This window comes from Telopea speciosissima, chromosome 10 (assembly GCF_018873765.1).
Source record: "Telopea speciosissima isolate NSW1024214 ecotype Mountain lineage chromosome 10, Tspe_v1, whole genome shotgun sequence".
NCBI classification, from domain to species: Eukaryota; Viridiplantae; Streptophyta; class Magnoliopsida; order Proteales; family Proteaceae; genus Telopea; species Telopea speciosissima.
Genome location: NC_057925.1, coordinates 51488940 through 51595452, shown reverse-complemented (window position 1 = coordinate 51595452; position 106513 = coordinate 51488940). Strand labels below are relative to the sequence as shown.

Here is a 106513-nt window from a genome sequence, read left to right as displayed (position 1 = left end):
ATAATGCCACCACTTGTGGCATAACAGTATCTTGGATATCTTATGGAGTTGTCTGTATTGGTCATATGTCAAATTTTGTAATCAAAGTCACTCATTTGCTTTCTATTGTTGGCTTACTACCTCATGTATATCCAATTCAACCTCCTCATAATCTTGAATTTTTCATTGTTTTATTTTATCATTTGACAAACTCTATTTTGCTGAACTTAACATGTAACATGTGAGTAGAGAATTTTGACTTGCCATTAGGATGTAAATGGATAATTGAAAATTTGAATTTGATCCGCATCCGTATTTAGTTAGGGGTATAAGTATCCGGTCAGAGGTATCTGGGTCCGAAGTAGGATAATCTGGAATATAATCCGATTCAAATGGATATCAATTAATAATTAAAAGGGAAAAAGAATGCTAACTGGTTGCATGGTTGGCGTGGTTCTTGTGCCTAGACAAAAACCAATGCCTTTGTGTGCGAAAAGACCATTTAGACACATTGAAATTGAAAATCGCATCCAAACTAATGCTTCTATGTGTACTTTCATTTCTACCAAAAAAAAACCAGAAGTGAGTGCAAAAGCATATTCATTCCAAAAAAAAACACCCTTTTCATAATTCATTAGGGAAAAGAATGCTTCCTGGTCAGGTGGCCCATGTGGCTCTTGCATCTAAACATAATAGCACATGAAAGTATAGCCTTGCTCCCATGGCAAGGCAGAAAATCCGATTGGGGGATGTTTTGTGCTCACTCCCATTGGCCAGCATCCGCATGCAGGCGCTAGAGGCCCAGACAGCAATCTCTTGCCCTATTTCACTTTTACTTTTAAGGACACTTTTTGTGGGAATACTTAAATGATCTAGCATATCAAACATGTTTTGGGTGCTTTCTAATCAAACATGACCTACCAAAAGAGAGGGGTTTTGAGTTTGGATGAGCTTCTTTTTAATTCTCTTTGGTTGGATTTCGATTTTATTTTAAGTAATATTTTAATTTTTTATTTTAGTTTGATTAAAATAAATTAAAAAAAAAAAAAAAGATTATCTGTCAAAAGATTAAAATTGTTTGGTTACATCAATTGAAAAATATTTCAAGAATAAGATATCCATTTAATAGTTCAACTTTACGAACAGATCCTCTCCATCTATGATGATACTGGTTTAGGGTATTATATTGATGGATTGTTACAAATAGAGATTATCCATACTTAGTTTGTCCCACAATTATATATCCCTTAGATAGGGTGTGTAAAGATGTAATTTTGCAAGAATCTTTGATCCCCACCTCACATAAGTTTTTTTTTTTTTTTTTTTTTTTTTTTTGGGGGGGGGGGGGGGGGGGGGGGGAGAGAAAGACTTCACATAAGTTTCATCTCTCTATAAAAGGTAGATTCGAAAATTTAGTTGCACCCAATCATAAGCAACTTTATCTTCAAAGATCCACAGGAATCACTTTTTGTATTTGCAATGGCTTTCTTGCAGCATACAAAAGGAAATAGGAAATTTTCCATATATAAAAAGTTACCTTCTTTCTAATATCTACTTCAGTTCTATCATCTTGTCATCTCTTGAACTTAAGAGTTGTATATGAGATTACAAATGGGAAAATTTCTTAGATCTACAAGATAAAAAAAAAAATTTAATTATAAAAATAATATATTTGACTTTGTTTTACACTTATTTTGCCTTGTAATCTAGTTGTTTTATAAATCTTTTTATTTATTTTGTATCTAGGAAATTGTTCGGATTATAAAATAGAGATCAATCATTCACCATCAAAATCACTTATCCATTTTTATTCAACAAAGAGAAATTACATGCACATTATTTCATCTTCACAATCCAATAAACATATAAATCCAAATGCATCACTTTCAAATCGAAAATACAAATGTTAGAAGACAAACCCTAGAACGATAATCTCTACAATGTTTTTTTTTTAAGAGAAAACAATGAAAGTACAAAAACCATATATGAGAGCGATCATGTGATACAGCTGACGCTCTCCCAGTACAAGTGAAAAGTTAAGTTTGAGAAATTGTTTGTAACCTCTGCGAGGTATAGGAAGCTAGGTAAAAGATCAAGAGTAATATTAGTCTTAGAAATTAGCAACTGGAAAAGTACTCTATTTGTTAACCATATGTCAGTGATCCTAATTCCCTCTCGAGTTGCTGCTGACCACCCTTCCCAAAAAGCCTTCAACTCCATCTCTTGTACATCCTGTGTGTGACATTCACCTGCAGCTGTTAGAATACTTTGACCATGCACCAAAACCCAATATTCCCATCGTCCTAATTTAAGATCTGGTTCATAAAGTCCTGCGATCAGCAATCCAGACATATTATTATGAATAGAGGGTGCGATGGTATTAGTAGCAAGTGAAGAAATAGGAAAATCATTAGCACATAAACCCGGTGGGCCAATGCCCAAATCCCTCAACCATCTTGATATATTGTTTAAGACCTCATATGGGTCTGCAGGGGCACCACTCATAAGAACCTTGTTTTGTACAGACCGTAGAAAATAACACGTAATAATGAAAACTGAAAAAAACCAAACTAGTGAGGCCTTATCTTTGGAGAACTGGTTCCACAAAGATATCATTAGATCAAGGAAAGAGTGAGCAGTCAGATGCTCGGTTCTCAGTCCCAGAGGACCAGAAGCCCAAACGTGCCTAGTCCAATAACACGACAGAAATAGGTGCTAGATGGATTCGGCACAAGAGCCACATAGAGGACAGTGAGTCTTGATAGCCATCCAATTCGATAAAATTCCACGAGTGGGGAGCCCTGCATGTAGAAGACGCCAAAAAAAAATTTTAAATCTAGGATGAATTTTCAATTTTCAAAAAAAATTCCACCATTTGCTAGCATTAGTTGTATGGGAAACAGAAGATGTCAAAAAAACGGCTGCTTTCTTGGTTGAGAGGCTACCTTTTTTTGTTAGGGTGCATCTCCATACATCTTCAGAACCAGTAATAGGAAGTCTAATAATAGTACTAGATGTGCAGCGTCTATAATAGGCTAACAATTTAGAAGTGTCCCATAAAAAATTGGTAGTCATCAACTCAGAAACAAATTGAAAGTTCGGAGTAGGAAGTAATACCTGTGGAGGGTACCTTCCTTTCCCCTCCGGAATCCATGGATCATGCCAGTAGAAAGTCGTTAGTCCATTACCAATCTGTCGGTAGACAATTTTCCTAAGATCTGGGATAATATGAGCTATGCTATTCCAAGTCCATGATCCCCTCTTCTTACTTGTTTTAGGGGTAAAAATAGACGAATTTGGAAAGTATTTGGCTTTCAGAACCCGTGCCCACATAGAGGAGGGCTCAGAGATTAGTCTCTAGCCCTTTTTAAGGATCAGGGCTTTATTTTGAATCCAAGATTTCCGTAAGCCTAAACCTCCAGAAGATAACGGTTTACAAATCCTGTCCCAGCCAATTAAATGGCAGCGTTTGCCATTAACAGGGTCATTATTCCAGAATTTAAGGAAAATAGAATCAAGTTCATTGCATGTTTTAAGTGGAAAAAGAAAGTGGGACATAAGGTAAGCTGGTGTTGCCGAAAGAACTGACTGTATTAGAACTCGACGACCAGCATAGGATAAAAGATTGCTCTTCCAGGTGGTAAGCTTAGATCTAACCTTATCAACAAGGGGGACGAGGTCCAAATATTTCGACCGAGAGTGGCACAGTTTAGTGCCAAGATAGAGAGTTTTGTTTGGCATGATTGACATATGAAGGATCCGGCAGAGTCGTTGTCTGCGGTCCAGGTCCACCCCTTTGCTAAAACAGATGTTACTTTTACTATAATTAATTTCTTGTCCAGTTATATCAGAGAAGAGATCAAGGATGGACTTAATGGTTAAGAAATCGTCTTCAGTGGCCCGGCAAAAGATAAATGTATCATCAGCAAAAAATAAATGAGAAATCTCAGGTGTTGTTCTAGCGATAGAAACACCCTTAAACATACCCAACTCCCTATATGCTTCCAACAACTTGGAAAGGACTTCCAGGGTAAGCAGGAATAAAAAAGGGCTTAGAGGACATTCCTGGCGAAGTCCCCTTTGGGGAATCAGGTAGCCAAAGCACTGCCACGGATTTTAAAAGCAAACGAGGTTGTAGAGATGAGGTTATTAACCAAAGAGATCCAATGGTCACTAAAACCAAGAAACTTAAACAGGCCATTGAGAAGAGACCATTCCACCCTATCATATGCCTTAGACATATCTATTTTGATTGCAGCAAACCCCGTTTTCCCCTTATGCCTTCAAAGGTGATAAACAATCTCTTGTGCAATTACACTATTGTCACCAATCTGTCTCCTAGCGACGAAAGCCGATTGAAAAGGGGAGATGATAGATGGTAGAAAAGGTCTAAGGCGATTGGCTAACAATTTGGCCACAATTTTATAACTCACGTTACAAAGACTAATTGGTCGAAAGTCAAAGGCTACAGTAGCATCCTCAAATTTAGGGATCATGCACAACAAAGTATGATTACAACCAGGTGGAAGGGAAGAGGTCGTAAAAAAAGTCAGGACCAGGTTCATTGTTGTGGGCATTTAGGCTGTGTTTGATATGTATTATTGGAATGCATTCTATGCCGATTTTGCATTCTTAGATGATACAAACAACTATTTTATATAACCCAAGAATAAAATCGACTAGAATACATACCAAACGCTGTCTTAGACATTTAGTGCAACAACATTGAATTTGTAAATTTGGGACAGTAGGACCACTTGCTTGATTGGCATGGTGAACTTTCAAAGACTTATTCCCTTTTCTCCTCCATGGTAAGTAATCAACTGATTTGGGTTTTGGTTCTCTGTCATCTAAACCCCTTAAATTATCTAACTGCCCTTGACTCTTGAGAGACTCTAGATGTTGGAAGTTTAACATTTTAAGCTGCGTTGCACCGTCATCGTGAAATCATTGCCTCTGCCTCCCCAAGAGGTAAGGTGATAGATGACGAAAAGGCTACAGAAAAGAGGTTAGAAACCTCTCTGTGAAAGTAGGGGTAAGACAGCGTACATTATGGAGTTCAATTCCTCTGTACGTACATGTGAGAGGCAACCACTTGTCTCATTATTGTCATTTACAAGGTGAGGAGGGGTGTTTATGAAAACAATAAAGGGACAGGAGGTTGCTTCTCACAAGTGCACATACGAGTAGAGGATCCAATCTCTACATTACGATCCTCCCCAGACCCCGTAGTGGCGGAAGCCTCGTGCATTGGGTACACCCATGAGACATTTTTCCCCAACGTGGGAGAACCCTCTCTCCCTTTATAGTATTTCTGGGTAAGGCTTTCCAACACCGCTCGTGTGTAGGAAATCTTCCATGCCACATCAATCCATCACAGCATAAGAAACGGTTTTAGGTGATAAAAGAGAATAGTCTTATTAAGTTTGCATTTTTAAGAAAACATTAGTGGCGCCAACAATCTGCAAATCACAGGCAACGGTCAAACGGCAATACAAAGTGAGTACCGCAACTCGGTCCCTTCCTTCTTCGGAAGAAGCGTCGAGATCTGCTCTGACTCGATGCGTCACGTAACCAATGTCAGAAACTTACATAAATTGAAGCCACCCACCATTTTCCAAGCAAACTTCTCAAATATTTCGCAAGCGAACGAGCAATTAGATCAGAAGATTCAGCTCGGATTTATTCCGGAGAGTCACATATACACTCGTCTCCTCAAAGCATGCTTGCAAGAATGCAAATTAATTCAATCCCATCGTTTGCTCGACCAAATGCCTCAACAAAAACAACAATCATCCAAAAATAGTAAAATTTTACATGCCCAGATACTGAAAGTTGGCCTTGGATTGAGCGGGAAGTTGGGTAACATCATTGTCGATTTGTATTCCAAGTGTGGGAATGTGGTTTTTGCCCAAAAGACCTTTGATCGGCTCGACAAGAGAGATGGGTCAGCTTGGAATTCAATTTTATCTTTGTACTCGAGGTGTGGAATGCTGGAAGATATCATTATCACTTTTGGGTCAATGTGGAATTCCTGCACACCACCGAATCAATTCACATTTGCAATCGTCCTTTCTGCTTGTGCAAGACTTATGGCTGTTGGTCCTGGTAGGCAAGTTCATTGCAATATTGTTAAGATGGGATTCGAGTTAAATCCTTTTTGTGAAGGTTCTTTGATTGATATGTATGCTAAATCTGACTATGTGACTGATGCTCGGAAAATATTTGATAGAGCTGCGGACCCTGATACAGTGTCTTGGACAGCTATGATTGCTGGTTATGTTAGAACTGGTATGCCCGGGGAAGCTCTCAAGTTGTTTAAGAAAGTGCAGGACTTAGGCCATGAACCAGATCAGGTTGCATTTGGGACTATTATCACTGCATATGTTGGTCTTCGCAGGCTTGATGATGCATGCCGTGTATTTGCTCAAATGCCCAACCCAAATGTTGTTGCATGGAATGTGATGATCTCAGGACATGCTCAGAGTGGTTACAGTGTTGAAGCAATTAATTTCTTCCATGACATGCGAGTTTCTGGTGTAAAATCTACGAGGTCCACATTAGGAAGTGTTTTGAGTGCCATTGCCAGCCTAGCTGCTCTTGATCAGGGACAACAGGTTCATTCTGAGGCAATCCGACTTGGATTGGATTCTAATGTTTTTGTTGGAAGTGCTCTAATCAATATGTATGCCAAGTGTCAAAGTATGGAAGATGCAAGGAAAGTCTTTGATGCAGTCATTGAGAGAAACATTGTCTTGTGGAATGCAATGCTTGGAGGTTACGCAAATAATGGGTACCCATGTCACGTCTTTGATTTGTTCTCTGATATGAGGGGTTGTGGTCTCCAGATGGATGAATTTACCTACACCAGTCTTCTTAGTGCATGTGCTTGCCTGGAAAATTTAGATATGGGTAGACAACTGCATTCTTTTTTAATCAAGAGCAACTTTGAATCAAGTCTATTTGTGGAAAATGCCATGGTGGACATGTATGCTAAGTCTGGGGTTCTAAAAGATGCAAGGCAGCAATTTGAGCTTATTCGGGATCGGGATAATGTCTCCTGGAATGCAATTATTGTTGGGTATGTTCATGAGCAGTATGAGGATGAGGCTTTCATAATGTTTCAACAAATGATCATGGATGGCTTTGTGCCTGATGAAGTGTCCTTAGCTAGCATACTTAGCGCTTCTGCAAATATTCAAGCTCTTGAGCTAGGCAAGCAATTTCATTGCTTTGCTGTCAAATATGGTATTGACTTGAATCTCTATGCTGGGAGTTCCCTTGTTGACATGTATGCCAAGTGTGGGGATATGCAGGCTGCGAATGTGGTTTTTGCTAGGATGCCAGAGCAGGGTGTTGTCTCCAGGAATGCTCTAATTGCAGGATATACTCAAAACAATGATATGGATGAAGCAGTGAATTCTTTTCAAGAAATGCAGGCAGCAGGACTGAAACCATCCAAATTCACTTTTACAAGCATTTTGCCAGTATGTAGTGGGCCTTCTAGATTGGACATGGGAAGGCAAGTGCACTGTTATACAATAAAGTCCGGGTTCTTGCAGGACGATGACTTCCTGGGGATTGCACTTTTGAGCATGTACCTGAAATCCCAAACCCATGAAGATGCAAACAAGCTTTTTTCCGAGTTTCCAGATCCCAAGAGCAAAGTATTATGGACCGCTATTATTTCAGGATATGCCCAGGATGGTTACAGTGAGGAGGCATTATGGTTCTTTTGGGAGATGCATAGGTGCAATGTTGTTGCTGATGAAGCCACTTTTGGTAGTGTGCTTAGTGCTTGTGCTTGCTCAGCTGCCCTGAAAGATGGCAGAGAGGTACATTCTCTTATCATCCGGAGTGGCTTCAACTCAGATGAGTGCATGGGCAGTGCTCTTGTAGACATGTATGCCAAATGTGGGGACATGAAAAGTTCTGTACAGATTTTTGAGGAAATGGACTCTAAACAAGATGTTATTTCTTGGAATTCAATGATTGTTGGATTTGCAAAGAATGGATATGCAGATGATGCGCTCAAAATATTTGACCTGATGAAGCATGCACTTGTAAAGCCTGATGATGTAACATTTCTTGGTGTTTTAACCGCATGTAGTCACGCAGGTCTAATATCTGAAGGTTGTGAATTCTTTGACATCATGATGAATCATTATGGGATTCAGCCAAGAGTTGATCATTATGCTTGCATGATTGATCTTCTTGGTCGTAGTGGCCATCTTAAAGAAGCAGAGGAGTTTATAAAAAAACTACCATTTGAACCCAGTGCTAGGATTTGGGCCACATTTCTTGCTTCTTGTAGAATACATGGGGATTACGAACGAGGGCAGTGGGTAGCTGAGAAACTCATTGAGCTGGAACCTCAAAACTCCTCACCCTATGTACTGCTTTCTAATATATATGCTGCAGCTGGTAACTGGAATGGAGTTAACACAGTAAGGATGGCAATGAAAGAAAGAAGTGTTAAGAAGATGCCTGGATGTAGCTGGATTGTCGTGGGAAAGAAAACAAACATGTTTTCTGCAGCAGATAAGTTTCATCCTAGTGCCAATGAAATATATGCAGTTCTGAAGGATTTGACAGCACTGATGAAAGAAGAAGGTTATATTGTGTCTGCACTTTCCGTTTTGCATGATGAAGAATGAGAGAGACACTTCTCTTCTGTTGCCCTTGGTTGCATACTTCTGATTGGGCTGAGACCATAACCATTCCATTAAGTCGGTTTTGAGTAGAATAATGTACATATTCAAGTATAGAAGCTGCATACATGAACAACTGACTGGAAGACCAATAATGGCTCAAGAGGTGAAAAGCACTCTATAACAATTGAGAGTAGTGTATTTGAATATTCCAAGTTGCATAAGTCGGACCACTAAATTCTTTCCTTATTAAAAAAAAGGTACCATAACCAGAGACAATTCTTGCTTTTGCAAGGTCCTGGGAGGGGTGGATTGGTTTCAGTCCTGAACTTCAACACATTTTGGACGACGTGGCCACACTCACATATGAGTCTACGTCTCCACACTGGCAGCCTGAGCTGTACCATCTCACCAAGCGGTGGCCCCTAGACTCTTTCTTCTTTGGTGCTTGTAAACGGCTGTCCATTTTCCATCCGTCCATAATTTTGGACATTAGGAAGCTTCCAATTTCTGATGTTTAATAAAAAATCCTTGGAGATATTTATGTAGTTGTAATGCACGGTCACAAGATCATAATGCTGAAGTATTGGGGCCAGAGGAATGATGAAGCATTTGTTGATTCTTCATGGAAACTAAATATCTAGGCTTCATGTTCTTGTGAAAGTGGACTTACTTCAGAAGATTATGCAAGGCAGTGGCCAAGGGCATATGAACTTGGCCTGCTTGTATGTAGATCCTTTTGTTTTTTTTGGCATTGCTGGTCCTAGGGGATGATATTACTACTGTTTTTCAATACTTAAAGAAGGATGCTCCTGTTGCTCACATTTTAAAATGAGTGAAAATGGAAGTCTAGCTGCTTCTACCTGAGGAGGATGGGTAGAATGAACATCCTAGAGAAAGTTAGCATGTCCATTACAAAGCCTGGAGAAGTATTCCAGTGATTCTGGAAAACAGCATCTACCGATATCATTATTATGTTCTGAAGTAAGTACTCTCTCATGTGGACAAGGGACCAGGGTGCAGATACAAAGATGGGTTCAACACTATGAAAAACACTTGGACCAACCCCTCTCCTGTTCTAAAAATGACTTGACATATTCTCTTGCTAGTGAAGCTTGGAGAAGGTTCACTGCAAGTTGCATTATCATCATCTCAAATCTGCAAAAAGGTAAATTGTTATTATTATTATTGTTAGCCACTTGGCCTTCATATTATGTGATTCACGATCCCAAGGGGCACTGCCATTTATATTATATGTATATTCTGCTTATTTTATTATTATTATGGTTTTCATTTTACAAAGTTCTCGCCTAATATTACCCAAAATCTTTTTGTCAAAATAGTGTGATAGCTGGTACTCTATTGCATGGAAGACTGCAAAGGTGCTTCAAGGAGTAACAAGTATGAAGCAGAAATAGCATTGGAAAGTTGGTGGCATATTGATGCTGTTCATTCCCTAAACCGTAAGTTCTGTATCATAGTTCCAGTTTCTGCCATTTGCTTAATATGTTGAAGATCTTTTTGAAACCTACAGTGATTATTTCTGCAGTTTCAATGAGACCTTGTATTCATCCTTTCAGATCTTCAATAAGTTACTCAAATCAATGACTGTGACAGGTTATCAAAATCTGAGGTGTTTAAATTATTAGTGTGGTTTTGGGGTGCTTTTGAGACTCCTTTTTGAAGATAGAGTTTATTATTTGGTTCTTGTCTTCTTGTTCCCACCTGGACTATCTATGCAGTGAAGCCTTTCAACATTAATTGGCTTGAGGTTGCTCCAACTAAATTGGTTTCAGTTATAACGTAAGAATTATTATAAGTAACACAATATCAAATCCAATAACTTTCAGAATGGAACTCTCTTTCCAAGAGAAGTAGACAGATTGTTGCCAGACGGACATTTCTTTCCCTGTGGTTGCACTAAAAGTAGAAGGCAACATTTTAGTTGATGAAATGTTTGCACTCTTTGATGTCCAGGCCCTGTTTTTGAAATATTAAACATTGAAGTTCATTGCAAGGTTTCAATGGCTCTATTCCTCTCTACCATTCTTCATATCCTGATCTCTTGTGCCTGCATGCAGTCTTACTTTTTTTATAAGCTAGTCTTCTCTTTGAAGACTTTATCTCTTTTATTCTAATACTAAAAATATTTCCCATTTAACTCTTATGTGAAGAACACTTTAATTTATGAATGGAAATATGCATCCCTGCATACATTTGAAGGCAGTGAAGTGACTTACTAACCAGCAGAGTTGGATATCCCTTTTAGAATTTTTTCATCCATATAATCATATATCAAATTGCGGAAGTCTGTTCCTTCCCCTTCTAATTAATTTGTCTGCTAAACATTCCAAGAAGTTATAACCCTACGGTCACTCATATCTCATTGCACCTATAAATGTCCTTCAGTCTGTTAGACATCTATGCCCATAAAAAACATTTATAATGACAGGATAATAATTGGTAATTTATTTTAGTTTTCTGTTTATATCACCAGGTATGATTATTCTATGTTTCGCATGGCTTATTTTTAATTTAAATTGTTCTCAACTAAGAGTGAAGATGGGAATTAAGTTAGATATAAGTGGACATGTATACATGCATGTATGTAGGGCACAATACATTGAGGATTATCATTATAACACTCTCAAGACTCAAGTAATAAGTACATGACAATGATTCTTGTGACCTCTAACATGACTGTCAATGCCATATTGATGCCTAATCGAAGGCTAGATATGGCATATTTGGTTTCACTGTGTGTGAAAGAGAGAATATTCAATTGGACTCTCATGAAGATTGAACTTGGTAAATCTGAGCCAGTATGAGTTTGATAAAAAAAAGTTGTACTAAATAAACTTTAAGAGTTCAGTGGGAGAAGAAAGCTACATGGAGTATATACAATAGGTGGAAGGGATGTCTTATTAGATAATTGCATAATGAGGGAGCTTGCAGTTTGTTGAACTTGGGGCTTCTGTGTGAGAGAGAGAGATCCCTGAGTGTCCTATGCTTTATAATCCTCCAATCAAGGTAGTCACTTCACAAATATAAGTAAGGACTCCTGGGTTCCATGCAGTTGAAGAGGAGCTAGGCATGGACTACTAAGGGGGGCATCCTGCATCTAATGAGGTGACCCTAACATTCTCTTCTTCTTTAGAATCCTTGAGTTTCCTGTGTTTTGATTTATTGGGTTTTGATATGAAGATTCTTTTATATTCTGCATAATTTTTTTGACAAAAAACCATCATAATCTGCACTTCAGAATCCAAAGGAATTAATAATATTTGCACTTGTAAAAAGCATATCGTTTTTCAAAATTTCCAATTGATCATGTTTGCATGAACTATGTATGACTAATGAAGCTAATACTCAGAGATACTCACCTATATGCAGGAAAATCCATCTTTCATTTCCCAGTATGCAAGGGATATGGAGGTAAAATTCATTTGATGCGAAGGACACCAGAAAAGCTCGTCTATTTACATTCATATAAATGCTTGATTACACCTTGTATGCACCTAGTCCACACTGTTGTAAGAATCTAATTGAATGCTTGGAAAGCATGGTAAAATATCCTTGGGAATTTGAACAAGCAGCGCAGATCATTTGAGGATGGGCCTTGGTGCAACAGTAAGGTTGCTCCATTGTGACCAAGTGGTCACGAGCTCGAGTCTGGAAACACCCTCTCTGCAAAAGCAGGGAAAGGCTACGTATATAATGACCCTCCCCAGACTCCGCAGTGGGGGAGCCTCGTGCACTGTGTATGCCCTTTGTTTTTAGAGCAGATCATTTCCTAGGTTACAGTGACTGGGTATGCTTCTCATAAATTTAGATCTCATTTCGCTTCTATTTCTCAGCATGAATGATGGTGAACCAGATTACTATTTTGTATTGATCTTTCTCGTCTCATATGATCTGGGACAGGGTTTAAATATTCGTAACAGGCAGTATGGACCATATATATCGATATCAAGAGACCTCGATATGATATGGTCTCGATACATTACCTTAATTACAAATTTGTATCGATCATGTATCAACTGTATTGGATCAATATGATCCATTATGGTCGATACATGATCGATACCCATTGATACGCCACCCAATATGATTGATATCCATTGATGCGCTTGATACGTTTCTTATGAACTACAGAACACTACTGAGCGCTCCTATAGAGCATTTTAATCTATTTATTTTGCAAATTCAATTTGATTCTTTGCTCGATCATAAAAAACGACTCTAGTAGTGTCATTTTCATCTTCATTTGGGATTAAACAACCTGCAATCAAGGATCGAAATCAAGTCTGCACAAGAACAAGCCAACAAAATCTTAAAAATTCAAGAGGAGCTCTTCAGTTATTATCAACAAACTTACTCTTTTGAAGGAGTGGATCTGGACGCTATGCATCAGATAATTAACCACATTACCCCCTCAGTTTTCGAAGCTACTAATCATGATTTATGCAAATTCCCAGATCTTCAGGAAGTTCAAAATGCTCTTTTTGGCATGAAACCAATCAAATCCTCTGGTCTTGACGGTCTTCTGCCAATTTACTTCTGGCAATTTTGGGATCTTACCTAATAGGAGCTCTTCGATTTTGAGCTTAAATTCTTCAATACGGATGTCCTCCCTCCTCAATTCAATAAGACCCTTATCTGTCTTATTCCAAAGAAATCCAGCCCTAAACCTATTGAGGATTATCGTCCTATCAGCCTTTGTAGCGTTGCTACAAAAGTCATTTCCAAGATTATGGCTTCAAGGCTCCAAGGATACCTTGACCAAATTATTGCTCCCCTCAATCCGCATTCATTCTGGGTCGCTCAATTTCAAACAATGTGTTCCTGGCTCATGAAGTATAGCACTATATCAGAGGCAAGAAAAGAAGGCCAAAAACATTTCATTGTTATGTAGCTGGATGTCAAGAAAGCCTATGATAGGCTTGAATGGATCTTCATTGAGAACATACTTCTTAGATTGGATTTCCATGAGCATTGGGTAGGGATGATTATGTTTGGTATTCGTTCTGTGAACTTTAAGTTCTTAGTGAATGATTCAATATGTGGTTCCATTATTCCTTCTAGAGACATACGTCAGGGAGACCCACTCTCCTCGGCAATCTTTGCTTTACTCTCTCATGCTCTTTGTTCGATCTTATCTACAACAGAGAATGATGGTATTATCAAAGGAATTCATATCTAAAACTATGCGCCTCCAATCTCACATTTGTTATTCGCAAATGATTGTGTTATGTTAGCGAAACTTCAGCTCAAGCATACATTTAATCCCAAAGGTTGCATTGAGATTTTTTGTAATGTAAGTGGACAAGCGATTAATAGTCAAAAATCCATGCTCACTTTTAGCCCAAATACTCCATTACGATTTTGTTGATCGTTTTCCCGTATTTTGCAAATCAGCTATGTCAATGGTCTTCACAAATACTTGGGTCACCCTCTGGAGTTTGGCACCAACAAGTCGTCTCTATTCTAAGATATTAGAGATAGAACCACAAAGTGTATCCAAGGCTAGAAAAAGAAACTTTTGATTCATGCTGGTAAATCTATCTGGATACGTTGCCTCTCACTTCAAACTCCCCCAATCTCATCATGAATTCACAAGGAAAGCCTGAACTAAATTTTATTGGGGACAAGAAGATGAGAAGAAGAAGATCCAATGCATTTTCTGGGCCAAGCTTTGCAAATCTATATCTAGAGGAGGGGGTGTGGGCTTTAATCATCCCAAAATTCAAAATTCTGCTCTGCTATCAAAAGTCGCATGAAAACTTTGGTCTGATCCTGATTCATAGTGGGCGAAGCTTCTCAAATCTATATACTTTCCGCAAACTGACTTCTTTAATGTTGGCCTTGGCAATCACCCTTCGTGGGCTTGGCGTGGCATTTTGCATGGAAGAAGTGTTCTCAATGATGGTCTCATATGGACTATAGGTAATGGAACTTGTGTCCATATATGAGAGGACAATTGGATTCCATCTACTAAGAACTTTCGAGTTCAACATCCCCTTTTTCCTAATTGCCTCCTCCTAAGGGTCTCAGACCTCATTGACCCAAGTAACAAATGCTGGAAGGAAGATTTGTTACAGTGCTGGTTTGCCCTGTCTAATGGTTTTGAAATCAAGATAATTAGGCTGGGAATCCTTCCTCGTGAGGATTGCCAAGTTTGGGGAGGTTCAAAAAATGGTGTATTCATATTTAAATCAGTGTATCATCTCATTACAAATCAAATGGAGGATTTGGAAATCAATAGAGGCTCCTCTTCTCGGCTTCTCGCCACTCTTCTAGAGCCAACATCCCCAATCAAGTGTGGATCTCATCTGAAAATGCAACATATTGCCAAAAATGAGATCCTTGTTATGTATGTGTGCTAATGTCATAGCTTCAGCAAAAGGTTTACAACTCTACCAAATTCTGGTTGATCCAACTTACCAAAAATGTGAGGAGGTGATTGAGTCTATTGATCACATTTTTCTTCATTGCCCATATGCCAAAGCTATTTGGTTTGGAAGGTCCTTATACCACAGAGTTCCAAATGACATCACCCTTCTTATTCATGACTGGATTCATCAATGGAATACTCTGAATAGGAGAGATAAGTCTAGCGCTAAACATAGTTTCGGCCTTTGCTCCTTCATTTGCTAGACCATCTGGCTTTCGAGGAATACTTTGATTTTTAAAAAGGAGGTTTGGTCGCCATCTAAAGTGATCCAATTGGCTGAATCCCTATTCCAGGAGTTCTCTCAAACTCAGAAACCTTAGCAATAACAAGTTTCTTTGAACTCGACTTCCCTAGATCCTCATTGGTCTCTCCCTTCTCCAGGCTTTGTCAAGATCAACTCAGATGTGTCTCTTAGCAAAGATGAGTCTACAGGAGGTATCGGTTACATTATTCAAGATCATAATGGTGTACTAACAGTGGCAGCTTCTGAACCAGTGTTTCTCCCTTCTATCCTCTGTGGTGAGGCTGAAGCCATTTGGAATCTTGAGTGTCATTGAAGCAAGCTTCTTTTGGAGCAATGTAAAATTTGATAACAAGGAGGTGATCAACCTGCTTACTGGCTCTAATAGTAGGAACCCTCTTCAAATATCCTCTATTATTGAAGATATTTGTTTCATCAGTAGCAATGCCATAGAATGCTCATTTGTTCATGTTCCAAGGTGTGTCAATAGTATTGCTGACAACCTTGCCCGAAGAGGCCTGTCTATTTCGTGTAAGACAGCTTGGCTTCCATCCACTCATTGACTTCTTCATCTTTGTCAAGAAGAAGCCTCGATTTGTACACAATCTTCCTTTGAATAAATCTTTCATTTACCAAAAAAAAATGAAGGAATCCCATGGTCTCTCATAACAATAGGTTAGAGATTGCATAGATTGACTCCCGTAGAAGCCAATAAGATAATACCAGAGTTGGTCGACGGAAGGATCTACACCTATTTCTCATTGGATACGAAAGTGAACATATTAATGAGAGGGTACTACAATAGTGGTCTTACCCTTGTGATGTTCTCCAACAAAGGTACATACTGAGTCTGTTTTTGCGGCAGCTGAAGGTTGCATTGGCAATAGTATAGAGAGTGATAGTGGTTCTGCAACTATGCAAGTGCCCAAAGACAACAAAAAAAAAAGGAAGATGAAGTTCCTTCAGTAGAGATGATTACCGAACATGAAAGCAGTTGGGTCTCAAGTGATGTAGTAATTCAAGAAAGTGAAGAAGATGATTCGTTGTCTTTGGAAGGTGACCAAATAGTAGATAGTTCTTGTTCTCTCTCTCTCTCTCTAGCAAATGATTGTAGTAGCATCAGTGATGAAGAACTCTTAGTATTTGAGACTACAAGTGGATTAAGCACACGATCTATGGACGTTGGCCCTATTCAAATCATCATGAAAGCTAATGATTTAGGGGAGCCAAATGTTGACCAGGAGCCTATTGGTGATATTCTTGTTGTGTCAACAACTCCAGAAGTAGAGGTTGGAGATGGATTTGACCCAAAAGCAAGATTAGTGGTTCGTCAGATGCCTCAAGAGAGGGGAATCGGTGGAACAGGAACCCGTAGTATATTTGAATTGGATTACATACCTCTTTAGGGGTTCACTTCTATTTGTGGCAAGAGACCAAAGATGGAAGATGTTGTTGTTGTTGTACCTCAGTTTCTGAAGATTCTCATTTCAATGCTTGTTGGTGATCATGTATTGGATGGTATAAACCAAAGTTTATGTCACACAATAACTCATTTCTTTGGAGTCTATGATGGCCATGGAGGATTGCAGGTTGCTAACTATTGTCATCCGTATACAACTTTAATTGAGGAGATAGCAATAGTAAAGGAAGACTTGGGTAATACCAATATTAGGACTAATTGGCAAATGCAGTGGGAAAGAGCTTTCCCTAATTGCTTTCAAAAGTTGATGAGGTTGGGGGAAGAGTTAGTAGGGGTGGTGTTCAAGTCCAGGATGATTCCTCTGCTTCTCAATTGGAAGATCTCCTATATGGAGAATACAGGAGAATACAGATTCTAGTTGACCAAGCCTAATTCTAATTGTTTTGTTCCGAATCAAAGATATCCACAGGGGCCGGTTCATCCTCTTCAGATAATCACGACCAAGAGGAGGAAAGTCCTATATCCTTAAATTAATTCATCAAGTTGATGATAAAATCCGGGCATTCCAGTGGACATTATGCACTTGTTACACAACAACCCCTTAGAGGAAGGGCCAAGCAAGGGGGACAACGGGTAGGAGAAATGGAAGTTTGGGCTCTAGAAGGATTTGAGCTTGTTGCCCCAAAAAACTGTTTGTTCTACTGTTGTGGTTATTATTTGTTCATCCCACATCATAGTTGTAAACTGTGGGGGTTCAAGAGCGGTCCTTTGTCGTGGAAAAGAGGTTGTGCCATTGTCAATGGATCACAAACCGAATAGAGAAGATGAATTTGCAAAAATCAAAGTAAATGGGAGAAAAATCATACGGTGGAATGGATACCGTGTGTTCGATTTTCTAGCAATGTCTAGCTCCATCGATGATAGATATTTGAAACCATAGATCATCTCGCAACCAAAGGTTAAGTTTGTCCCTCAAGCCAAAGAAGATGAATGCATCATTCTAGCTCGAAGACGTATCCGTGTTTAGCACAAAAAGAATGGTGTGACACCTCTTGCAGAAAGAGCTACGGAGTTGACCTTGCTTCACAAGCAGCAGGTGAGTGCTTGTCAAAGCTTGCCCTCCAGAAGGAAAGCAAGGATAACGTCACCATTGTTGTGGTGGACTTGAAAGCTCAGAGGAAGTTCAAGAGCAAAACCTGATGAATTTCAGATCCTAGTTATTCAGATGGTGATCAATCCTGAATCTCCTGACCAATGTAAAATCCCACGAAATTGAAACTACACTTGCATGCTATGAGGTGTTATTTCTTTTTCAGTGTGGAAGAATACCAAAATAATGAAGGAATGGTTCATTGTTGGGTTGGGAGGGGTTCCTTGTCTTGTAAATATTTCTTCACCTGAATAAATTTGTTTAGTGTTTTCGTCTACCATTATATCTAAGATTTTATGTTTTACAATGTAAAAAAAAAAAAAAACATATAGGATAATGATTACAAAAATTTCTTATTAAAACTTAAAACTTTACTTCTCTACACTTTAATTTCCCTCGCAACCAAACAGAGCCTTTAAAAATCCAAATAGTGCATATTCTTCTCTATTTTTTAAGTGTCGAATCCATGGTGGAGAAGAATTTTATTCAACCTTATAGGTATTTCCCCCAAATTTCTTCGGTCTGGAGACCGTTGTTGGATGTGGAAACTATTCCATAAAGTGAATTGAATCAAACAGTGGGTTCTACCAGTGCCTTGGTAATCCAAGGACTTTTCAAAAAAGAAATGCAAAGATTGCAATGCCAATAACAAGAAAAAGAAGCAATCAAATTAATTTTCTCTCCAGATACATCTTTGGTAAAATGAAGGACTACAGAGATCTTCAATTTGACTTGGAATGATGTATCATTGCATCTGCTAGTACTATTGGAGAGTAACCCCAACAGGTTCTTTTAAGGAAAAGAACAAAAACCATTTACAATTACACTACTCCTAAGAAAAATAAAAGATAAATGTAAAGACTTGTGTTGATTTGTTGGATCCCTTCCTTTGTTTTGAATTTTTCCTTTTATAAATATCCGTTGGTGGTTTCTGTAGTTACCAGGTTGTTTCATAACTACCCACTTCTTTGAGAGCTTGTTGTAACCACCTTGCTAACTGTTCGTCGATCACTGACCGTTTTTTATCACTAATCGTTTTCTGACCGTTTTCAATCACTGACCGTCGTTTTCTGATCGTTTTCGATCACTGCCAGTTTTCTGACCGTTTTCGGTCATTGACTGTTTTCCGACTCTTTTAAGTCATTACCCATTTTCCGATCACTAATTAACATGTTAGTCTTGATTGAAATAGATTTCGATCTATTTCTCTATTGACCGAAATAGACTGAAAATATGGTGTAAACAATAGGGCAACAACTATTGTACAATATTGAAAAGATCCACAGGTACTGACGACTCCCAATGGAGATGATGGTAACCCAAGGCCCACTGCGAAATAGAGTGAGCTAAAAAATTTACAGATCTAAATTAACCAAAGTCTGTATCATTCACCAAAAGGAGAGGACGTCAGGGGTTCAGAATATGAGCTTTTTTCATTTACTTCGAATAGATGAGAAGTCACTCTTTTTTGGTAGAATATAGATGAGAAGTCACACTGCTATAATAAGCCTAGAAGTGCCACTTCAGCTAATATATGAGTAAAGCAACCAAACACAGCATAGCTTAGGATAGCTTTGTAATGCCCATCGCAAAAGCAAACTTCTGATAAGTAGTGATCAAGCTAGTTTGGAGACAGGACCTCGCCGTCCTTCGTAGTGGCTTTCGCGTCATCGGCACCAGCAGCAAGGGTACTTTCATGGTCGATCCCTTCGCTGTTGAGAGGATCAACACCGGACATCGGAGTTGGGAGGCGTCTGGGCTCATTCCCGTTCTGCTCAAAGAATCCACCACCCACAACTAGGCTTTCCAACAGTGCCGCAACCGACAATTGGTTCTGGTTACAAGACTAGCATCGGGGAAAGTGGGGACCAGAAAGTTTGTTGGGTATTCACATGGCAGACATGTGTCTGCCATGCCCATCCCTACTCACAAAGACATGTGTCATGTTTTGAGTGGTGTTGGTTGCTGCATTTACAGTTTTTTCTCTAGGGTTACTATTGGGCTTATACATACTCTAGCCTGGGATACCCTGTCATCTGCATGTACGACAGATAGATCATTTCCCACTCCTTGGTTTCGGATACATCATACCCAAACCCTGTGTATTTCATGCTTTTTATTTAAATGAAATTTCAGTTACCAAAAAGTGATCAAGCTAAAGTTTTTCAATAAGAAATCAAATTAAGGTGTCCAGTCAACTATCACTCTCAATATAAGTGGACGTGCCGGAGTGGTTATCGGGCATGACTAGAAATCATGTGGGCTCTGCCCGCGCAGGTTCGAATCCTGCCGTCCACGAAAATGAATTTTATTCACCCTAAAAAATAAAAAAAACTATCACTCTATCCATCTAAATACCATTTATATCAGCTTAAAATTTTTTAATTGATAACCACATCAAAATGACCAGTCATACCATCCTTCGTTCCATCTAAATACCTTCTAGATCCTTCATTACACTCTGGAGGGTTCTCTGCATTAAAAATACAAAGCTATAAAAGATGAACAAAAACACTTCCACCGCCGATTTTGGAAGTTTGAAATTTTGAGGTACTTCGGATCGAAAGATACCAAGAACAGTTGAAAGCATGGAAAATACTCAGTATTTCGGTGGTGGCTTCTGGGTTGGCAGCAACCCAAAACGCTTCTTCAAAAGAACTCTTTGCCTTGAGAACTTGTCATCAGGGGAGAAGCGAGCTGAAATTGATAAAATAGATAATTAAATAATAAATGGAAAAAGAAATTGCCAGTATTTGTCCTGGCCACTCTCTAAAGAAATGAGCATAGATTAATGATTTACCCAATTCACTTATGGCATGATAAATCAACGATTCATACAAATTTTGAAATATCAAATTTCGAAGTTGATAACCTCGTTTAAGAACATTGTGGGAAATCAAATGCCATCTTTTGAGTTCTTTTCATAGAAGAAATTCTAAACCACTCAGGTGATTTGGATAATCATCAATTGTCATGGTACATCATTGGTTTTTACATCATATCTTGATTGATAAAGTTTTCAAATGACAAGGTTAAGAAATATTCATGCAGAGCCACTAGACACTGTTTCATAAGATCTGAGATATAGTTGCAGTTGCAGTTCCAGCCACATGGAGAATATGGGTTAATAAAAGGTAGCACAAAATGGTATTTTCGACGTGGCAAAAGTTTCAGGATTGCCATTTGATAGGCTTAGCAGGATGAGAGGCTCAATCCAGCCACATTGAAGGCTAATGTAACCAAATCAAGGAAAGTGGAACACATAGAGGACCCTCTAATTTGAGAGTCGGGATCAGCTGCACCTGAGAGTAACTACTCTCTGCATAAACTGATGGTGTCAAATGAAAAACCAGCAACATCCTCAAAGTTGTCTTTTTCTAATTTTTTTAAATATAAAAATGTGGGTCCCACATCGTCTTCCTCAGCTTCAATCCCATTCCCTACTCATCATCTCTCATTCCTTGCTCAACATCTCTCCCCAGCCCCCATCCCCTTTCCTGCAAGCCCTCCCCTCACTTTTCAGTTGCAGGCAGCACTCGAGCTCAGGAAGTTGAATAAAAAAGGAGATGGCTCTGAACCATGCAGATCCAGGAGGCAGATTTCCAGTTGAGACGGGATCCATCAGTGACATAGCAGTGGCGAGTACGCCTGGGTGGTATAGCATCTGCCGCTGCTCAAGCAACTCCTGTTGCATCAGGTCTCATTGCTGCTGCTTCAATCTCTGCTGCATTTTTCCCAAAATCCCTTCCCCCAATGATTCCGAACCGCTTTTTAAAATGTCAAAAAGAGGAGGAACAAGAAATTTAAGAACAGAAGACCCAGAAATTGTGACCTAATCCAACTCTACTTCCGAATGTAATTGGATCAAACGAAGAATCAAACAGCTTCTACCAAACCTCCACCCCCCCCCCCCCCCAAAAAAAAAAAAAAAAAGAAAGGAAAGAGGAAGAGAAACGGCAGGAGAGAAGAAGATAAGAGAAGCAAAGATTTTTCACAGATCCTCTACTTATGATGGGAGAGATCTCTCTATGAATCGTTGTAATAGAAAAAGAGGAATTTCAAAATCAAATTTTGGAGGAAAAAAATAAACCCTAAAAATAAGGGCTCGCTCTCAATAAATTACTCGTCTCTCTGTCGTTGAGACTGCAATTTTAATTTTAAGAGTAACCCAAACAAATATAGTTTTTTGGGGGCAAGGGGGAGAGGGCAATCATGTCTTCACGAACTTCAGATTCCCTTCCCTGTGAGCCCGATTCATAGCAATCTCTTCCAAGCAATCCCAACGATAGCTCAATCATGTCTTCACGAATTTTAGACACTGGAGGGCAGGACGGGGAGAGATTAGTGTGTTTGGATGGAAGAAATTGCAGGAGAACGGCTTTGTAGAGAAGCGCAACCCGAATGTAGGAGGTTCGGATGCCCGATGGCGAACTGTATAATCTCAGTATGGGACAGCTACCAACATAGTCAGACGGTACAATACCTGCGGAAAATTTCTTAGGTTTCGGAAGACAACCTCCCGTCGTCGAAGCTACAAAGACGGGTACGATGCCTGCAGAAAATTTCTTGGTTTCGGAAGACAACCTCCCGTCGTCGAAGCCACAGAGACGGAAATTTGAAACAGATGCTGAGCTCGAATGCTGCCTACAACCGAAAAGTGAGGGGGAGGGAGCATGAGTGGAGGAGGGCTTGTAGGAAAGGGGGCAGGTGGGGTTACAGGGAGAGAGTGAGGACACAAGAGATGATGGGTGGGGAATGGGATCGAAGTTGAGGTAGACGATGTGGGTCCAACGTTTTTTATATTTAATAAAACTAAAAAAAGACAAACTTTGAGAAGGGGTTGCCGGTTTTTCATTTGACACATGTCAGCTAACCAGTATAACAACAACAACTCAACCTTATCCAAACTAAATGGGGTCAGCTACATGGATCCTTGCCCTCCAATCAGCTCTATTCTAGATCATACATGATACAAGGCCTAAGCTATGCATATCTTTCCACACCACTTCTCCTAGGGTCATTTTAGGCCTCCCCCTAGCTCTTTTAGATCTTTCAATCTGAATCAAATCACTTCTTTGTACTAAAGCATCCCAAGGCCTTCGTTGAACATGGCCACCAAACGACTTTCTCGTAACTTATCTTGTATCGGGGATACTCCGTAATCAGCTCTAAGGTCATTCCTTACTTTATCCTTCTAGTTTTGCCACACATCTATCTCAACATCCTCATCTCAGCTACACTCAATTTATTAATATGACAATTCTTAACTGCCCAACATTATACACCATACATCATAGCCAGTAATTACTCTCCGCGTACACGCAGCTGATCCGGACTCTTAATTTGACATGTTAAATTTGGGGCCAAACTCAATTTACAGCCTGATACCTTCGCATTTTCAATTGAACTATCTAGATGTTGACATTTTACATCAAAAAAACTTTTTTTTGGGGAGGGGGGTGAGAAAGGGAGAAAATGCTTCACTTTTGTCACATGGAAAACTCATTTTGGAATGAATTTCACATGTAATAGATCAGATCGTTCTCATCAGAAGTGGATCAGATTATTCAGAACTGAGTTTTCAATTTTGTTTTTACATCTCATGGAAGTTCATGAAATCATGCTATATGAATTGAATGAAATTCATCATAAAATAAAGATCTCACCTGGATGAGCAGATTGTGTTGCCAGCCCAAGTGGTGATTCTTTCTGTGGAGCAGGAAATAAATGAAGGTCGGTATGAAATAAAAAAGGAAAATTAGGATACATAATTTACAGGTAACTGATAATATAACTGAAATACAGAACCCAAAACAAATGTGCCAGGAATTCTGCTGTGTCAATGATATTCTCTTAAGTATTTAATTTGTTGGATTCAGTAAAAAAAACAAAAGAAAGCAAACAATTTAACCAAACTCCCTCCAAGGGGTTCTGGATACATTGGTTGGTGTTAAAGTACAGGATACAGAAACTAAGTCATAAAACCACCAATGTGATTCAATTTGCGACAACTAATAGCAATGGATCATGGTCCTTGACAGCTTGACATTCAAAGAGGATTTAGTTAGAGAAACATTGGAATGCCATCATGAGAAAAAGCAGTGTCTTAATCAAGGTGCCATGCACAAGGTGCAAGACTAAGGAATGTCAGCTAAGTCTGATGGAAGCTCCCAAGGTACCATGGGTAGCCGGCACTAAAGAAAAATCTTATCAAAAATGACTTCGTTGGCTCCATGAAAATAAAAGTTGAGACCCACTTTCTAGATTTGTCCTCATTAAGATCTTTTTACCTAGTCAATGGCCGTAAATCGTAGAGGTCCAAAGCATGAGCCTTCAATGTAGATTGCCAGTTCATGCTATATCATATGTCGAGTCTAGCTGTGATTAAAAATGTACAAATGGGTACATTTCTCTTGCTGATTTGAGTCCAATAGGCAGAATCTAAGTTTCCAACAGCTCCCACTTTGGCATCAAGAAAGTCACACTATAAGTTTGCTTCTTAACAGAATAAGAAAAGGTTTTGATGTCCTTTTTTTTTTAGTAAACTTTTTGATGTCCTGTTGATTAACTATATTCATAATGCAAAAGAGTTGGGACACTAAACTCCCAAAAGTCTTCTCAAAACAAGCCAAAGACAAACTCAATACTCTTAAAACAAACTTACCCCAACCCCCTAGCCTCCAAAAAGGGAAAAACATAAGGAAGATTCTGGAGTTCAGTCTCATCTGATTAAGGGACCTGGGATGGTAGAAACATTTTTTACATGTCTAATGGCATGGTTATTTTGATGGATCTGCTTGCTCAGAATCTTAATAAAAAGAACTGCTAGACGTTCTAGCTTCCTTTTGCTGATTGATTAAGCAGTATTGAAACAAGATAGTCCCCACCCTAAACTCTCCATGTTTTTTAGGTAAAAGCTTTTACCTCCTCAATTAGCTCTTAATGTACATAGTTTGTCGATAGTACACTCAACTAAAGCACAATAATGACCTAGGTAGAAAATAAAACCCGCATTGACCTCAAGCATCATTCAACTTTTCATATATACTATAAGTTAGATCAATTGCAAGCTTTTAAACAAGACATGCTGATTCACTTCAGTAATCACACTCCCGGTTCTAGAAGATCAAAACTAATCCAAAGTACTCAAACTGCAGAGCTACCTTAGTATGAAAAAGCTACTTAAAGTAAGGAAGTTCGCAGGCTTCAAGTATTTGTTTTAACAAACTCTGTCTAAAACCATTAGATCAAGCTGCTTGATTGAGATATAACATGTACAGGCAATAACACTAGGAAGAACAGAAAAGTACGGATATTAAAAATACCTTAGTAGTGTAAACTTTGTCACCATTTTCATTGATGTAACACTGAAGATACATGGTTGGAGATCTTCTTCAACCTGTAAATATTCCAAATAAGCCAGGTATTGAATAGAGTAAACAACGACATCAAGGGATGTGAGGAACGAAGAATGAAAACCTACAAAGATTATAGGAGTCCAGGATAACAGAACAATAAAAAAAAAACAAAACCAAACGATTCAAAAACCCTAGTTTAAGAAAAGGTTAACCTTACCAAACAAACGAAACTGGATTGTTCGCCAGAAGCTACTGAAACGTTATAGCCACACAAATACTAGACGGCGGGAGTAAAGCTTCAAAGGGTTAACATAAGGTAAGGGGGCAGGAAGGTTTGTATTTTGCTGGCAAAACCTACTCTACTCTCTCTTTTGCCCTGCCCTTTCAAGTTTATGAGCAGTAGCTTGAGGGGTAAATAGTGTCTTTTGGATCATGTGACTGTGAGTGGGCCGAGTGGCAAAGGCCCAAAAAATGACGGTTTCCCTTTGAAACCACTTTAGACAAGGCCAATTTCGTAGTTTCGGTGACAACTTTCCCAAGGCTATCTTGCTATTAAAATTGACATGTCTAAAGCCTATGATTGGTATGTCTAAATCCTATCATAGGCTTGGATAGAATTTGGTCTATTTTCTCTTTAAATTTCTTGGATTTTGTGACAAATAAGTTCATTAATTTCTGTTTTAATCACCTCTACTTCATTTTCCATTAAACTTGATGATAGTCCTCTTGACTTTTTCTGAGTCTCTCGTGGCATTTGTTAAGGATGCCCTCGCAGCTCATATCTATTTATTGTAGCCATAGAAGTTCTATCTCGGTTACTTTCTGATTATCGAAATTTGAATTTATTTAAGGGGATAAAAATTGCCTGCCATGCCCTAAGGTTTCTCACCTATTGTTTGCAGATGACATATTCATTTTCTGCAGAGCTACCACAGAGGATCTCTACACATTATCAAAGCCATTCTTGATCTTTTTTCTGACCTATCTAATCAAGAGATTAATTATGCTAAAAGTGATTTACATTTCAGCCGCAATGTAGCTCTCTCTGAACGAGCATCTTTATGTGTTGCTATTGGTATTAACGAAATGTCCAAAGATTTACTTTACTTGAGCACATCTCTGTTCCATAAAAGATCTAAGGTTAAGCCGTTGAGTTCAGTGGTTCAAAGGATTCAGCTTAAGTTAGCTTCTTGGCAAGCGAATTTCTTATCTTATGCAGGTCGAAGCAGTCTTATTCAATCGGTCCCAGCATTCACCCCTGCATATCTTATGAATTGCTTTGCATTTCCCCGTCAAATTTTGTCATAATCTTGATTCCATTTGTCTAAGTTTTTGGCTTGGGAATTCGGGGGCTAGAAAGAAACGCAGTTTCATTGATTGGGATAAGCTTTGCCTCCCAAAATCTAGTGGGGTCTTGGTTTTAGAAAGACTGAAACTCATAATAGAGCGCTTTTCATGAAACTAGGTTGGAGATTATTGACTAATAATAATTTTCTTTGGGCTAGAATTTTAAAGGGTCGCTATTTTTCACATACCTCTCTTTCTGTTTTTTTTATGATAAAACTAGATTAAAAAAGGAATCTTGGGTTTGGAATATTATCACTTCTACCATTCCTGATTTAAAGAAATGCATACTGCAATGGATTGAAAATATTAAAGATATTTTTTTATGGATTGACCCTTGGATCCCATCTATCCCGGGATTTACTCTTCCCCAGTCATTACAATAGATCCAATATCAGGATACAGGGTGGAAATTTACTTCTAACTCAAATTGGAATTGTAGTTTATTATCTTCTATGCTTCATATGCATCTTGTTTCTATTATTTTGAATCTCACTTTATTTGACTCCGATGACAGCTGGTGGTGTACTCTAGCTAATGATGGTCGTTTCAAAACCAATATGGCCGCCAGAACTCTTTTCCTTTCTCCCTAGCTTCCTAATTTGATTCATTCCAAATGGTGGAAGTTTTTTTGGAAATTTAACCTTCACCCTAAATTAAAATATTTTTTTTTTGTTTTGGCTTGTCTTGCATACAAGACTTCCTCTTAAGGCTACATTGTCAAAATGGATTCCGATCGACCCTACTTTGTGCTTTTTGTGGCAATTGCATTGAATCATACTAGCACATTTTCCTCTCGTGTGATTTGGTTAAGCATATTTGGGTTGCTGGGCCCCTAGGATTAAGAACTGAGTTTCTGTCTCATCCATCTTTTGATCACTTTTGTATGACCACCTTTCATCATCGGAAATTTGAATCTCTGTCTTTAAAATGGTTTTTTAGTGTGTTTATTATAACCTACTATTTTATTTGGGATTCCAAAAACAAGCTTGTTAAAGGCTTAGGGAAACCAAATCCTACCAAAACTTTGGACAACATTACCCGTTAGATTAATGATCTTGGGTTATTCCCTCTCCGCCAATTTCGTCTCGTGATGTATATTCCCCTATCGAGGAGGTGATACAATTATCTGTTGTCAACCCTTTACCATATTTCAATTTCTCTATTCTAATTTATGCTGGAAATCGACCCTCAAACATAGGTTCAGCTAGATGGGCCTTTTTTTATTTTGTTAGAAGGAAAGTTTATTTATATTGTTGCAAGTTGGATTACGACATCTCATTTTTTGAAACCAGAAATCTTTGGACTTTTGACTGGGTTAGAGTATGCGGTCACTCATGGATTGAAGTTGAAAGAAGTGTGGTGCTCCAACAAGACGATCCTCGATCTTCTCCCATCTCCAATCCATTCTTCCTAGCCATGGGAGCTTTTGGACTGGCTTTTGGAGATAAACAATCTTTGTTATGATGCAGTGTTTTCCTGTATTACGGATCCTTTTATTTTGGCTGTGGTTTCTAATCTGACCATCCAGGTTGGGAAAAACAATCATCTTTATGTATATAACGCTTCTTGAGCTTAATATATTTTTTTTCCATTACAAAAAAGGATAAATTACACATCACCCCTTAGTTTTCAAACGAAACTCAGATCACCCCCTGGTTTTTGAAAAAACTCAAATCACTCCCTTTACAGTAACAGTGCTAGTCTGTTGTTAATTATTGATGTGAAATGACTATTTTACCCTTGTAATAAAACATTAGAATTACATCTACAATGCTACCCTTCATTCATCTTCAACATTGGTCAAGGGTAGTTTAGGGATTTATATTTATTTAACTAGCTGACATCATCACTTAACAACATAAAACTAACAGTAAGGACTAATTTGTCATATTAGGGTCTAAACCAGGGGGTGATTTGAGTTTCGTTTGAAAACCAAGGGGGTGACGTGTAATTTATCCAAAAGAAAAACTCCCCCAAGGCTTCGTGAATGGTAAGCAACCTTTCCAGCAACACGATTGGAACAAACCACGAATCAACACTATTATTAGTGACCCCCACTCTAAGGTGAGTTGGGATCCCTATACAAGAACGGTCGTGAGTCGCACAAATGAAATCCAGCCCCGTGAGTCCCACATGGGGATTCCATCTATACGGCTCACAGGTGTTCTCGTACGAGAACATGATCCCGCCTCCTCTGAGGTGTGGCATTGGGAGCTAATCACTATAGTAAATATGGTACTGACTTGCAAATCAATCACAATATAATGGTCTCACTCAAAAAATAGTGAAATGAAACCTATGATTGTTAAATGGTTCAATTCAAAACCTTAAGGCATTAAGTAAGGAGACATCCTCCACTGTATTACGAAGACATCAATGACTTGAATACAAAGCATGATAAATTACACAAAACATGAATACACTCCCATGGCCAAGTATCGTCCGACAATTTAGGAATTAAGTTTAGCAGCAACAAAGAGTCCTTCCAACAAAGATAAATCGATTTTACACGCCATTTCAATAAATAAGTTCAAGTTCTACCAAAAAAAATGTTTTTTTTTTGACAAATGATACAAGTAACTCAGCCAACTTCATTACTAAGAGGATTAAAGTTACAGGCAAATAAGATAATAGGATGATCCACGGAAGGCAGGGTTGAAATGTCCAAACACACACCAGAATCATCATATTGAAAATAACAAGAAGATGAAGAATACGACATACGAGACAAATGGAGATTAGTTATCCAATGGAAAATATTCTACAACACTAAAGTGGATCTTTATCCCCTCAATTTGTTTGCCTGTCAATTTCCTCAATTCCATCTAATCGGGGGTGAAAATGACCACCCTACCCCCTGTCCGAATACACTACCCGAGTGAGGTCCACCTCCCTCTATTAGATGGAATTGAGGAAATTGACGGGCAAGCTAATTGAGGTGATATTTTTCTCCCACTAAAGTATGATTAGGTTTAACATTTTTATAAACTACTTGGTTCCTATGGATTCAAATAAAATATAAAGAAATAAAATAACAAAAAAACCACTAGAGTTCCAAAATCGACATAGAACTATTAACAAAGAAGGAAGTGAAAAAAATTAAAAATCAAATCCCTAAAAGGTTTTTTCAGTCCTCAACCCCAAGACCCCTGTAGCCCAAATTGTTTTCGAAAAATTGTATGAGAAAAATTAATGAATGTCATAAGGTTTCTGTGCCCTAATCACAACTTTACTTTGTCTGTAGAGACTGGAGAGCCTCCAAAATACCTAAGTGCATGTTTGACTAATCCCTAGAGTCTTCACAAAAAAACAACTTCTAGAGATTTTGATAAATTATTTTGAAAATATATTTTTATCCCTTAAAGTATTTTTTAGATTAAGACAATGGTCAATCAAAAGAAAGTTACAATATCTTACTTCACCACCTATAGTCACGCCATATATAACAGTCCAATATAGCTATGGTAGAATTGACTCACTCACTCCCTTTCTCTAAAGCCAGTGTATTACCAGTACCAATAGATTCCCTTTTTGATAGTACAAGGAGAGGGAGTGTTTGCATTTGTCCCTTTAACATTAGCCTCCTCAAGTTTTGTGAAGCTATGGTGAATTGCAAATGGTGGAGGGATCCATTGTGGAGTAATGATGCGCGCATTTGTGAATAAAAGTCATTTGCTTTGTAATTCTTTTTCTTATCTGGTACATTTAGAAATTATACTTTTTTTTTTTGAAGAGTCATGGTACTTATCGACATGGAACCTGATGTGAAAAAAAGAAAAAGAGACTCACACATAGTTCAGTCAACTTTTGGGATTTATAAGTATTCAAGGTTTAATAACTTGGAATCATGTCTGAAATCAATCTTTATTGGCTTTGATTCAGATGGTCCCCTGATATTTGTGCTCTTGCTACAAATTTCAACTCATGTAATTTTCATGTAATCTCTAGAGAGGTGAACTTAATCGTAGATTCTCTAGCCAGGAAGGCCTTGTCCTTAGCAAGTAGGACAGATTGGCCATTATCCTCGCCCTGACTTCTTGATGCTTGTAATCAGGAGGCCTCGTGCTCCTCTTGCCCTCCTCTGCAATAAGATTTGCATTTACCAAAAAAAAATCGAATGGTCTCCAACTCGGCCTAACTTTTAGGAGTTGAACCATGTGGAGACAAATGGTCCATGAATTGGCAAGCCTATCTTCTTTAGTGGCATGTGGAAATTGAAGAGTCACATTTTGAAAGAGTGTGTAGTGCTGTTTTCAAGGGAAAAAAAACAACAGAGACGTTTTGAGAATAAGAAGAAGAGAGACCAACCAAAGATTTTAGGGAAAATTACACTGCCACTCCCTATGATTTGTATAAAATACAGAGTGATCTCTTGGGTTTCTAAATTATACAGTCACCCCCCCTAAGTGGACGGTGTTAAATAATACATTTTAAATATCAACTTTGCCTTCTTCTAATATCCTGTTAATACTCAATGGGAAATTCCAATTTTTTTACCCTCTTCGAAGATTATAAACCAAACCCTATTGCAAGACAAACTCTTTTTACTGTTTTCTTCCCCAAATTTAAAGTTGCTTCCATCGCTGACTTGCAACTCCTTCACTGCGTGCAACTCCACTGCACATGAGAGGATGGGAAGGGGGGAGAAGTGGTGAGGAACTCTTCTGTTCTGCAAAAAAACCCTAAATCAAGATGATTGGATGCAAAACCCTAAATCGAGATGGTTGGATACAACAAATAAGAACCCTAATAGGGGTAGATCTCGGTGATGGTTGAATGCAACAAATAAGAACCCTAACAGAGTTTCTTGCTACCATGAAGCTTCATAAATGAAAAAAAAAAATTACCTCCTTGTCGTCACAGGTCGTTGTTGTTCGTTGTAGATCTCGGTGATGGTCTCAGTAGATCCCATATTGTAGTTCTCGGTGATGGTCTCAGTAGATATCGCCGGTACGATCGTTGCACTTCTCGATTCGTGTAGCAGGCAGGGGATGGCGTTGAACACTGCCTCAGAAGATCACCATCTTGAGAAGTTGCAGAGGACCAGAACCCTAATCTGATTCGAGTAACAGGGCAAGGGAAGGGGGTGGTAAGCTCACACCCCTACTAGGGGTATATTAGTCATTTTAAGTCATGAATTACCAAAACTTACCACTTAACGGGAATGATATAACAAAGTGGAGCTGATTGTAACAACTAACCAAAACTAAGGGGTTGTGGCGTATAATTTAGAAACACAGGGGATCGCTCTGTATTTTATACAAATCTCAGGAGGTGGCAGTGTAATTTTCCCAAGATTTTAAAGTTCTATTGGAGATGAAAAAATGCATAATTGTTGCAGAGGTTTCGTTTCACATTTCGGTTATTCTTGAGCCTATATTTTGCCATCTCTCACAATCTTGATTAAGTCGGTTAATCGAACTGATTCTTATGCTTTTGGTTGATTCTCCAAATTTTTAGAAGAATTATTTGAGGTTTGTAGAATTGGGATAATATCATCTTGTTGATGTTTAATTGTGAGGTAACTTTATACTACTAATAATGGATATTGTTTTTATTTTTTCAATCTTAGTGAAGTAAATTCTGGAAGAAAAACTTGGAGAAAAATTTCCTCCACCGGGCTGGAATGTTCACCACATCATCCTAGGGTTCACAAACCCCTATAGGGTTTTAGTATATTCCCCAAAATACCCTCTCGATTCCCCCCCACACATCTGGTCACGAGTGTGAATAAATTCCCTTCATTGTGTCCGATGAAACACTCGATCCTAAAAACATTACAACCTTCATTTGATTTTAGTGGATTCCGTTCAAAATTAATGTTCATTCTATTTTAGTTTGTTAACTCGGTCCGATGCCCATCCCTAGTTTTGGGTTTTGACTTTTGACCTCAAAGTCAAGCCGAAACAATGCCACTTTGAACTAGTAACTTATGACATTTGTCTGTAATTACGATTGAGGATCTATGCTTTCATGCCCCAGTGGTCGGACATTGGATGCTTTGGTTGACCGATAGAGAATCAAGAGGGGATCTTTATCCTCTCAAGTCCGGTGCACCACACCACTTGAGAGTGGATTTTTATTTTCTTAAGTGTGGTGTATCGTCTGATGCACTTTGAATGTGCACTTGCGATTAGATTTTTATCCTCTTTAAGTGCAATCTGGATCCTCTACTGTCGCTTGCCCGTCCTGCCGTGTCCTGTGTAGAAATGATAAGGCGTGCAATTACCGCCTTACCCCTGTCCAAGCGCCTTGCCTGAGTGGGGGTAAGGCGATAATTACACGTTTTGCCGTGTCTGCGCAGCATGTGGCGAGACGAACATGCGACAGTAGAGGATCTGGATCCAAGTGTGGTGCATTTACGCAACCAAACACCTCCTAAAAATGGATTTGGCTCCTGTCCTGCAGTGGCGGGAGCTGGAGCGACCAGTACCCCCCAGAGATCTCTCCACGTGTCCTTAGTAGCATCCAACGGTGTTAATTAATAATATTCAGGTTTAATCCCATTTGGTTCCCATCTTCCTCTCTCACCCTACGAACCCGACCCGAACAACGAAAACTGCACCGTCGTGGAAAAAAGGAGATAGCTAGGGGAAGAGGAATAGAGAAGTTGCAAAATGTTCGAAAGATCCTACTACACACCTGCAAAGCTGTTGTCAAGGGAGGGCATTTCAAGGGAGGGCATCTTCCTCTCTTTCTTGTTCCCTTCCCTTCCTCTCCATGCCCAACCGCAGCTTCAGGTTTTGAGGCGTCTGCTTATCTTCTTTTGATCACCTGGTTATTCGTCTCTTCTTCAATGCTCTGTTCCATTGCGATCTTTAAGGGCTCTTTGGTGGGTATTGCCGCTCTGATGCGGGTTGTAAGCACAGCGACTTCCACACTCTCTGCAACTACTTTCGTTGTTGTCGTCTTCACCACCTCTTTCCTCGCTCGCCTTGGAGCCATTCTTTCCCTTTTCGAAATCAAACAATCTCTTATGAAATGGGAAAAACAAATCCCAATTTTTGCCTTTGAATTGATGGAAAACAAAATCGAGGAGATGGGGTTGGGATTGTGAACAAGTGGTTCATGGTTGAAGCCAAGTTCCCGTTGATATCTGCCACTGGGCTCATCGTGTTTGCTTGAATCGAAGTGGGGTATACTCAAAAGAACAAATTCCTGAAGCCAAAAGCCAAGCGATGAAGCAAAACTAGTAAGCTAAAATGAGAAACTGAAGAGAGAAAAGATTTTAAGAGAAGCTACCAACGGCAAGTGAGAGAGAGAGAGAGGGGTGCGTTGATGATGTGGGGTGGTCAGAGGTTTGCTGCCACTGCTGGTATTACACATGGATTGCTTAGACAAGTAGTGGGGAGGTCGGAGGTTGCAGCGGTGGTGGGGCGGTTGAGTGCACAGCGGAGCGGTGGTTGAAGAAGAAGAAAGAAAAAGAGAAAGAACGGGTGCAGTTTTCGTTGTCTTGGGTCGGGTTCGTAGGGTGAGAGAGGAAGATGGGAGCCAAATGGGATTAAATCGAGTATTATTAATTAACACCGTTGGATGCTACTAAGGCCACGTGGAGAGATCTCTGGGGGATGCTGGACGCTCCAGCTCCCGCCACTGCAGGACAGGAGCCAAATCCCCTAAAAATTCAGTTCGAGGAGGTTCATTTGAGGAGGTTTGGACTTTGGACCCTGGACGGGATCACGGGACTCGTCTGGAATTCGGTGACAACGTAAGGGCAATAACAAGGGTAAGACCGTAAAATGACACTCCTCTCCCAAAGTCGCAATCGAAGATTTGACCTTTCAAACAATTCACCCAACTTCGAATCCACGTCTCTGCAAGTCAAAGAAATGAAAAAAATTTATGCCTTTCCGCAGAAAAAATTGAAGCTCACAGTAGTATCAAGCGAAAGCTCTAAAATCTTAACATCTAAATTTGCTTCTATCTGCAAACCCTAAACTCCGCCATATTTCCAATCTGAAGCCCTTATGATTTGTTTCAAGTCTTCATTGCCGGACGCCAACGTTTTGATCATACTGGAATCGGTAATTCCTTCAATTTGATTTCGTACAAAGAAATCAAATCAATTCAATAATTTATTCGTTGTTCCAAATTTCCTGCCAATTTGTTCAATCTGCTCAATTCCTAAGGCATTGCACGTTTTAGTACTTTGGAACAATGTCATTTGAGGACGAGGAGGCGCTTGAGCACACGCTTTTGGTTGTTCGCGAAGTGTCTGTGTTTAAAATCCCTCCTCGGAGCACCAGCGGCGGTTATAAATGTGGTGAGTGGCTACAATCTGATAAGATCTGGTCAGGGCGTTTGCGTGTGGTTTCGTGTAAAGAACGGTGTGAGATCCGGCTTGAGGATCCCAACTCGGGTGAGCTCTTTGCTGCCTGCTTTGTCCTTCCTGGGCAGAGGGAGAACTCCGTTGAAACCGTTCTCGATTCGTCTCGTTACTTTGTGCTGAAGATAGAGGATGGGAGCGGCAAGCACGCCTTTATCGGGTTGGGATTTAATGAGAGGAATGAGGCATTTGATTTCAACGTCGCGTTGTCTGATCATGAGAAGTATGTAAAGCGAGAGAATGAGAAGGAGTCGGGGGAATCAAGCGATGACAATCATATCGATATTCATCCTGCAGTGAATCACAGATTGAAGGTATGGTTAGTAGTAGTTTTCAATTTGTAGCTGGATTTTCTGTTCTATGTGAAAAATACATATTCGAACTATACAAAGCCAACCAATCAGGAAATAGGAATGAATGAAGGAGCTGGAGAGAGCATTAACAAGTTTAAGTAACAGTACTTGTGGTGGTTGGTTCATGTGTTATTCAATCTTCCTGCCTTCTCTTTCTATGTTGGTACTTTTGTTCGCTTAATAATCACATTGGTCTTGTGGGTTGAAGGCATAGCAACCATTTAGCCGTTGAAATGACTTTTGCTCTTTTGTTCTTTCATATCAAGAATGTGTACCATCTGTGGGGTAAAATTAGCATTTGGATTAGACGGATCCAGATGATGGAATCGTTAATACCTGCATATTAAGAGTACCTTGTTGGAATGTTTTCTTGAATCATTAACTGCTACATTTTGAGTCTGGGTAGGCATCTGGTAATTTTGTTTATGCTATCACTAGTAAACATAGTTGTTTGGAGTTTTGATAACTCAGATGTTGTGAGATCTAGATTATAATGCAATTGCACTTGATTGATACCGTATACTTCGAAGAATATATATCATGAACCACCCTCAATAAATCATTTTGATGAATTATTGGATGGTAATCATCTTCTATCTTTCCAATGACCCTATGATCTGTATCCTGGTGCTGGAACTAGTCTGCTTCATGATTGTTGCTGTCACGAGCTGTTATGGTTTGGTCAAAGCATGCATTCTTTTGATTTTGTTTTAGTTTGGATTTTATTGTCTCCGAGAACATGTTTGATCTTGCAGTGTTGTTGTGAACAGTGATTTAGAATGATTCCCCACTGTCTCTTTACTGTGTACTTTCATCTGCATCCTAGACGTTTGAACCATGACTTTTCATGGCTTCTTTTGCGATTTTCAATTGTAAGTGATGTTGAACATCATTTGGTTTTCAGATTTAAACCTTGTACTACAATTTGTTATTGTTTGATGATGGGATTGTTACACACCCACACACACAAAAGACAGATACCTACTTTCATGGTAATTTGAAACCCTTAGGGTAAGGTGCTGCACGAGGATCAGCATCAGTGGTTGGATCAAAAGGGGGCCACAGCTTTTCATTAGGTGTTCACATGAGATACCTATATGGGAGAACCTTTGGGATGATCTTAAACTTGGTTGATTTAATTAGGTTTGAAAGAAGCGAAAGTTACTGTGAAGAAATTTTCTCTGGATACTTGTCCAAGCAGAATATATCATGGAACCATGGCACAGTGGTGGGAAAGGTGATGTTGTAATTCATTTTTGTTGAGAGTTATGAGTTGAGATATGCTTTGTTTCCTTCTTTTCTCTCCCCCTCCTGGGCCCCTGGCCCCCTGGAAAGCACATTTGTGGTTTTGTGATCTGAAGGAACATGCCTTCAACAAATAGTAACTCGGTATCAAGTAATCCATTAGAATATCTTGCTTCCCTTAGTTGTGTTCCATAGGCATTTTTTGCTTTCAATTGGTCCATGCAAAAAACTGCCATAATTCAAAGTGGAGTCTATTGCATTCCTCTGGATCATGATGGTTAGACTGACTGACTGAGACCGGTCTTCCTAGGGTCCAATTTAATTAGATCTAAATGCTAAGTTTGTGTGTACAGAGGCATTTTCTCGTTCTTGTTCACATTCTTCAAGACTTCAGATTTCAATGACTGGAAACAGTGGTGTAGCTGAATTTATTCAGAATACAACAAAAACAACTCAGCCTTATCCCAACTAAGTGGGGTCGGCTAGCTGAATTTATTCAGAATGCCAGTGCTTTATTCATTCTTCTTTATGTAAGAATGATATAGCCCCATCGAGACATTCTACAGTGACATTTTCTATTTTGGTGACATCTTTTGCATTGCCCCACTGTATGGTAATCATTATGTTCACTGTCTGCAAGGGACCTCCTAATTGGGTTGTTTTCCCTTAGCCAAGCTATAATCCCTATCTGTCCTGGTTAGCCTCTTTCCTTTTTGTTCTACTTGCAGGTTTGCAGTTTCTATGCAAACCTTATATCAAAATGGACCAGGCTACATGGTCCCCCACTAATAGTCCTAGATTGGTAGGGGACCAACTAGGAGCCAGTAAACTATTATTACGGAGAACCAATTTGGTTTTATGCCAAGTAGATCCACGACGGAAGCTATATACTTAGGAGACTCATCATGGAAAGATTTAGAGATTGAAAGAAGGATCTCCATATTGTCTTTATTGACCTAGAAAAAGCTAATGACAGAGTCCTTGGATAGTTAATCTGGCAAGTAATAAGGAAGAGAAGTGTTTCAAGTAAATATGTGGACATAATTAAAGGTATGTATGATGGTGTGGTGACTAGTGTAAGAATTGTGGGGGTTCCAGGTAGTGAATTCCTAATTACAATTGGATTACATCAAGGAGCAACTTTAAGCCCTTATTTGTATGCGCTTATCATGAATGATTTAACCAGTGACATTCAAGATGAGGTTCCTTGGTGAATGTTTTTTGCTGATCATATTGTTTTGGTGGATGAAACAAAAGCAGAGATTAACGCCAAGTTGGAGTATGGAGATCAACCATGGAATCAAAAGGTTTTAAGATAAGTAAAATGAAGCGGAGTATATGGTGTGTTAACTTTAGTTACACTAGGACTAAATGTAATTCCAGATGGGTGTAATGCCAACCAGAACCAAAACCAGGATCTGCTAGGGTTTAGTGTAATCGGCTAGGGCAGAATGGGTGAAATAATGAGATTAGGGCTAGGGTTTAGTGAAGTTTAGGGCTTGATAGTAAGGTTAGGGTAAGTTGATGTGGGGAAGTCTTCTAGTAAAGGTCTTGAGAGGTTTTGATGGAGTTAGGTATGTAACTAAGATGGTTAGTGAATTAGGGTTTGGGTTTCTGGGTTTTGGAAAAATAGAATGTAGGAAAATCTAGGATTTTTAATGAACACCTAGGCTTAGGACCAGAATTGAGTCTCCCTTATGGTGTGGGGGAATGATCGAATCTGGAAAGGTTGGATTTTGATGAGGGAATTGGGCTGGACAGGTTTTAGGGTATGGGGATGGATTTGGAATATGGGGGGATGTTAGGGTTAGGTTTAGAGGATTAGAAGAAGGAGGATTTGGGGTTGGATTGTTGTACTTACTTGCTGATTTAAGTGAGCTTGAATCCAGAAGCAGAAATCCCAGCAATGAATTGAATCCTCCAAATATCGATCAGGCAGAATTTAGGTTACTTGAAGCTTGAGTGCAGAACAATGTAGAGAGAGAGAGGCAGTGAAGGCTATCTCAGCCTGGGCATCCCACCCTCACAGCCTATCTCAGGACAGTGTTAATTGCAAATTTAAATTGTGGGAGGCTCTCAAGAGCTCTTACATATGTATAGCCTTATGGCTAGACAGAATTCAAACTCTAACTATGACTCAAAACTTAGCTAGGATTCATAACTGAACTAGGAATACTAACTAGGACTTCTAACTAGGATTCAAACTTCCCTTAGGAATCCTAATTAGAATTACAATTCAAATAAAAACTGAGTAAATTAAATAACAAATAAAAATAAAAGTAACATATTAAAAGCCCACGATTTTGAGTGCTGGTGTAGGGATTCCCCTACACCTACCTGACTACTCATGCTAGTGTAGGAAAGAATCCCTACACCTACGGCTGGTTTTAGACAGCCAATTTACATCAAGGACGGGTAACTAGGTGGTGAAAATTGATGAGAGGGAGATTATGCAGAGTGATTATTTTAGGTATCTGGGCTCAATCATAAGTAAAGAAGGTTTAAAATATAGGATGGATGAAGTGGAGAGGTGCGTCCAGAGTGTTGTTTGTCCGACGTATTCCTTTAAAATTTAAAAGAAACTTTTATAGGACAGTCATATGACCGGCTATGATTATGGTGCGGAATGCTGGGCAGTTAAGAAGCATCATATAGATAAACTCAGTGTAGCGGAGACAAGGATATTGAGATAGATGAGTGGCAAAACTTGGAAGGATAAAGGAATGATCATATTGTAGTTGATTTGGGAGTAGCTCCAATACATGATAAGCTACGAAAAAGTTGTTTGAGGTGACATGGCTATGTTCAACAAAGGCCTTTTGATGCTCCAGTACGGAGTGATTTGATTCAGATTGAAGGAACTAAAAGAGCTAGGGGCAGATCTAAAATGACCCTAGGAGAAGCGGTGAGGAAAGACATGCATAGGTTAGGCCTTGTATCAAGTATGACCTCGAATAGAGCTGATTGGAGGACAAGGATCCATATAGCCAACCCCATTTAGTTGGGATAAGGCTGAGTTGTTGTAGTATCATTGTTCTTTTCCTTTTCAACTTTTGCCTGAAGACCAGAGATCTCATCATAATAACACGCCCCATCCTACAGTCAAGAAAATAACTCAGTTAACTCTTTATTCATATTTTCAGGACAAGTAGCAATTGGGATTTGATTCTTCTTGTTGGTAATAATAATAATGAACAGATGTTGTCCAGCAGTATTTCAATACAACAACAACAACAACCATAACCTTATCCCAACTAAATGGGGTCGGCTACATGGATCCGAAGAGGCTATGATAGTAAAAGAAATAAGAGAAGTAAAAAGAAGTACAAGAAGTAAAAGAGAGAAGAATAGAAAATAAGTAAAGGAAAAAAAAGGTCAAAACAGCAGTATTTCAATATCTATCATTATTATATGTTGGTGCAAAGTACACAATATATCGATTGATTGCTAGACCATATTATAATACCATGCACATCTGAGGATCCAATAAAGACAGGCACTGATTGACCGAGATTGTTTCTATATGTAGGAAATGATTGTTATTTGTTAGATTTCCTTTTCTTTGGATACAGATCTAAAATGACCCTAGGAGAAGCGGTGAGGAAAGACATGCATAGCTTAGGCCTTGTATCAAGTATGACCTCGAATAGAGCTGATTGGAGGGCAAGGATCCATATAGCCGACCCCATTTAGTTGGGATAAGGCTGAGTTGTTGTAGTATCATTGTTCTTTTCCTTTTCAACTTTTGCCTGAAGACCAGAGATCTCATCATAATAACACGCCCCATCCTACAGTCAAGAAAATAACTCAGTTAACTCTTTATTCATATTTTCAGGACAAGTAGCAATTGGGATTTGATTCTTCTTGTTGGTAATAATAATAATGAACAGATGTTGTCCAGCAGCATTCCAATATCTATCATTATGATATGTTGGTGCTAAGTAATTGCACAATATATCGATTGATTGCTAGACCATGCACATCTGAAGATCCAATAAAGACAGGCACTGATTGACCGAGGTTGTTTCTATATGTAGGAAATGATTGTTATTTGTTAGATTTCCTTTTCTTTGGATACAGATTTGACATTTTTTGTTTTGCTGAAATTAAAATAAAAAATTTGATTCAATCAATGGTGTGGTCATGCAAGTAGAAAATATAAAAAATGTATTTGTTTGCTTGTAAGTTTTAGGGTATAAAAAGTAATTTCGGACTTGCATGTTGTGTTACTTTGATTTTCTTGATTTTCCGTGCTTGAGGATAAATGGGCACTTAAAAATGTATAGACAAAGTTTTGTTTTGTGGTGGGAATCATCAGAAACTGTTATATATATGTCTGAATGAGGTTAAAATGATGTGGTCTTAAGGAAAGCCTCAGGACTAATAGAGTAGGCGTCTAATTCCTAACATTTATACAAGTGCCATAATGCTCTTTCTTTATTTCCCCCCTCCCCTTTTGGGGTGGTGCTTTGACCTCACAACCTGAGTAGGGGCATTTTCAAATTTCAATCTCTTTCGTGCTTACACGCTCTGGTAGAATTCCTGAATTCAAATATCTTTGAAGGCATCTTTTTAAATAAATTTTCATGTAATAAGTTCTGTAGCTACTATGTATGTGACTCCCTTCATTTTCATGAAGTTGGATTTTATCTTTATGGTTATGATTTGCTGGGAAAAAAATAACATATAGAAGGTTATGAATTTTAGTTACTCGTAGAAAGAGAGAGAGGTTCTTTTAAAAATGTCATTACCCCTAGAAATAGAAAACCTCTATCTGCCTGAAACTTTATGTGCATGTTATTGTGTGTATGTTGCATTGACTTTTGAATGTTTTGATTTTAGGAAGGTGAGACTATCCGGATAAATGTAAAAAACAAACCAACTAGCGGAACTGGCATGCTTTCAGCTGCTGGGTTGTCTGGTGGTGTTTCTGGCACTGAGAAACCTAAAGCTCTGGGCCTTGCTCCACCACCTAGCGGGGCTGGAAAAATCAGATCTCCTCTTCCACCACCACCCAATGACCCTGTTGCTGCTCGGATGGCTGCTGGCAATCATGGTGTTGGACTCGAGGGTTCTATGGAAAACGTAAGGCGTGTAAATGATCCTTTCTCAGATTTCTCTCAACTTGAGGTATGCTTCTACCCATCCATTTCATTTCTTGTACGAGTGGTATGTTTTGCCTGTTCTGACACTGTGCAGGCAAGTCCATATCATTCATTCAACAATGAATAAATCTTAGATGCATGATTTTATACCCAATATCTGGCTGTGTCCTTGTATTTGTCCTCTGATCTTGAGAGAATGCTCTGTTTTCTTTACAATTACACTCAAGCAAAATTATTATGTGGAAACATAAAGATACAATACTATGTTGTTGGCAATGATAACTATTTTTTTTTCCAATTTCCGACCCCCCCCCCCTCCCCCAAAAGGTTTATGAAATAAGTGCAATAGCCTACTTGACCTTTTCTCTGGAAATAATTTATGTTGCTTTTGGACAACAGATATTTGAGCGAGGGGATTGCAATACGAAGCTCAAATTTCTACAATGTGCCAAAATCATGACTATTATGGTATCATGGGAAACTTAATACACAAGTTTTGTAGGGCTATTGAAAAATCTAGGGTGAAGGATGAATTTTCTAGTTCATGTGTATCTTGCAAAACATGAGATGTTAACCCCATCTCGTGGGCCATAGCAAACCCGTAATCAAGGTATTGTTGCTTCCCCTATCTTCTTGGGATTTTAGGTGTTACCCCCCTTTGACTTTAACCCAGTTTCTGACCCCTAAAACCGAATCTGTTGAGCGATACTTGCTGAGATGTAATCTGGTTCCTTAACCTCCACTAGGCTCTATTCCCAAAATATTTATTTGTTTTTTAGATTGTTGATTCTCCTGTTGCTTGGTTGGATTCATGAGGGCTATGGATTAGGAACTTAATCCTACAATCTCAGTTGGACTGTTCAGATTGAGAGGTAGGAGATGACCTCTTCTTGGTATTTACAAATAAGGACAGGTCCTTTGAATGTTTGTTAAAATCCCCTCATTCTGAAGTTATCTCGTATTGGATTCCACTGCTGAGACTTAATATCTCAGAATAACCCTTCTAACAGAGTTTGCTTCTGTTTCAACCCCGACCATTCTGAAATTCCAGAAAAGTCCTAAAGTGGTTGAAATTATAGCTTTGCCCTTCTTTCTAAAACTATTTCTGTATTATTCCCAATCTCAAATTAAACTCTAGCTTTCTCCTTCTATTTAATTTAGTTACTTCTACGTCCTAGGCCCCGTTTGTTCCTTCCAATTGGGTTCTATACTATACCACGGATTTACGAAATTGCCTCTGCTCCTTTTAAAATTGAGTTATTTGTTATCTGTGGGGCCATAGCAATCCAAATTTAGGTGTTTAGGAATCCGGGATGGCATCATTGCCCCTCTTAAAGTGAAAAATGAAAGCATTTAAATCTTTTATTAGAACTTACCACAAGAAAATTGGACCTGTCCTGAGTACTTATATGGAAAAGAATAAAATCTATTATTGGTTCAAATGTTCAAATGAATCTATATTAATGCCCTACCTCATGTTGTGTTGTTTGATAACTTTTGTCATGATTGTTTCTAGCTTTATTGATTCTTTTATGCTATTATACAAATCCCTTTGGAGATTCTATTTGTTTAAGGCACCTTTCACTGACAGTATTGGTGCACCACATATGGTCATCGTGTTATAAAACTAGATGATGCTGGGTCTTTTCATATATTATATATTGGTTGTAGAGGGCACTCCTGTTGTTTCATGAAGCAATGAATGCTGTGGAGTCCTGATTGTAGATAACATCGGAAATTGTAGACTGATTAGAATGAGGAGTCACTTATGCATATGATTATAGGATTTTGTAACATATCTCACAGTTTTTACTTTAGCCTCCCCCCCCCCCCCCCTTTTTTTTTTTTTTTTTTTTGTTTTCCTCTGGTTGCTGCCTACAATCAAAACAACTGTTACTGGGTTAAATACTTCTATTACAAATTATGCACTACTAGCCACTTGAAACAATTGCTTTCTTGAAGAACATTGATGTGTTTTTGACCATCTATTGTTTTTACCTGGCTGATGCATGGTTTTCTACTAGGGAGTTGCATTATTTTGTTGGTTTACCAGTGTTTTTTCCTGAAATTGGAAAGTTAGAAACATTCCCTGGATATCAGTTCCTGGTCTGCAGGCAGTTGGAGTTGGATCCTTATGATGCAGATGCAAACTATAAAATGGATAGAAGTTTGTCCGTCAAAGTTTCTAGTTTCAACAATATAGTTCACAGACATGCAAGTGCATGTGATATTGTTGATATAGATTGTTGTTGGCCTTACTTAATAGCTCGAGTTTTGGGGACAAATGGTTATAACATGGTATTAAGGGAGGTCGAGTGTTTGATCCATGGGAAGTGGAACGGGGTTCCCCCATACTTTCTCCCCTAGGTGCCGTGATGGTGTTTCCACGTGAGTGCTGTCACATGCATGGCCGTGTGTGTTCATGCCTGCACGTGCAAGGGGTGTTGATATACATTGTTGTTTCCCTTAACAGCATGAGATTTTGGGGTGAGCAGTTGTGACAGATATATGGTAAAAGATCTTTTAGGTTGCTAATCAAGGAACCCGTTTCATGATGGGCCATCAAGTTGTGTCCTATGGATTGATGATTTAGCAGCTCTGATCTTTGGATAAACATGATCTTATGTCAAATTCGAATTTTGAAATCTAGAGTCCATTTTACCTCCCCCAACACATATTTGCACTTTTTTCGCTTGTATTCTTAGCCATTCATAAGCTTTCAACCATTTTCTAGGAGTGTGATCTTTTTAATGGATTTGCAAAGCTTTATTCCCCGACATTTCCAACTCTGTTGGGGCTTAAATTTCATTTGTGAATGGGCAACCCAGGGTCCTACTGGACTATATTTTTGGGCCCACCTAATATGCCACGTGCAGATATTAGGTGCATACATATAGTGTGCTGCTGTAGAGGAAACCATTCCCCTTGATATATAGGTGTTAGTCATTATACTGAGCAGAGATGTATTCCTTTATTTATCAAGAAAAATAACTTTCATTTTGCTTTCTATCTAAAGTTTCTCTCATGTTGTGATTTTATTGTGGGGACTTGCAGAAAACCCTTCCTTCAACTACTGGATCAGGATCAACAAAGAGCACTGCAGCAGGATGGGCAGCATTTTAAATTTGCATGAGCATTTGTTGGTTTCGAGTGATGTTTGTTCTCTGTAACAGATTAAAAAAACAAAAAAAGTGAAGGGGAATGGGAGAAAAGAGAAACAGAAAGAAAAAAAAGTAGAAGACAGGCAATTATGTACTTACTGATATATTTAAAAAAAGAATGTTTAATGGAATGCCTATTATTTTGTCTGCTCTAATTTGCATTTAGAAGCCTTTAACTTAATATATTAAATAATTGCTGAGATTATCATACATCATGCCCCTTTCTCAGATCTTGTTGGATAAGAATTTCATTTAATTACTCGAAAATTTATTTGGGTTGTGTTTGCTTCCTTATTGGATCAATAATACTGAATAGTTTTTTGAAATTTATCTTACACAGATATGTCAGATATTTAGTTTGAGGATTATGTAAAATGTATTTATAGGTTGGAATCTGGCATTTCCACAAAACCCTTAGTCGCTCCTTCATACATGGATGTATGGAATTTTCTATGCCTTCACTCATTAACAGCAGGGCACTTCTGCAGTTTTTTTTTTTTTTAATCTGTTAGGCTTAGCCGGTATTCAGAAAATCTTTGGCTTTATTATGGAGCCTTAAGAATAGAATGGAAGAAGAGGTGAGAAGGTTATTTCTACAGCCTACTAATTGAAGATACTTTGAATAATTGCGTTCTGGAAGACTGCATCAAGAACCCACATATTGCAGATATATACGAAATAGTAGAGTGTTTGAAGTAAAAGAAGCCCTAAGGAGGATGAAAGTAGGAAAGGCACAAGGCCCAAATGGGGTCCCAATTGGTGTGGAAGAGATTAGGAATCTATGGATTATCTTTGCTAACCAAGCTATTTAATAAGATTATGAGCACAAGGAAAATGCTAGATGAATGGAGGAGAAGCATCATGATTTTGATTTAAAATAAAGGTAATATTCAGAGTAGAGGCATAAAACTAATGGATTATCCTTGAAATTATGAGAGAGGGTTATTGAAACCTATTTGGGACAAGAAACTACTATTACAGAGAACTAATTTAATTTTATGTAAAAAGGATCCACGATAGAAGCTAGTTACTTAGGAGACGCATGGAAAGATTTAGAGATTGCAAAATGGATTTTTATATGGTCTTTAATGACTTTGAAGAAGATTATGTCAGAGTTCCTAGAGAGTTACGCAGTGTGTTTGGGCAGGGGGTAGGGTGGTCATTTCCGTCTTATTAGAGGAACTTGGGGAAATGGATCGGGCAAGGAAATGGAGTAGATAATGATCCAGGTAGTGAATTCCCAATTACAAATAGGTTACATCAAGGATCAACTTTAAGCCTTTATTTTTTTGCGCTTATCATGAATGAGTTAACCAGAGACATTCAAGATGAGGTTAAATCAGAGACATTCAAGATGAGGTTCCTTAGTGTATGCTTTCTACGGATAATATTGTTTTAGTGGATGAGACAAAAACAGAGATTAACGTCAAGTTAGAGTTATGGAGATCAACCTTGGAATCAAAATGTTTTAAGATAAATAGAACGAAGACGAAGTATATGGTGTGCAAACGAAGACGTAGTATATGGTGTGCAACTTTGGTTACATTAGGATGGATAATGAGGTGATGAAAATTGATGAGAGAGAGATTCGACAAAGTGATAATCTTAGGTATCGAGGGTCAATCATAAATAAAGAAAGTGATATAGAGGATGATATTTCACAGAGAGTTAAAATAGGATAGATGAAGTGGAGAAGTGCATCCGGAGTATTATATGATCGGCGTATTATTTTAAAACTAAAGGAAAATTTTATAGGACAATTATACAACTGGGTATGATGTATGGTGCAGAATGTTAGGCAATTAGAAGCATCATATAGATAAACTCAGTGTAGCGAAGATAAGGATGTTGAGATGGATGGGTGATAAAACTAGGAAGGATGATGTAAGGAATGATTTCTCTATGGCTTCATAACAAGAAAATCGTTTGAGGTGGCATGACCATGTTCAATGGAAGCCTTTAGATGCTCCAATACGAAGGAGTGATTTGATTCAAATTGAAGGATTTAAAAGAGCCAAGGGCAGACTTAAAATAACCCTAGGAGAAGTGGTGAGGAATTACATGCATAGCTTAGGCTTTGTATCAAGTGACATCGACTAAAGCTGATTGAAGGGCAATGATCCATGTAACTGACCCTATTTAGTTGGGATAAGACTGACTTGTTGTAAAGGATTTGCTCCCCAATGGTGTGTTTTCACAATTTCATTTAGATGCAAGGTAGGGCAAGTGGGGCCGCTTGGTGACAACACAGATCTTTGAATTATAACAATTATTAGGGTCTTAAATTTGACACCTAAGCAATGGCATGATTCCCTTTCCCATTTAAATGGTTTGGATTTCTTGAATTGATAATGCCAGGCTGACATTGGTTCCCCCACCCCCTTAAAAAAGAAAAAAATAATAATTTACAATTAAGCCTTTTGTTTACTTTACATTATCCCAAAGTAAATTAAGGTTAGGAAGGGCTTTTGTTGTGACTTGGCACCTTTGGATTGCTATTTTAGAAGATTTAATGGTGACTTCCTAATACCAATCTTGGGACAACTCAACACCATAAACTAGTTTATAAGTACAGGGAATCTAAGACCATATCAACCCGCATCAAATTTCTTTCGCAATCGATGTGGGAACAATCTCCCCATGTGACTAATATGAGATCATTACACTACCCTTGCTGAAGTACTATAAGCTTTATGATTTAAACAAGCATACATGGTGAGTGGATATAAATATATATATATATAAACAATAGTGCGCAGACACCAATAGTGCGCAGAAGCAATAAAATTATGCTTGTTTAATTACACAAATTGATTTGTATTTTCCTCTCCTTTTCATTGCTTCTTTTCATATTGATTTTGACATCACCTATATAAAAAGATATATGAATTTCATTTCTGATTTCCTCACCCGTGAATTCCTGCAGGGTCCAAAAACTATTTCTTCTATTATGGCTCCAAAGGAGCCTCCTATTCCCAAAACCACAATCAAATCCAAAGACTCCTATGCCAAATCAGTCCCCTCAAACCAGTTAATACAAGTCTCTACATCCAAACAGGTCAGTGCAAATATCCCTTTCACTCAAATTGTGGCAAACAGTTCTACCCAATTAGTTCCAGCAATCAGATCCTCACAGTCAATTGCTCGGCCAAGTTCTTCCGTCACAATTTCTAAACCAGCCTCCTCTCAGAACATTCCCAGAAGCCAATACGTCCAAAAATCTTTTGACCACGATCTTTTCTCCCTTGATGACCAATTCACCAAGGGATGCAAATCCCCTCTTGAAATTGCCCAGCGAATCTTCTACCAAGGCTAGCAATTCTATTCACCAAACAGCTCCAAAACCCAATAATTCTATGAATTCATCCTAGTTGATACTGACTCTATCAGACTCAAACAGAATTTTGATAAAAGTGATCTTAACCTAGTCTCTCATACTTCAGTAACTATTTTGCAAATTCTTGGTTCAAAAGACTGAGGTACACACCCTCTCACTACCAAAAGATTTTCCCAAAATTATCAACCCCAAGAATATCATTATTTTGACTATATGGATGCCTGTCACCATGCATTCTTATACCAAAACAGTAAGAACCAACACTCCTGGTTCTTTTGCTTTGACTACAAGTTCCCAAGCCCAATTCCCCATTGGTTCTCCAGATGGTGTGCTGCCTTTGGCCAAATTCTTGATATACTATCAGATCCAGTTTTTTAGGCCTATCATATTTTCTGCCAGCATACTGAACAAATCCCCGAACAACCAGACCTCCTTCGATTCTTTGTCCAATGCCGTTTAGCAAGGATCATGTATTGGGAGTATGCTGTTGAAAGGGCTGAAACTCCTGAATGGTTTATTCCAGTTCTTATCAAAGGATTCAAAGTAAAATGGTGGGACAAGTGCGACCTCAGCAAGTGCACTAAAGAAGCTCTCATCAAAGCCTTAACAACACTCAAACCCACACCCCAAATAGCTCTATCCGACAAGTCCACTGACAGTAAACGCCTTCAACTTAAGGCTAAGCAGGCTGAAATTGAAGCCCAACTAGCTGAACTGGATAGTGCTGAAGATGATGATGAACAATCAAGTGTTGGATCCATTACCCCTCATCTTCATGAAGACGAATATGCCCAAGATCCAGATGATGGGTTTGAATTTCTTAGCCAACAGTTTTCTTCCTCCTCTGCAAGATCTACTAGAAGATCCATGGGCCAAATTGGCCAAACATCCAGAAAGGCCCTTGCCAAGCCCAAGGGCTAGTTTCCAAGCCCTGTTGTTGGAAAATCGCCAGCCATTACGACATCAAAAGAATGGCTAAGCAATTGACACGCGACTGATCCAAAAGACGTGTCTCAGCCACTATCCCTGATTTTGGATAGTCAAGCCACCACTGGGCCCATACTAATACAGTGTAACATCTAAACCAATCCAATGAGGAAAACAGTGTTTTTACACGTGGAATGCATCGGTGCGGTTTTTAAAGATTTTCCAATATCCACCGTTCAAGATGACACCGACATAAAAGACCAAAAGATGAATAGTAAAAAAGCCAATTTTACTATAACACTCCAGTCCAAAATTACTTTCGGTGCCTTTTGCCTCGAAAGTCAAAAGTGTTCCGCCATTTTACTGCAGTCTATGTGATCTTTAGATTCCTTCTGGATAAGGCTCACTGTCGGTGGAACGCAGCAAGCCCTCTATATAAAGAACACTTTGTCTTCCAAAGAGGGGGAGGAGAATTCGAGGGACACCAATAGTGCGCAGACCCTCTGCAACTCATCTTTTTATATATATATATATATATTAAATTATATATATATTTAAATTATGCAGTAATGAAAAGATGCAATTGTCTTGTGTGTAGACAAGCAGGTGCTGATGATCCAATATGGATCCTTTTTCACACTCAGAGGGGGTAACCCTCAGCGATCTACCATTTTGCAGGTAGTCTTCTACTGTGATGAATTAGGCGGCTGTGCCGACCAAATAGATATGAAAATATGTCAGTAAAACTTGATAAAATTTTATATTAAAGGAGATCTTGAATTACAAACATGATATAATAAGAACGAAGTGGTCTTCTATAGAAGGCTTGCTGCATTCCACCGAAAGTGAGACTTAGCCAGAAGGAATCTTGGGATCACATGGGCTACAGTAAAATGTCAAAAACTTTTGACTTTCGAGGCAAAAGGCACCGAAAGTAATTTTGGACCGAAGTGCTACAGTGAATTTGTATTGCATTTAATATTATGAAGTACAAATTCAACACCAGTTTATCAATTTGTTTTGTTTGGGCAAATTGGGAAATGACTCTGATACCAGTAGGACAACCAGGATGCTCAATAAAATTATGCAGTAATGAAAAGCAGTAAATTGACCTGTTCCTAGCAAAGCTTCAACTCGTCCAGTGTTTGAATTAAATATATATATATTTTGGGAAAAGAGATCGCTGCCTAGCCTCTGGAGCCTACACATGTGTGCTAGCCAATTAGAGCACACACGCAAACATCGCCTTAGACGGGATTTTTACCTTTTCACGGGGTAGCACGGTACTTTCATGCACTTTTGTGTCTAAACATAGGAGCCATGCAACCGGATAGCATTCTTTTTTTTTTTTTGTAAGGACAGATAAATATTTGCATTAAAAAATCCCAATCCTTAGGTTTGGCCTACAATTTGTTGTGGATGGACAGTTCTATTGTTATATGCCTTAATTCGGTTACCTGTGTCACCTAATTTCCTCCTTGGGATGTCTTGGGGGTTGACCATCGTGCAATCTATTATAAAATCACCTTCTGACTTTTGCGTATTTTTTTCAGTGCTTTCTCATTTCATAACAATGCTGCTAAGGAATTAGTGACATAAGAAGATCCATTAATCAGGAAACATAAACAAAACTAATAACTAAAGAAGGGTTTTGTATGTAAAAATTTCTTTCTCTGCAACAGTTCAGCAAACCATCTAAAATCTTGGGGTGTTAGGAATTGACTAATCAATTACTTTGAAAATGATCCACTAACCACCAAAATGACCATTACCGCGAAATTGTCAATTTATGAGCATTGGATTACATTTCAACAATACCTACGACTCTTGTCAATTACTTTCTTTGAATGGAAGATTTATCATATTTGCCAAACAGATTGCCCCAAAGATGCAAACCAGATGATCAGTGAGCTATTACGCACTCTTTCAAGGGTAGCTGCTTCTAGGCAAACCTCTTGGCTGTCTCTGCACAGTATCGAACATCTAGATTACCAAAAAAGAGAAATCTAGACCAGAGGCTCTACCTGAAGGAACATTGATGGAAGAGATAGCATGGACATAGAAATAGGTTACATAAATTCGAGAACAGAATGTAGCACTGAAAGTTACTAAGATCAAGCTGAAAAACAAAGATGCACAGGATATTCCATGCAGGTTACAGATGAAGATATTGGACCAATCCACAGAATAAAAAGATAACATTCTGCAGGAAATAGACCAAGTGCAATTTTCCATAATCTTGCAGTTCGATCCAGATGAGTAAATTTGATCCAAGGCAGCAAAAGAATGGTTGTGGCTAAATTAGTGATTCCTCATGAGGACAAAAATATAAAGTACGTTCGCTCTGTACATGTCAAGGTGTAAAAGTGAAGGACAAAAAAATCTAGATATTATCCTAAATGCTGCTTAAGTAGCAGCAATGGCTAAGGATGAACAGACCACTTCTGTACCAGAATTTCTTCTTCTTTTTCTTTAACTTTCAGGTTAAAAATAGAAAGAAAAAAGGAGATAAAAGACCCATTTGCTGGTGAGTCACCTCGAGACCTGAGCTTCATCCTAGAAGACTCAAACATCACTGGTGATATTCAAAAGCTGCTTCAAGACGAGAATGAGATGCAATGGTTCCATATGGTTATTGAGATCACTGCGGTAGATACTCTGGCTTTAGAACCCATGAAGACCCATTAGAGTCTTTCTCCAATAAGGCTATTTCCTTCAGAAGATTCTTAAACAGGGCGAGATCCGTGGAGGGGACCCTGTCCTTGAAATGCTGAACTATACTAGCAGAACTAGAACGTCCACCTCTTTGCTGTATGAATGTACAGATCTGCCGAATCAATAACTCAGGCTGCAACCCAGCCTTGTGTGTCGGTCTAGAAGGCCCAACATCTGCAATAGGTTGAGTTCTGACAGTAGATCCAGATGCAGACAAGAACTGATGTTCAAGGCCATCACTAACAGCCCTTTCTTGGGTTCCTCTGATTTTAGCCAGTAGATCAGCAGAAGATAAAGCCTTACCCGCAGATGCCCCAGCTGCAAAACCATTTGGCCTGTTCATCCCACTTCCAGAGGACCCTTCTGAAGATTTAGAATTACCAATCAACTGTGAGTTCACAGCTGAGCCAAACTTCTTACGGACAGATGATGGGGCACCAGCAGCACCTGATCTCCCAGTCCATGTTGGAACCGATATACCATCTTGGCTTCGAAGCATCCTGGATTGGCGTAATGCTTCTGCGGCTCTTTGTGCAACTTGGGAAGCTTGCTCTTCAAGCCTCATCTTTTCATCATCTTGGGCATTCATAATCACATCATGATTCATTGCACTCTGAACAAGGAAGAAGGTAGAAAACCTAATTACGTTAGGGCAAATATTGATCTTCAACATAAAATAATAGACACTATCACAACCATAAGGAACTCACATGAATCCCATAAGCATCAAAAAGACTCTTTAAGACGTTTGTTTCCTGATCTGTATCACCATCACTTTGATCAGCTCTTTCTCTCCCTGTTCTTTGGGACGGTCCAGGTGCAGGTTTAGTTTCTCTCTCAACTGCAGAATTACTGGTACAGGTCTCTGTAGCATTGATTGTTCTTCGTTTATCCTGGCCATCTTTATGGCCCTCAAAAATGTTTGCCTCATTGGACAATTGCTTGAAAATATTTGATGTTTCAGTGGAACCATCCTCTCCATCATCCAAAGTGAAGAGATCCTTCATGTCTCTAGCTTTGAAGAACCTTCTTTGTTGGGGGTTCTTCAATATCTTATTAGTCAGAAAATGTTTGTAAATCTGCCTGTGATATACCTTCTCCTCTATGGTTCCACGAGTAATCAATCTATAAATAGTAACATCCCGTGTCTGCCCAATACGCCATGCACGTTCTCTCGCCTATTTTAAAGAGCAATTTCATTTGTCAGTTTATACCCATGGATTTTCAGCCAAAAATAGAATATGCATCACTGGAGAAAGAGGAAGAGAAAATGATGGATCAATGAAAAGAAATACCTGCATGTCCGTAGAAGGGTTCCAGTCCGGGTCAAAGATGATAACCCTGTTTGCACCAGTCAGATTTGTCCCCAAGCCACCAACTTTGGTAGTTAGAATAAAGATGAATATATCTGTTGAGTCGTTAAATTCATCCATCAGAGCCATCCGCTGTTTTACTGGGGTGAGTCCGTCCATTCGATGGTAGGTATAACCATTTGCAATCATGAAAGTCTCAAAAATGTCAAGCATTTGTTGGGTCTGGGCAAAAAGAAGAACACGATGACCTTGATCCTTCCACAGCTTAAGAACTTGGGCAACAACTTTCATTTTTCCACTGCGATCTGGGTTCCCATAGTCTGGATTGCTGGATGCATGTTCTCTTTCAAGCAGATCAGGATGGTTGCAGATTTTACGCATAACATCAATCCCATAGAGAGAGTTCCTATTCCCATCAAATATCTGTTCCACTTCAGAGCTAGCAAGAAATGCTCGATATACAGATCGCTGCTCAGCAGTGAGGCTACAAAAAAGAACATGCTCAGTCTTCTTAGGAAGCTGAGCATTCACATCAGCCTTCATACGGCGGAGGAGATAAGGCATGATCAGGTCACGTAGGACCACAGCACACCTGTAAGCTGTGGACACTTGTAATGGTGTTGCATTTGCATAACCACCAACAGAAATGGGAACTGCAAATTCTGCCTCAAATACAGGCAAAACTCCTAGCTTCCCAGGGAAGACAAAATCAAACAATGACCACAACTCTGACAACTTGTTCTGAATTGGTGCACCTGTCATTATTATACGGTGCACTGTTTGTAGCTGTTTGCAAACTAGAGTAACCTCTGCATTAGGGTTCCGGATGCGATGGCCTTCATCCAGTACAGCATAACCCCATTCAATGTCAAGTAGTTTATCCCCAAGTATCCGGAGCTGCTCATAAGTGGTAATGAGAAGCCCAGATTCTGATCTCAAAACACGATCTATCAAAGAATCCCATCTCTTTGTGGTTTTTGAGGATTGAGTTCTCTCATCATCACTGTCTAGGGAGCCTTCACTTTCATCATCACTAACGTCCGAGTCTGCCCGCTTCTTTCTATTAGTTGCAATCTGAGCAGAATCATGCAGTATTTCAACATGAAAGCTTGGGTACCATTTATGTGCTTCCCTCCTCCACTGTCTCAAGAGGGTTACGGGGCAGACTACAATGCTTGGTTTATACATCTTACTGAAATGCAAAGCTCCAAGGAAAGATAGAACCTGAATGGTTTTACCTAGACCCATTTCATCGCCAATAATCCCACCTGCTCTTTGGCAATGAAGTTCCCACAGCCACTGCACTCCCACTTTTTGATAGTCAAAGAGCTTGCTAAAAATAGCTTCTGGGATTTTCAAGCCTCCTTCAAGCACAACAAAATGAGGTTCATTATCATCCACATCTTCATCATCTTGGTATTCCTCTTCATAATCAGACAGTACCATGTTATCCCTAGCATCTTCTTCTGGAAAAAATAATAAATTTGATATCAGCAAAGTTAATTGTGAAAGGAAAATTGTTAAAATAAAAGGGAACGGAGGAGGGGTTTCACTGGCGCTGCAAAAACAGCAGATACTAAATTAACTAAAGATAAGTCCAAATTGTTCGTTTTGAACATATTATAACTGCCTTTGCATTCCATAGTTTCAGTTTAGAAGGGATGTGTGGATATTGGACAACAGTCAAGGTGTTCCACAAACAGCTTGTTGCTGATAAATTGGAGCTATTATAACCAAAGTTTCGTCGAATATACTGCTGAATATGATCACAAAAGGAGCAATGACTGAGTCAAAATCTCAAATTTTATATTAGATAGTGTTACTCGAATTCCTAAAAGTGCTCAAAATCCACAAAGCTAGGTGAGGTTTCAAAACTTAATCTTGGAGCCAACACTATGCAGCAAAGACAGCCTCAACTGAGCGGAACTAGGTTCACATTGAGGTGTCTCAACGAAATATTAGATATTTTATACTTCTATGACAAAGGATCCTTTTAGGTAAAAGGAAATTATTTGTACTTCGACACTGCTAAAAAAATTAAATGGTGATATTACAACCTCCGCATCTTTGGATAGCTAGACCTGTAAAATAATGTGGCATCAGCATACAGATCAAATTTGAAGTTTGGATGGTCTAAATTGTTCCATTTTAAAAAAAGTTTCACAATGATCACACATTCTTTCATTCAAAACAAAACCAGAAAAGCCTGAGGGTTGAATTAATGAAACATGAAGCCATCCAAAATTTATTGGCAGTTGGGACTTGAAGCCCTGCTTATGTTTTCATATTTAATCCTGGAGCTTATGATCCACAGCCCTTCATAATGTTTGGCATAGGTATATGGTTGTAGTCCTAGGAAGTCGCATGATGATTACTGATTAGTTCATATTACAAAATATACTGAAGTCTCCAAGATCATTCTTATCATAAAATATAGAATTAAATTTGTATGGACAAGGCCTGCATTGTAAACTTGTTGTCATACTCACAGTTTTTATCTTATGGACTCACAACAGAATGTTCTTTTAGAAATACATCCAGAGTAAGAAACTCTAATAGGAGAAGAAAGCGAAGGATAATCAACATATAGACATCAAAGCATGGTACATGCCTTCAAATGCATAAATTGTCAAAGGCCCAGAAAACCATAATGCTAATTCTGGGTCTGTGGGAAAGATGTGAAGTAGAACAAGCTACAAACACATCGCCATGAAAATGCCATTTTTCCGTTTCAAATGCATCAATTTCAACTCAATGTAGAACTATACAAATAACTGAAATTAAGGAGCAGTGACAGCAGTCAAACAGATCAATTATTTAAGGTTATGAAGTTGAAGATGCCAATACCTTCATAGAGTTTTCCCTCTTCATTAATGATCTTTCTCCATCTTTTGCCAGGCAAAGGCCTCTTCTGCTTCGTTCCCTTGTCTTTATTCTTTTCTGACTTGGTGTCTGGGGATTGTACAAGTTTTATAGGTGTAGTTAGTCTGTGAAAAGGACGAGTTGGTGCATCAAGTTTAGGTAAAGCATTTCCATCAAGCAGCTTGGTTGTTGGACGAGCTTGTGCAGCCTTCGAGAATGACCTAACAGCTTTAGCAACACTGGTTGAAGCAAGATTCTCATCCTTGACTTCTCCCTCAGGCATGTACTGTCTATTTGATGGCCCAGGCTGTTGAACCCGACGTTCAAAGCCTTTAAGCTTATGAAAAGGAGTGAAAATGCCTTTGCGAACCAACTCATCCCTTTCCTAAGATGCAAATAAAAGAGTTAGCTCTCACTTTACAAAGCTATTCATAGAACTTATCAATCTATCATCATGGAGAAGAAATATATACACTCCAAAGCCTTTTATTCTGCCATCATGGAATGAGAAACTATTGTATATGCAACTTACGGTCTCAACAAATCCTGCAGAAGCTGCATCCAACACTGCATCAAAGTCACCATCCTCATTGAATGTTACTGTTTTATGTTGTTTTTTAGAATTTTTGCTTAAACTTTGAACTTCTTTCAGCTTTCTTTTGTGTCTTGGCTCTTCCTTAACCAGATTCGAAATCAACTTATCATGCTGAGAACTTTTGGTAGAGTTATCTTTATCCAACTCTTCTAGTTCCTTCTGGAGCCGAGCCCTTGTTTTCTTGAGGCTGTTAAGACGATCAGCAGTTAGGGCATGTTGAAGGGTTAAACCATTTGCAGAAGCTTCAGCATCACTTTTACCATCCCCTGCATCTTCCTCCTCCGTGTTATCAATCTCAACCGAGACATTCTGTTCATTTCTTGTAATGCTTTCTGTTTGTTCAGCACTAGCTGCAACAGCTTCTATTTCAACCTCTACTGCCCGCAGTTTATTATAAAGTTTTGCTTGGTCGGAAGAAGATGATTTGCTGTCTTTAACTTCATCATGGTGCTCCAAAGTGCTTCCTTCAGCTTCATTTCTTTCACCGTCATCTTTTTTTACCTGTTACACAAAAATGTTGACATGGATAAGAAATAGATTTACGACAGTGTCCAGAAATTAACTATTGAGGAACATTGTAAAGAAATAATGTGGGGAAAATCAAAACTGAGACCTCTGTTAGAATGTGACGTTCAATATCTTCAGGATTAGCGGATGTGACACCCAAACTACTAAGTAAAATTCTATCCTCCTCTTCTTCCTCCATGGCATTAGATTATTATCTCAGCCAATAAAAGCCACCTGTCAAAACCAAAAAAGAAGTTATATGCATTCCTGAATTGCATTATCAAGCAGCATAATATATTCCTCAATTCTTCACTAGTTCAGTTACAATGTTTTGTATCACAAGTTTTTTGCCAGGGGACCAACTTACATACAGTAAGCTCAAGTCCAGTGAGCATGGATTACTTCAGGTCTCCGCATACCTCCCAAGTGCACATTACAAGATTTTGTAAAGGATAACTGTTCCTAAATCAAGAAAAGCCAAAAAACTTAATTTTTCCTTCAGGTGTAAATACATTTTAGGCATAAACATAGCACTGACATAATTTATTTTTTTAAAAAAAAAGCTCCTTTATTCATATGAAAAGCAGACAAGTTGAGCATACAGTTGAGAACACAAAGATCACTTTATTCTGTAGAACGGCACAATAGAAATGGGAAGCAAAGCTCAATCTGATAAACCAAATCCTATTGTAAGTAATACAACCAACAAAATTGACTCATAAAGAAAACCCAAGCAACCCACTATTGGTGGAAGACTAAAACTGATCAGTAGGCCTCTGCTGCACGCACTGTATCATAATATTGAGCCGACTAAGAGGTAGAAGATTTTCAATTGCTTCAACGATCAAATTGAAGTGTTCCAATATTAGAACAAAAGGTAAGAAAAAAAAATCTCCCTCTCGTATACCACAACAAAAACCTCAGCCCTCAGATTTTCCTTTTCCCCTTTATTATAATTCATTCATTACCTCAACTTATCACATTGATCACAAGACACAAAGAGGAAAAACACAAAAAAAGCATTCCATGGATACATAATACGCAATAGAAAGTAAACTAACCAGAACACTGTCAAAGACTGAATACCGTGTCCATGGATATCGAAAATAAACGAAAAGAACAAAGAAGCAAAAGCGTATCAGACAATAACAATTTCTGGCGTTGACTACGGATGTTATTAAAGAAATGGAGAAGGCGAGGATTCGGATTAAACCAAGGTTAGTTTACGAATAAAGACGATTGATTCCTTACCAGAACCTGATCGTATTTCATTCAACAAAATTGTTAATCTCATTCTTCCTCGCTCGAATCTGAAGAGAAAATACTCAAAAAATTCAAATCACTTGAAACTAAAAACCCTAGATTCACAGTTAAGAGCCCAGCAAAGTTTCTAGGTCTCTAGCTCAAGGGGAGGGGCAGGTCGCAGGCCCGGGGGTTGGGTTTTCCGTTGTTCACTTGTTCCTCCCTCTCTCTCGCGCACGCGCGCGTGCGGTGTTTTCTGCTCTTATTTGTTCTCGCGCGTGTGATACAAGAAAGACAAGACTTTCTCCTGAGGCTAACGTGAGCTAACGTGAGCATGAGAGACATTTTAATTAACCTACGCATCTATTTGGCGCTTAAACCATTTGATATCCATAGTGACACGTAGGCCACGGCGTTCACTATAGGACATGATCTTTATATCTGACGTTGCCTGTGGCAGGGCTAGACACTTGTCAGGACCTAAGTGAATCCACGTAGAATCAACCGCATTGGGACACGTGTAAGAACCTATTAGTTGTGGTGGGTGCTGGACAGATACGTATATAAAGCCGAAAAAGACGCTGTAGCGAGATCAGGAATTCCAAATTGAAATTGGGAAAAAAAAAAATGGGGAAAGAGGCTGCGCAGTTGAGTGGAGAGGAGAGTTCGAGCACCATCGAAGTCTCTGGTTTGCATTTCGCCTATGAAAGCCAAGCTCCGTTATTCGCTAGTTTCAATCTCAAGATTTCTCCTGGATCTCGATGTCTTCTCGTTGGTGCAAATGGATCTGGTATAGTATTTAATTCTGTTTAGTTGGTTAAATGAATTTATCGGGTGGGCAGGTTCTGTGTTCTGTTGTCTCTTTTTATGTATTCTACGATTTTTATTATCTTTTTTGGATCAAAAGAGAAAATTTCCTAGATTTCCAATCCTGCATCTACATGTTAGATATCCGAGTACTGGTTTAGTTTATTGTCTGCTGCTTCTATGGATGTCCACTTCTGGCCATTAATATCTAATGTCATGTTCTTAGAAAGATCTATTTTCTTTTTCTAAGTATATGTATGTCAGTTTGATTGCTTTGTACCTTTTTGACGTTGCTCCTTTGTTTATTACCACGTTGATAGCTCAAATTTTCTAGATGATACTATGGTTTGGTTATCAATCACTGGCATGTTTAGTAGCAATATTTATTTTAAGAAAAAAAGCAGCCCCCGAAGCAGTCAGTGCTGCTGTTTGGTGTCCCAACCGTTTCAGGAAGTGATGCCATCAAATAAAATATGCTTAAAAATGGAAAACTCAGATGGAGAGAGTGATTCAGTCATTCAGTCTGAGCTGTGAAGAGAATGAGCTTGTGTGTGTGTGTGTGTGTGTGTGAGAGAGAGAGAGAGAGAGAGGAGCTTATAGTGACAGTGATGGCAGTGTGCTCCATTGTACAGCAGGAAACCTAACAGTTGCTGACTGCAGCAGAGTGGACAGGAAGAATGAAGATTGAATTAAGGCAGGGAAATGTCTGTGTTTCCTTTTGGATGCTTTTTGAACTTGGGCACCCATCATATAGTTGGGGTCTCAAACACTCAAAATCCAAAATATTGCAGTGCACTTTAAAGAGGGGGGGGGAGAATTCCATTCCTTGAAAGGGACAACTATAACCATTGTGTGAGAAGGTTGGTTCAAGTGTCTGACATTGTACAAAATGGATTTGTTTTTGTTTTGTATTGCTTTGGAGGCGTAACTTACTGTTCAAAGTGGATTCATCTATCACCAGTGTGGAAAAAAATTTTAATTGGGGCCATTTTGGGATTTTAGGAAATGAACTCATACCCATCCATTGTTTATCAACATTCAAAGACCCACTGAAACCAAAATGAAGTCATTTCATTCAATCTTGTTTCAAGCACAGACTAATCTATGTTTTAGTGCAAACGGATGATTCTCCAATTATGCAAGTTATCATGCATGTAGCAATGAAATCTGGCTTCTCCTTTTCTGTTAACAACGTACAGTTTCATAATACTGCTTTCTAGTTGATATTTGAAATTGTGACTGTAGTTAATTAATAACTTGTGACTGTAGTTAATTAACAACAAATTTTATTGATACTTTATATCTTCTCATTCTTCTGCCACATTTGCTTTAGTCAATCTTATATCGAGTCATTTCATTCAATCTTGTTTCAAGCACAGACTAATCTATATTTTAGTGCAAAAGTATGATTCTATCAATTCAAGAAACAAAATCCAATTATGCTTCTTTGCCATGCATGTAGCAATGAAATCTGGCTTCTCCTTTTCTGTTAAGTGTTAACAACGTGCAGTTTCATAATACTGCTCTCTAGTTGATATTTGAAATTGTAACTGTAGTTAATTAACAACGAATTTGGTTGATACTTGATATCTTCTCATTCTTCTGCCACATTTGCTTTTGTCAATCTTATACTCTTCGATATCTGTGTAGGGAAGACCACTTTACTGAGGATTCTGGCCGGTAAGCATATGGTCGGAGGAAGAGATGTTGTACGGGTGCTAAACTGTTCTGCGTTTCATGATACCCAACTGGTCTGCAATGGTGACTTGGCATATCTGGGAGGCTCATGGAGTAAAAGTGTTGGTTCTGCTGTGAGTAGTTTTCTTTACGTCAGTATGGCTGTCTTGTGGGTTTTAGTCGATTGCCCACTTCCCATAAAAAAAACTTTGCACAAAAATATAAAATCTGCTAAGATATGATATACCTGTGTAAACAATAGAAAACTCATAAAGTGTTGGTTCGCGTATAAAATGCATGTAGCATAAGGATCCATGGATATCTGTGCATAGGACTAGGTTATCGGCCTCTCTTTTTTTTTGGACGGGGGGAGTGAATAAAAAATTCATTATCAATAGGGAAAGGGGAACAAAGGGCCCCAAGAGGGGAAGAAGAAAAAAATAGAGAGCAAAGCAAAACCCTACTCAGAGGGCTGCATAAGGGAGGGGAAAGTCCCCAGGATACAACAATATGTCTATTCCATGGGGAGTCTACACGACCAGAGGAGGCAAGAAAAAGCTTGCTTTGATATCAAAGACAATGGAGTCCCAAATTTGTTGGAAGGATCTGGAGCTGAAAGACCATTTTCGGAGATTACGCTCCATTTAAATGTGACTGATGGTGGCACCAAAGGCAAGCTCACCCACAACATCACAGATAGATGAACCGCCAAAAGACATATCCACCCAAATTCATTTTCTCTCAAAAGGAATGATCCTTCGACTTCTTGGTTAGCATTTGGCTAGGAGCCCTTTCCAAACAGAGGATGAGAAGGAGCAATCAAAGAAGAGGTGTTCCACATCTTCTAAAGCATTCCAATAGCGATAGCATGCTTGGGGATGGGAATCTGACGATGCATCAAAAAGGACTGTGTTGGGAGGCAGTTCGAGAGGGCCCGCCAAACAGTGAGCTATGACGGGGGATGTGGAACTTGAACCTAACTAACTTGTGCCAAGAGGACAAAGTGCCACGAACTCTGATGAGGTCCCAAGCCGACTTGAAGCAAAAAGCCTTTTAGAGGAAGCAGACCAACACTATATCCCCCTTACCTCTAGGCCTTCTGGGAATGGGAGGCAAGGCATCCCAAACGGCAGAAAACTGGGGAGATGAAGAAAGAGGTGGGGCTCAGTCATGCTGGCTGATGATATCTACAATAAAAGACTGCTTACTAAGACCCAAACTGTTGATAGTTCTTGCACTTATTAAGGGAGGACACCCATGGGATGCCAATGGTCAAGCCAAAGGTGGGTAGAGAGTAGAGACACCATCATCAATGAGGTAGGAAGTGGCATGGAGAGCTAAAGGCCTAAGCTTCAAAATCTTCCGCCACACCTAAGAGGCATAAAAAAATGGAAGGAGCTATCCAAATAGAGTTATTGCGAAGAATTCCCGAGTAGCCCTAGTCAACCCAAATACTCTTGTACTTAGATGCAAGCTTCCATATTAATTTGAGAATACCTGTAGAATTAACCTCTTTGATCCTCCTCATGCCAAGACCTCTTTCATCCTTGGGAAGGCAGATGGCAGCCCAACTGATTGGGTGAGGAATCTGGAGGATTCTGCTCCTTTCCAAAGGAAGCACACATAAGGGATTCCAAACCTTTAATAGTGGACTGCGGTAATCCCAAAGTACCAGACCAATAGATGTAGCAGGACTAAAGGACAGATTTGATCAATTCCAGGTGCCTAGCATAGGAGAGAAGCTTGCTCTTCCAAATCTACAGCCTCTTGTGCATAAGATCTAACATAGGAGTGCCGTGATAAGTTGTTAACCTGAAGGTGGCCAATGGAGAACCCAGTCTTCTCAGCCAGACTAGCTTTGACATCATTAGAGACCCCCTCAAAGAACAAGAGAGATTTCAAAGGATTGATCCAAAGGCTCGACAACCCTTCAAAATGATGCAAACAGGACATAATGGCCTCAATCAACTCAATGTTAGCTTTGGAGAAGATCATGAGATCAGTAGCAAAAGCAAGGTAGGAGAGGTTAAGAGCGTTGCAATTAGGGATGGAGGTATCGGCTTTTTGTTGCTTATAATTATGGAAGTTGCTTGATCATATTAACTCTTACTGGTCTGAACAATGGCCTTCGTACTTGATCAATTTAATTTTAAGTTGCAATTAAAATGTTTGAAAATAAAGCATGTGTTAATATGAAGCATTTTCTTATTCCTTGATTGGCAACTGAGAAAAGCAAGGTCTCATTTGACTGTAGTGGGATGAAAGTATTTTCCTTGGATAATCATTGCCTTGCCCTTGCGAAGGTGTCCTGCTTTTAGGAATAAATATATGTTTAAAAGTTCTGTTTTGTGAAATTTCATATCACTCATCCAATTTACCCTTCAAACCAGACTGTCTATAGATCTCTTATCTTGGCCAAGAAAGAGCTATTGCAGCCTAACATTCTTTCAGTACTTAAATAATTTTAACCTCAAGTTTGGTGAAATTGGTTATTAAACTAAGAGATTTTAGAACATAGATTTATTCTTTCATGGAGAGAATAAAACATCAACATGAAGGCTTCAAGGTGATGCATTCACTAATGGATTGGCCGGTCAGATTGGGATTGTCCAAGGTCAATTCACTGCCAGTATCAGCTAGAGATCAGAGCTTCTAGTTTGTTACTCAAAGTTAAGAATTGTCCAACCCCGATCAGGATTTGTCTGGGCTGATCATACCTTGGATCCTGATCTCTAAATTCTCATTCATTGTACTTCACAATTTAATAAGAAGTTTACAATAACATTTGCAAGAAAAAACAAATATGGTAGGAATTTACGTACATTTTCCCATCAGGAGATCTTCATATATTGTGGCCAAAATAAGTGGTAGAACCGTAGCATGCTCCATTTGAATAGTGCTGCAACAGGTACAATTTGTGGTAGAGGACAAAATGTTCAGTTTGTGGGCTGAATGAAAAGATTTGTTGTGACGGAATCATCCTGTTAAAGTTTTCTGATTATTATTTCTGTTTACTCTTATTACTCATAAGCCAACGGTCTCTTTGTAATATTATATACTTTGTCTATTATAAATAAGATACTACGCTGATCGATTAGAAGCATTCACAACCCTAATCGATCAGCCTGTTTCTCCATCTCTCCATCTCACCTTCTCTCCGTTTCACTTTCTCTCCTTTTCTATCTTCTTCTTCTTCTTCACATGTTCTGTGTAGGGATTTATTACTACTGTTCTGATTTACTAACATGGTATAAGAGCAATAGAAATCAGTCACTACAGTCCTTCATCGTTGGTTTGAGAGTCTTCAAGGTTCTTGTAGAGGTGTACAACAATTTTTTTCTGTTCTACTTCTTGTGATGGCTTATCTTGTTCAATGAAATCCTTTTAAAAGGGGGGGGGGGAGGGAAAAGAGATTCTTCCATGCAGCTGAAGATTTTTGAATTTTCTTGTTCATTTTCTTCCTTTTGTTGGCTTCCTCTAGGCTCCTCTTCCAGCTTTCTTGTTGTTCGATTTTCCTCTTGAGGTGGTCTGCCTCATGTAGCGATTTTTCAGTTCTTTGGAATCTTCTTGTCAATCCGCCGTTTGGTATAGTGTTTGTTCAGCTCCCATGTCAGAGAAGTGATGCTTGTGAGTTTTTCAATTTCCAAGCTTCAACAAATGGTTCCAAATTGCAAATCTATTTCACGCATTAAATGTGTGTCTTGTAAACTTGGCAAGCATCATTGCATTTCCTTTCCTTCTCATGACATCTCTAAGAGTCAGTCTTTGTTTGACTTAGTTCATTCTGATATCTGGGGTTCGTGTCATGCTTAGAATAGGTCTGACTTTTCTTATTTATTTACTTTTGTGAGTGATCATTCTCGATTAACTTGGCTGTATCTTTTAAAAAATCATTGTGAATTCTTGTCTGTTTTCAATCAATTTTATAATGAAATAAAAACTCAATTTGGTGATTGTTTTAAAATTCTTTGAGTAATATCAATGTGATATTTCTTCTTTTTGTCCTGAGTATCATTATTCATCAAACTAGTTATTCCTATTCCCTTCAGAAGAACGAGGTGGTTAAATGGAAAAATCTGCATTTATTGGAGATTGCTTGTTCCTAAGAATTTATGGGGGGATGCTGTTTTAATTGCTTGTTATTTTATTAATCACATGTCCTCAATTTGTTCTTCAACTTCAATCTCCTATGTTTGTTGGTTTCCTCAGTTTCCTTTATTTTCTCTACCACCTCAGGTTTTGGTTCCACTTGTTTTGTCCATATTTTATGACATGGCATTGACCAATTTATCTCAATGGACTATTAATTGTGTTTTCTTGGGTATTCTCATACCCAAAAAGGGTATAGGTGTTATGATCCTGTTACTAGACAGCACTTTGTCAACGCCGGTGTTAAATTTTTTGAGAACACCCTGTATTTTCCTGCTAAGGGTCTTTTCCTGGAATCTGAATATGTCAGTTGTCCCATTCCTGTATTCCACTTGCAGATCCACCTGCTTCATCTTGGGTAGCACCACTACAAGTGTATCGCCACTGTTCTAAGCCCTCACCACCGATTGCTACTCCTTCTCTATAACCTCCTCTACAATCTGCTTCAATGGCTAGTAATTTCTCTCCTTCATCACCAATCGTTGATCTACATGTTGCCTTTCGCAAGGATACTCGTTCCTACACTCAAAAATCTATGGTTGTTTATCCCATTCATTTTATTTGTATCTCCCATCTTCCCTCATCTCTTCATAGCTCTGCTCTGTCCTTATCATGCATTCCATTCCTAAGAACATATCAGGAGGCATTGTCTCATCTTGGGTAGAAATTGGCTATGGACGTGGAAATGGATGGCTTGCTTAGTCGTCAGACATGGACCTTAGTTTATTTACCTCTAGGTAAGGAACCTGTGAAATGCCATTGGGTGTATACCATTAATTATAACTTTGATGGCTTTGTTGAGCAACTTAAAGCGCTTGGTTGTTTAGGGATATACTCAGACTGATTATTTTGAGAAATTTTCTTCTGTCGTCAGTCTTAATTCTATTCATGTTCTTATTTCCTTAGCAGCTAATCTTAACAATAAGAATGCCTTTCTATATGGTGACTTACATGAGGATTGAGGAGGTCTATATGGAGCAACCTCCTACGTATGTTGCTCAAGGGGAGACTGCACAACAAGTATGTAAAATTCACAAGTCAATTTATGGTCTGAAGCAGTCACCTAATAGAGTCGTTATTGGTTATGAGTTCACACAGTGCTATTTGGATCACTTTATGCTTGGTCGTCACTAGAATTCCAAGGTGATGGTGTTGGTTGTTTATGTTGATGATATTATCATCTCTAACATGATTTATATATTGAAGATTTCTAGGCCTATCTAAAGCAACATCTTCATATGAAGGATTTGGGGGCTCAAAGGTATTTTCTGGGTATTGAGGTTCACATAAAAAAGCGTATTAATTTGTCTTAGAGTAAATATAGTTTGATCTTCTGTCTGAGACCGACATGTTAAGGGCTAAACTTGTTGAACGTGTTTCTCGTCTATTTTGTGTTCCCGCAGAACAAAAGAACAATGGTAGGCTGGTAGCACTCCCACAGAGTGTTACCAAACGACACCTTTAGTGATTGCTTGACATTTAAATAACAAATATTGGCTGTTGTTATCCTCTACTTCAGTCCATCTTAAATTAATTCTGTCAAAGTATCTGGTTTCATGGTGTCTTATGTTGCTTGTATCTATGTCTAAAATGGGTAGGTGGTGAGAATTTTAATGGCGACTTGACACTTAAATATTAAATATTTCAATTGTTATCATTTACTTCAGTCCAATCGAATCTAATTACCAGTATTCTGTTGTATGCATTATACGATTTGTTCCACAATCCACATTAAAAAGTCAAGATCTCTATTCATACTTTCAGGGGGACATACCACTCCAGGGAGATTTTTCTGCTGAACACATGATATTTGGAGGTAGCTTACTAGCTTTCATTATATAATTCTTCCATTTTCTCTTCCCCCTTTTCGTTATCATTTTATCAATATTTATCTTTTAATACCATTTTGATAATTTGCTAAATTTAGCTGAGGTGTGTAGATTACGTTTTGGTGTTATTCAATGCCTGCAACCAACATTTCAGTTGTATGCTTGATTTTGTGCAAGCTCTGCTTTTAGCTATAGTAGTTGATAATTAGTGCTCTAACAAAATGCAGATCTTTATCTAGTTAATTTTAAAACTGGAGATATTTCAGAATGGTATGATTTTCGTGTGAGTGGCAGTTTTGGGGGGTAAAAAAATACTTACTCTTCTCTCTGTACAAATTTTGAATGGATGATTGAATTCTTCCGGAATATGACTTGTCAAATTTTAGCTCTTGTTCATTTTTTTTTTCTCCCTTTATTTTCCAAAATTTTGCAGTCGATGCGATTGATCCTGCTAGGAGAGAAAAGTTGATCGAGCTGCTTGATATCGATCTGCAGTGGCGAATGCACAAAGTATCCGATGGGCAGCGACGCCGAGTCCAAATCTGCATGGGTCTTCTTTATCCTTTTGAGGTAACCATTCCATAGAGCTTACAGAGATATTAAAAATGTTGGCGCTGTTTTCATATCTATATATATACTTGCCTTCGGTAGTGCACCTGGACAACGCTAGCCTTTCAGGCATCTACAACTTTATTTTGCCGGCCAGGTGCCTTAATTTAACTCCTCAGGTATAGATGTCTCAAACCTTGTCCTAACTTTAAATTATGTTACTCTTAGGCCTGGATCAGGATCGTCTCCAGGGAGCCCAGCGCCCAGGGTGCTGCCAGGGGGCATCCAGCCGTTGAGCTGTGCCGCACACATCTCGGCGCACGGCTAGGGATGTGTGCGGCATATCCCACCGGTTGGCAGCACCCCTGGGCGTGCTGGGCTCCCTAGAGACGAGCTAAACTCCTTAGGCCCCAGCCAAAATTAATGACCGGGCAAAATATGTATTATTTGGGTCATGCTTTTGGGCAGGACCATTGGTGGACATGCCCCTAACCAAACAAGTGTTACACTTTCCTAGAAGTAAATTGTTGTCTCGATTAATAGCAGCGTGGAGGCCTCAATTGCTTTAAGTTTGCAGGCATACTTTTTATTTTAATTCAAATAATGGGTTATATGTTGGTCATGTACGTGATGTGATGTGCTATAATGTCGGGGCTGTAGTTTGCTTGTTGAATCCCATCGATAAAGCTGTTTCCAGACATGGTGGTGCAGTTAATGAATCATTCTTTTCTGGCCAAGTTTCCTAATGTACAAATGCATTCAAGCTTGGTGTGATTCGCCTATGTGTGGCTTAAGAACCTCAAGTGTTCAGGATTTCATACATGAAACCATTTCTGCCCTTATGGGATTTAGAGAGAAATCGTGAATGTTGGGATTAATCCCCAAATAACTATTGGAGCTGACAACCATATAAAGTTCATTAAAAAAAAAGAACCAGCTGCAATTTTCAGTTTTCTACCAAAGATCGGAGTTGACTGGCTTTGCCAATCCAATTACTCAAACTCTACACTGTTCCTCCAGATTAATGAATTTAAAAATGTAACCCAGGACCTAGACTAATTCTCCCCCAACCCCAGGGGTTCTCAATCGGAATCACTAAAGGCAAATCAGGTAGGGTTGTGGATATGCTGTTCCCATGTAGTCAATTCCATGGGTTAAGTCTACTATGTTATGTGATAGGTTGTTTTAATCTTTTTGAATGGGTTCTGTACACTGATTAGTCATATGTTATTGTATTCGACGTACTCCAATGAAAGTGTCATGAAACATCATCAACCTATCTGTGCTAATGCTGAGACAATCCAGTAGGGCATGTTACAATGTTTAATGCATATGTATGCATCTGTGTAAGCTTGTCCTTTTGTATCATTGAAATGTAGTTCATTTATGAGCCATGGACGGTTTCTATTTTCTGTCACCAATTTGTTTACGAAGTTACAAAACAATGACTAATGTTGAGACAACCACAGGTGCTTTTGCTAGATGAGGTTACTGTTGACCTAGATGTTGTTGCAAGGATGGATTTACTCGAATTCTTCAAGGAAGAATGTGAACAGGTTAAGATTTTGCTTCACTCAACATGATACCAATAATATATTTCCCTTGATCTTGTGAATTACCCTTGTTGACGCTCCATGCATTCGCCTTGTTATAGAGAGGAGCAACAATTGTGTATGCAACCCACATTTTCGACGGGTTGGAGACATGGGCTACAGATGTAGCATACATTCAAGATGGAGAGTTAAAGAGGTCAGAGAAATTGTCTGAGGTCCCAGAGTTGAAGGACGCTGCCAACTTGCTTTCAGTGGTCGAATCTTGGCTTCGTTCTGAAATCAAAGGTGAGAAGAAGAAACTCATCAATCCTCCTATCCAATCCAGAAAGGCATCTCCCTTGGACAACTCTCCTTTTAGATCAACAAGGCACATGGCCTACTACCGCTGATATCATCTCGATTCAACTGTTATGCTTGTGTCTCAAATTTAAATCCTTATAAGTAAGGGTTTTCACTATGTGGTGTTATTCTAATCTTTTAGCTACTTAAGGCTATGAAATTTTATATTCTCTTTTTGCTGTCTAATTATAGTAATTAGTCTGGATTCTATACCTATGCATCATTTTCAGAACCCCAATTTGCTGCCATGGGAGTGACTGCTTAGATCATAAGAACAATTTGAAATGAAATTCTTTGTTTTGTTAGTTACTTTCACATTTCAGTACATGTATGCAGTGGATTTACAAGATTTAAGGATGTATGACAGTGGGTCCAGAACATCCTTATCATAAAAAAAAACATATATTCAACTGTTGAACTGGTCCTCTAGCTCCTGGGCATCACCTTCCTCTTATTACGAGATGCTCCCTTTATTAACAAATGTCAAACATTGTGGCCAACACATTTGACAAATGCAGATCTGTAGCATGACTGCACTAGAGTTTATGAACAACTCCTTTAAACAATTACAGTTACTGTAGAGTACATTATTAATAATAGAGAAGAAAGCAGATAGGAACATACAGAACTGCAGAAATATCTCAAGCATTCTTGTACATAACTCTTAGAGATCACTATAAAAGTTGCGGATCCATTAGGATTTTATCTTCGGCGTAAAAGGCGTACCCAGTATACGAGGCTGTCGCCACTGTGGGGTCTGGGGAGGGTCATAATTTACGCAGCTTTACCCTTGTTTTCATAGAAAGTTTGTTTCCAGAATCAAGGAAAATGATATAGTAGTAGTGATGAGTCAATTTTTTTATGATCCACGGAGGCTCCATAGGAAAGCTAATACATATCTAATCATAAGTGTATATATTTTCCAAAACGAAAAAAAAAAAACAAAAAAAGAAACAAGAGTAATAATAAACATAAATCATGTCAATATAGAATGAAATGCATAACTAGGATTCAGGTTGAGATTGATAGAAAATACATAACCAATACAACATGGAGAATCATATAAGCACAAAAATCAATATGGAAATGGACGTTTAAGCATTACCTGGATCCATGGTAGGAGAAGATTCACTGCACGAATGCTCTCCTGTCTATGACAGTTGTTTGTCGGTCTTGTCTATCCTCTTCTCTATTCCGAAACCTATGATTTCTTCGTTATACATTTATTGGGCCAATATCGACAAAAGAAAACAAAATTTCCTTTCCCATTAAAGGATATCAGAATCAAGTGCACACATATATAAAATATTCATAACAATTAAGTTGTGTCAAATGAAGCCAAATACCTCAATTTATGATTATTTTCCACTATTGGACTTAATTGATATGACTCACTCCACCAATAGTCAACAATTACTAATTTAATCTTATAAAATCAAATCAAGGAGTATGTTTGCCCACCAAAAAGGAAAGCTTACAGAGATTAATTGTGATTGTAGAGAGAGATAGAGACTAATCCAATATGACCAGTGAGGGAAAGTGTTTTAGGTGGAGCAGGTAAGAATGATCAACCATGCATCCTGTAGACGAGATATTTTTCCAAGGAAAGAAGCAGGTTACATGAGCATGACCTGCTGTATTCTTTTGACAAGTAAACCATTCGATTAATCTGCATTGATTTGATCTTCAAACTTGTGTCTTATGATAAATCAATTAATGAGTTACTCAAAAGTCAAGTCTATCAATGTTAGTACTGTAATGAAAGTGCTTCTTTCATCCACCATATTCTCTAATGCTTTACTAAAGACACATTGTAGTCACCAGTCCTTGTCTATGGTTCTTCTCCCCCTCCCCCCAAACCCACTTCATCTGGTTGTCTACAGTTCTCCTACTACAACAATCTTTTCAGAACCAAGTAAGAAACACTATCCATTAGAACTTCACTTTCTGGATCTGTCCATGTGACTATATGCTATCTGTCAATTTCCCACTAAAGTGAGGACATAAGGGACCTAGAGGAGCCCACATAAAAGTCCTTGGAACTAAAGTAAAACAATTACCACAAAGTCATCTCATCTAGATTTGATCAACTGACCAAGGTTCTAAAATCTCAGTTTCGATGTCAATTTTGTTGGGGGTACGATATCTTGTATTACGTCGCTTGATTTGTGGGTATTTTGGTAAAATTCTTGTATAGGGTTAATTTCTTTATAAATATGTAGTGAGGGTTCTTTCTCTATAACGAAATATAAGAGAGGTGTAAGGATGAGCAGTTGTGATCCTATTGTCCATTAATAGTGAAACATATCTCACTGAGGATGTAAGCAATCTTGTCGAATCACGTAAATCTTTGTGTTCATTGTGAGATTGTTGTTTGCGATTTTCATTCCTTCATGCATCGTGTTAGGATTCGTTTTCAACAAATTTTGGTCAGACTTAAAACCAAAACATGCCAGATCTCATTTTGAGGTTTTGACGCTGGATTTCGACCATGTGTCTCCTTGGAAACTTGGGTTTCCACCATGGATTTCGTTTCGATCAAAACTAAAACCAAGACAACTCGGAGATTTGGGTCAAAACTGATCGAGATTTATTTCCATACAAGTTCCCATTAAATTGGGGACATAAGGAACCTAGAGTAGAGGAGCCCACAATAAAGTCTTTAGAACCACAGTTAAACCCTATCCACAAAGTCACTGCCATTTTTTTTAGTATGGATTAAGTTCTAAATAATTGATCCAGAGTTGGAAAAGTATGGGAAGAAACATTAATGTTTGTGGAATTGAAAAGCTCTTTTCCAGCTTTACCTTATTGATGTCTATTTCTAGGGATTATTAAAAAAACTTTAAAATATGGTCCCATTATGCCCTGATTGTAAGGAAACCATGTCTCCAATTCAACTTGCATATGAGCATTATTCACCCAACAAAAAGAAAACTAGCACATGAGCATATCTCGTGGTCCTACTTATCCTAACTCTTATCACTAAACTGGGGTTTGTCTCTCACGCGTGCATAGACACGTCATCTCGTGTTGAGCTCACTAGACTAATTATTCGCATATGGAAGAAAGGGGAAAAAAATAAAGTTGAATTATTTGTTATTTTTTTCAATGGGGAAGAGTTTTTCTGTCCATGCAGCCCTCATGTAGGAACACGCATTGAAGCATCAACAGGGATAGGATTTCTGTGTTTGAAAGGGATGGAACAATCATTTCACCCCATAATATGTCTAGGCGTAAGAAATATGCTCCCTGACACGTGCATCCTCTCAACTCTGAGTTGAAACACACAATTTAGATTTTTTTTTAAAAAGGAGAGGTTTTGTTCACAGCTATGTATGATGCATGGTTGTGCGCTTTCAACTGTTGAATGGGGCCAATGGGCACAATCGTATACAATACTGGAAAAATCCTCTGCAATGCCCTAATCTGGCAGTGCACTGCAATGCGGGCTTGAGAGCTCGACACGTGAAAGATGCGACATCCAACAATGCCTAGCTCGAGAAGAAAGAAAAGAAGAAAAGAAAAGGTATTGAGGTAATTATATGCGTTGTCCTTGGAGGCATCCCTCAATGAATGCCCAATGAGACATCCAATGGTTGGATTGCCTGACACACATCTCTGGGCCTGCTCAAGGATGTGTGCCAGCCAACCCAGCCGTCGAATGCTTATTGAACTGATGCGCTCATTGGAGAGGAGCCGGATCCCGGATCCCGGATCCTGAATCCGAGAAAGGTGCATGTGAAATACTTAGCACGAATAATTTTTAAAAGAAGAAGGGTGGGTCCACTAGAGAAGCATCACCAAAATGCCACGTGTCAATCACACGGCTGTATCCTAGGCGGACATCAAGGAGCAACAAATGTGTAAAGAGTATAAAGGGGTAACGTTCATGGTACCCCAAATAAAAATATACAAAAGCGTACGTTCAGGCAATTATCCGCGACAAGTCTTTTCCTTTATGATATGTAATATTATGTAGGGATAGGGATCTCTCTCTCTCTCTGTCTCTCTCAGTGGTCCAGCTCAGCACGAGATGCGATACCTTGAATTTCACGTTTTTTAACTCCTCAAAGACATCCGCTCTCCATGTTTCCCGCCAGATCCATCTTCTCCTGTCTCAAAAGCAAAAGCTACTTACAAATTAACGAACTAAAGTTAGCCGCTGATACTAACTTACGCCAACTGAGGATATCAAATGCGTCAGAAACGGGCCGGGCCCCCGGCCACATAAGGATCCGCAAAACTGGGCCTTCTACTAAACCATCAGTTGATGGTGCCTCACTGCTTTGCCAATGGTATACAATCTCCTAGGAGTCCATAGGTGGTCATGGGTGACACTCCTGTCTTTCACGTTGTGCCATAAGACATTCCCTTTGGGCAGTTAAATAGTATATAAACTACAAAAAAAAATTCAATTAGGATTCCTCGTACATGTAATAAAAAAAGGGAATGTTCTATACATATGGGATAGGCGAAATGACCAGCTCGACACCCTAAATGACATTAATCCCGCTCCTGTTCTACCCCTTGTGTTTGGATGTAGCCTACACCCAAATGCGCTCATGGACAGAGAATATTGTCCCACAATACAAAATAAAATCAGCATAAAAGGAGGAGTTTGGATCCTTTGTCGTACTGCAGGGTGTGCGGTGCACATCCTACGATATAGCGTGGCACACATGGCCTCTGCTATATCGTAGGATGTACACCGCACACCCTGTAGTATGACAAAGGATTTTTATTAATAAAAGGAGTGATAAGCGGAACTAACTTTGTAACTATAAGCCTTTTTAATTTTCAATTATTAGTAGAACTATGCATTTCAAGCAATTTTGACGGTTTGTGAATCAAGAAAAATATTGGCTTCGATCAAACCTGGTTTGACCATCTCTAGTCCAACTTGTAAACGCAATGCAAGGGTAACCAATTGCCACCCGCTTGCCCCAACCCCTAGCTATAAAAGAATTCATTCCTCCATTAAGATGTAAAGAGACAGTCAAAAATCCGCATTCAATTTGAATTCCATATCAGTTTATTTAGATAAGCAAATATCGGATACAATTTCAAATATAACTTTGGGAAAATTACACGATTAGCTACTTTTGGATTTTTATTTACAAAACTGTCCACCCTATGTTTGAGTTAATAAAAATAGACAAAATAGTGACTCTCCTTCCTTCCTCGACAGTTCCCCTCTGAAACAATCTCTCTTTTTTTTCCTCTGTTACTTGGGGTAGCAAAGAATGGCGGTGCCTGGGACAAGGGTAGGGTTGCAAGGAACGAAGGATGCATGGGCAAGAAGGCAATGACAGGGGTAAAAATGTCTACAAAAATAAATGTGGGAGGGAGAGACACTATTTTGTCCGATTTTGTAAACCTTAACTTGTTTTTGTCTATTTTTGTTAACTCAAACATAGGGTGGACAGTTTTATAAATGAAAACCCAAAAGTAGCTAATCATGTAATTTTCCTTATAACTTTTGATATCCATATGGTAATCGGATATGGATTCCAATATTGATATATCCACTTCGATAATATCCACTCCAATTATACCATAATATTATCTATAATTATTTAAAAGCTTAAGTTTTATCTGGATTATCTTTAGGGAGAATGTTCTCTGTGCCGGGGTGCAGGCTACGCCTAGACACATGGGGGTGGGCACAATGACCATCCTGCCCCCTGAATGGCAGGCCCATGTGTCTGGGCGCAGCCTGCGCTGCGGCACAGAGAACATGAGCTCATGATGTTTATTTATTTTCTGCATTATTTATATCTATTATTTTCCACTTCGAATTTGCTCTGTTTACATCCTTGTTCTTCCATGTGGTTGGGTCGGGTAGTGGAGAAGATGCGCATTACGCATGCGGTATAATATAGCTATCAAACCCCCACCGGCCCCCCCTTTCAGAAAAGAGAATTTAAAGCGAACTACACAATATTAAGGATTTACTTCCGAACAGAAGAACCCATTTAAAACCTGTAAGTAGTTTCTTAATAAATGAAGGAATCATTATGAGGACGACAAAGTGGTCGTCGTTCTTTCTATGCCAGCGAAAATGGCGGAATGTTCGATTCTCATATCACCAATGGTTTTGGATCCATGTTATTGTTGGACAATTACGCGGTAATCCGCTTTCTCTGCCGCTTAATTCTGAATTTAAGGGACAATGCCTTTCTTTCTTTCTTTTTTTTTTTTTTTTCTCTTTCAAGATTTTTTGATTTGTTTCTGTTGTCTCTCCAATTACCGAATTTAGGGTTTTGCAGAGTTTGCTCAAGAGATCTTTCATGTGTTTCTCGGGTTTCTTGTGTCCACAGTTTCAGTTTTTGAAGGTTGTATAGATCGCTTTGGGAGAGTTGTCAAATTAATGGATTTGTATGACATTGAGTCTTTGATTTGACTGTTGACGTCTTTTGGTATTTTTTTTTAAAAAGAAATTTTTTTTTTGGCATTTTAATTTCTTTCTGTTTGAAGTGGATTGGCTTGAAAGATTGAGAGAATGCATGAATTCTGGTGTGGGATTAGAACGGAGAAAGTGACTTTTTGTGTCTGTTGAATTGTAAATTGTTTATTATTGTCCTGCATCTACGCAGAACGAATGAAGGTTGGATCTTTCTGGAGTTGAGACGCAAAAAGTGTTTACTTGTTTTGGTTCGTTGAATTGAGATTGTCTGTTGCTATGTACCCATTGGAATTTGGATACAGAGAATAAAGGAAGCAGTTAAGAGAATGCAAATCTTTGTTTGTTGAAGTGCTGGTTGGTTGATCAGGAGAAAGATATGGATTCAGCTAGGAGTTGGTTCAACAAGTTTCAACCTCGCGACAAATTAAGGTCTTCAACAAGAAAGAAGGAAGGGACTGATAATGGAAAAGATGCATCAAAGCCACCCACAAGTGAAGAAGCACCTTCGAATGTAACAAAGCAGAAGGTTGCAGCAGCAAAGCAGTATATAGAAAACCATTACAAGGAGCAGATGAAGAACCTACAGGAGAGGAAAGAGCGGTATGGCTCCTATGCTTTTCAGTTGTTAGACTCATTAAAAACTGTATTTAAAATGCTTTCATTTGGGTTTGATCAGTTTTCTCTGGATAATTTGTCAGCTAGTTAAATATTTACATCTGCCGCATTCATATTTGTTGCTTGGTTGATTCAGAAAACAACTTGTTAAATAGTTACATCTGCTCCATTCAACAGTGTTTACTTTCAATGATTCAGAAAATTCTACTAAACCACAATTTCATAGTTCTCAGTCATCAAGTTGGCACTTCTGTTACTTCTGTTTGACACAATGGCTCTAATCCAAAACTCTTGCTGAATATCCACCATGGGTAAAGGGGACAAATATCTTGGGTGCTTTGCCTTTCATTATTTACGCAGCACATGTAGAATGATAGCAAGCTGTCAGACTTTTTTCTTTCAGACGAATCTCAAACTTCAATTTATTATGTTAGGTAGTTAATGGAGGATCATCGCTGATAATATTGATTCTATCTGAGGCAGCTCAATTAGTTATTTTACTGATCAATAGTTATCCTTTCTTTGCCAATCCAGCCAGAGAAGAGTTCATTCTTCCTTTACTAGGAATAGCTGTCCAAACCAGCAAAAGGAGGCAAAAATCAAACAAGCAACAACTAGCACACCCAGCAATCAAACCAAAATTCAATAGGGGCGCTGTAAATCAGCTTGACCACCGGGAGAGAGTAGCAAGCAGCTTCATTTCTTTGCTATAGTTTGTCCTGTTGAGTTATTAAGTGAGCTACATGATTGTTGTCGTAAACAATATAAGCCAGTAAGAATCTACATTAGTACTGTAAGAAAGCGGTACTGAGGTCATTCACTATAATTTCATAATGATTGACTTTAAATGAAGCTGAAGATGGCGAACGCCTAATAGTTTTTACAGTGACTACATGATTGTCGAGCAGAACACATGTAGCAACGGCATAGTCATGTACATGCCAGAATTTGAAGCACTGTAGATACAGCTTTTGACAGGCTCTATTGACAGTCCACTCTTTTTTTAAGATTGTCAGAAGTATTGTTTGGATCATCTAATTATATTCTTCTCACTCTAGAAGATTTCCTCTGTTGGACCATCACAAAAAGGGTGGGTCCAACCTCTTTTGCATGTGAGCCACATCTTTGGCTCCCTGTGCCATGGGTAAACAGCCCTAAATTTATCGTTCAATAGTTTTGCTTCCAGGTGGTTTGAAGCTGACTGGTAGGAGCTAAAAGTGAATGGACAGTTTGATGTTACCTCACTTCGATTTTTAGTATATTTAATTTTTAAAAATAGCAACACTAATTGGAATGGCCCGGCTTAATAATCTACCCAAATATTTGCCACGTGGCAGATCTAATATCCTAAATTTTGCCGATAGGTAGACACCAAGGTCCCCTACGGCCTACGCATATGTAAAATTTCAGCCCAAACAGAGTTTGTGATATAGATCACAGGTTCCAGCACAGGTGTAGCCGCAGGAACAATGCCCAAAAACCATTCCAGGATCGCTGTGGGAGACGGCCTGGTTCTTGGTTAGTTCGATGGAGCAAGAACCTGTCCAGGTTCATCCCCCCTATTGTCCAGCAGGATTAAAGTGGATTTACTTCTAGAATTAAAGAGGAGATCAATCAGTTATTTAAGGAGATATTTTCTATCCTATTTCCTATTATATTGAGCAGTTATTTCCAGCACATTATGAGATTTTTTCAGATCTATTGGGAGGAGATTTCGTGATCAAGAGGGCCCCACAGCCAGCTAGCTAGTGAAAGCAAATTGAATACTCAATTGCCTATACGTGGAGGACTCTTACAGGTGTTTTAGATAGGTTTTTAATTAGGATACGATTCAATTATTTGATGTAATTAGAGTTAAAAGATAATTTAGGATTATTTTCTTTGTTCATCTACCTAGATTTGGTGGGTTGTATAAATTTATTGTTTTTGTTATTTTCTATTTTCATGTAATAGTTAATAGGCTAGTTTCCCAGTCTCTGTGTGAAGTGGGGGTAAGGCTGCGTACATTATGACCCTCCCCAGCCCCTGCAGTGGCGGGAGCCTTGTGCACGGGGTACACCATTTTTGTTAGTTAATAGTGTAGTTTCCAATTAGGAATAAAAGTTTTATTTGATTTGGATTTGTTTTGTACTGGGAAGTTTCAATCAAATAGGTTGTAATTGATTCTATAAATAAAGCACAAGGCTGAACATAGCCCACAATAGAGTTTTGAGAAAAGGTGTTTTGGTCAGTTCTGAATTTTGATCATGGCTGTGAGATTCAATTGAGAGGTGAGATGCCTTGAGGGGTTGAGATACCTTATGGGTGAGAGGCCCGGGAGAGAGTGAGAGGCTCACTCCAAGTTATCCTTCTTCTATTTTTTGTTTAAATCTTCTATTCCAATTGATTTCAGAGAGAGTTCTGCCCTGAAAGTTGCTGATCTGCTGAAGACCATTTGAAAGACAGAATCTGCCACTGGAATTGATGTTTGATTGTTACATGAAGGCCTGAGAATATCAGTAGATCGATCCTACTGTAGTGTTTTGGTTCTTAGTTGAACTGGCATCTACATTAGTTTGCCAAGTGGCAAAATAGAGGTCTGAAAATCAGGACTTTTGAAAGTGTACAGTAGTGGACAAAATCCCATAAGCGTGCATGGATATACATGGGTGCATGCTAATAGGGTATTTGATTAAATTAGGCTCTGAAATTTGACAGGTGGCTAATCCAGTCCCTCTATTATATATTCAACAGTTGGAATTGCTACATCATCATTCCACGTGTCACAGTGAGATGTGCCACCTTGATAAGATTATCAAGACTGAACCGTTTGAATGAGTTTTTTCCCTTTAAAAAATTATAGTATGCCTGAACTGGATGAATCAATAGAACACATAATAGAAGTAAGATACCCATTATAAATAAATATTCCAAAAGAATTGATTAGTACAGTAGGGATTTATCATTTTAAATTAGGAACCTCACCTAATAGTGAAGCCTGTATTTCTTTGAGATTGGGAAACGTTTTAACATGCCAGAAGTGCACTTGTCAGCCAATTATCTAAATATTGAGTAGGAACATGTTCTGCACATCTTTGCCATTCTCAGATATTCATTCACATTATATCATACATTTGACTCTTACTTCCCCTTATTTGAATGGAAAGTGACCACATGTGATCTCCAAATCATAATTAACCACATTTATAGAAATTTTCAAAAGCAACTTCTACTTAGTTTAAGGTGGCTGGTAAAATATGGCCATGTGATTGTAAGAATTTTGTGGGCATCAGTACCAGATTATCCCTATAAATTATTAGTAAAACATCATTTGAATGATTTACTTATCCCATCTCTCCCCCCCCACCCCCAAAAAAAAAAAAAAAAAAAAAAAGAAGGAAAAAACATTCAGGATGACTTGTGTGAAGCAACTGGTTTAGTTTATACATTAATTCACTAATGCTAATATTGGATGAAGAGGGAATGAAGTGAGTTGCTGAAAAAAAAAACCCCAAAAAATGTTAGGACGTGATGGATTTTTTTGTAACAGAAAATGTTGAAAATGTTGTCTAGTTGATCAATTAGCTGTTTCCATACATATACCGACTGACTTGTCTAACAGCCAATTGGTAATGAATATTGGTCAACCAGGGAAGACTAGATGCTAAGTAGTACCAAGCCGTTATTCAACCCATTTAGGTTGAAATTTTGAATATTTTGCATATGCTTTAACTTGAGGTAATAACTTGATATCCTCCCTCCATGTTCCATATATGCAGCTGTTCTTTGTTTTATGCGTTAATTGTTTTGCATAAATAATGAGTTTCAATGGTATGTAATGATGTGGCTCTTTCTTATATTGGTCAACTATTTTGCATATGCCTTCAACTTCAGGTAGTATCTTAGCATTATTTTCTTGTTGTATGTACATATGTTATTGCTCTCTGTTGTATCATGTATGGCCATTTGTTTTTCATTTCTCTCTATCATAAGAAACTCGTGTGGAGAGAGAAGATAAAAGGCCCCCAGGGATTATGTTTCTTGGGTCATGCCTGGTCTTTGACTGACCTAGGCAAGGAATAGTGATTAGCTATTGCCCAAGTCAACTTAGCTACACTGGACAATAGATTTGGCTAAAGGTTTTCTGAATGAAGGCTGCAATTGATGCAATTAACCTCCTTTGCCTGGCTTTAGGACCAGCATTGCTATCTCATTCAAATTCTTAATTGCTACTGGCATTTACATTATGTTTGTGGATTAAAATCAATATTTATCTTTTGTACTCCTTGAAACGTTATTCTTTAATTAATAAAAAATACAGTTTTTGTCATTTCTTGATGTTTAATCAACAATATTGTTAAAACTGCTTATCCCAAAAGATTGAGCTGTTAAGAAGGGCATACAACAACAATGTATATCGACACCCCCTGCACGTGCAGGCCCACATACATACAAGGTTCTGCATGTGACACCGTGGGTACAGGGTGCGTGGGCATAATGACACACTCCCCTGCACCTACCAGGGATTGAACACCCGACCTCTTGACTCTGATACCATGTAACAACTTGAAACCGCTTATCCCAAAATCTTGAGCTGTTAAGAAGGGCACACACCAATATATATCAACAATTACCATTGAAGTTAAAGAAGACGTGAGGTTTTGCACCTTATTTAGCAAACAATTTTGAGAAAAGGACCTCTATAGGCAGCTTCTATTGTCAAGGCTTGAATTCCTACTGCTTTGTGGTAAACAAGGTACTTAAATATTTCATGCATAAAAAAAAGGTACTTAAATATTTCTGTCTCCAAGCAGACGCAATATACTGGAGAAAACATTGGCTGATGCTGAGGTGTCTGAGGAAGAGCAAAGCAACCTACTAAAGCACTTAGAGAAGAAGGAAACCGAGTACATGCGCCTTCAGAGGCATAAAATGGGTGTTGATGATTTTGAGTTACTGACTATGATAGGAAAGGGTGCATTCGGGGAGGTACATTTTCTTTTCTTAGCCTCTTTCTCTTTTGGTAATATTTGATAATATATTCTCTCTTCCCCCATACTGTTAAAATCTTCTACATTTTATTTTGGTGATCTGTGTAAAATCTGTGCAACTCTTATAGCTCTGAAGAATTTCATAGTTGGCTTCCCCAACCCCTTTGACTTCTGTTACTTATCCCTGACTCCCGCTTTACTAGGTTCTTTTTGGCATCCTACGAGGATTTATAGAACCATAGTTGCAAATTATATGAATTATTGCCCATAGTTCCTGATGGCAGATCTTGTTTTTCTCTCCCTAGCTGATATGCACTTTCCTTTAGCAAATTCATGAGTTTGTATCCCATGGTATCATACATATTCAACCCTAGACGTATCCAAGGATTTAAGTTTCGGTATCGGGTATCATATCGGTCGGGCGATTTTAAGAGATATATCGTATCGTATCGGAGATACATATCGACCGGTGCAGAAACGCATGAAAATGATCAAAATACACATGGAAATACACTTTTGGACAATAAAAACAATATAAACAAGCAATTTGTGTGGGCTGTTAGATGCAGCAAAAAAAACCTACCTTTCCCTTCAAGAACACCTTTTGATTTCGAATGTGGGCTGTTAGATGAAGCAAATGATGAGATTTCACCTCCTTTAGGATCATTTTTGGCAAAGGAATCAAAGCCCTCAACAAATCTTTGGCAAAAACCAAGTTTAAAGATGTTTTTTTATGGGTTTCTCAAAGCTGGAACTGTTTTTTTTCCGCCAGCCTGCTCCTGCTCGAGTTTTCTGTTCTGAGAAGACTTGGGCCCATGTGGTTTTTAAGTTGCCGATACGTATCGAGACGTCTCGATACGTATCGTTATTTCAAAAATAATAAAATAATGGTTTAAATCATGTCTCGTCTGTATCGATATGCATCGGTCGATACATACCGATACATTCGAGACATTTACATTTTAAAAATAAAAAGATACGTCTCGACCTATCTCATCTTGGCCACGGCCGATACCGAGACGTATCGGCCGAGACGATACGATACGCTCCGATACTTAATTCCTTGGACGTATCTATCTCTTTCTCTGTGGCAGGAGGTCCTGCCTTACTTATAGGTGCTTCCTAACATAAGTTACAGCTAATTTTCCTCAATATTCCAAAATATGTGAAATAGGATAGTTTTTTTGTCTTTAAGATTTTCTTTTTTGCCTCTAAGGGCAACATAGGCACCGATATTCAGAGAGAGGAAAGGAGTAAGGGTTGGGTGGTGGGAGGAATATAAAGGACATAAGACTCAAATCTTGGTCTCCTGAGACCCTGCAACAGACTACAGGGGTTCCAAAGAACTACGTGGCAGTTGCCTTCTTGCCATCTATAAGATTGAGGACAGGATATGCATTCCTTACCCCAAGCGCTAGTTTTAATGCACTTCCTGTTTTTCCTTCATCAAATTAGACAACATAATTTTGTGGGTCTGGTCTTATCGTGTTGTACTTTGCTAGATATATTTATGGATAAATGTGGGAACCACCTATAGCTGAGATTTTCCTGGTTTCCTGGGTTATCCTTTTTCCTCCTACTTTCATTTTTCATTAATCACTTTTCTTATCCCATTTCTTCATTTTTACTCTTCATCTTCTTACTTTCCTTTCCCTTTGTGAGGACTCAGTTTTTCTCTACTATGTTTTGAAAGGATCCATGTAGCCGACCCCATTTGGTTGGGATATGGCTGAGTAGTTGTTGTTATTGATACTCATATACATAAATGTGGCAACCACCTGTCTTTACCACTTAGAAAAATTAAAAGAATCCATTGCTCAATGACGTAAAAATTATCATCCTGTGTATCTCTATGGTTGGAACTGAATTTGTTATGCGTCCAGTTCAAGGTGTAGGCTCTCATCTGTGGAGCACTGCCAAAAATGCATAATTAGGGGGGTGCTGAGTTAGTCTAACTATAATGGATCATATATTTGTATATCTCTAAATGTAACACATTCAAAAAAGGTTTTTGGTTTTGCCCCCTTCACCTCCCCCATCCCCACCCCCCACCCCAAAAAAAAAAAAAAACAAAACAAAAAGGAAAAAGAAAAATGAAACAAAATGTGAGAGGTTCCTGTGTTTAGTGCTCTTTGATGCTTCAATTATGGAAGGGTTCATATTGTGCTTTGCTTTCTTGCCCTAACATATATTCTGTTAAACTGGTTGAGAGAGAGATTCTCAGCAGCTTTTACACAACTTTGTATAGACACATGTTCTATTCATGTTCCCACATGTCCTACACTGCATTTGTTGGGATGAAGTATAGAACTGATCTCGTCATTGTTTATTTATTTTATATATATTTGCAATGCAGGTCAGAGTCTGTAGGGAGAAATCAACAAGACATGTTTATGCAATGAAAAAGCTAAAGAAGTCAGAGATGCTTCGTAGAGGCCAGGTATATGATTTAGCTGGCAACCTAGAAGATCATATCGAATTGCTTTGCTGTTGTGCTTAATTTCCGGTTTGCTTTTAAATTTATCAGGTTGAACATGTTAAGGCTGAACGAAATCTACTTGCGGAGGTTGATAGCAATTGCATTGTGAAACTTTATTGTTCTTTCCAAGATGACGAGTTTTTGTACCTCATAATGGAATATCTACCTGGTGGAGATATGATGACATTACTTATGAGGAAGGATATCTTGACTGAAGATGAGGCTAGATTTTATGTAGGAGAAACAGTTTTGGCAATTGAGTCTATCCATAAACATAATTACATCCATAGGTTTGTTGGTGCTCTTTTCATGGAATTGTTGATGGAGCTCATGATATGCTTCCAAAATGTAGCCTTCTGACTGAATCAATGTATTAACCTTTCCATATTACATTTCACAGAGATATCAAGCCTGATAATTTGTTGCTCGATAGATATGGTCACATGAAGCTGTCAGACTTTGGGCTATGTAAGCCATTAGACTGCAGTACTCTGCATGAAAACGACTTTTCTATGGGACTTAGTCGTAATGCGTCACAGACTGATAATCGGCCTGCTGCACCGAAGCGCACGCAACAGGAGCAACTACAACATTGGCAGAGGAACAGAAGAATGCTAGTAAACTCCCACCATTATATAATTGAGATTCTGCTTGGTTTTTCTCTTAAAAGGATTTTCTTTCAGCACTAGTATAAGGATCTATTATTTGTGCAAGTCTGTTGATATTGAAACATTGCAGGCATATTCTACTGTTGGTACACCTGACTATATTGCTCCAGAAGTTTTACTGAAGAAGGGTTATGGAATGGAATGTGATTGGTAAGTAATTTATGCATGTCTTATAATTCATTCAAGTTGAAGGCAAATACTAGGCTTTTGGTTGGTTCCCCTGCTGATTGTTGCAGGGTCCAATGAGGTCAATAGATCAACTCTCCTGCTTTCACTGCCTCCACTCTCCCTCCTCCTTTTGCCTCCTCTCTCTTGTAATGTAGCTCCTCCATGGTGTAAAGTAGTGTTAGGACCCGTTTACATATAACCAAAAAAAAAATCAGATTAGCACATTTTCAGTCAAAGTTATTTCTTTCCCTTCTCTCCATAGGTGGTCACTTGGAGCTATCATGTATGAAATGCTTGTGGGATATCCTCCATTTTATTCTGATGAACCTATGTCAACATGTCGGAAGGTAATATGAAATCCTGCTGATCTTTTTTTGTTTTTCATTCTTTGATCATTCAGTTTTTGTTCTAGTATTCCTCCTATCTCTGCCTTTGGCAACCATTTTTTTAAGAACACTTGAATTTCATTCAGTTTAAAATTTTCATTGAAGCTTTGTAAAACTTCAACCTTGGAGCTAATTTGTCTTGTAATACCATGTTTTGTCATACAGTATTAATGACCTTGAGGTGCCTTTTATCTTAGAAGAACAATTGTTAATATTATTGTCTGGTCAAAAGCATTCAAGAATTTCTTGGCTGCTTAAGTGCTCCTCCTCGCCCTCCTAAAGTTTATTGGAGACCTTATTCTACAACCAATTCTTTAACAGCAATTTTGCTCAATGTATGACCTCACGCTCTGAAGATACAATCTTGTAGCCCTTTCTAGGTTGTTGCCTTTTTATATTCTCTTTATTGTAAGGAGATTTTTGTGGCATTCTCTGCAGAGAAGGCAGGCAAACTGATTCTAATCCATTTGGAATGAGTCATTTTTGTTAGGCTGTGGTTAATTTTTCTTTTCTAGTTTGTAAGCAGCCCAGGGCATTGAGGCTCTGCAGTTTTACTAGATGGGATATGGATCTAATTCTGAAGTGTTAGCAATTATATATTGACATTAGGAGTCATTCTCAGACATCTTGATGTATTGATCATCACTGCTTGAATTTGAAAACAATTATTCTCTGTTTTTGATAAATTTTAACTGTTTCAGTTCTATGAATCTAGAGATATGTTCCACTTGATATATGAACATCTCACTTGACTTACTTCCTTACTTCAGACTGAATACCAATTTTGAGAACTCCTTTGTAGAGATGTTTTAAGCTTGGATTTCATACGTGGAGATGTCACTAGCCAGTTTCTCATGTTTCTTTTGAGCTTTCCTTGAATCTCCTGGAGTCACTTTCTTATTAAAAAAAATATTAGATTTCCTTTTTGTTCCCAAAAAGAATAAATAAAATGTTCCAGTCTTTTTGAATTTCCTGTTTCTATTGTCATTAACATTTTTCATTTCCTACGTCCTCGTCATTTATTACATCAGCAGTTTAACATTATTTTTCATTTATTCAGATTGTGAATTGGAGAAATCATTTAAAATTTCCTGAGGAGGCAAAGCTATCCCCAGAAGCTACAGACCTCATCAATAAACTTTTATGTAATGTTGACCAGAGGCTTGGAACAAAGGGCGCAGATGAAATAAAGGTGTTGTATGGTGTGTTCTATTCTGAATTGCAAATTTGCTACAAAAGATAGAATTGCAAGTTGAGGTGAAATAGCTGGCTGGATCTTGTTCCAATTTCAGGATCACCCATGGTTTGAAGGTCTTCAGTGGGACAGACTACATCAAATGGAAGCTGCATTTATTCCAGAGGTCAATGACGAGTTGGATACTCAAAACTTTGAGAAGTTTGAAGAGGTATAGATATCTCTTCACCATAACTATTCCAGTAAATTTGAGTAATTAGAGGATTTTTTTTTTTTTTTTTTATTTTTTTATGTTACTAAGCACATAAATTATTTGGCTTCCTTTATGGTGTTGCAGTCTGATAACCAGAATCAAACTTCATCAAAGTCAGGCCCATGGAGAAGGGTAATCTTACTGGTTTCATATCTGGTGTTTTCAAAGTTAAAACATTGCATGCTGTACAGTTTGACTGATAAGGTCATTGGACCTGACCAAACCTTTGAAAGGACTCTCAGGAAGTATTGGTCTGTCCACAGCAGTTACAATGATTAGTATATACAAGAGTGCATAGTTGTCACAGTGTCTAGGCGAACCAAGGCATTGGAGGGGGCCTGGACGCAAGGCAAGTAGGCAACACCAACAAGGCGCCTAGGCATCGCCTTGACAACTATGCAAGAGTGGCAACTCTTGATCCAACCCACGCGATCAAAAGGTCCCTTAGCCCCCCCCCCCCCCCCGGGGGGGTCCTCCTTTCACTTATGGTTGGCTAACCTGAACTATCTTAAACTTTTGAGTCTGAATTTCCAAACTCCTCACCACCCTAGACTCATTACAACACTTGCAAGTCAATGAGAAATAACCAGAAGATGATAAGCTATTCAATAATTAATAACCTGAAGATATGCTATGTTACCATTAAAAAGTTTATGAGCCATGTGAGGCTGAATATCTAGCCCTTGTACTGTCCAGGAAAAGTGCTTACCTACTGGTCGGCTTGAAGCATGCTATTTGATAACCAATGTTTTTGATCTTATGTTGTGTTCAAGCATTCCCACTTTCCCAGAAAAAGCTTGAGGTTTTATTTTATTTCAGAATCTCATACATAGGAATGATATTCTTGGCCCCTTGCTGCCAAAGGTGCCCTTTCAGTATATGCATCATGTATGGAGTGCATGTTTGTTAGTATATAAACTATGTTGGATCAACATTTCTTTGTGAACTGTTAACTTAACGTACCCGTTGCTGATTTATGCACATTGAACATGTGGTATTCATTGTTGATTTTTCTTTGCTGCAGATGCTCTCATCAAAGGATGTCAATTTTGTTGGCTACACATATAAGAACTTTGAAATTGTCAGTGATCATGAAGTTCCTGGGATTGGTACCTCACTCTCTCTCTCTCTCTCTCTTGTGGGTGTGTGTGTGTGAACACCTTGTAGTTTCATATTTTGGCATTCAGTACCCAGTTTGTGATGATATTGTGACACATATATCAGTTTCGTACAACATCAACATGGCCCATATTCACCCTTGATTTGTTTATGACTTTTTTTCTCATGTGCACTAATACAAAAATATCTCACTGGGGATGCACCTTCTGGTTCCTTTCCTTCTAGTTAGGTCCCTGGGAAGGGTGATTATAAAACAAGTAATTATCTTAGTGTTAAATTTTGTTGATGTAACCATGTGAATCACTCACCAGTGTGGATCAAATGCTCATTTCAATATTTTTTCCTCATTTTGAATGGTGAAAGGAGAAAAACAAGTATCAGACATTCTGATATTCCATTAGCAATTTATCAAGCAGACTCTTTTTTTGTGGAGTTCCAGCCATAATGGATGTCAGTGATTGTGATGGGATTTTTGGACATTATAGCATTTACCTTTAAAATAATCATTTTAAGAAACCAGTCTGTTCATTTTCTGCTAGTCCTTACTTCATTGCATGATCCTCCTGCTCATCAATGACTTTGTTTTGTTCTGCATGTGTACTTGCAGCTGAACTTAAGAAGAAGACCACAAAAATCAAGAGACCATCTATCAAATCCCTCTTCGGTATGGGTTATACCTTCACTTATATTCAGTTGACACATATAATCCATTTCTTTTGAAACTGCTTTTGCGAACCAAATCTATGTGCTAAATGACAGTTCCTTAACAATATCATCTGATAAACAAGTTTAACCTTGTTTGGGCAAACTCTGTCAACTGCCTTAACAATATCATCTGATAAACAAGTTTAACCTTGTTTGGGCAAACTCTGTCAACTGCCTTAACAATATCATCTGATAAACAAGTTTAACCTTGTTTGGGCAAACTCTGTCAGCCTAGCAAAGCTGTATGATGCAAACTGTGTGGAAAATGTTTACTTCTCAAAATCATACTGTTTAGGTTGACATATTGGATGTAACCTTTCAAGCTTGGGCAGACATTTGGGCCAATTTTAGTCATTCTAACTCAACTGGCAAGTCACAGCTTTTCTGGGAATTATTGAACTGTAATTCATGTCTGATTCCTCTGAAAATTGTTTGAAGATGATCCCAGTGACCCTATTTCCTAGAAAGTGTTCATACCAAGGTTTTAAAACTTGGAATTGGGCATCAAACCAGTCTCAATCAATTCAAATTGGCCGGACCAGAGGAAATGGAATCAGAGAGGAGGATAGATATCTTCAGATCTTATATGTTTGTAGTTCTTGTGCTGAAAAACTTATTGATTTGGCCGAACAGTGAGTGTTCTTCACTTTTCTGTGATTTCTGGTGACCAAAAGAAGATAACAACCAGAAAGTGAAATTTTCTCATCTTTTTGGCAAATCATTTTTTGTTCCTCCAGAATCAGCGGAAATATGACTCGGACTCACCTCCAAGTCTGATTCAAATCGGGTCATTCCGCCAATTCCAATCCGATTTTTGAAACCATGTTTCCAACCTTGTGGTTACATCCAGTAGATAGGACCTGGCTCCTGTCCAGCCGTGGTGGGAGCTGGACGGTCCAGCGCTCGGAAACCATCCCAAAAACAGGGGGTGTCATTTCACATGTGGGGCCCAGGTGGGATCCACCTGTGAAATGACCACCCCACCCCTGTTTTTGCTGTCGTTTAGTGGGGCTGGACGCTCCAGCTACCGCCACGGCTGGACAGATACCTTTTCCCTGTAGATATTGGTCCAATTCCGAAAATTTTTGGGAAATTTTAGGTTATTTTAATTGGATATACCAGAGTTGCATTATTGTGGTAGTCATGGTGGACTTCGGTACACTTACGTTCTTTTATGTTTGGAAGAAAGAACATGTTGCAGTTTTAAAAATCTCATCTGAATTCCCTCGCTTTCCTTTTGTCTAACATTAGCCTTAATTTGAAATTCATGAGGAACCCATAAACCATTTGGCATAATTGACTCAGGAAACCGCACGTTTACTTTTCCCTCTAATTTTTTACTGAGGCCTCACTTTCCACATCCCTCATTCTATTTGTTCACTTTACAGATGATGAGTCTACTAAGCAGCCTGTACAGGGAAGCTTTTTAAAGCTCTTACCTCCACAGCTGGAAGTCTCTCAAAACCAAAGTGAGTCTCCATGAACTCTGCAAAACCCGCTCCGCTACATCAAACAGCCAAGGAGTTCCATCCAACAGATTCAAATCCGGGTGAATTTGTGTTATGATATATGGTGCCTTTTTTTTGGCTTCAAGGTATCATGGGTGACTATTCTGGCTGGTGCTTGGGCTCTTTCAAAATGAAAGTTTGAGGGCCACAGAGAGGGTGGGTGGGTTATGGCCCTGTCTCTGCTTAGGTGGGGGCTTTGTAAAAATTTGCTATTGAATGGTAAATATCAATTCTTTTACTACTGTACCCCTTTTCAGATGATTGCAGAAATGCCTTTGTAAGTGTAAAATTGTAAAAAAAAAACTCAGTTCTTTCCAAACGATATGTGAAAGAGGAAAAAGAAAATCCAATCAGCTGACTTGTGAACCAAAATGCTTTCAAGTTTTATCAGATGGAACAATGTGAATGGGTTACATTATCCAAAAATTTTCCATTTTATTACATCAAGATTGCAACCAGGTATGCAACTTTAATTAAGAATAAATTTGCATCTTAATTTTACAAAATTTAATTGAAGCCACAACGTAAGGTCAAGACTCAAGACTGGTTTTTTGTTTTAAAATTCTGTTGCAGCCATATGGAAACCGAAATGTGAGAGACATCATAGCTCTTAATGCATGAAACGAATATTCTTGCTTACATATAGCTCTGTTTGTTCCAATGAAGAATAATTTACATGAATTTCTCCACCCAGAGGATGGTTCGCCCACCATCCTAGGCTTCACAAACTCCTATAGGGTTTTAGTATTTTTCAACACCACCCTCACGATGCCCTCTCCTGTCCATCCGACACTGCTGTTTGGATGGAGAGGCTCCTCCAGAGTCACTTGAAAGTAATGGTGAAACAAAATAGAGTGGAGAGCTGCAGGGTCCAGCAGATCGCTAGTCCTTTCAAGCGACTAGAGAGGATTCATGCTCTCCGGCTAGATTCTTTTTTTTTTTTATCAAAAACATGCTTAAATATGTTTTTTTTTAATCAAATGGAGTTTTAGAAGGACAAATAAGAAATAAATATAAATTAAGTTTTATAAATAAAAGACAACTTTCTACAAATTTAATGTTTAGTGCTTAAAGATTCACCACATAGTTAGAGATGGGTGACTCCTTGTGATAGAAGGCTGCACATGCTAGCAGAGGAAGTGTAAAATTTAAAAAAATAATTTAATTTATAACAAAATGGATATTGCATTATAAAAATCACATCATTGGATTTATCATAAACCAAACAGAGCTTATATAAGGAAAATGAGGGGGAAAACATTCTAATGGTACTTCGTAAACATTTCTTGTAGACTAAGAGCAGAATCAACGTTTAGTATGCAATTGATAGAATCACTCCAATTCCTACACTGATAATTACGAAAATGTTTTGACCAAAAAAAAAATTACGAAAATGTCATTTTAATAATAAGCCAGATTCCATTCTTCAAGTCTTTAACCTCCCTATTATTTGCAAAAACATCATTAACCATTGTAATCCGAATCACTTCACGCACAACCATGTAGAAGAAACCAAACAAATAATTATATAACACAAGAAACTTAACATAGCTCGGCACAAATGCCTGCATTCTCCCGAAAAGAACCAACGAAAAAATCTCTATACCATTCTTCACCTAACAATGTGATCTTCTTTGCTCTAGCTTAAAAACCTTAATCTCCATATAATTACAGTTTTACCCTATAGACCCAAAACTTGTCTCAAACATATACAAGCCCAATGATAATTATGTGGACCACTACAGAATATAAAATATAAAACCCAACTGAAACATATGATGGAACTTCAAAGAATGTGATTGTATATGGTTATTTTAGTAAGTGATGGATTTCCTCAAAAGAAGTGAGGCCCAAGAAGCACTTCTTATGGTGGGTGTTTGGAAAGTGTTTGATGAGATGCCCAAGTGGGACCTTGTCTCCTGTAATACTGTCATTGCTGGGAATGCACAGAATGGGATGTACAAAGAAGATTTAATGATGGTTAGGAAGATAAAGGATGGTGGTTTGAAATCTGACTCCTTCGTTCTGTCTAGTATCCTTCCTATATTATATTTCTAAAGGAAAGGAAATCCACAGGTATGCCATAAGACCTGGGTTAGATGCAGATTTTTTTCATTGGAAGTATCTTGATCAATATTTATGCAAGATCATCACTCTTGTGCATAAGATATGTATTTGGGTTTTTTTATAAGATCGGATTCACCTGATATGGTGTATCATGGACAGTCATGATCATGGGGTATGCATTGCAGGGGGGTTACCCATGAGGCCATGATGTCTTTTTTTTTTTTTTTTGGTTCCAGCAGATGGAGTTGGAGAATGAAAGACCCAATTATGTTGCCTTTGTGGCTATTTTCCAAACACTCCCTGCTTGTAGAGTCCATAACCCACTAAAATATATGAGCTTGAGCCTGAAAACATGAGTTCATACATTCTTATGTCAAACCTGCATTCTGCAGCAGATGGAATGATGTAGTGAAACTGACAAGGGTATGAAAAGGAAACAAGCTTGCACCTGGATAGAAGTAATCCACATGCTTTTATAGTTGGAGACAAATCCATCCATATGTTGACAGGATAAACAAGCCAACAAGGCTCTGAAAGTTCTATTGGAGCAAATGAGCAAGAAGGGTATGTTCCCAACACAGATGATGTAGTTCATGATGTTGAAGAGGAGAAAAAGAGAAATATTTAGCCACAGTGAGGGGCTTGATAAGCATACCGCCTGGAACAACAATCCGAGTTACAAAGAACCTCTGACAATCTGGATTACCACACAGCAACAAAGTTTGTATCAAATATTCTTGGGATAGAGATAGTTGTGAGGGATGTTTCCCCATCTTCCCATCTTTGGAGACTATTGTTGATCAGGAAAGTGGAATCATGTTGATATTGAAATCTGATGATTCATTATCAACCCCAGACAGAATGAAAATGATGAGCAGTTTCACTTTATCCCTCTGGGAAAAAGCATGCAATTTGAATGGATTTGATGAGCTTGAGATGTATACCGATCGCCAATCTACCAATTAAGTGAAGCGTCTACAGATCATTGTGGCACTGAGGATCTTAGTCTCAAGTTACTTGATCAGGAGAAGTAGCCCTTTAATTCAAGCTTGATCCTTGAGAAGCTATTTGCTCACGCATCATGATCAGGCATTCTTACTAAAAGTGCTTGTTGAATGGTTAAAGCTATGGTAACAGTCATTGGCATACTCGCATGAGTCATACTTGCTAACCAGTAATTTCAGTGAAAGGAAACCTAGGTATTCATGTTACGGCCGAACCATTGGGAGACAAATGCCTGCAGTTCATTAATCACACACAAATGAGCCACTGATAAGATAGCCACTGGGAGCAAATGCTGACTTCATCAAGTGCCACTATGAAATGGTTCCATACTTTTGAGTTATGTCCATTTACCTGCCAGTGAATCAGAAATTAGCATTGTATACCTCTGTCACAGGTCATAATATTGGAAGAAACATGTATTATTTATTGGAAGCAAACTATAGATAATAGAGTTGATAAAATTAATAATTCTCTTGGGGTTTGTCTTTGTCTTTGTTGCAGCCTCCTATCCCTTCCTCTTGAAGGTTAGGAGCTGCTTTGTTCTTGTTTGTTCCTCTTGTATATTCTCTCTCCCCTCTTGGGGTTCTTGGTAATGAATTATTTATTCACCCAAAAAAAAATTATTAATTCTCTGTTAAACCATATCCACAAGTCCTTTTGTATTTACAGTTAAAGAATAATTAACATTAAGAACAAAAAAGGGTCCATACCTAACTAGTTGGAACTTGGAAGGAAGCTCGGCTATCACTGATGATTGAAATTGGTCTTTATCATACGTTTAAAGATTGAAAGGGTCAAATAAATAATCTATTACTGTTAAAGCATAATTAACATTAATAATAAAAAAGAAAAGGATGCATACCCGAATAGCTTTGATGATTGGCATTGGCCAGTATCATACATTTACAGATTGGAAGGGTCAAAAAATTTATCCTCCAAACCCCGACACCCCCCCCCCAAAAAAATAAAGTTAAAGAAATGCTCAAACAGAAGAGGTGTGAGCAAACATCTAAACTACAAACACCACGGGTACTGGTCTGTGTGACCCTCCAACCTTTGTTTTGATTAGTTCATTGCACCAAAAAAAAAACATTCCTCCGAGTCAAGATCTTATCTTCTCTGTTTGTCGTGAGCATGGCTTGTAAACAACCAATCCCATGGTTCCAGATTTAGTTCCATTTTCTGTAAAATTGCTGAAACTGAAACCACTTGCAGTTGTCATCAAATTGAGGTGTCTCTATTCTTCCCCCCCGCCTTTCTTTCTGAGTGATTAAATTTGGACTCAGATCACATGACCTCATGGTTGAGGTGCAGTACATGAACCAATTGGGCTGAACAAATTGATCTTTCAAGTAGAAGTCTTTGAAAAGCACCTTTGCACCCTTGTATCTCAGAATAATTCCTGGAGTGTGGCTTTTTCCCTGAATGGCATTCTGATCCATTGTCCTTCGCATTCTCACTAAGATATTATTAACTCATTCTTCTCCATGTGTCTGGCAAGATTTGCTAGACAATTGAATAGCATCTCTGCCTGTGGATGTGATTTATCTTCAACAAAGAAGGGATAGATAATCTTGTCAACCTCAATCCAGCTACAGCCTGGGTTCTTCTTCAAACCTAACTCTTTCATTTTTAACCTCAACTTGCGTACATTTTCCCATTTTCCTACGGAAGCATACATGTTGGATAGAACTATGTATGTTGATGGATCATCAGGAACCTTCTCAATGAGAAAGCTTGCAATCTCTTCTCCTAAATTTAAATCCTTATGCATGTTACATGCAGAAAACAATGTACTAAGTAATCCAACATCTCCTCGTACTGTTGGTGTATTCTGAAGGATTCTGTAAGCTTCACGCAATCTTCCAGCACGTCCAAGGAGATCAATTAAGCATGAGTAATGTTCCAACATGGGTTTAATCCCATAGTCAGTTGTCATTTGATCGAAATAAAAACATCCCTCATCTACCAATCCCGCATGGCTACATGCTGATAATACAGCAAGGAAGGTAACTCTGTCTGGTTTTGCATTGGATTGCAGCATCTTATGAAAAAGCTCCAATGCTTCTACCGCTTGACCATGAGACCCATAAGCAGTTATCATGGAAGTCCATGATACAAAATCTCTCACTGGTAACTGATCAAAGACTTGGCATGCTTCATCCACGGCCCCGCATTTTGCGTACATGTCAAGGAGAGCACCCATGACCACTTCATTCAATTCAAACTCATTTTCGATGATGTAATTGTGGATCTCCCTCCCCTGTTCTAAAGCAGCAAGCTGTGAACAAGCAGGTAAAACACTAGTGAATGTAATGGGATCCGGTCTCACACCAGCAATTTTCATATCATAGAAGATTCTAAGCGCCTCGAAATAATTTCCAACCATCACATATCCTGAGATCATCACATTCCAAGAAACTACATTTGTCTTGGGTATCTTCTTGAATGCATACTCAGCTGAAAAAACACTTCCACATTTGAAATAAAGATCAATAAGTGAGCTGTTAACGAAGACATCACATTCTACCATATTTCTAATTATATATCCATGAATGAACTTTCCCTTTTGTAGCTGGGAAGATCTAGAACAAGCTATTAACAAGCTACTTAAAGTAGTTGAAGTGGGTTTCACACCTTCCTCACCCATTCTCTTAAAAAGTTCGAGGCAAGCATAACTATTACCATTTAGACTGTATCCCGCAATCATCGAGTTCCAAGAGACCACACTTTTGTTTGGAATCTGTTCGAAGACCTCTCTAGCCATTTCTAGACAACCACATTTTCCGTACATGTCCACAAGAGCAGAACTAACATATCCATCCAGTTTGAAACCCATTCTTGTCAGTTCCCCATGAATTGCCCTCCCTCTTTCCAAATCTAGAAGCCTTGCACACGCAGAGAAAACAGTTGTGAATGTTACTGAATCAGGCTGGAAAGCAGAACTCTTCATCTTTTCAAACAATTCCAGAGCTTTCTCAGATTGCCCATTTTGATAATAATAAGAAATCAGAGTATTCCAACAGGCTACATCTCTTTCAGGCATTTCATTGAACAGATGAATCGCTGAGTGAAACAAGTTGCATTTTGCGTACATACCCACCAAGGAGCTTGCAACAACAACATCAGATTCACAACCAGTTTTGATCACATGGGTATGAATCTTTTTCCCTATCTCAAGTCTTGCCAATCCACTGCAAGCCTTCAGAGCACTTGGGTAAGTGTAATTGTCGGGTTTGAGATAAGGGAAGAGCTGCAACCTCTCAAAAAGCTCAAGAGCTTCACTGTGCATTTGATTCCTAGTGTAAGCTGCCATGAAGCCATTCCATAGAGAAATGTCTAATGGGTTTTCTATAGTTTGGAAAACTCGGCGTGCAGATTCAAATAAATGGCAAGAGAAGTAGAGGTTGATGAGATGTTTGCACAAAGAGATATTGTTTCGGAGGCCAAAAGTGATTATCTTTTGGTGGAGAATCATGCCTTGTTTCAGTGACTTCGAAGTGATGCATGTTTTCAGGACAGATATTAACGTTTCCGTGTCCATCAAGCTGATACGTGCGTGGCTAAAACAACACAAAATACCCACACACACACACACACACTCTATCTGAGACTGAGAGGGCAAAACTGGATTGTGCCGATTAGCCAATTCAGATTTCAGCAAGAATCAAGATAGCGAAGTCTTGTTTGGATAGTGTTACCAGGCCCTGTCCTCACTCTGTTTTTGTTTCAGACATTTCCAACAAGGGGCAGAAATTTGGTGTTTTTGAGTCTTTGACCTTTCTCTCTGGGGAAGATAGAGGGAGAGAGAATTCAGTTGGAAGAGAACCAGGGTTTTAACTTTCAAGAATCGGGAATGGGATCGGTGAATCGGCCAATTGACTTGGAATCGGGGGTAACCGATCCGATGTCCATGGATCTGACATGGTCGATTTTCACATCCAAAAACTTTAGAAAATCCCTGTTTTTTTTAGATCTGATGACCGATTTTAGGTTTCTTGAGCTTCAATTCGATTCCAATCCGATCCAGATCGAAATTGCTAATGACTGATTCCATGTTCTAAAACTCTGACGAGAACAGCTTACTTCTTGCATCAAGGTTTTGGGCATGTTGCACGTTCTAGGTAAGCTAGCGGGCGACACACACAAGGAAGGGGTGACAGCCATAGGTAGAAAGTGTTGCATCGACAACGAAGACAAAAGTTTGAAATGAAATCCCTTTCATCCAATGGTTAATAAATATCATGGTTAGTAACTTAGTATATAAGATTCTATTATACCCTGTTGGTTGGGATGTACATCATTTTTTCATACCAAGAACCTTATTCCTATTTTTTTTAAAGAAAAGGGTAAATTACACGTCACTCCCTGATTTTCAAACGAACTCAGATCACCCCCTGATTTTGAAAAAACTTAAATCATCCCCTCTATAGTAGAATCGTTATCCTCTCTTGTCCACTGCCCGGACAGGACCGTGCTATCCCTCCACATGGGGGCGCAAAATGACGACCTAACTCTCTACCCGAACACACTGCCCCGGGTGAGGTTAAGTCATCATTTCGCGCCCCCATGTGAGGGGACAGCATGGTCCTGTCCAGGCAGCGGACAGGAGTGGGAAAAAAATTCCTCTATGGTGACGGTGTTAGTCTGCTGTTAGTTATTGGTGTGAAAAGACTATTTTACCCTTGTACTAAAACACTAGAATTATATTTATAATACTACCCTTCCTTCATCTTCAACATTGGTCAATGGTAATTTAGGGATTTCAATTTATTTAACTTGCTAACATCATCACTTAACAGCATAAAACTAATGCTAGGGACTAATTTGTCATATTGGGGTCTAAACCAAAAGTGATTTGAGTTTTTTCAAAAACCAAAGGGTGATCTAAGTTTCGTTTAAAAACCAAAGAGTGACGTGTAATTTACCCAAATAAAATGTTAAATATTCCAATTTACATGTGGGTTACTCATTCAATCATTTTGGCTATTGAATAACTGAAAAATGATTTGATATGCCACATGTTAAATTTGAGAGTTTATCTTATTCATATGCTTCATAATGTACAGGAGTACAAGGTTTTCTCCTTTGCCTCCCCATGATTCTTGTATTGCTTGTTGTACTGGAGAATAATGATATTTTAAAACATTAAAACATGTGAAGGAATCAAACTGGTTTGAATGGGAAGGCATGTTTTGATTTGGAATGGAATTTTTTTTGTGTGGTCAAGCGAAGGGTGCTTAACTAGAATCCTCTTTTGTTTACACCTGTCGGACCTTTATCTGCTCTAGTATAGCAGTCACTACTGTATACATCATGCGGTGCAGCAGCAGCCATGTCAACATAATGAGGCTTGTTGTGCACACATGGCCGCTGTTGTGCTGCACGATGCATACAGATGCATACAACAACAGATAAAAAATCCTCCCCCCCCCCCTCCCCACCCCCAAAAAAAGAAAACTAGAATCCTCTTTTCATTATACACATTCTCATTCTCTCTCTCTCCCCATCTAACAATTAAAGTGGCAACAATGTATATACATGGCCGTGCACAAAATTTTATACCTTATTATTATTATTATAAAAATCGGTTAGGTGGCCTATTAGCCTAAGTTTGGTTGGGAGGCTTACCTATTTCTACTACATTGAATGTCAGGTGGGGTTGAAATTTGTTGGACAATTAGGCCCTCAAGCCCTGCTCACATGTTAAATTTGAATCCTCACAAGGTTTACAATATGAGACACTACCAAAAGGCTGTATGGATCATATAGAACGTTCATGAATAATCATGGGAGGCTATGTCATTAAATGTGAGCAAGGGTAAATGATTGAATTTGAAACTAAAACTTAATACATGATCAATTCAAATTATTCTTAAAATATCCAATGATCAGAATTGTCATATCATCAATTTACGTGGCAAAATTAGATAACCACCCAGATAAGCTTTTTCGTATTATTAGTGTTATTTTTAATTGACCAAAATTTTCACATCTTACATAATAGTAATTAAAATAAATAAAATATGAATCACATGTGAACTAATAATATCCCACTTCTAAGCTAATGGTCAAATCACAGTCTTTCTTTCTAATACTCTAGTTAGGCTAAAGCTTTAACACCTAATGGGTCAGACCCACCTCATCATTGCCCTTTTTTTTAGGTGAACCCATTACTGAGGATATTATCATCATATTAAAGAAATAATGGAGGAGACCTTAATTGATTTGTCCGGTGAAATCATCTGTGGGAAAAGGTGGAAATGGGTATCGAAAGGGTATTTTGGAATATATGAAAACTCTAGGAGGGGTTTGTGAACCCTAGAATGGTGGGTGAACCGTCCTCTATGGTTGAGGAGGAAAATTTTATCCAAAATAAAAATTAAGCTTCATTAAAATTAAAACCATGCGTATATGATCACATTCTTTTTTTTATTTTTGAAAAAAAAGAAGTAAAGAGATAAAAAAAAATTTGCCACATCATCATGCATAACTTTATAACAAATTCACTAAACTTGTCATGTATAACTTGATAACAAATTCTTTAAACTTGATACACCACAAGTGAATATGAAATAAAGTTCTAAATGATTCCCATGGCTACATCACTTATTCAGTTTTTGAAGAACATGGTGAGCTTTTAGATGAAACGGTAGCGAACATGGTATTTTAACCCCTCCCCCCAAAAAAAATAAAATAAAATATCGAACATGATATCAAAGTAGAGAAGTCAATTATTCGACTCTTAGGAAGTGGATAGGAAAAGTTTTCCTGACATTTCTTTTTCCTCGGTGCCGTGCCGCATTGCAACTTGTCACAAGGTTGTAGATATTGGGTTTGGATCGGCCCTATCCGTATCAATATCGGCCATACTCGACACTAGATCAATGGTACAAAAACTAGGGAGGGTAAAATAAAAATCTTTGGCGGGTGGGACTTGGGAGGGGCAAAAGCGTTTGATCTGACCACGACACCAATCCCAATATCATTCACTATTGGGCTATGTTTGGTTGCAGGTACAAGGAAGGTAAATAAATTTTGATAAGAAAAAAAAAATTATAATTATGATTGTACGTGTAACCTAAAATAAAAGTCTTATCATATTTAGTACGTAATTATAATTTTCATATGTAAATTTATTTTGCTTTTTATTGCCAAAAAAAAATTATTTTTGCTTTTCAAATCAAAGAAATTTGATTACAGTAAAGTTAAATTTAATATACATATTTTGTATATTTGAAATTAATTACACCATCATGGAGGCAATGATTACAAGACTTCTACTATAATATAAGAAAGAGAATGCTACTTGGTCAGCCCACTCCCATATTTGGATGCCTAAATATAGGCTTTCATTGGCTCCACGCTGGCACAGGGGCCATGTGACCTAGCAACGTTCTCTCTCCCTATATTTAATTTCACTTCCCTTCTCTTTATTTTCCTTGCAACCAAATGAAAGGCACATGAACACAAGTCAAGTAGAAGAAGCTTTGCTGATCAAATATTCTCTGACCTCATTCTCACACATTTAAATGTTTCTATTTAAATCCGAATCTGCTGCCATTCTTGAGTTCAATCTTGAGGTTGCAAGTAGCTTCTTTTCCTACTTAATATTCTATGAAAAAGTGGGTGTATTCTTTCTCTCAATTATGTAAACTGGTGACCACCTCTTTAGAGCTAAAGGTATATTCATTGTTTGAAAAGTGAGAATTTCTCTTTCTCCTTACTCCATTTCATGGATGTTTCTTACCAGTTACATTGCAATCCCCATCAAGCAAACATACAAAATGAAGTCCAAAGATATATATATCCATGTCTACACACATTCTTTCCCAAATATATGACATATTTGGGAAGAAAGGCAATGTAATTTCCATGGGACCCTAAACACGGTTTAAATATAGTGATTAAGTCAATTAAACATTGTTTAATTGAAATCTAACTTAACCTATAAGATTGGGACGAAATATGGCATTTCTCATTGACCCCTTATTATAATAAACATTATTATATTTCCTATTAACATCCATTTCTACTTCTTTGTTGAATAATTCAAGATCAAGGCAGTTAGTTGATCATGTGTTGTAGAGCCTGATATGGTGAAGCTTCAATGACAATTTCTAAAATTTGGAAGGACATTGGACATAATCAAGCCAAGTTTTTTATTATCTTATATTTTATTTTTTTGGTATATTTTATTGCATTATTGACTGGACTAAGTCTAGTTTAGTTTGAAAAAATGCTTTCAGAAACTAATTTTTTATGTATTTCAGAAGTACCTCTTGAATTCTAAACAAATAATCCTAAATATGATGTCTTCATAAATTATTTTAATTATTTAACAAAAGGGAAAAGGTAGGTCAAAGGGAGGAAGAGGGAGAGATAGAGAGAGAGAGAGAGAGAGAGAGAGAGAGAGAGAGAGAGACATGGAGTGATAGCTTACGGTATACCGCTAGCATACCTACCCTTCTCCCTTAACAAAAAATATAATATGTGGGTATGTTATACTGAAAAATCAGTGTTTCCAATCTTGTTTCTCTCATCGTCACTCTTAATCAAGGGTGAGGGTGTTGGACAAAAGGTCAACAATTGTTTTGAGGTCTTGAATTGGTTTTGCCATGGTTGCAAGTTTAAATATTTGTTTAAGAAAACAGTTCTTAGATAAATGGACATCTAATCATCACATAACATAATTTCTACGATAATATTATTTCAATCTTTAATGATCATAAGTTGAGAAACTATAATCATATGAGCTCTTGTTTAATGCACAGCCCACCTAAGCAGGGTTTCTTGTGCCACTCAAATATTTGTCATATGACAATTTTTGTGAACAAATAGACCCCAAGGTATCATGCTCACATGTTAAATTCAGCTCGAGTTTGCCTAATTGTAATGAACTTTATGATAAATTAGAATATAAAATTGGGACTAACCTAGCAACGAGGTTCTTAATGAAGTTATTTATTGGATTGCATGTAAGATATTGTTCTTAATCATGGAACAGCCTCAACCATCACCTACTGCCCCCATAGATCATGGACCCAAAGCATGTTGCCTTTGCAAATATATGTGAGAATGGAATAAAATCTTCTCATATTAATGATCAGGTGGATTTTATATTGTAAAGTTGAAGGGCTTTTGTTTAAGGGAAATTATCAACGTCACCTCCTGATGTTTGCTTATATTTTAAAGCACCCCCACTAACTATCATAATATCAACGCCACCTCTTGTTTTATCAAACTAATTCCGCACAGACTCCCTACCGTTAGTTAAGAACTGTTAAATGGTGTTGTCAGCTATTTAATATTTTTTAAAAGACAAATCTGCCCTTCTTAGTGGGTGAAGTACCTAATCCACCCTTTCAATTAAAACACCCACAAACCCTTCTTCCTCACACTAAGATGACCTTGGAGAACATCCACTGCAACACAGCTACTCTCCCCCCTCCCCCCCAAACTCCCTTTTCAGATCTGTTTTCTGTTATTCCCCTCCCCTCCCCTCCCCTACGATTCTTCTTAGTTTCAGATCTGTTATCTACTACTCCCCTTTATTCCTGCGTTCTTTTATGAAGGAGTATTTCAGTTCTAGTTTCTCTGTCAAAGGGCATTATACATTTTGCTCTATTTCTCTGTATTGCTGGATTTAGAACTGAAATTTTGCTCACCTTGAGTTCTGTTCTTTAAGCTATTAATCTGTTTCTGCTTATGTATGCTTGGTGACGATTCTATTTGCTTCCATCTTCTCTAAATCTACAAACCTGCTCTGCTGTAGTTACTTGTTCTATTTCAGCAGCTACGGTCTTGTTTCTTTTTCTTTTTGGTTATTTTTATGACCTGTTATTACTGTTATCCATCAATCCGTCGGGTCCCATATTAAATCCGGAATACATTATTTCAGTTGTTATGTCTTGTTATTTCTTCAACATCCAAAACACAGACCAGTCACACACATACAGATCATCAGCCGCAATTTATTTTGATGCTTAACTTCAAATCTGGTCTAACTTATATGGAAAAGAAAGAAGGTAGACGAAGAACAGGGGTGGGCGTTGGCCGCTGGGGAAGAAAGGGGTGGGAAGGTATGGTGGAGCTGGAGCTGGAGGAGGGTAACGTAAAGAAGAAGGGCGGGTATGGAGGAGAAGGGTGGGCGCTGGTTGCACAGAGAAAGGGTTTTGGAGAGAGGCGGGGGTCGGGTGGGAGTGGGGAAGAAAGGGGGTTGCAGGGTACAGGAACTAACTTACGTGGAAAAGAAAGAAGGTAGACGAATGGGTCCACTTCTATGAATAAAAAATAAAAAATAATAATGCTAATGGAAGTATTTCGTTCATTTGATCAATCTGATTGGGTAATATATTTCTCTTTCTCTCGGTCATTGGATCAATCTAGTTTTTTTATGTTTTAGTGTAAAGGGTATTTTGGTCAAAGAAAATTCAGAGGTTAACATTGTTAAAAAATGGGTAACGATTGATATTATTGTAGTTAGTGGGTGTGCCTTAAAATATAGGTAAACGTCAGGAGTGGTTCTACCAAAAAAAAAAAAAAAAAGGGTCACGGGGTGGCATTGATAATTTCTCTATGTTTAATGGTAATTGAAAACCGAAATTTGATTATCATTTGGAACCTTAAGTTTCTTCCCAAATTTAAACTCTTTATATGAAAGATTCTGAAGGTGGACTCTCTTACCTGGACTCTCTTATCTGTCAGGGGTTAAGAATTTCATGAAGATTGATGAAAAATGTAGGCTTTGCCATTTAGAGGAGAGACTATTTGACATATCTTCCTCTCTTGCAATTTTCCAAAAAGAATTTAGGCTAATTGAAAACTTAATTACCAACCCAAGGAACGGGAAATTATACTCTTCAATTTCTTAAAGTGTGGTAGTGCGGCAGTGCTAGGTGGAGATGTCGATATCTGACAACTACTGCATCCAATAGTCCAAATCAGTGAGATCGGACTGTTGGATGCGGTAGCTGTCAGGTGTTTACATCTCCACCTAGCATTGCTGCACTGCCACACTTTAGGAATTGGAGAGGATAATAATCCACCAAGGAACACCAAAACTGATAAACTTGCACTCTCGTTGTTGGATCAATCACAGCCTCCTTCCTTTAGAATTTGAGAAATAATCATTGCGACAACCTAGTGATCGGGGAACTCATAATAGATTTTTGCTAACATACTCCCCCCCCCCCCCCAATTCCCTATTCCCTATTGCCTTTACTGCCACTTGTGCATTTGTGTCTCTTACTAATAACTTTGATTCTTGGATATGTTCTATCTCAAAGAATGGTAACTTCTCTGCTCGTATTGCAGCCAAATTTCTTACATCTCCATTGAGATCATCTCTTCCTCCTACTTTCCCTGGCTGGTGGCACTTTTTTTGGAAGTTATCCATTCATCCTAAATTTAAACATTTTTTTTTGGTGTGTTTTACGCACAAGAATCTCTGTTAAAGCATCTCTCTCGAAATGGATTAAGATCGATCCCCAGAGTGTCTTATGTGGATCTTGTCTTGAATCCATATGGCATCTCTTTCTTTCATGTGGCTGGTCTAAGCATGTCTGAGTGCCTGGGCCTCTGGGGTTGAGAATGGAATACCTCTCACATCAATCTTTAATTCATCTTTGTAATTATATTCTTACTAATAAACTTCAAGATAAGCGGCTCTCCAAATGGTTCTTTTCGATTTTTATTATTACCTATTACTTTATATGGCATGTCAGGAACCACGTGGTCCATAATTCTATTAAACGTGACCCTGTCAGAGTTATTTCAAACATTTGCAATTAGTTGATAGACTTAAATATTTTTCCCCCAACCCATACTTCGTCTTCTTCCATACATTGTTCTGGGAATAGTGACCAACCAATAGATCTATGCTTGAAATCTTTTCCCATATTAAATCACAATGTTCTGATTTGTGTAGGAACATCTCAGTCTTCCCTAAAGAGATCGGGGTGGATGTGTTTTATTTTGTTGGAAGGACAAATGTTACAAATAGCTGCTATTTTTTGGGTATACTAACGACTCTTTTTTTTTTTTGGGTACGATGAAGATTTATTGATGAGACTCATGTGTAGAGCCAGTGGCTTCAGATAAACAAAGACCATCAAGCCACGAAGTGGTAATCGGCCAATCTGTATACTAACGACTCTTTGGAGATTGAAATTTTTGGCCTTGTAAAGGGTCTTCAATATGCTTCTCGGCTAGGATACAACATCAAGGAAATCTAGTGCTCCAACATGGGAATCCCTCTCATGCTTCAAGACCCAATTTCTGTGGTTTGGCTATTGAGATTAATTCCTCTTTTGTCTCAAGCAGCCAATGGAACCAGAGGCATTTCAATCAATTGTCCTCATAAGCATAACGTATATATTTCTAGTTTTGCAAATTTTATAACTAAATATGCAGCAGTCCACAAAGAACAAATCGTTCTTCATCACAATATTGTATAGACTTTTTTATCTTTCTGGCAATATATTTTCTTTTCTCATAAAAAAAACAAAAAAAAAAAACCTAGTGATTGGGGGTTCAAGTTGGGAAATAACATCTATATGAAGTGAGGGTAAATTTGCGTACATTATGACCCTCCCCAAACCGAAGTCCAGCTCAAGTCCTCATACGAGGATGGACCTTGGGACTTGAGCACCACCCACATGGAATCCATAAGGGGCAGTGGTTTCCATGTGGGTGGTGCTCAAGTCCCAAAGACCGTTCTCGTACGAAAACTTCAACCACACTCCCCAGACCCAACTATGGCGGAAGCCTCGTGCACTAGGTGTGCCCTATTTTAAACTTTTGAAAAAGGCACCCTAATATGAGGCCTAGACTGCTAGTGACTCGTGCTTCCCTAACATATGGGGCCAGTATTTTTGGCTTAGCCCTTGAGATGAGATGTCAATGGGGACACAAACACTAAACTACTAGGGCATACCTTCAAGAACAGAGGCGACTAATGGTTTGTGAGGACTGAGGACACACTCACGGACACACAAACGAGGATTTCCCTGTCTCTAGGAATCATCACAGAGATCTGATCCTCTCATTATATGTGAAGAGTAGTTGCTCTTTACCTACGTTGTCTTGGTGCCATGTGTCCTGAAATTTTCACACTCCATGATAGAAATCATACATGCAGAAGATCTGGACAGCTCATCACATTCTTGATATGGGCCCACATCGTCTCTATTTTTTTGGTAGAAGGCCCACATCTTCTCTATTAAATGAGTTTTGGGGGCCATATAATACTACACCAAGTCATGACTGATGAGGGATACATTGGTAAATACATTTGGTAATTGGGACATACTATAACACCCTTATCATACTTCCATACACTGCATCTATCAAAAAAAAAAAAAAAATTCTGATAAAATCTATCAAAAATTCAAAATACCCTTTGCCTTTTTGGTATGTAAACCATAACCTCCTGACTGTTTAGGGTTTCAAGAAGTAGATATTTCTGCTTTCAAAATAGCAAAATTAAAAGGGTATTTTGGTTATTGTGTAGTATGTCTTTGTTCTGTTCATGTGATTTACAGGGTTCAACTATGGAAAAAAAAATTGATCTAAACCTGTCAAAATCACCGAGTTAACTCGGTGTAGTAGGTTTTCGAAACGAGTTGAAGGGGGATTTTATAAAATCTCTGGATTCGAGGGTTTCGACTAGTATAGACCAGATTTTGGTGATTTCGACACATATGTCCATCGAAACTAAAGGAAACTTGGCTCGAAACTAAGGACAGACAGGTATTTATGCCATAAATTGCCAA

At 38.5% G+C, this 106513-nt stretch overlaps 7 protein-coding genes, 1 long non-coding RNA gene, 1 other non-coding gene and 2 pseudogenes across 15 annotated transcripts; 7 read left to right on the top strand and 4 right to left on the bottom strand.

Moving 5' to 3' along the window:
- Positions 1-5405: 5405 nt before the first annotated feature.
- LOC122643328 (pentatricopeptide repeat-containing protein At3g09040, mitochondrial) lies at positions 5406-10465 on the top strand. The gene is made up of 2 exons (XM_043836961.1): positions 5406-9798; positions 9974-10465. The coding sequence occupies exon 1, from the start codon at positions 5541-5543 to the stop codon at positions 8634-8636; it is 3096 nt and encodes a 1031-aa protein (XP_043692896.1). The 5' UTR covers positions 5406-5540; the 3' UTR covers positions 8637-9798; positions 9974-10465.
- A 5723-nt stretch (positions 10466-16188) lies between these two features.
- On the top strand, positions 16189-17177 carry LOC122643711 (annotated as a pseudogene).
- Positions 17178-17267: 90 nt separating this feature from the next.
- On the top strand, positions 17268-32202 carry LOC122643330 (annotated as a pseudogene).
- Positions 20112-20193, top strand: TRNAS-AGA. Its single transcript has one exon. It is a non-coding gene; the product is annotated as a tRNA-Ser (tRNA).
- On the bottom strand, positions 20241-27254 carry LOC122643331 (H/ACA ribonucleoprotein complex subunit 3-like protein). 5 transcript variants are annotated; one of them, XM_043836965.1, is made up of 5 exons: positions 25466-25547; positions 25221-25287; positions 23562-23604; positions 20450-20592; positions 20241-20366 (listed from the first exon to the last, which is right to left on the bottom strand). In XM_043836965.1, exons 2-4 carry the CDS (start codon positions 25272-25274, stop codon positions 20495-20497), a joined length of 195 nt encoding a protein of 64 aa, XP_043692900.1. In that variant the 5' UTR covers positions 25275-25287; positions 25466-25547; the 3' UTR covers positions 20241-20366; positions 20450-20494. The 5 variants fall into 5 exon arrangements, with proteins under 5 accessions (XP_043692900.1, XP_043692902.1, XP_043692898.1 ...); XM_043836967.1 differs by lacking the exon at positions 25466-25547 and adding an exon at positions 27242-27254 and having other exon boundaries at positions 20342-20592; positions 25221-25284; XM_043836963.1 differs by having other exon boundaries at positions 20342-20592; positions 25466-25546.
- A 2398-nt stretch (positions 32203-34600) lies between the features above and the next one.
- Positions 34601-45000, top strand: LOC122641878 (uncharacterized protein At1g03900-like). Of its 2 annotated transcripts, XR_006329979.1 has the most exons (4): positions 34601-35240; positions 41367-41654; positions 44684-44820; positions 44864-45000. XR_006329979.1 is itself a non-coding variant. In XM_043835197.1 (3 exons), exons 1-3 carry the CDS (start codon positions 34758-34760, stop codon positions 44750-44752), a joined length of 840 nt encoding a protein of 279 aa, XP_043691132.1. In that variant the 5' UTR covers positions 34601-34757; the 3' UTR covers positions 44753-44836. The 2 variants fall into 2 exon arrangements, 1 of the variants encoding a protein (XP_043691132.1); XM_043835197.1 differs by lacking the exon at positions 44864-45000 and having other exon boundaries at positions 44684-44836.
- Positions 41662-43563, bottom strand: LOC122641879. The gene is made up of 3 exons (XR_006329980.1): positions 43208-43563; positions 42763-42774; positions 41662-41890 (listed from the first exon to the last, which is right to left on the bottom strand). It is a non-coding gene; the product is annotated as an uncharacterized LOC122641879 (long non-coding RNA).
- A 6270-nt stretch (positions 45001-51270) lies between the features above and the next one.
- LOC122641877 (protein CHROMATIN REMODELING 8) lies at positions 51271-58457 on the bottom strand. Of its 2 annotated transcripts, none has more exons than XM_043835195.1 (7): positions 58298-58457; positions 57153-57280; positions 56477-57040; positions 55930-56329; positions 53065-54548; positions 52480-52947; positions 51271-52382 (listed from the first exon to the last, which is right to left on the bottom strand). In XM_043835195.1, the coding sequence occupies exons 2-7, from the start codon at positions 57243-57245 to the stop codon at positions 51696-51698; spliced, it is 3696 nt and encodes a 1231-aa protein (XP_043691130.1). In that variant the 5' UTR covers positions 57246-57280; positions 58298-58457; the 3' UTR covers positions 51271-51695. The 2 variants fall into 2 exon arrangements, with proteins under 2 accessions (XP_043691130.1, XP_043691131.1); XM_043835196.1 differs by having other exon boundaries at positions 57153-57284; positions 58306-58454.
- Positions 58458-58874: 417 nt separating this feature from the next.
- On the top strand, positions 58875-69500 carry LOC122642722 (ABC transporter I family member 19). Its single transcript, XM_043836291.1, has 6 exons — positions 58875-59078; positions 60746-60906; positions 66686-66737; positions 67184-67320; positions 68769-68855; positions 68954-69500. The coding sequence occupies exons 1-6, from the start codon at positions 58916-58918 to the stop codon at positions 69239-69241; spliced, it is 888 nt and encodes a 295-aa protein (XP_043692226.1). The 5' UTR covers positions 58875-58915; the 3' UTR covers positions 69242-69500.
- A 5688-nt stretch (positions 69501-75188) lies between these two features.
- On the top strand, positions 75189-89955 carry LOC122644181 (serine/threonine-protein kinase tricornered-like). The gene is made up of 14 exons (XM_043837795.1): positions 75189-75323; positions 75791-76200; positions 81009-81183; positions 83542-83625; positions 83713-83954; positions 84065-84281; positions 84403-84482; positions 84763-84847; positions 85947-86078; positions 86179-86292; positions 86419-86466; positions 87359-87443; positions 88061-88117; positions 89547-89955. Exons 2-14 carry the CDS (start codon positions 75977-75979, stop codon positions 89639-89641), a joined length of 1638 nt encoding a protein of 545 aa, XP_043693730.1. The 5' UTR covers positions 75189-75323; positions 75791-75976; the 3' UTR covers positions 89642-89955.
- Positions 89956-94164: 4209 nt separating this feature from the next.
- On the bottom strand, positions 94165-96322 carry LOC122641717 (pentatricopeptide repeat-containing protein At5g27110). Its single transcript, XM_043835006.1, has one exon. The coding sequence runs from the start codon at positions 96280-96282 to the stop codon at positions 94198-94200; it is 2085 nt and encodes a 694-aa protein (XP_043690941.1). The 5' UTR covers positions 96283-96322; the 3' UTR covers positions 94165-94197.
- Positions 96323-106513: the final 10191 nt, after the last annotated feature.

Coding starts and splice junctions, on each gene's coding strand:
- LOC122643331 (XM_043836967.1), bottom strand. CDS start 25,274: ATGTATCTTCAGTGTTACATCAATGAAAATGGTGACAAAGTTTACACT. Junction 23,605..25,220: donor ACAAAGTTTACACTACTAAG/GTATTTTTAATA, acceptor CCTGCTCCACAG/AAAGAATCACCACTTGGGCT. Junction 20,593..23,561: donor AACACAATCTGCTCATCCAG/GTGAGATCTTTA, acceptor TATCAATTTCAG/CTCGCTTCTCCCCTGATGAC.
- LOC122641877 (XM_043835195.1), bottom strand. CDS start 57,245: ATGGAGGAAGAAGAGGAGGATAGAATTTTACTTAGTAGTTTGGGTGTC. Junction 56,330..56,476: donor CTGCAGGATTTGTTGAGACC/GTAAGTTGCATA, acceptor TTTGCATCTTAG/GAAAGGGATGAGTTGGTTCG. Junction 52,383..52,479: donor TTGATGCTTATGGGATTCAT/GTGAGTTCCTTA, acceptor TTCCTTGTTCAG/AGTGCAATGAATCATGATGT.
- LOC122643328 (XM_043836961.1), top strand. CDS start 5,541: ATGCGTCACGTAACCAATGTCAGAAACTTACATAAATTGAAGCCACCC.
- LOC122641717 (XM_043835006.1), bottom strand. CDS start 96,282: ATGGACACGGAAACGTTAATATCTGTCCTGAAAACATGCATCACTTCG.
- LOC122641878 (XM_043835197.1), top strand. CDS start 34,758: ATGTCATTTGAGGACGAGGAGGCGCTTGAGCACACGCTTTTGGTTGTT. Junction 35,241..41,366: donor CAGTGAATCACAGATTGAAG/GTATGGTTAGTA, acceptor TTTTGATTTTAG/GAAGGTGAGACTATCCGGAT. Junction 41,655..44,683: donor CAGATTTCTCTCAACTTGAG/GTATGCTTCTAC, acceptor GGGGACTTGCAG/AAAACCCTTCCTTCAACTAC.
- LOC122642722 (XM_043836291.1), top strand. CDS start 58,916: ATGGGGAAAGAGGCTGCGCAGTTGAGTGGAGAGGAGAGTTCGAGCACC. Junction 66,738..67,183: donor TGAACACATGATATTTGGAG/GTAGCTTACTAG, acceptor AAAATTTTGCAG/TCGATGCGATTGATCCTGCT. Junction 68,856..68,953: donor TCAAGGAAGAATGTGAACAG/GTTAAGATTTTG, acceptor GCCTTGTTATAG/AGAGGAGCAACAATTGTGTA.
- LOC122644181 (XM_043837795.1), top strand. CDS start 75,977: ATGGATTCAGCTAGGAGTTGGTTCAACAAGTTTCAACCTCGCGACAAA. Junction 84,848..85,946: donor CTATGTCAACATGTCGGAAG/GTAATATGAAAT, acceptor TCATTTATTCAG/ATTGTGAATTGGAGAAATCA. Junction 86,467..87,358: donor AGTCAGGCCCATGGAGAAGG/GTAATCTTACTG, acceptor TCTTTGCTGCAG/ATGCTCTCATCAAAGGATGT.